At 40.7% G+C, this 144,179-nt stretch overlaps 1 protein-coding gene and 2 pseudogenes across 2 annotated transcripts; 2 read left to right on the top strand and 1 right to left on the bottom strand.

The window, feature by feature from the left end:
* The first annotated feature begins 77,759 nt into the window (after positions 1-77,759).
* CTTNBP2NL (CTTNBP2 N-terminal like) lies at positions 77,760-143,572 on the top strand. 2 transcript variants are annotated; one of them, XM_061183685.1, is made up of 6 exons: positions 77,873-77,932; positions 89,750-89,873; positions 92,780-92,887; positions 134,794-135,024; positions 138,367-138,474; positions 139,564-143,572. In XM_061183685.1, the coding sequence occupies exons 3-6, from the start codon at positions 92,789-92,791 to the stop codon at positions 141,061-141,063; spliced, it is 1,938 nt and encodes a 645-aa protein (XP_061039668.1). In that variant the 5' UTR covers positions 77,873-77,932; positions 89,750-89,873; positions 92,780-92,788; the 3' UTR covers positions 141,064-143,572. The 2 variants fall into 2 exon arrangements, with proteins under 2 accessions (XP_061039667.1, XP_061039668.1); XM_061183684.1 differs by lacking the exon at positions 89,750-89,873 and having other exon boundaries at positions 77,760-77,932.
* Positions 101,235-101,848, bottom strand: LOC133088299 (small kinetochore-associated protein-like; annotated as a pseudogene).
* Positions 126,811-128,128, top strand: LOC133086930 (26S proteasome regulatory subunit 4-like; annotated as a pseudogene).
* Positions 143,573-144,179: the final 607 nt, after the last annotated feature.

Genomic DNA, 144,179 nt, shown 5'->3' with positions numbered 1-144,179 from the left:
GAACCAGAGAACCGTGGGTCAACGGTGTGGCCAAGGTCGTGGTCAAAGGTCGAGGAGGGTGTAACTAGATTAGGGCCTTTTCCTCACAAGACCATGGGTCACAGGGCTCCTGCCAGCTCATCAGCACCCTTGTCATCATTCTCATCCCAGAAGACACGTGAGTGTTTTCCTCGGGACTTGGAGCATTACCTAGTTTTGCCCTTTTCACTGGCACTGTATGTGATAGTATGAAAGCATGGCGCTTGGCCTGGCTGCTTCAGGGAGGCCTTTGGAGCCTGTTCTCATCACCACCTTCACTTGGGCACACCCTTAACACTTACAGGGCCAAGAACAAGATAGTCAAAGCTATAAATCAAGCTAACAAACTGTGAGATAAAATATACTCTATCCTTGACACATATAGCTTCATAAGCCTGGAAAGTTTAAATCTAGAATTTTCAGGCTCCTTGGAGTTCTAGTCTGGCACATGGAGTTATGGGAAAAGATGACCTCTACCCTCCAGACTGCCTCCACCTCTTCCCACACTGGGTTTTGACTCACCCTTAAGGGACCTCACACACACACACACACACGTACACACATGCACACACACGTGGACATCCAGCCCACATGTCCAAGTTCTGTGCACACCAGCCAATGACACAATCCACTCTTTAAAAGATATGCTGGTGTAGAAGCTTATGCAGACACTATAAGCCCGCTTGGGGCCATTTGAGCAAAGTATTGCAGGTTCCCAGGTACCCGAAGTATGGCGAAGAAAGGGAGTCATGGGACTTGGACAGGCCTATCCTCATGGCACCAAGGATTCCTTGCTCTTTGGGGAGGGTTATGGTTGGAAAAGTGGGACCCTCTAAAGTGCAAGTTCCAGAGCAGAGCCTCCTCTTGCCCAGAGCATCCGGCATCCTCATCAGCATCATGACCCATAGCACGCCCATTCCCCGCCTAGGCGGTGTAGAGAACACCTCCCTCGGGTTTGCTCCCCACCTGGGCTCTCACCACACCCATCCAGCCACACTCTTCTCAACTCCAGGCAGAAACGCAGAGTCACTCAGGCCCAAAGCTCCTTTGGGAAGACACTGAGGGGCAGGGAGAGGGAGAGCCAGGCTGGAGACTGAGGCAGGATGGAGCAGAGCTGGGACCCCCGGGGCCTGTCCCATTGTTAAGCAGGCCCCCCACCAGATTTAATAGAGCATTGCTGCTGTGCTTTTCTCAGTGTTGAGGCTCTAATAGGCTCCCCCAGTGGGCCGCTCAGGGCCCACACTGCCTCTGAGCAGCTGCTGCGCTGAGCGAGGGAGTGAGAAGCTCGTTTGCAGACCACGTGCCTGTCGCCTTCTGAGGAAGCCATCACAGCACCTCCTGGAACAGGCTCCCGAGGAGGCATCACAGTTTAGTATAATTCGTCAACTTCACAGCTGCTGCTTGGGAGGGAGGGGGCCTGGGGAAGCAAGTGCCAAGCTGTTCAGGAATCAAGAGCATTCCCCAGGCCAGCCAAGAGAGAGCGAGCCCCCAACAAGAGAGGGCAGGGCTCCAGATTGCCTCTGGCTTCACCTCCAGCCTGCCACAGGCCTGGGGGCTCCCCAGAGGTGGTCAGCCATTTGCCCAGACCTCTGCTGGCCCCGAGGGCACTGGGAGACTGGAACTCAGGGAGAGAGCTGGTCTTCAGGGTCAGGAAGACTGAATTCAAGAGCCTCTGCATCATCCACTGGTATGATCCACGGCAAGTTACTTCACCTCTCTAAGCCTCTATTTTCCTATCTGTAAAATGGAAGTGAAAGTAATTCTTATTCCAAGTCCTGATATTCAACTAGGAGTGTGCAAGTTATTAAAATATTGAAATATTTGGTAAAGAGCAGTGGTTCTCAAAGTGTGGTTTCTAGACCAACGGCATCATCAACACCTGGGAATGTGTTAGAAAGGCCCATTCTTGGAGTCCACCCCAGACCTACTGAATCACAAACTCCAGAGATGGGGCCTCGTAGTCGATGTTTTAACAAGCCTTCCAGGTGATTCTAAAGCAAGCTAAAATACAGAGTATCTCCACTGCCGTAAAAATCCTCTGTGCTCTGTCTATTCATCCCTCCCCACCCCCTGGTGACCACAGATCTTTTCACTGTCTCCATAGTTTTCCTTTTCCATCATGTCATATAGATGGAATCACGTAATATGTAGCCTTTTCAGATTGGCTTCTTTCACTTAGTAATATGCATTTACGCTTCCTCCATGTTGTTTCATGACTTGGTAGCTCCTTTCTTTTTAGTGCTAAATAATATTCAATTGTCTGCATATATCACAGTATACCCACTCACCTACTGAAGGGCATCCTGGTTGCTTCCAAATTTTGGCAATTATGAATAAAGCTGCTATAAACATCCATGTGCAGGTTTTTGTGTGGATATAGGTTTTCAACAACTCTGGGCAAATACTAAGGAGCGTGATTGCTAGATCATATGGTGAGAGTGTATTTAGTTTTATAAGAAACTGCCAAAGTGTCTTCCAAAATGGTTGTACAATTTTGCATTCCCACCAACAATGAATGAGAGCTCCTGTTGCACTAAATCCTCGCCAGCATTTACGTTGTCAGTGTTTTGGATTTGGGCCATTCTCCTATGTGTGTAGTGGTATCTCTTTGTTGTTTTAATTTGCATTTCCCTGGTGACGTATGAGGTGTAGCATATTTATATATGCTTATTTGCCTTCTATATCTTCTTTGGTGAGGTGTCTGTTCAGGTCTTTTACTCATTTTTTAATCAGATTGTTCATTTTCTGCTTGTTTAGTTTTAAGAGTTCTTGGTATATTTTAAGTAGTCCTTTATCAGTTGTGTCTTTTGCAAATATTTTTCCTTCAGTCTGTGGCTTGTCTTCTCATTCTCTTGAGGTAAGTTGATGTTTTTTATTTGTTTTGTTTTGTTTCAGTAACACAGCGATAAAGGGCAAAAATAATAAATATTTAGGGAAAGGTGTGACAAGAATTCTCAGACACCCCACAGTGAGACTTCTGAGGCCCAGGGACACAGGCCATATGGCTCTAACAAGTCCCCTGGCTCCAGTCCCTTATTTCCACTTATCTCCAAGACAAGGCTCTGTCCTTAGATAAGGAACTCTCCAGCCCAAATTCCCCAGAACAATTTTCCGCTTCAATAGACAAATCATCAGTGTTTCTTAACCCTTTGGGGACCACTGACCTCTTTGAGAATCTGATGAAAGCCGCAGGCCTCTCTCCAGTAAAATGCACACACACACACACACACACACACAAGCACACACATTACATGCCAATTCAGGTGTTCACAGGCTTCCCAAAGCCCATGCAACATTCAGTGACCCCAGATTAGGAGGCCATGCTGGAGACAGGGAAGAGAAAGACTTGAGCTGCTTGCAGTCAACCAGTCAAGGCACCAAGGGGCCAAGTACAAGCCATTTCCTTCTCAAGGCAAACCCAAACTCACAGTCCCTATCTTCCAAGTCCTCTAGGCTCTTCCCTTGCCTGTGCCTTGCTCTTTTGAGATCTGGGGAGGAAATGAAGAAGAATCAGTGGCCAGAGCTTGGAGCCATCATTCAGCCCTGCTCACACTGACCTCATGCAACCCCGAACCAGAGCGAATGAGCTGTCCTCACCCCCACCAGCCCTGGTGGCAGCCGTTCTCCAGCTGCAACAAAGCCACCCCATGGCGGGCGGCGCCTCCCCTCTACCCCACGAGGCCTTCTAGGGGCCCAGCCCGTGGTCCGGCTGCACGGGACCTTCAGTTCAGAAAGAAGTGCAGGAAGTAGGGGAGGCAAGTGTGGCACCAAGAGTGCAAAAATGTGCAGGGACACTCACTCTCAGGGCCCTGCAGAGAAGACCACAGGGAGGCATGTGGCCAGTGTCCTTCCCTGGATACAGAAACAGCTGACTGCAAAAACTTCAGCTCAGCTAAGCTGGTTTGTGGCAAATCACAGCCACCTCAGAGCAAAGCTCCCTGGCAATTCACCAGCTGCAAGCCCACCTTTGGTGACCTTTGAGAGTGAGGGATGGTCGGCTCCTACATGGAAAATACAGCAGAGACATTGTTAACACCTTGCACGGGGCACTGGAGGAGCTTGGAACTTGCGAGGAAAGGGTCTTTCTCCGCAGCCCCGCCTGGGGTGAGTGTGAGTCGGCTGTGGAGAGAGGGGGAGACTCGCCCCGGTGCGAGCTGGGCCTGGCTGTTTGGGTCCGCCCCTCCCCAAGGAGGAGTCCTCCCAGGGCAGTTCACAGGCGGCCCCTGGGAGCTCCCCCAAGTCCTTCCACCCTGCAAAGCCAGCTCCCAGCGTGCTCACTCCCCTCACCCTCTCCCAATCTGTCAGCTGCCTAAGGCTTCCCCCATCTGCCCAGGCTAGGGAGATGCCAGCACACCACAGGAGGGCCAGATCCCACCCACGTCCCTTTCTGCCCCAGTCCTCTGGCGGGGGTGGCTGAGGAGAGGGGAGGGGCGTTGAACAGACAGGAACTGAGAAGGGCAGGAAAAGGGATTAAGAGCTTCTCAGGCGCAAAGATGGCAAGCCCCTGAAAGCTGAGAAGGGAGTGAAACTCATCCTTCATCTCTTTTCGGAAATGGAGGTCCTCGGCCGCTGGATCTCCCCATCCAGGCACTCCGGGAGGTGTGGAGTAGGTGTGGCAGCAAGCCCTCAACTGAGGGTGAGCCCCGCTTTCCTGGACTGTGTACGTCTTTGCTCTGCTCACGATCGCCCCCCCTACCCAGACCTCACCCCACTCCCCTGACACTGTTACTGTGCTGGACCCTGGACAAGGTGATGTGGAGGCCACTGAAGAGGTAGGGGACAGACACACACACAGAACAACCTAGAAGTCGAAGGGTTTCTTCCTAACCCTCATCCCTTAGGATGGTTTCCAGGGTTGGAAGAGTGAAGGTGATGAACTTACCAAAAAAAGTTGACCTATAGAGAATTACGAGACTGTAAATAATTTGAAGTCTTCATAACAAGAGCTTGTCACAGCTTTGAAGGCTTCAGGAAGACAGGACAGAAAAGTCTGGAAGTCAGCTCTGTGGTTCATGACGCGGTGCCACTCCCACCCCACTCTGGGGCATCCCAAGATGTTCTGCCTTCCTGGGCCTCAGATTCATGACATAAATATTTATTGAGCATCTTCATTGTGCCAAGCATCGTGCTAAGTATTGGAGATCAAACTAAGAATAGCTAACATTCACTACCTGGTTTTTAGGTACAGACGCTGTTCTAAGCACTTTGCTTATATCTCCCTATGAGGTAGACACTACTATTATCCTCACTTTATATATGAGGACACTGTGGCACAGAGAAATTCAGCAATGTGCTTATGTCTCCCAGCTAGGAGGTGGTAGGACACTGACTGTCTGATCCCAGACCACGCCCTTAACCACTACTGAACACTCCCTCTCAAGGCAAAAACAGACGCACTCTCTGCTTCATGACCTTACAGTCTAAGGAAAAGTAGAGCCTGTGGGCCTGTCCTTATAAATAAAGTTTTATTGTAACACAACATCACTCACTTGTTTACCTACTGTTTATGTCTGCTTTCACACGACAATGGCTCCATTAAGTGGTTGTGATAGAAACTGTATAGCCCACAAATCCTAAGATATTTACTCTGTGGCTCTTTACAGAAAAAATGTGCCAACTCCTGGTCTAGTGAGATAGAACCATCTTGCCGTCCCATGGGAAATCAGGAGGACACATGAGGTGATGAGAGGGGCAATACTTTGAGCTCTTTGTTCTAAGAATTGGTCAACACATCAAGCCAGAGTATATCCAGCCTGTCACCCAACATTCCATCGATTCCATCTCCAGGATAATCAGCCAGGATGATTTTGAATCACTCTGCTCCTAATTGTCCCATTATCACTCAGTATCCTGGGCCCAGAGGAGACAGATGGGGCACCCACTGGCAAGAGTCATAACTAGTTACAGTTAGAGGGAATAGATCTGTTCTCATAGGCGCAGACATTGCAGGCAGCTTGGGAGGTGGTGAGCTCTGCCTCCAGCTAGAGGGGTTGCTCATTGATCCACCCAATCGTTCAATATTTGTTAAGCACCCACTATGTGCCAGGTCCCAGGGTGGGCGCTGTGCTCATAGGGAGTCCCACTATGGATACAGTTCAGACAAAATCATACATTGGACAAGGATTAGACAAAAAACACCATACTGCACCTTCTAATTCTAAGATGCTATGCTTCAGTGTTCTCTAGGGTTTGCTCCCTCACAAGGAAGTCCTCCATATTCAGGTGGTACACAAGAGAGGATCAAATTTGAAGAAAGCTGCCCCCCTACTTTTCTTCCTTCCAAGGCAAGCTTCCAGCTTTTTCTAATTCTACCCCCACTGTATTGCAGAGTAGCTTGCTCAGCAAATAGCCGCTGGATATGGAAATATATATATATATATATAATAAGCCTCAAATTATTTTATTCAGCTTTGATTAAATGGCACCTAATGAAAAAAAAAATTAAGAAAAAACTTTAAATAAAGAAACTATTGGCACAAATGTTTTGAGGATGTAAAACCTGGAGGTGGCATGGGCCTTTGCTTAGACAGGTGAAAAATGTTAGAAAATATTTACATATCAGATACAAAATTTAGGTTAAATCCATACTTTTTCTGCATCTTGTCATCATAAAGTTGAGTTTCCATCTAAATCTGTTCATGAAAAAAGGCAAAGAACTTTCCTATAATATTGACTCATTTAAGAATTCTAAAGATCATCTCACACTGGTCAGAATGGCCATCATCAAAAAATCTAGAAACAATAAATGCTGGAGAGGGTGTGGAGAAAAGGGAACACTCTTGCACTGCTGGTGGGAATGTAAATTGATACAGCCACTATGGACAACAGTATGGAGGTTCCTTAAAAAACTAAAAATAGAACTACCATACGACCCAGCAATCCCACTACTGGGCATATACCCTGAGAAAACCATAATTCAGAAAGAGTCATGTACCACAATGTTCATTGCAGCTCTATTTACAATAGCCAGGACATGGAAGCAACCTAGGTGTCCATCAACAGATGAATGGATAAAGAAGATGTGGCACATATATACAATGGAATATTACTCAGCCATAAAAAGAAACCAAATTGAGTTATTTGTAGTGAGGTGGATGGAGTTAGAGTCTGTCATACAAAGTGAAGTAAGTCAGAAAGAGAAAAACAAATACAGTATGCTAACACATATATATGGAATCTAAGGGAAAAAAAAAAAGATCATGAAGAACCTAGTGGCAAGACAGGAATAAAGACACAGACCTACTAGAGAATGGACTTGAGGATATGGGGAGGGGGAAGGGCAAGATGTGACAAAGTGAGAGAGTGACATAGACACATATACACTACCGAACGTAAAATAGATAGCTAGTGGGAAGCAACCGCATAGCACAGGGAGATCAGCTCTGTGCTTTTTGTCCACCTAGAGGGGTGGGATAGGGAGGGTGGGAGGGAGGGAGATGCAAGAGGGAAGAGATATGGGAACATATGTATATGTATAACTGATTCACTTTGTTATAAAGCAGAAACTAACACACCATTGTAAAGCAATTATACTCCAATAAAGATGTTAAAAAATAATAAAAAAAAATAAAGACTTGTAATCATGAGACCATTAATGTTTGTTATAGGAGTCAACATGTGTTGAAATGTTTGCTGTAGAAAATTGTTCACTTAAAGTAGTTAAGGTGTGTTTATCAAAGGACGTTGAATTTTCTCACCAGCCTTGCTATAATTAATCCACTGACAATGACCTCACTGGTCTTGTTATAATTCAACCAGTGAAAAAGACTCGGCGGAGAATCTTAAAATTAGGAACATGACTAAAGGCATTCCTTCCCTCAAAAAAAAGAGTTATTTTGAAAGTAAAATAAACGTGGTTCTAACAGATTAACTTCAAAATACCATGCAGAATCTCAATTTTCCACAACAGGGGAATTCTCTTGTAAGAAGGCTTAATGAGACTCTGCTCGAAGATTATTTTTCCCTCTCTAATGCCAATGTGTGTGTACATCTTCAGTTCACAGAGGATATTTCTAGAGGCTCAGCCCCTGCTCATTCCTCCTGCTTCACTCCAAGACTGAGAAAAATACAGAACATTCAACTTCTCCACAAGCCACTATCCAGAATCCTCATTACCTTCCCTGGAGCTCAGCCCCATGGAAAGCTGGCCTGGGGAGGCTACAGTGTGGGGAAGCTCCAGGGAAGGCCCAGCCTGCAGCCTCCTGAGCCAGAAGCCTGCAACCAGAGAAGCGATTTGCTTTTTAAGGCATTTTTTTCTCCCAGTTAGGATCAGAGGAGTGGCGCTGGCTGTTTTTGAAAGCTTTTGGGGTCAGACACAAACACTAATAGAACGACTGTTGGAAAAGACAAATATAGCATTATTATGCCAGGCATCTCTCAGGGGAGCTGGCTAGACGACCCCAGTGTAGCCGCCAGAAAACCATGTGGTGGTAGCCATCTTGGCCTCCCAGGCCTGGCCAATCCACACATGTCCCAAGAAGAAGTTCTGCTGAAGGTATGTGTGGCTCCAGAAGGAGACTCGGAGTGAGGCTGGGTTTTCAATGATCAGTTGCTCAATTGAAAATAGTTAAGACTGTTCTCAATTTCTGGGCAAGGCTAAACTGAGAACCAGCTAGGTACCAGGGAGGCATCAATCCACTCCCTCCTCTCCCTTCTCCGCAACACCCACCCCATCTCCTCTACCTGGAGGCCTCTACCTGTTGACCTAAGGCTTTGCACGCTCACAGGAAGGAGCTTCTCCCAAACTGAGGAGACAGAGCTGCTAGTGAGAGGGGCCACTACCAAGAGGAGTCCCAGGACAGAGCCAGGGTGTCACTTCTCTCAGCCTGTCCCGAGGGGCACGACGGTACCTCTACACTGTTGGGAAAGCTACAAGGTACGGTGTCAAGAACACAGGCTTCAAGTCAGAGAGACTGGGATTTGAATCTTGGCCCTAATATTTACTAGCTGTGTGATCCTGGGCAACTCACTCTACTTCCTTGGACCTCAGTTTCTTTGTCTGTAAAGTGGGAATAATAATAGCTAGCTCAGCATTGTTGTAAGCGTTCAAAGAGTTAATGTCGATAAAGTATCTGGCCTATGACTGCTGATCAATAAAGTGAGGCCCATCCCTCTTCCTTCCCTCTCTTTCTGTAAGTCAGGAGTGCAGCTCCCTGATTATTTGTGGCATCCTTGGAGAAACAGCCCAGGAAACTGTGTCTGGATCCAGCCATACTACACCCCACTCCCTGCCCAGATTGAGGACAAGTCAGGCCTCTGCTGGGCCAGGTTAGGAAACTGTGGTTGAGTCAAGTGGGACTGGATGCTGGGAGCAGCCACGTATGAAGGGAATAGAGTTCTGCATGGCTCACGTGGTCAGGAAGGTCTCTCAGAGCCTGTTGACAACTGATTCCGTTTCACCTCCTTTTTTCAGCCCTGAAGTGCTCACTCTCTAGCAGCTGATGCTCAGACAGCTGGCTCTAGGCCCACAGGATGGCCCCTGTGCTGGGTACTGCTGCCCAGGGTCTGTTCTGAGACAGGCCTGCTCCTCCAGGCATGAGAGTCAATCAGGGCTCCCCTTCCTGGAAGGAGTCTTACCCCTGGCACCCAGGCATGCACACCTCCATATAGTCAGACCACTGGATATTTTCCAGGGGTCTCTCTGGCCCCCTCTTCATCCTCGAGATGATATCGTCTCTATACAGAGCCTGGAAAAAATTCACAGCTGTGCACTCAAAAGATTTTCTAGAATAAAAGCCATGATAATAACCAGTAACATTATAGCACTTTGACGTTTCTGCAGAACTTTTGTCCATTTAAACCCTGTCAAAGAAGGCTAACTGCTATAATGAATGATGCCAAAATTTCAATGGCTTAACATAATGAAAGAATTTCTTGTTCTCATCACAGATCAATGCAAGTGGGCAGAAAGGATGGAAAATTCTATCCTGCATAGACACTGGGGACCCAGGCTCCTTTTATCCTGTGGCATTGCCATCCCTAGAATCTCCAAATCCTTCACTTTTAGTGCACAAACAGGGAAAGATCAAGTATGGAGGATCCTGCCGGAGGTTTCCATGGGTGAGGCCAGCAGCTGGGGGTCATCAGTTTCGCCTACACTCATTACCAGAACTCAGTCACGCTGCTCACCTAATTCCAAGGGAGGCTGGGTGCTCAGGGGGAAAGGAGACAGGATTTGGTGAACAGCACTGCACTTTCTTTGCTACAAAACCACAAGACAAGGATCTTTTCCTCAGAGTGTAAACTGAGGTTCAGAATGGTTGACACGCCCAAGTAAATGACAGTTGACCTGTCACTGTAAGTAAATGGACAGAAGCAAGATTTGAATCCAAGTCTTCTAATTCCAGTTCATTCTTCATCTCATGGAGAATTTCTCCCTTCTGTGGATACACGTTGCTGAGCAAGTTACTGCATCTTAAGAAAGACCCAGGTCCTGCCCACACCATCTCCTCTTCTCCTTATGTCGAGGTATTTGAGAAGCCAGAGAGACACATTACTACACACCTCCTTCCCAATCAACCCTTCCTCCTCCACACCACGGGAGTGGGACCCAACCCTCCTCTAGTGGCTCAGCCATGAAAATAAAGACACTTCGGCACACCTACATCTTTGGCCCTGAGTAAGGAAACACGGTCCTTGACTTGGAAGAGTTCACAGTCTTAATGAGAGAGACAGAAATGTAAGAATCAGCTGTAACTAGACATGATTAGACAAGAACAGAGGTCTCTACAAAGTGCTTCAGGAACACAGATGAGCAAGAAGTTTATTTTCTCAGACAGTCAGAGAAAGCCACAGAGAGTAAGTAATGTTTGTCCTGGGTCATGAGTCAGGGAGGCACTGAGGCCAGAAAGGAGCATGTGAAGAGACATGAGCAGGAGAAAGGAGATGTTGAGGTGAGTCCTCCACAGGAGACAGGGAAAACCCAACCCCATGTGGCTGCGGAAGGCCCCTCTTACTTTCTTCTTCTGGGGCCCTGGGAAGATGGGGAGACCCTGAAGAAGCTCATGATCTGGAGAGAGGTCCAAGGTTTTTATGCCGTAAGCCCAAAGGGCAGGGTTCCCACATGGGGTCCAAGGCTGTTACTTACCTGAAGTAGAATTAGCTGTCGCTTGTACAACATTTTGTACAATTTCGAGGCACTTTTCGGACGTTATCATCTCCTTTCACTCCTCATTTGGCAGATGAGGAAAGCAAATCTCAGGGAGGTGGGCATCAGGACTAGAACACAAGCCCAGACCCCGTCCTCTAAAGCTCAGCCATTTCCACTAGGGCTTTTTTTTTTTTTTTTTAACGTTTTTATTGGAGTATAATTGCTTTACAATGGTGTGTTAGTTTCTGCTTTATAACAAAGTGAATCAGCTATACATATACATACATCCCCATGTCCCCTCCCTCTTGCATCTCCCTCCCACCCTCCCTATCCCACCCCTCTAGGTGGTCACAAAGCACCGAGCTGATCTCCCTGTGCCATGCGGCTGCTTTCCACTAGCTATCTATTTTACGTTTGGTAGTGTATATATGTCCATGCCACTCTCTCACTTTGTCCCAGCTTACCCTTCCCCCTCTGTGTCCTCAAGTCCATTGTCTACGTCTGCATCTTTATTCCTGTCCTGCCCCTAGGTTCTTCAGAACCTTTTTCTTTTTTTTTAGATTCCATATATGTGTGTTAGCATATGGTATTTGTTTTTCTCTTTCTGACTTACTTCACTCTGTATGACAGACTCTAGGTCCATCCACCTCACTACAAATAGTTCAATTTCGTTCCTTTTTATGGCTGAGTAATATTCCATTGTATATATATGCCACATCTTCTTTATCCATTCATCTGTTCATGGACACTTAGGTTGCTTCCATGTCCTGGCTATTGTAAATAGAGCTGCAATGAACATTGTGGTACATGACTCTTTTTGAATCATGGTTTTCTCAGGGTATATGTCCACTAGGGCTCTTGTCAGTAGTTGGGAGGGGGAAGGGGGTAAGAGGCACCACAGGAGCCTTTTCGGTGTCTCTATTAGGGTCCTTCCTAAAACGGATAGAAGTGGATAACTTACTGCCCTTTCTTTTTCCATCCTCTTTTCCCACATGGAATTGAGAGTTAATTCTAAGCATCTGCTCCTAGGGGACCCTAGTTCAGCACCCCAACCTGAGGCATAAAGGTATCTCCCCTAATTCTGAAGAGTTCCTACCTTCCCCACCCCCAGGTCATCTATAGCTCTCTTCAGGCAGCCACCAGAAACAGAAGAAGTGGCAGAAGCAGAGACAGATGTGGGCAGGCCCAGGAGCCGACACAGTGCCGTCTTCCCTGCCCCATGTACCTCACAAACCCACGTGGACCTGCACAGGAAAGCCCCAGGGCAGCAGCCACCTTCTCCGCAGCATCACCCCACCTTCCTCCACCTCAGCTCCAGGGCTCTTCATGTCTCTGTTCCTCCATTCAGCCCAGAATTGGATCAAGGGAGCAAAGACTGAAGACGATGTTTTCAGTGAGGCTCTCTGACCTCTCTGCAGGGTGGCCAGAGGGGAGGTGTCCCTTCTGGAACTGACCAGGGATCCTTTCTTCTCCTGCCAGAAACAGCTAGTGGGAGGGAACACCAGTGACCAAGAGAACTCGGTGTTCCTCCCAGAGGAACCTGAGGGCAAAGCACAGATTCTTCCAGAAGTAAGCAGATATCACAGGGTAGGGGCTACTCTTCACCTGTTGTTCACTCAAAGAAGCAGGCATATTTTTCAAGTCAAAAAAAGAGATATAGCCTACTCAAGGAATCTTTTTCTGATGTATTATATTTGTTTAGATAAAGCCTTATAAAGGTATGCAAATTAAATCACGTGAAGTTATGTATTTATTGAATAAAGAAGAATGTGGTGGCCAAAACTGAAGAGGGAGACTTTGGGACAGGGCTTTTCAGAGAGCACCTCATAGAGGAAGGGATCTGGGACCTTCTTAACTATTGAAAAATCCCACCCGCTATGTGCCTCCATTGTTGCATGTATCACATTATATTTTAAAGCATTTTCCCATTTGCTTTTTGTATATACCAGGAGCTCTTTGAGACCAAAGCTTACACACTATTTATCTTTGAATCCCCTGTGTCCAGTGCTAGGCCTTAGAGGAGCCCCATAAATACTTGTTGAGTGATTCATCTATGAACTGGGAGACTGTAAGTTGTGCCCACCAGGAAACAAATGCTCTCTAAACTTAAGGTCTGTGTTCTTTCATTTTTCTTGTTTACTTAATTTCAAAGTAAAATTTCTTTTAAAAAAACAAACAAACACAACCATCTCTCTTGGTTGAACCACAGAGAAAGGGATTTGTCCATGCCTAAGTGTGTATTGGTAGTAGTGAAAGCAAGATCAAGGTCCATTGTAAGGGGAGATGAAGACTGCATGAAGAAAGTTGTCAAACTTCATGCAAAAACTCATAAGAGAAACTTATTTAAGAGTGTCCAACTAAGCCTCAGGCTATAGAAATTCCAAGAGCTATTCAATCCAAAGGAGCCAGGAAACCAGTCTGAGAGTGGAGGCTCGTCAAAAAAGCAGATGGTTGATCCAGGAAGATCTAGCACCAAACTGCTAAGAAGAATTTCCATCAAAGGGTCCTTAGACATTCATCAAAGGGATCTTTTATAGGTGCAGCCCATCATGCTGTGGCACCTACTTCCGGGGCATCATATTGGTGACATGGATAGACTGGGAGACCATTGTAGCTGCCTATTTGTTACTGTAGGGCGGAATCCCTCAGAAACTCTTTTTGGCTTGTGTCTCGAAGCACACCACTTTACATGTTTGTCCCCTGCTAAATGCAAGGAGAGGGACCCACACACACGAGTCTGATGACCGGAGGGAGTTAAGAAGGACGTGAGCACTATCTGGGCAAATAAGGTACGTAGTTGTTTCCCTTTAGTTAGTTAATACAACTCCGTTCCGTTTGCAGGAATAAACAGACCTCCTCACCAGAGAACACAACAACACACTTATCGAGCACTTTCTATGTAGTAGACACAGTGGAGACAGCCATGTTTTAATTAGTGAGGTTACACTTGGGTAACGAACCCCCAAAGCTCAGTGACTGAAAACACGAGGAGCTGGCTTCTTTCTCATGTGACAGCTCGGGAAGATGTTCAGGTCCGTCCCCGTAGTTTGGCAGCCTCCAATGTCACCGTGCCATCACCATCATGGTGGCAAGGGTGGGGGGCGGTACTCTCAATCTCTGGGCCTGTGTGACACATTCCAATGGGAAGGAGGTGGCCTCTCCTAACTGCCAGGGAGGCTGAGAGAAGCAAGGAGCTAAGAAGCCCTTTCCAGCCGTCCTCACCCTCAGCCAGCCCTGCTAATTAAGCACACTTCGTCACGGGGGTGTAACAACCCTCTCCAGGCTGGATCCTGGGCTGGCTTGGTCCTCCTCAGCTGCCAGTCATCCCCTCCCACTGCAGTTCCCAATGCACCTGCAAAGCTGGGGCTCATTGCCCACCCCAAATCACTCCCTCACTCACTAAGTCAACATGGATTGATTTCGCATTCTATGCCAGGCATGGGGTAGGTGCTGGGGACACAGTGCTGTATGAGCCATGCATGGTCAAGGTCTCCACGGAACTTACATTCCCATGTGCAGGAGACAAACAAGAAAAAGCCAACCAAACATTAAACACGTGCTTTCCTAGAGCAGTAAGAGTTTTAAAGGAAATAAAACAGTCATATGAGTGAAAGGTCTAGTGTCAGAGGGCTACTTTGGATGGAGAGGTCAGGGAAGCCCTCTCAGAGCCCGAAGAGGAGAGGAAGAACAGCCATACAGACAGCATGGGAGGTTGCACTGGGCAGCAAGTCCTAAGGCCTTGGGCAAAAATGGGTTTGGCATGTCTGAGGACCTACAGGAAGGCCAGTGTGGCTGGTCTCCCATGGGAAGGGGAGTGGCCTGAGCTGAGATCAGAGAGGTCAACGGGGCCATATAACAAAGGGTGCGCCATGGCAAGAGGCCATTTGGTCACAGAGCAAATGTCTACTGAGCATCCATGAGTCCAGAGGCTGAAGACACCACAGTGAAGACGTAAATCCCTGCCCTTGTGGAGCCCATACATGCCAGGGGAGACACAAAGCCAACAAACAAATGAACAACAACATCATATCAGGTAGCGGTAAGAGCTCTGAATGAGATGGAGCAGGATTCCAGAGTAGATTGATGAGGCTTCTATTATAGATGGGACGGGAAGGCAGGGCCTCTGGTGAGAAGAGCAGAGACCTGGGGGAAGTGAGGGGATGAGCCAAGTAAGTGTCTGAGGGACTGGCGTTCAGAGAGCTCTTAGGGTTGCCTGGTAAAGTACAGGATGCCCAGTTACATTGGAAATTCAGATAAATAAATATTGCACAGGGCACACTCATACTAAAAATTATTTATTGTCTATTTGAAATTCAATGTCCACTGGGCATCCTGTATCTTTATTTGCTAAGGCTGACAACTATAAGAGGGAGGGAACAGAAAGTGTGAAGACCCTGAGGCGGGAGCATGCTTGGCATGTTCCAAGCACAGCATGGAGGCTCCTGTGGGGCAGGTGGGGGGAGGTAAGCCTGGAGGGGGAGGCAAAGGCCAGGGCGTGCAGGGCTGCGGGGGCCCTGGTGAGCAGCTTGGATTTTATTCTAAGTGGAATGGGAGACCTTGTTGGATTTTGAGCAGCTGTGTGAAGGATAGAAAGAGAAGACACAGAGTTGCTACCCTAATCATCCTCCTTCCAGAAGAGTCAAACAGAGGAGGTAGAAGATCAAGCTTATTCCAGGTCCCAGTGTCCTGCAGTACTACCCCTGCCACTGGGTAGCCAAAGAGATGAGACCTGGGGAGTTTGGGGAACCACCAACTCAGATGGGGCCATCATTTTATGTGCAGAGATTAGATACATCCTCTCTCAACTCCCCCTTCTCTCCTTCTAGAGGACTCTCTAATCAGTGGAGGTTAGAGGGTTAATCAGAGTGCCCAGGGCTCAGGTCACCACTCTTTCCTTATCCCCTAAGGCAGCGGTCCCCAACCTTTTTGGCACCAGAGACTGGTTTCATGGAAGACAATTTTTCCACGGCCGCGGTTGGGGTGGGAGGTAAGGTTGGTTCAGGCGGTCATGCGAGCGATGGGGAGGGATGGGGAGCGGCAGATGAAGCTTCGCTTGCTCGCCCGCTGCTCACCTCCTGCTGTGTGGCCCGGTTCCTAACGGACCTCGGACCGGGGGTGGGGGGTTGGGGACCCCTGCCCTAAGGAATAGTGCAGTTAATGCTGCAGCCCACAGGCCCCAGGGCATAGTCCTGGAACCCACTGGCCCAGCCTCCGTGCCACCACCTACTCCACAGCTTCTCTCCATTCAAAATGGGGCAAAGACCATCTTGGGAGAAATGTGCAGTAGACAGATCCCCCTCCTCTTTTCTTGACCTGACTGCTCTTCTGACAAGTCAAGGGTGGCGACAGAGGGAAAGAAGAGGCAGGGTTTCCTTGGGTCCGGCCACTGCTATTGATTCCTTCTCCTCTTGTAAGCAGTCCTGTGTCTACAGTCTGGGCTCTTGGTGCTCCAGCTGTCAGCTTTAATCAATAGCAAGAGTAAATACAGGCAGATGCTGACTCTTCCCGGGATGCTCTGAAAGCTTCTCACACTCAGCTTGAAAAGGAACGTTTTCTGGGATTGATTCGGGACATGTGACTCTATAAGCATCCAGATTCCAGCTGAGAGGGGACAAGGAAAGAGCTGGGACAAAGGGGTCCTTCCCTCAAAGATTTGATGGAGGGAGGTTTCTTTATGATTTCTCAAGAAGCACTAGACCTCAGTTTCCAATAGAGGCATCTGATTCCAATTTCAGTGGTTGAATGATCCTCTACAGAGCGTATTGATGTGAGAGTCATAGATCTACCTAGAAGGGGTTCTCCAGTGATTTGTCTCTGTCCTTGGCTTTGTCCTGTAAAACATCTACTTCAACAGCTTGAATAGAAGCACACCATTAAAGTTTACAGATGACCCAAAACTAGGGGGTGGTGTGATGTAGGGGAAAAATACTGAGCCAGCCAAATAAACTTGGGCAATTTTCTTAATCACTCTGAGCTGCAGTTTTCACATCTGTAAAATGACATAATAAATTCTACTTCTTTAGTTTGTCCTGAGGATTAAATGAGATGCCCTATGCAAAGCACTTATCCCAATGTCTGGCACAAAGGACACAATAAATAGTAGTAATTTCCTTCCCTCTGTTTTGTCATCTGTAAAATGGGGACAGTAAAAGTATAAATGTCATTAAATGTGAAACTCAATTGACTCAGGAAAGGAAAACTTAGCTGATGGAGAGCTACCACGTGCTAGAATAATAGACCAGAATCAAGAAAATGAACATTAATAAGCCATGCAATTAAAAACTAATAACAGCACAGAGAATACAAACTTGATAACAATTCCCATGAAAAAGACCCAAGAGTTTTAATTAGCCACAAGCTCAGTCTGAAACAAGAGTGGGACACATTTACCATGAGAAGCTTATGCAATTGTAGATTACATAATAATAATAATTAACATATACTGAACACTTACTATGTCCCAGGTGACACTCTAAGTTTTGTACTTTACTCATTTAATGCCCCCAATTACCCTATGAGCTGCTACTTTCATCACTAGCTTATAGATGACAAATCTGAAGGAGAGAGAAGTTAAGTAAATTGCCTATGGTCACAGAGCTTATTAATAGCAATGCTGGGACGGAAATAGCAGAGCCGTGCACACTTCAGACCACATCTGGAGTTACTGGGTTTGTTCTGAGTACCATGTCAGATACAGCCACGTTGTCCCTACCCAGATGTCACCTCAGCCTTCAACCGTTCTATGCCAACAGGTTAGGAGGGGGAGGTTAGGGATGGCATAGCTTAGAATTAAGCCACCCACTTAGGTCCAGGCTCTAAAGGCCAAGCCATGACATCAAGACATTCACATTGCCCTTCAGATCATCTTACTGCTTATCAGACAAGAGACCCTGTGCCTCGTGGAAGGGCCTTGGGTGCCCTATTGCCCCTGAATTGTCACATCTCTTCCCCCTCTCTTCTCTCTCAGTCCATTCACCTGAGCCCCATAAATTGATGGCTACCTGCCATTAAAAATGATGGTACCAGAAAATGAGGCAAGCTGGATATTTCTTTGAAGTCTCATACCTTCTAAAAATTCATGCAAATTTTGTACTCTCCGTGATATATCTAGGTTTGTTTTAATATAAAAATGATATTTTAGGTAACTTACCACTGAGTAAAATTGATGCTCTGGAGTGATGAATCACAGTTTTCATAGAACCCCTGGCACACTGCTACATGTCCCCAGTTTGAAAATCTCAGAACTGCAGATGCATATTTCATAACACAGAAAGATGTCCAGGGCATATGATTAGGTAATAAGAGGTTACCACACAGTATGCACAGTAGGTTTCTATTTTTGTATCTCCTCTGGAAGGCTACGTATTACCTCTGGGTTGTAAGACTGTGGGTGATTTTTATTTTGCTCTTTTTGCTTCCTATATAATTTTTCTAAAATAAGCATATATATTATTTGTGGGGGCAGAGTATGGGGTTTTGTTGTGGTGGGTTTTTGCAGGGGGGTTGTTAGTTTGGCTTTTTAAGATTTAAGAGTTCATGACCACCTGAATTTTTCAGACACTTGCTTCAGCAGTCTGTACCTTTCAGACCCTGAGATCTTTGCCCTCTGAAGCCGGGGAGCCAAGTAAAATAAAACACCATATACTCAGATTTAACCAGACATCCTCCCTGGTGCCCCACCTTGCTCTTTGTTAACTTTGCCAGCAATGACCTTGAATACCTAGGATGCTCACACAAGTCCCTCTCACCTTTGAGGTTTGCTATGGGACATCCCAGTGGTCAATCCCAACTCTGCTTAATCTTACAGTAAAATGTTTCTGTGTCCTGCCCACACCCTCCCAACAACCAGCTCCTGCCTTCTCACCTCCAGCCTTAATGCTGCTGGCTCACATGTACCCTGCAGGTCAAGGAGTAAAGGCCTCCCCACATTGGACTGTGTAACTCACACTGGATGCTGCCTGAATGTTGTCACAACTCCCTGCACATTTGGAACCTATGGCTCAGCTCTCAGCTTCTTCCCCAGAAGTTGCCCCACTGCAAGTTCAGTTTCCCAGTCTTCTGTCCCTACTTCGTACCAGCTATAGGCTGGGACTTCAGCTGGGCTATCAGCCAAAACACCTACACTTGGCCTCTCCATATGGTTTTTCACTTGGGTCAGTTTGGGCTTCTTCACAAAATGGGAAGTTCCAAAGAGAACAAGATGGAAGTGCATGGTATTTTTATGACCTCACCTCACACAGCACCACTTCTGCCATCTTTCATTGGTCATGGCAGTCATGAAGTTCTGCCCAGGTTCAAGGGAAGGGAAAATAGACCCCACCACTTGATAGGAAGAATGTCACCACATTGCAAGAAGAACGTGTGGGATGGGATATGTTGTGTCAGCCATCTTTGGAAATTGTGATCTACCACAATTACACAGCCAGCAAATTGGGTAGAGCCAGTATTTGAACCCAGATCAGGCTAAATGCAAAGCCGGTGCTCATAAACCATGGCAGTACACTACCAAGAGAGATTCATAATGCCTCAAGCTCTGAGTCTGGCATACAGAGTACAACACATCATGAAGACATTAACCAACAGCATGTCCAGAAGACGGAGGCCAAGATGATGAGATGCCCAGAAATAATGACATATGATTTAACAAATAGTTGAGGAGATTTAGCCTGAAGAAGACAAAACTTAAAAGTAACATGGAAGCTCTCTCAAATCCACTAAAGATGAATATGCGGAAGAAGGAAGACGGATTGTGTCTTGCCTTCTCCAGCGAAGGAGGAGACAGGCAGAATCTAATCCATTGCAACAGTTCAGTACACATGGCAGAGCACCGGCTTTGAAACCTTACTGGTTTGGTAGGCAAACCAGGTTTACCTCCTGGCTGCACCTCTTAGGCAAATCACTTATCCTCTCTAGGTCTCATTTTCCACATCTGTAAAATGGAGATAATAAAACCTATCTTACAGGGTTGTTGTAAAAATTAAAGATGATACAGGTAAAGTAACCTGACATACAGTAATTACTCAATAAATAATAGCTGTTATTTTTGTTATTGTTGTCATTGTTGTTCATTAGAGCTGTTCAACAATGAGATTGGCTGCCTTACAAAAACATGAGGTCCCAGAAAGAAATTTTATACTTAGCAATGAGTAGTATCTAGATGGAATGTTGGACTCAAAGCCAGGAAGCTCTGGGTCCTTGCCCACCTTGGGCTCACCAGAGATGAAGGCCAACCCAGGGGGACTTCATTGTCCCTTGGGTGGACTTAGCCTTGGGGCCTGCTGGGGCCCTGGTAGCACCGTCTAGGAGAGAACAAGAGGAAGCCAGGAAGGCATTGGGCTGAGAAGGCAGCACTGGATCCCTGAGGGAGGCCTGGGTAGAGGCAGCAGAGGTCTTTGGGCAAAGGCAGTAATAGAATCAGAGAGATGTCAGCAGAATTCTGGAAACATCTGTCTAGATTGGATCTACCTAAGCAGGGATCCTGGGGAGTCTGCAATCCCTAGGAGAAGGACATGGTGAGAATGTTAGGAGCTGGGGCCCCAGACAACAAGGGTGACCCCAATAAACACTGATTACAAATCAGGAAACCAAGACCTAAATCAGATCTTACAGACTGGCAAACAACATAGGGGCAAGAGAGGAGGTAGTGAAAAAAAGGGGGGAAGGGGGAACCTGATAAAAATAAACAAAAAAAAAACCAATTTGTATAGCACTCACTACGTGCCAAGCATGGTTTTAAACATATTATGAATGTTAACTCACTTCATCATCACAAGGATCCTATAAGATATATGTTGTTATTATTATCCCTATCTTACAAGTGAGGAAACCAAGGTATAGAGAGGCTGTTACTTGCCTAAGTTTTCACAGGTAGAAGTTGTCAGAGTCAGGTTTGAACCCAGGAAATCTGGTTCCAGCGTTGTGATCTGTCCCACTCAACTCTTACGCCTGTCCAGGTGCATATACCACTTAATTTAATTTTAAAGGTAATTATTATTGCCTCTGTTTCCAGAGGAGGAAAATAGAAGCTCAGAGGAATAGAGAAGCTTCCCCAACATCAAACAGCGAGTAGAGAACAGAGGCAGGATATTAACACAGGTCTGTCAGCTCCTGCAATTACATGCAGTCCTCTGTTTAACAGGCACAAGGACTTAGGACCCACCAGAGGATGTTTGGTACCAGCTAAGGACAGCAGGAGCAATTGATTCCACTTGCTATAGCCAGGCTATGAGCCAAAGGTATCCTGGCCTGCCTTGGGCTGAGTGGGTCAAATTTCAAGGTCATGGCTGGGTCTCAGTGCCCTTACAGGGACAATGTCCCCAAGGTAGGACAGCAGTTCCCTCCCCCCAACCTGCCACATCTCCCCCACAAATGCAGGCATGCCTGGGCTTGGTGTCACGTGATAAATTCCAGTCTCTGACGGCAAAACTCCCAGGTCCCATCCCTGTCTGCCTATTAAGCGGCAAGACCTTTCCCTGACTCAACAGGGAAAGCCTCGGAGGAAAAGGAAAAAAGACTGGGTTTCCAGAACATTAAACTTCCGTTGCCACTACTGCCTGCCAATCTCCCTGCAAATCACTTGGAGCAAAGAAAGCCAATGCACATTGGCGGGCGCGGGAGGTGGGGTAGATGCTCACTGCAGCACTGCCTGCTGACAGTCCTTGTTTCTCCAGCAGGAAGGGACCTTGAAAGGTCAGTCCATCCCTCCTCCTGCCCTGGCCCAGACTCACTTCACGCAGAGAAAGAAACCTGGCCTAGCCAAAGGGACAGTTCTCCCTCCATATTTGGTAACAAAAATATCAACCAGAGTTTATTCAAGAGCCAACAGATATTTAGTAAGCACTGTCCATGTGCCAGGCACTGGTCTGATTAAATAAGGCTCCAACCCTCTGTCTCCATAGTTTATCATCAGGGGCTTAAGGACCAAGGAAAGGAGTAGTCCTCAGATTTGAGGATATAAATACTGAAAGCCTTTCTCTGTCACTGTACTCCACCGCCTCCACCAGGACCTCACAAAGCACACATTCCTTCTGCCTTCTTTGCTGGCTTTCTTTTTCTGGGAAGGATTTTCATGTACAGCAACAGACTGCTCCAACACAAAGGTTCAGTGGAGTTTGACCAGCAGTGAGATAGAGTGAAAAGATCACTGAACTGGGTCACAATGTGAACCTGGACCAGTCACTCAACCTCAGTGATTCTTAGTTGTGTTATCTGTAAAATGGGATTACTTATACCACCTTCTTCATAAACTGTTCATCCCATTCCAATCTCTTTAAAGCAGCCTAGCTCACCATGCTGGCATATATGATAAGAGCACATTTTAGAAAAAGTGCACAAAAAGGAGTAATCCTAGGGTGTGGGGAAATGGGCCCTTTTGTGCACTGCTGGTAGGAGTATAAGTTGGTGCACCTTTTTTTGTGGGGGGGAGGAGGTGGCAATACATTTGAAAGAAAAATTATTAAACTCATCCTTTTCCTCAAAATCTTCTTTCCAGGAATTTACCTTAAGGTGTGTGAAAAGATACACATCATAACAATGGTCATTACAACATCAATTATAATTATTCCATTTTTATTACATCATACCTACAAAAAGTATATGTAACAGATATTTACAGGGAGCCCTCCTACACTGTTGGTGGGAATGTAAGTTGGTGCAGCCACTATGGAAAACAGTATGGAGGTTCCTTAAAAAACTAAAAATAGAGTTACTATATGATCCAGCAATCCCACTCTTGGGCATATACTTGGAGATAACTATAATTCAAAAAGATACATGCACCCCTATGTTCATAGCAGCACTATTCACAATAGCCAAGACATGGAAACAACCTAAATGCCTATCAACAAATGAATGGATAAAGAAGATGTGGTACATATACAATGGAATACTACTCAGCCATAAGAAAAGAACGAAATAATACCATCTGCAGCAACATGGACAAACCTAGGGATTACCATACTAAGTGAAGTAAGTCAGAAAGAGAAAGACAAATACCATATGATGTCACTTATATGTGGAATTTAAAATATGACACAAATGAACTTATCTGCGAAACAGAAATAGACTCACAAACATAAAGAACAGACTTGTGGTTGCCAAGGGGAGTGAGGGGAGAGGGATGGATTGGGAGTTTGGGATTAGCAGATGCAAACTATTATATATAGAATGGATAAATAACAAGGTCCTACTGTATAGCACAGGGAACTATATTCAATATACTGTGATAAACCATAATGGAAAAGAACATAAAAAAATATATATATGTGTATAACTGAATCACTTTGCTGTACAGCAGAAATTACACAACATTGTAAATCAACTCTACTTCAGTAAAAAAAGAAAAAATAGATATTTACATTTTAAAGAAGTGTCATAATAAAAAAAATACATAGCCAAATATCCAACACCTATCTTAATAGAATATTCACAATACCTTTAAAGCCCCCTACGTGCCCTATCACTTCCTATGCATCTCCCTCCTCCTACTCCAGTAACCCACTACCCCAAATTTTGTGCTAATTATTCCTTTCCTTTCCTTTTCTTTATAGTTTTATCACACATCTATGTATCTCTTAAAAAAAGAAAAGTTTCATTTTTCCTATTTTTTATCTCTATCCAAATATGGTCAATTTGTGTACTTTTGTTCATGATTCTAGTTCTAACTTGATTTTTAACCCCACAAATTAGATGATGATGATGATGATGATGATTTTATACAATCAATATTTATTTATGCATCTACGATATTCTTTCTTCACCATTCATTCTTGCACTTCAAAACTCCTCCTGGGATCATTTTTCTTCTTCCTGGTACGTATTTGTATAAGTTCTTTTAGCAAGTGTCTCTTGGTAATCAATTGTATCACTTTTCTTTTTAAAAAATTTTTAACTTGTTTTTATTTTGCCCTCATGTTTAAGAGAAAATTTTACCAGGGGTAGAATTCTAGCATAATATTTTCACTTAGCACTTCAGAGCTATCATTCCATAGTCTTCTGGCTTCTGTTGTTGCTATTGATAAATAATCTGTGGGTGGAATTCTCATTGCTTTGTAGGTAATCTATCTTTTCTCTCTAGCTACTTTTAGGATCCTCTCTTTTTCTTTGTGTTCTGTTTTTCAACAAAATGTGGGCTTCTTTTTCTTTATCCTGTTTTGGATTCACTGGGCTTGCTAAACTGAGGACTGATGTCTTTCATCAGGACTGGAAACTTTTCAGTCATTATCTTTTTTAATGCTTCTCTCCCATTCTCTCTGTCATCCTTCGACATTCCAATTATACATATGTTATATCTCCTCACTCAGTTCTTTATATCTCCTCACTCTTTCATCTCTTGTCTTCCTACTGTATTCTAGGTCATTCTTCAGGGAAACTTCCAGATCACTAATTCTTTCTTCTTAATTCAGTTGTGTCTAGTTTATTATTACATGCATTGAGTTGTTCATTTGAATGACTATACTTTTCTACTTTCTAAAATTGTATTTTTTTCCCTTTTACATCTGACTGGGTTATTCTGATAGTCTTTTGTTCCCTCATTATACTTCCAATACTCTCTTTTATTTCATAAACAAATTAAATATGTTCATTTTATATACTGTATTGGCTAAGTACAAGTCATTACGGTCTTTGAGGAATTTGTTGCATATATTGAGCCTCATTCACAGTCATTTATTTCCTCATGTGTTTGTTGAATTTTTATTGTGAAGTCCATGTGCCTTGGAACTGTATCTGTGGGAATTCTCTGAGGCCAAGGTTTGAAGTGTGTTCTTTCAGAGAGGACTTTTTTTCAAGAACTGAGGATCTCACCAATCTAGGATAATTCAAATTTTCAGAATGGAGTTTTAGGTAAATTCAGGTTTAAGATTAGGAATTCTCCAAGAAAACATTTTTCTTTATGTTCTTTCTTCTGTTCCACCAAGAGGCAAGATGATAAGCAAGTATCTTCATGAACTTTCTCTTTATGTGGAGTGTGTTTTTTCCAGAGTCCAGGCTGCTTGGGCCCAGGGCTGTATCTCCCATCTGTCACGTATATGGTCCATATTACCTATTAAACTCCAAATAGATTCCAAGACAAAGACCAGCTCTATAGTTTACTTATTCTTTCAGCTTCATATTTTCTTGTGTTTTTTGTCTCTAAGAAATTCTTTTTATTTTGTGTCAACTCAACCATGTACTCATGCATTTTCAAAGGAGGAGGAAGTATATATATTCCATCATTTGGGGGACATACTGTCCCTGGAGAAGTTTCATGGAACATCTAGTCCACTATATTTAATGAAAAGATAAGTGTAATTATATTTATTGGCAAGGGAAAATGTCAACGTAAAGAGTGAGTATAAAAAATTTTTATATAATAGTGTTCTCTTTGGATCATAGTTTGTTGAGTAATGCTTGCTTTGTCTTTTGTGCTTTTTTCCATACTATTTAAATTTTTTGTGATGGGAATTTATTATTTTAACAAAAACAATTGTCTCGGTTTTACTCACACTATTACGCAGATATGCAAAATATTTGTGGCTTTTTTATTTCTCTGTAGCATGCTTAACTGCACTTCTAGAAACTCCATTCTAGCAGGAATTATAGGACTAAGTAATAGGAGTCTAGTGGACCAGACCCAGTATATGGGTCTCCCCAGATTTGCTTGGCCCTACTTGCCTCTCTCCTCCAACTCATGTTCAATGTGTAGCCCTAGCCACCACTGCCTCATCTCCTAAAACTACCTGCTGTCTCAGCCTTCTCCAAAGTGAGGGCTTCAGCAGATACTCCTTTGTGCCTGCCATGGCAGGAGCCACAGCAGCTCTGGTGTCCAGGTCTGACTCAACAAGACCCATGAAAATTCTGTTTCCTCTCACCACTTCCAGACTCAGATAAAGGGTGTGTTTTTACTTAGTGCTTTGTAACAAATTATTCAAAAACTTGGGGCTTAAAGCAACAAACACTTATTACCACACCTTTTCTGTGGGTCAAGAATCTGCAAGTGGCTTAGTTAAGTGGTTCTGGCCAAGGGTCCCTCATGAGATGGCAGTCAAGATGATGACAAGAATTGCAGTCATTGAAGGCTTGACTACACTTCAGTGAAGTTGGAAATTGGAGATTCATTTCCAAGATGGCTTACTCTCATGGATATTGGCAGGAGGCTTTAGATCCTTACCACATAGGTCTCTCCATAGGCTGCTTGAGTATCCTCACAACATGGAAGCTGGCTTCTCCAAGAGCAGGTAATTTAAGAGCAAGGAGGAAGATGAAAGGACCTAATCTCTGAAATCACACACTGTCATTTTCACTTTATTCTATTTGTTAGAAGCAAGCCAATAAGACCAGTGCACACTTGGAGAGGAATTAGGCCTACCTCTTAAGGAGAGTATGAAAGCATTTGTGATAAACAGACCTATCACAAGCAATGAAATTGAAACTGTAATTAAAATCTTCCAACAAACAGAAGTTCAGGACCAGATGGCTTCACAGGCGAATTCTATCAAACATTCAGAGAAGAGCTAACACTTATCCTTCTCAAACTCTTCCAAAAAATTGCAGAGGAAGGAACACTCCCAAATTCATTCTACAAGGCCACCATAACCCTGATACCAAAACCAGACAAAGATATCACAAAAAAAGAAAATTACAGACCAATATCACTGATGAACATAGATGCAAAAATCCTCAACAAAATACTAGCAAACAGAATCCAACAACACATTAAAAGGATCATACACCAGGATCGAGTGGGATTTATCCCAGGAATGCAAGGATTCTTCAATATACACAAATCAATCAGTGTGATAACCATATTAACAAATTAAGGAATAAAAACCATATGATCATTTCAATAGATGCAAAAAAAGCTTTTGACAAAATTCAACACCCACTTATGATAAAAACTCTCCAGAAAATGGCATAGAGGGAACCTACCTCAACATAATAAACGTCATATATGACTAACCCACAGGCAACATCATTCTCAATGGTGAAAAACTGAAACCATTTCCACTAAGATCAGGAACAAGACAAGGATGTCCACTCTCGCCACTCTTATTCAACATAGTTTTGCAAGTCCTAGCCACAGCAATCAGAGAAGAAAAATAAATAAAAGGAATACAAATTGGAAAAGAAGAAGTAAAACTGTCACTGTTTGCAGATGACATGATACTATACATAGAAAATCCTAAAGATGCCACCAGAAAACTAATAGAACTAATCAATGAATTTGGCAAGGTTGCAGAATACAAAATTAATACACAGAAATCTTTTGCATTCCTATACACTAACAATGAAAAATCAGAAAGAGAATTTAAGGAAACAATCCCATTTACCATCAAACAAAAAGAATAAAATACCTAGGAATAAACCTCCCTAAGGAGGCAAAAGACTTGTACCCAGAAAACTATAAAACACTGATGAAAGAAATCAAAGATGACATAAACAGATGGAGAAATAGTCCATGTTCTTGGATTGGAAGAATCAATACTGTGAAAATGACCATAATACCCAAAGCAATCTACAGATTCAATGCAATCCCTATCAAACTACCAATGGCATTCTTCACAAAATTAGAACAAAAAATTTTACAATTTGTATGGAAACACAAAAGACCCTGAATAGCAAAAGCAATATTGAGAAAGAAAAACGGAGAGGGAGGAATCAGGCTCCCTGACTTCAAACTGTACTACAAAGCTACAGTAATCAAGACAGTATGGTACTGGCACAAAAACAGAAATATAGATCAATGGAACAGGATAGAAAGCCCAGAGATAAACCCACACACATATAGTCACCTAATTTATGACAAAGGAGGCAAGAACATACAATGGAGAAAAGACAGCCTCTTCAATAAGTGGTGCTGGGAAAATTGGACAGCTACATGTAAAAGAATGAAACTAGAACACTCCCTAACACCATACACAAAAATAAACTCAAAATGGATTAAAGACCTAAATGTAAGACTGGACACTATAAAACTTTTAGAGGAAAACATAGGAAAAACACTCTTTGACATAAACCACAGCAAGATCTTTTTTGACCCACCTCCTAGAGAAATGGAAATAAAAACAAAAATAAACAAATGGGACCTAATTAAACTTAAAAGCTTTTGCAGAGCAAAGGAAACCATAAACAAGATGAAAACACAACCCTCAGAATGGGAGAAGATAGTTGCAAATGAAGCAACGGACAAAGGATTAATCTCCAAAATATACAAACAGCTCATGGAGCTCAATATCAAAAAAACAAACAACCCAATTAAAAATGGGCATAAGACCTACATAGACATTTCACCAAAGAAGACATACAGATGGCCAAGAGGCACATGAAAAGTGCTCAACATCACTAATTATTAGGGAAATGCAAATCAAAACTACAGTGAGGTATCACCTCACACCAGTCAGAATGGCCATCACCAAAAAAATCTACAAATAATGAATGCTGGAGAGGGTGTGGAGAAAAAGGAATCCTCCTACACTGTTGGTGCGAATGTAAATTGGTGCAGCCACTATGGAAAACAGTATGGAGGTTGCTCAAAAAGCTAAAGATAGAGTTACCATATGATCCTGCAATCCCACTCCTAGGCATATATCCAGAGAAAATCATAATTTGCAAAGATACATGCACCCCAATGTTCATAACAGCACTATTTACAATAGCCAGGACATGGAAGCAACCTAAATGTCCATGAATGGTTAAAGATGAATGGATAAAGAAGATGTGGAATACAATGTGGAATATACAATAGAATACTACTCAGCCATAAAAAAGAATGAAATAATGCCATTTGCAGTAACATGGATGGAACTAGAGATTATCATACTAAGTGAAGTAAGGCAGACAAAGACAAATATCATATGGTATCATTTATATGTGGAATCTAAAGAAATGATACAAATGAACTTATTTACAAAACATACTCACAGACATAGAAAACAAACTTGTGGTTACCAAAGGGGAAGTGGGGGAGGGATAAATTAGGAGTTTGGAATTAGCAGATACAAACTACTATATATAAAATAGATAAACAACAATGACCTACTGTATAGCACAAGGAACTATATTCAATACCTTGTAATAAACTATAATGGAAAAAATTATGAAAAAGAATATTTTTTTTAAAAAAGATACTCTTCTTTCTTCCTCCACATCCCAGTCCCAAACACTCAATCTTCCCCCTTAATAGGCAGCTCAGTTTGGAACCATTTTGCTGATTTTGAACTTAGCAGTCCTTCCAGGGTGTGAGTTCCTATACTTACCCCTTTGATCCAGAATAAGAAAGAGGTCTCTCCAGCCCCATTGTCTCACCTCACAGTTAGGAAATAGAGATCAAACACAAGGATGTTTTAAGACATGAAAAGAAAAGATGTATGTGAAGTCACTTTGCAAACTGTAAAGCACTGTAAAAATATCAAATATTATCTCATGAAAGAAGACTTCTCAAACAGCTGAGAAGAGTACTTCTACTAATGCTGTCTCTCTAGATACTTGTCTTTTGAATGATGACACTTGTCCCCAGGGGCCAGGAAGGATCAGGTCAGTATCAGGAGGGAGGCTTCTTTAAATCACTGATGAGAAAGGATGAAGAAATAGGGGGCACCTGTGGAAAGTCATTCTCAGATGCATCTCATCTGCCTGAACAACCACTGGCTTCAGGCATCCACTGGTGGGGCAGTATTAGAGAAGCTTAAGGAAGGCATCCAGGGAGGTGCAAGTCACAATGTTGAGATGGTGGCAAACCAGAACCCCAAGACCTTCAGGCAGACCACTTCTGCAGTCAGGGGCAGAGATACACCCAGGCCACATTCCAAATTCACTCTGCCGGGCAGAAGAAGAGCTGATTCATGTCTCCAGCAGGTATGCCAGAGAAAATTCAAACTGATCAAAAATTAAATATTCATAGGACATTATTCATTAAGATTCATCTCACTGAGTGGATGAAATGAGGCAAGGGAAGAAAGTAGCTTGCTTGAGAGTGTCAAAGTGATTATGTGATTAAATTGCAATTTATAATTTCTCCTTCAAAAAAAGCATTACTTCTTGACTTGTATTTTTTCCTGTTTACTGTGCCCCCTTGTTGTTTAGGCCTGAGCCAAGGGCGCTCAGGATTAATGGAAGATGGGAAGGCTCCAAACACAGTGCCTGGTCCCCATCCTTCACCCCCACCCACAACTGACTCCAAAAGAGGCCCTTCACCCAGGCTTGAGGCTTTGCTCTTCTTGCTGAGAACAGGGCCTCCAGAAGCAAGCAACAACGTCCTCAGAGAAAGCCAGACAAATCCCCACAGGGCCACTTGGCTGGATCGTGTCCAGGCTCAGGCCACTGTCTCTTCTTCCTCTGTTAGAAAAAAATATATATATATAGGAAATACAATTTTCCTGTAGATCACCAGTGTCCCTACAGGGCATATCTAGATGGTCCCTAGGGAAGTCCCCTTCCAGCCATCCTCCATATTCTTCCAGAAGGAGGTATCCTTCTTGTACTCTTGGGTCCCCCTCCTGAACCTGATGTGGATCTGTACAGAGCCTCCTTGAGGCAAAGTCAGGGTCAGGTGATGACTTGCTAAGCTCACCCACTGAGACTCCGTCATTGAAGGTTAACAAGCCAGTTCCCCAGTTCCTACCAACAAAGGTCCCTGGGGAAGTAACCAGAATTCAAGAACCCAACAGTCCAGGGACAAGAGAGTAGGTGTTCCCTCAGGGAGCCCACCCCCTTCAGCTGGTGGATCCTTTCCACCACACTCCCTCATCTGGCGACTCCCAAATTAGGCTAAGCCTGAATCCAGTGAAAACCAGGGACACTCCCAAAACCCTGTCAACACAGAAACTAGGAAGCTTTAGTTTCCCGAGTGAACTCTCCAGAGCCCTGAGGATCCTGAGGACGCAGCCACCCTGGGGGTGGAGGGGGGATGCGAGGAGCTGCAAGCTCCAACTGGAGCCCTGTTTTATATGCTTCATACATTACGCTTCTACGTGTGATTTCATTTCAGGAAAGGGTTTTGCTGCTAAAAATAATTTTAAACCACCAAATTAGATGACCTCTCATAAGCCCCTTCCAGCCCAGAAGCTTGATTCTGATTCTCTGACTTCAGTGGTATAAAAACAAGATGTACTCCGAGCTAGACAGTCTCCATTTTCTCCCCTTACCACTCGCTTTGAGAAGAGATGCAATCTGTCTGTCTGTCTGCCTTTCTAGAATCCCGAGTCTAGCTAAAATGCTATGTATGGGTACGGAGGCAGATGGCTAACTGTTTATGTCACTCTGTCTCTCTGTCTTCTCCCATCTTGGCCTCTCACTGTCTCTATAATTTTGTGTGTCTCTACTGCTATTGCCCAGTGAAGATTTAGAGGCTGGCTCCAGCAGCTGAGAAGGGTGGTATTAATTCCAAGCTTGTTTCCAAACACCAAGGAGGCCTGCCCGGGTTAATTAGTTGTGCAGGCTTTTCTTCAAGTGAGCGAGCCGGCAGGGTTTTTTACAGCTCTGTCACTGCGGTTATTTGTTCGTTTTCTGTTTTATTTGGAAATACATTCATCTGACAATAAATAACATCCGCCATGACTAAGGCCAATAAAAGCAGTGAGCAGCCCCTCCAGGGGTTTGGGGGGGCCATGGTCAGAAGACTTTGAGGCCCAGTCCCCCTACCCCAAGAGGTCTTTCCAGGCCCTTGGAGAGGCAGGGAGGATGTAGGTGAGGCCAGTGAGAGGAGGCTAGAGGAAGAGGCAGGACCAAGGTGCGTGGACATGGCTACAAGTTAAGAAGAAATACCCACTGGTGAGCAGAGCCCACAGCAAGGGGGCAGGGGCCTGAGGGTCTCGCATAAAAGGCATTGAGGGTGGGCCTGCCTCATGATAGAGTGAAGGCAGAAGATTTGGTTCCAGGCCCCAATGCTGTGTGATCTCAGGCAAGTGTCTAACCTCCATGATTCAGTTTCCTCACTCTTATAATGAGAAGGATAATAATCACTTTCTACTCAAAGTGGTTACGAATACCTAGGAGACAATGGAAATAAGTATGTTACACAAACAAAAGAGATTCTCCTCTTTCAGATGAAAAGAATTGCTCAGGTAGACGATCCTGGAGTGTGTGGTCAGGACCCTAGGCCACCCCGGGAACAAATTAATCTGAAAATGTTAGAGAAGGGATTTGATGAGGAAGCGTCAGCCTTCTGTCCAGAGGGTCTGTACTGATGACTTCAACATGATCACAGAGTTTGGCCCATTTACAAGTTGACCACAATCTCATCATGGCTAGTTCAGCTCTTGCACAAGCCCCAATGGGGCAGATTCTGTTAATCCAAACAAAAATTATTATGGGAAGTATTTCACACTGATCTACAAGTACTTACTTAGGGCCTTAGGGGTGATAGAGGGGGAGGGAGAAGGGTGCAGAAGGACCACAGTATAAAACCAAAGAGGCAGAACAAAATATTGGTAGAGGGTATGAGCTTGGGATTTAAATCGCCTGTTTATATCACTTTATGATTATAAACCTTAGAGAAGCTATTTAACACTTTTACCTCCTTTTAGTTTTCTCATCTATAAAATGGGCATAATAATAGCACCTAGCTCCCTGGATTGTGGTGTGAGGACTGAATGAGATGAAGGAGGTGACATGCTTAGGACAGTAGATGGCACATGGCAAGAGTTCAATAAACACTAGCTACCCTTATAACACATAAAAACTAGGCAGGACACGGATAAATAACTCACACATGTATGAACTTACTACCAATTGAGAGCCTGAGTGCACAGTAAACAATTTCAGTCTGATGGGATTTAAGTCAAGGAATGCTTCCAGGAAGAAGAGCAACTTCAACACGGTTAAAAGGAGAAGAGACAGGATATTCTTGTGTACTGCTGGGCAGATCCTCACATGTTTTCCCATTAATGCTAGAATTGCAGCCAAGGACACGAGAGCCAAGTAACCCGCAGAGAAGTACCAGCAAGCCGCCAGCAGATGGAGCCAGCCTCCTCCACACGGAGCGGATGGAGGGATCAGAACCCCTCAAATCAACCAGCATCCAGCCCACCTCCAGTCAGAATAGAAAAGGACCGAGAGACAAGGAGAGAGTCCCCAGGCCTGTGGGGACAGTTTAGGCCTTCTTCTCCCCTGTGGAGAAGAGAAGGGAGTGCTTTCCTGCCCCAATACAAAGGGAAAGAGGATGCACAGATCCCACCATGCCTCAGAGGCTCAGAGCATTGCCAAAGAGTCCGTTGATTCCGAGAGCCAAGGGCTGCAGCCCAGTGCTCTGTCTGCTCCACTTCTCCACTGTAAGAAAGAAGAGCAGAGCTCCTGACATTCATAGCCTGAGGTCTAGGATTATACTTGAATGTAAAGACTGATACCCACTTCAGGCCTGGAGATTCTGAAATTGGGAGGCCCACAGCAATAGCCTACCCAGCAGAGCTTGAAAGGACTTGGTACAGCATGAGTGGGAAGAAGATGGGGGGCAGCTCTCCCATCCTAGATCCAGGTGGCCCTTGAAGGCCACAATCACTCCAGCAAGCCCTGTAGCTTCATGTGGAGATGCACAAAAGTCAGCTCTAGGGCAGAAGCCAAAGGTTTGCCCAGGTTGCTGCTGAATCAAAAGTTGGATACCTAAGCCAGAGAATGGAGTAGTTGGGAGCCTATATCACTGGTGAGGCCAAAGGGAGGTGCAGCTGAGGGGGCTGGGGGTAAGAGGAAAGGATGGGCCTCAGTGATTGAGGAGGGCTGTGGTGAAATCTTCAGCTTCTAACAGAACCAGAAAGAACCAAGAAGGGGTAAAGGATGCACGACACCTCCCTTGCCCTCATAGGTCATGTCAAGAGGCGTCTTACTCCCCATCCCTCCTTCCAGCCTCAAACAGAGATGCTAAGGCCTTGAAACAGAGGAGGGTGGGTACCTTCAAGCCAGTCCCCACTTCCCTTCCACTGCCCCAAACAACCAGGGCCCAGCTCTAGCTTATGCTGGCGGGGAGGGAAAAGAAGAGCTTTGAATGAAGTTTGCAATGAAAGTTTTAAAAATGTAAATGATTGAGTCTTAATTACCGGAATGAGACTGTTGTAGTAACCAAAAGTGGCTGGGAAGTTATGGAACCGGACCAAGACATCGTTAAGGGAGCTGCTCCCAGCAGGAAAGAGAGATCTGGCTCCGTATAGCCAGGGGCAGTTACTGGAAGAAATAAAATTGTTTTGTGCTTATATTCCAACAAGCTGAGACTCCCCCAGTAAATCAGGCCCAATTACATGCACACAGGAAGTAAGAGGACCTTGGAGACCTGTGTCCCTATGGTCAGAGCACCCTGAGGAAGGATAATGACTCGCACAGAACACATCCTGCTCTTTCCCGTTCAGGTGCTGTCTCGCATCCCAGGGTTGAGACCTTAAGTGAAGGAGGGGAAATCTGTCCTCAGGCTTTTAACGAGGCACTTAGAAAGAGGAACACGACGGTTTCTTCTTACAGGAATCATCAATGGATGTGCTTCAGGCAGCTGAAAGAGATGGTGCAATTTGCTTACTTCTGTTGCCTTCCAGGAAGCATTACCTCTGCCTCATACTAACATCCTCCAGTGGTCCCCGCCTGGAACAACCAACAACCACAGAGGTCTTTTGAGTTTCCAGGCTGCAAAAGGCAGGAGAGGAACGAGTCAGGGGACACTACCGGCCCTGGGACACAGAGGCAGCACATCCAGAGGGTCAGAAGACTGCCATAGGGGCTTGATCCCCTTGTGGAAAATAAGAGGAAACAAAGTTTCTAAAGAGCAGGGTGGGAACTGGTTGATAGAACAGGATGTTCCCTTGGCTAATTTCCACCTAGGGGAAAGGGAGGAACATTACTGAATGCCTGGACTGTATCAGGCACCATGTTCATCCTCACCTTGTTTAATCCTCCCACGACCCTGTAAGGAAGCCCTTCTCTCCATTTTACAGCTGAGGAAACTGAGTCAGAGTGGTTGCCTAAGGTTACATGTTGCTGGGATATGAACCTCAAGTCTGTCTGTATAGCATGCATGGAGATTTACTACTATTGCCCCTTCAGTAAAGGACTTGCTGCCCTGCTGCCAAGAGTGTTGGTTCTAGTTGCCCCCAGCAGTTAGTTCCTTCAGGGACCCGTCAGCTTTTGAGACACAGTCATGCTCTTCTCAGGGGTGGCTGCTAGCCAATGGATGAGCAAGACCATGGTACACAAGCCTATAGCCCTTTTCTACCAACATGGAACTCCTCTAACAAGAATTTTGCCCCAGAGTGCCCCATTGGACTGGCAGAGGCCTTGTCAGGCCTGCTTCACAGGCTGAGACCTCCTCTTGGCCAATCCTGCTTCCTGCCTTTTCCTTTAAGAGGTGTTACTCCCCTTTTGTACACTTAACTCCATTTTAGCATCTGGTTCCCAGAGAACCCAGTTGGAACTCCCAAAGGTCTGACTCCTAAGCTCCTACTCATTCGACACTTTATCCTCACTTTCACTCACCCTTGAAGCAACATTGCTGCAGCCCAGAGAATGGCTTCTTATTGGTAGCCTTAGCTTCACCCCTTTCAGAGGAAAGCTACTAACGTTTAAGGATTAGAGGAATTCCCCAACAGTTAGTTATCCTTGACTATTAGTTGCTCAATGCTCAAAGTCAGTGGCTAGCATTCAACCGTACTTTGAACTCTAAGTCCAAGTAAACAATTGCCCTCACTTTCTCCATTTCTCCCATGTCAATTCCACCCCTTTATTTGCCATAAAATGGGGTTGAGATATAGTTTTATTATATGTTGTGCTTAATGAGAATGCTTTATGATTCCTGTCTTTCATTTAAAAGCAGATGAGCACAAACAAAAAAAGAAAAAATGTATAAATTGTACTTCATCAAAATTTAAAACTGTGGGGACTTCCCTGGTGGCGCAGTGGTTAAGAATCCACCTGCCAATGCAGGAGACACGGGTTCGAGCCCTGGTCCGGGAAGATCCCACATGCCGCGGAGCAACTAAGCCCGTGCGCCACAACTACTGAGCCTGCTCGCTAGAGCCCACGAGCCACAACTACTGAGCCCACGTGCCACAACTACTGAAGCCCACATGCCTAGAGCCTGTGCTCCACAACAAGAGAAGCCACTGCAATGAGAAGCCAGCGCACCACAACAAAGAGTAGCCCCCGCTCAACGCAACTAGAGAAAGCCCGCGCACAGCAACGAAGACCCAATGCAGCCAATAAATAAATAAATAAATTCATAAAAAAAGAAAAATTTTAAACTGTGAAGCAAAGAGAATACTTCCTAATTCATTCTATGAGGTCAACATTACCCTAATACCAAAACAGATAGACATTACCCAAACAAAAACCAAAAAAACCTACAGATCAATATATAATACACCACAACCACATGGGATTTATCCCAGGTATGCAAGGCTAGTTCAACATTTGAAAATCTATTAATGTAATCATCACATCAACAGGCTAAAAAAGAAAAATCACATGATGATATCAATAGATGCAGAAAAAGCATTTGACAAAATCCAACAGCAATTCATGATGAGAACACTCTGTAAGACAGGAATAGAGGGAAACTTAACCTGATAAAGAACATCTATAAAAACCTACATCTAATATCATACTTAATTGTGAGAAACTTGAATCTTCCCCAATAAGATCAGAAAGTAAGGATTCCCCTCTCACCAGTGCTTTTCAACATTGTGCAGAAAGTACTACTTAATGCAATAAGACAAGAAAAGGTATACATTTTGGGAAGGAAGAAATAAAACTGTCCTTGTCCACAGACGACATGATCATCTATCAGTGTGTAGAAAATCTGAAAGAACTGACCAAAAAAAAAGAAAAAATCCTCCTGGAACTAATTAGTAATTATAGCGAGGTTGCAAGATATAAGGTTAATATATAAAAGTCAGTCACCTTCCTATATACCAGCAATGAACATGTGGAATTTGAAATTAAAAGCATGATGTCATTTACATAAGCACCACCCAAAAATGAAATACTTAAGTATAACTCCAACAAAATATGTACAAGATCTATATAAGGAAAACTACAAAACTCTGATGAAAAAAATCAAAGAATTAAATAAATGGAGAGTTCCATTTATTTAATAAATTCCATGTTCATGAGTAGGAAGACAATATTGTCAAGATATTATTGTTCTTTCCAATAGTTCTTTCCAACTTGATCTATAGATTCAATGTGATCCCAATCAAAATCCTAGAAAATTATCTTGTGGTGTTGATAAACTGATTGCAAAAGTTATATGGAGAGACAAAAGACTCAGAATAGCCAACACAACAGTGAAGGAGAAGAACAAAATCAAAGGACTAATAGTACCTGACTTCAGGACTTCTTAAAGCTACTCTAATCAAGACAGTGTGGTATTGGCAAAAAAAAAAATATACAAACAAGTCAATTGAACACAAAAGACAAAAGAAAGCCCAGAAATAGACCCACATAAATGTAGTCAACTGATCTATCATAGAGGAGCAGACACAATACAATGGAGCAAATAAAGTCTTTTCAACAAATGATGCTGTGACAATAAATATCCACAGGCAAAAAAATAATAATAATTTAGACATAGACTTTGTACCCTTCACAAAAATTAACAAAAATTGATCATAGACCTACATGTAAAACAAAAAACTATAGGAACTCCTGGAAGATAACAACACAGGAGAAAACTTAGACGACCTTGGATATGGCAATGACTTTTTAGATATAACATGAAAGCTATGATCCATGAAAGATATAATTTATAAGCTGGACTTCATTCAAATTGAAAATATCTGTTCTCTGAAAGACAATGTCAAGAGAATGAGAAGACAAGTCACAACCTAGGAGAAAATGCTTGCAAAAAAACATATCTTATAAAGAACTGTTATCCAAAAGTACAAAGAACTCTTAAAACTCAATAAGAAAACAAACAATTACGAAGTGGGCCAAGGACCTGAACAAACACTCTACAAAGAAGATATACAGATGGAAAATAAGCATATGTAAAAATGCTCCACATCATACGTCACCAGGAAATTGCAAATTAAAACAACTAAAAGATAACACCACACACCTAGAATGGCCAAAATCCAAAACATTGACAAACCAAATGCTGTCAAGGATGTGGGACAACAGGAACCCTCATTCATTGCTGGTGGAGATGCAAAATGGTACAGCTGCTTTGGAAGACAGTTTGGTGGTTTCTTACAAAACTAACCATACTCCTACCATACAATTCAGCAATCATGCTCCTTGGTATTTACTCAAAGGATTTGAAAACTTATATCCACACAAAAAAACTGCACACAGATGTTTATAGTATATTTATCCATAATTGCCAACACTTGGAAGCAACCAAGATGTCTTTCAGTAGGTGAATGGATAAATAAACTGTAGTACATCCAGACAATGAAATATCATTCAGTGCTAAAAAAAAAAAACTGAGTTATCAAACCATGAAAAGACATGGAGAAACCTTAAATGCATATTACTAAGTGAAAGAAGCCATAATGAAAAAGCTACATACTATATGATTCCAACAATATGACATCACAGAAAAGGCAAAACTATGGAGACAGTAAAAAGATCAGTGGTTGCCAGGGGCAAGAGGTGGGGAAGGATGAATAGAGCATAGTCAATTTTTAGGGCAGCAAAAATACTCTGTATGATACTATTATGATGGATACATGCCATTATACATTTGTCCAAAACCATAGACTGTACAATACCAACAGTGAACCCTAATGTAAACTATGGACTTTGGGTGTGTGGACATGATGTGTCAGTGTAGGTTCCTCAATTGTAACAAAAGTACCACTCTGGTGGGGGATGTTGATAATGGGGGCATAATGCACTTTTGGAGGGGCAGGGAATATATGAGAACTCTGTACCTTCCTCTCTATTTTGCTGTGAACCTAAAACTGCTCTGAATAAAAATGAAGTCTTTTTTTAAGAAATTTACAGGGAGCCCGGAGCCGCCACGTCCGAAGGGGTTGTGCGGCCCGGGAGCTGCGCGCCGGGCAGACGCCTGAGATCCCGCGGGGCCGCGCCCAGGTCGCGGCCTCACGCCTGGCGCCGCCTAGTTCACCCTTGCCCCCGAGCTCCGCCACCCCGCCCACGGCGCCCGGCGAGCACGCGGGGAGCCTGTCTGCGCCGCTGGGGCGTGAGAGTCCGCCGCGGCCCACAAAGCCTAAAGCACCAAAGGGAAAAAGTGTAGGACAAGGAAAAAAAAGTCATCCATCCATATAGTAGAAAAGCGGCTCAAATTACGAGAGAGGCCCACAAACAAGAAAAAAAGGAAAATCTGAGCCGTGTGGATGAAAGGCTCTTGGTGCTCCAGCCAGGCATCAGGGCTGTGCCTCTGAGGTGGGAGAGCCAACTTCAGGACACTGGTCCACAAGAGACCTCCCAGCTCCACGTAATACCAAACGGCGAAAATCTCTCAGAGATCTCCATCTCAACATCAAGACCCAGCTTCACTCAACGACCAGCAAGCTACAGTGCTGGACACCCTATGCCAAACAACTAGCAAGACAGGAACACAGCCCCATCCATTAACAGAGAGGCTGCCTAAAATCATAATAAGGCCACAGACACCCCAAAACACACCACCAGACGTGGACGAGCCCACCAGAAAGACAACATCCAGCCTCATCCACCAGAACACAGGCACTAGTTCCCTCCACCAGGAAACCTACACAACCCACTGAACCAACCTTAGCCACTGGGGACAGATACCAAAAACAACGGGAACTATGAACCTGCAGCCTGTGAACAGGAGACCCCAAACACAGTAAGATAAGCAAAATGAGAAGACAGAAAAACACACAGCAGATGAAGGAGCAGGGTCAAAACACACCAGACCTAACAAATGAAGAGGAAATAGGTAGTCTACCTGAAAAAGAATTCAGAATAATGATAGTAAGGATGATCCAAAATCTTGGAAATAGAATAGACAAAATGCAAGAAACATTTAACAAGGACGTAGAAGAACTAAAGAGGAACCAAGCAATGATGAAAAGCACAATAAATGAAATTAAAAATACTCTAGATGGGATCAATAGCAGAATAACTGAGGCAGAAGAACGGATAAGTGACCTGGAAGATAAAATGGTGGAAATAACTACTGCAGAGCAGAATAAAGAAAAAAGAATGAAAAGAACTGAGGACAGTCTCAGAGACCTCTGGGACAACATTAAACGCACCAACATTAGAATTATAGGGGTCCCAGAAGAAGAAGAGAAAAAGAAAGGGACTGAGAAAATATTTGAAGAGATTATAGTTGAAAACTTCCCTAATATGGGAAAGGAAATAGTTAATCAAGTCCTGGAAGCACAGAGAGTCCCATACAGGATAAATCCAAGGAGAAACACACCAAGACACATAGTAATCAAACTATCAAAAATTAAATATAAAGAAAACATATTAAAAGCAGCAAGGGAAAAACAACAAATAACACACAAGGGCATCCCCATAAGGTTAACAGCTGATCTTTCAGCAGAAACTCTGCAAGCCAGAAGGGAGTGGCAGGATATACTTAAAGTGATGAAGGAGAAAAACCTACAACCAAGATTACTCTACCCAGCAAGGATCTCATTCAGATTTGATGGAGAAATTAAAACCTTTACAGACAATCAAAAGCTGAGAGAGTTCAGCACCACCAAACCAGCTTTACAACAAATGCTAAAGGAACTGCTCTAGGCAAGAAACACAAGAGAAGGGAAACACCTACAATAACAAACCCAAAACATTTAAGAAAATGGGAATAGGAACATACGTATCGATAATTACCTTAAATGTAAATGGATTAAATGCTCCCACCAAAAGACACAGACTGGCTGAACGGATACAAAAACAAGACCCATATATATGCTGTCTACAAGAGACCCACTTCAGACCGAGAGACACATACAGACTGAAAGTGAGGGGATGGAAAAAGATATTCCATGCAAATGGAAATCAAAAGAAAGCTGGAGTAACAATTCTCATATCAGACAAAATAGACTTTAAAATAAAGACTATTACAAGAGACAAAGAAGGACACTATATAATGATCAAGGGATCGATCCAAGAGGAAGGTATAACAATTGTAAATATTTATGCACCCAACATAGGAGCACCTCAATACATAAGGCAAATACTAACAGCCATAAAAGGGGAAATCGACAGTAACACAATCATAGTAGGGGACTTTAACACCCCACTTTCACCAATGGACAGATCATCCAAAATGAAAATAAATAAGGAAACACAAGCTTTAAATGATACATTAAACAAGATGGACTTAATTGATATTTATAGGACATTCCACCCAAAAACAACAGAATACACATTTTTCTCAAGTGCTCATGGAACATTCTCCAGGATAGATCATATCTTGGGTCACAAATCAAGCCTTGGTAAATTTAAGAAAATTGAAATCGTATCAAGTATCTTTTCCGACCACAACGCTATGAGACTAGATATCAATTACAGGAAAAGATCTGTAAAAAATACAAACACATGGAGGCTACACAATACACTACTTAATAACGAAGTGATCACTGAAGAAATCAAAGGGGAAATCAAAAAATACCTAGAAACAAATGACAATGGAGACACAATGATCCAAAACCTATGGGATGCAGCAAAAGCAGTTCTAAGAGGGAAGTTTACAGCAATACAAGCCTACATCAAGAAACAGGAAACATCTCGAATAAACAACCTAACCTTGCACCTAAAGCAATTAGAGAAAGAAGAACAAAAAAACCCCAAAGAAGGAAAGAAATCATAAAGATCAGGTCAGAAATAAATGAAAAAGAAATGAAGGAAACAATAGCAAAAATCAATGAAACTAAAAGCTGGTTCTTTGAGAAGATAAACAAAATTGATAAACCATTAGCCAGACTCATCAAGAGAAAAAGGGAGAAGACTCAAATTAATAGAATTAGAAATGAAAAAGGAGAAGTAACCACTGACACTGCAGAAATACAAACGATCATGAGAGATTACTACAAGCAGCTATATGCCAATAAAATGGACAACCTGGAAGAAATGGACAGATTCTTAGAAATGCACAACCTGCCAAGACTGAACCAGGAAGAAATAGAAAATATGAACAGACCAATCACAAGCACTGAAATTGAAACTGTGATTAAAAATCTTCCAACACACAAAAGCCCAGGACCAGATGGCTTCACAGGCGAATTCTATCAAACATTTAGAGAAGAGCTAACACCTATCCTTCTCAAACTCTTCCAAAATATTGCAGAGGGAGGAACACTCCCCAACTCATTCTACGAGGCCACCATCACCCTGATACCAAAACCAGACAAAGATGTCACAAAGAAAGAAAACTACAGGCCAATATCACTGATGAACATAGATGCAAAAATCCTCAACAAAATACTAGCAAACAGAATCCAACAGCACATTAAAAGGATTATACACCATGATCAAGTGGGGTTTATTCCAGGAATGCAAGGATTCTTCAATATATGCAAATCAATCAACGTGATACATCATATTAACAAATTGAAGGAGAAAAACCATATGATCATCTCAATAGATGCAGAGAAAGCTTTCGACAAAATTCAACACCCATTTATGATAAAAGTCCTGCAGAAAGTAGGCATAGAGGGAACTTTCCTCAACATAATAAAGGCCGTATATGACAAACCCACAGCCAACATTGTCCTCAATGGTGAAAAACTGAAACCATTTCCACTAAGATCAGGAACAAGACAAGGTTGCCCACTCTCACCACTATTATTCAACATAGTTTTGGAAGTGTTAGCCACAGCAATCAGAGAAGAAAAAGAAATAAAAGGAATCCAAATCGGAAAAGAAGAAGTAAAGCTGTCACTGTTTGCAGATGACATGATACTATACATAGAGAATCCAAAAGATGCTACCAGAAAACTACTAGAGCTAATCAATGAATTTGGTAAAGTAGCAGGATACAAAATTAATGCACAGAAATCTCTTGCATTCCTGTATACTAATGATGAAAAATCTGAAAGTGAAATTAAGAAAACACTCCCGTTTACCATTGCAACAAAAAGAATAAAATATCTAGGAATAAACCTACCTAAGGAGACAAAAGACCTGTATGCAGAAAATTATAGGACACTGATGAAAGAAATTAAAGATGATACAAATAGATGGAGAGATATACCATGTTCTTGGATTGGAAGAATCAACATTGTGAAAATGACTCTGCTACCCAAAGCAATCTACAGATTCAATGCATTCCCTATCAAACTACCACTGGCATTTTTCACAGAACTAGAACAAAAAATTTCACAATTTGTATGGAAACACAAAAGACCCCGAATAGCCAAAGCAATCTTGAGAACGAAAAATGGAGCTGGAGGAATCAGGCTCCCTGACTTCAGACTATATTACAAAGCTACAGTAATCAAGACAGTTTGGTACTGGCACAAAAACAGAAATATAGATCAATGGAACAGGATAGAAAGCCCAGAGATAAGCCCACGCACATATGGTCACCTCATCTTTGATAAAGGAGGCAAGCATATACAGTGGAGAAAAGACAGCCTCTTCAATAAGTGGTGCTGGGAAAATTGGACAGGTACATGTAAAAGTATGAAATTAGAACACTCCCTGACACCATACACAAAAATAAACTCAAAATGGATTAAAGACCTAAGTGTAAGGCCAGACACTATCAAACTCTTAGAGGAAAACATAGGCAGAACACTCTATGACATAAATCACAGCAAGATCCTTTTTGACCCAGCTCCTAGAGAAATGGAAATGAAAACACAAATAAACAAATGGGACCTAATGAAACTTAAAAGCTTTTGCACAGCAAAGGAAACCGTAAACAAGACCAAAAGACAACCCTCAGAATGGGAGAAAACATTTGCAAATGAAGCAACTGACAAAGGATTAATCTCCAAGATTTACAATCAGCTCATGCAGCTCAATAACAAAAAAACAAACAACCCAATCCAAAAATGGGCAGAAGACCTAAATAGACATTTCTCCAAAGAAGATATACAGATTGCCAACAGACACATGAAAGAATGCTCAACATCATTAATCGTTAGAGAAATGCAAATCAAAACTACAATGAGGTATCATCTCACACCGGTCAGAATGGCCATCATCAAAAAATCTAGAAACAATAAATGCTGGAGAGGGTGTGGAGAAAAGGGAACACTCTTGCACTGTTGGTGGGAATGTAAATTGATACAGCCACTATGGAGAACAGTATGGAGGTTCCTTAAAAAACTAAAAATAGAACTACCATACGACCCAGCAATCCCACTACTGGGCATATACCCTGAGAAAACCATAATTCAGAAAGAGTCATGTACCAAAATATTCATTGCAGCTCTGTTTACAATAGCCAGGACATGGAAGCAACCTAGGTGTCCATCAACAGATGAATGGATAAAGAAGATGTGGCACATATATACAATGGAATATTACTCAGCCATAAAAAGAAATGAAATGGAGGTGTTTGTAATGAGGTGGATGGAGTTAGAGTCTGTCATACAGAGTGAAGTAAGTCAGAAAGAGAAAAAGAAATACAGTATGCTAACACATATATATGGAATCTAAGGGAAAAAAAAAAAAAGTTCATGAAGAACCTAGTGGCAAGATGGGAATAAAGACACAGACCTACTAGAGAATGGACTTGAGGATATGGGGAGGGGGAGGGGTGAGATGTGACAGGGTGAGAGAGTGTCATGGACATATATACACTACCAAATGTAAAATAGATAGCTAGTGGGAAGCAGCCGCATAGCACAGGGAGATCAGCTCAGTGCTTTGTGACCACCTAGAGGGGTGGGATAGGGAGGGTGGGAGGGAGGGAGATGCCAGAGGGAAGAGATATGGGAACATATGTATATGTATAACTGATTCACTTTGTTATAAAGCAGAAGCTAACACACCATTGTAAAGCAATTATACTTCAATAAAGATGTTTAAAAAAAAAAAAAAGAAATTTACAACTTTTGTGCTTCAAAGGACACTATCATGAAAGTGAAAATACAACCCACAAAATGGGAGAGATATTTGCAAACATGTATCTGATAAGAAACTAGTATCCAGAACATATAAAGAAATCTTACAACTCAGCAATAAAAAGACAGATAACCCAATTAAAATGGGCAAAGAATTTGAATAGATATTTCTCAACAAAAATATACAAATAGTCAATAAATACATGAAAATGTTCAACATCATTAGTCATTAAGAAAATGCAAACCAAAACCACAATAGCATACTACTTCACACCCACTAGAATGGCTATAATTTAAAAAACAAAAAAAGAAAGAAAGAAAAGAAAAGAAAGAACAGTAACAAGCATTGGAGAAGATGTGGAGAAATTGGAACTCTTATGCATTGCTGCTAAGAGTGTAAAATAGTACAGCCACTTCAGAAAATGTTTGTCAGTTTCTTAGAAAGTTATACATAGAATTACGATATGACCGAGCAATTGACCTCTTCAGTATATACCTAAGAGAAATGAAAACATATATTTATACAAAAACTTGAGGGACTTCCCTGGTCATCCAGCAGTTAAGACTCCACCCTTCCACTGCAGTGGGTGCGGGTTTGATCCTTGGTTGGGCAACTAAGATCCCACATGCCATGCAGTGTGGTTAAAAAAAAAAAAAAAAAAAAAAAAACTTGGGACTTCCCAGGCAGTCCAGTGGTTAAGACTCCATACTTCCACAGCAGGGGCTGAGGGTTCAATCCCTGGTAGGGAAACTAAGATCCCGCATGCTGTGTGGCGTAGCCAAAACAAACAAACAAAAAAACAAATAAAACTCATACACGAATGTTCATAGCAGCATTATTCATCATAGCTAAAAAAGTGAAAAGAACCCAAATGCACATCAACTGATGAATGGATAAACTGTAGTATATTCATACAATGGAATATTATTCAGCCATGAAAATGATTGAAGTATTGATATATGCTACAACATGGATGAACCTCGAAAACATTATGCTATGTGAAGAAGTTATAAACAGAAGGCAATATATTGCATAATTCAATTTATATTATATGTTCAGAATAGGCAAATTTATAGAGACAGAAAGTAGATTAGTGTTTGCCGGGGGCTGGGATGAGAGAGAAATGGGAGTGACTGTTTAATGGGTACAGGGTTTCTTTTTGGGGTGATGAAAACGTTCTGGAGTTAGACAGTGGTGGTGGTTGCATAACTTTGTAAATATACTAAAAACCACTGAAATGTGTACTTTAAAGGGTAAGCTTTGTGGTATGTGAATTATAGCTCCAAAAAAAACCCCTAAAACTGTAAAATTTCTAAAAAAAAAAAAAAAAAAAACAGAAAAAAATTTTTGTGAACTTGGGTTAGGAAAAGATTTTTTAGAAATGGCATCAAAAGCACAATCCATAAAAGAAAAAAATTGACAAATTGGACTTCATCAAAATAAAAATTTTGATCTATGAAAGACACTGCTAAGAGAATAAGATAACAAGCCATATACTTGGAGAAACTCTTTGTAGAACATGTATCTGATAAAGGACTCATGTCCAGAATATATAACAAACTCTAAAAACTCAATAATAAGAAAGCAAACAGCCAGTTTTTTAAATGGGCTGAAGATTTGAACAGACACTTCAACAACAACAAAAAATTGGCAGATGGAAAATAAGTATATGAAAACATGCTCAGCATAATTAGTCATTAGGGAAATGCAAATTTAAAACCATAAGAGGTACCACTATGTACCTATTGGCATGGCTAAAATTAAAGAGATGGCCATACAAGTGTTGGCAAGAATATGTAACAGCTGAAACTTTCATGGTTCAACCATTTTAGAAGACTGTCTGGCAGGTTTTTATTATTTTTAAGTTAAACATATTCCCACCATACTCCAAGATATTGACCCAAAAGAAAAGACAAAACAAGTGCATAAAAGACTTGTATAAAAATGTTCATAACAACTTTATTTGTAATAGCCAAAAACTGGAAACAACACATATGCCTATCATCAGCAGAATGGAGAAACAAATGGTGGTCTATTCATACAACTGAGTACTACTCGGCAATGAAAAAGTATGAACTATTGATATACACAACAATACGGACGAATCTCAAAATACTTATGCCCAGCCAGACAAAAAAGGAGTACATATTGTATGATTCCATTTATATAAAATTTTAGAAAATGCAAACTAACCTATAGTGACAGAAAACAGATTAGTGGTTGCCAGAAGCAAGAAGGGGAAGAGGCAAGAGAGAGTGGAAAAGAGAGAATACAAAGGGCACAAGGGAACTTTCAGTGATGGATGTGTTCACTGTCTTGACTGTGTTAATGGTTTCATAGGTATGTTAAAACTTATAAAGTTGTGGGAGGGATAAATTAGGAGTTTGGGATTAACATATACACACTATCATATATAAAATAGATAACCAACTAGGACCTACTGTATAGCACAGGGAACTATACTCAATATTTTGTAATAATCTATAGTGGAAAAGAATCTGGAAAAAAAATAGATATATATGTATGTATAACTGAATCACTTTGGTGTACACCTGAAACTAATACAACATTGTATATCAACTATACTTCAATAAAACAATTAATTAATTTTTTAAACTTATAAAATTCTAAATTTTAAATATGTGCAGTTTATTGTATGTCAGTTATAACTCAGTAAAGCTAGAGAAAGAAAGAGCATACATGAGTGAAGATATAACTTATTGTACAATATCCTACAAGGTGGGAAAAGTCCCACTTAGATTCTGCTCCCAAGACTTTTATTGCTTTAGGATGGAATGATCCCAGAAGGCCCAGAAAGCTGACCCTTTCCCAGGTCTTTTATACAAATTTTTCCCTTATTAGAGCTTCTGAGGAAGCTGACCCTTCCCCAGATCTTTTATACAAATTTTTCCCTTATTATTTTATACAAATTTTTCCCTTATTAAATTTTTTCCTATTCCCTTCGCTCACATCTTTCAAACCCAGCTCAAATCTAATCTACTCCTTGAAACTTTCCTTGACTTCTCCAGGCAGGGTTTGTGGCTCAGTCTGTGCTCTCCTAGCACCTGAGAATCCAGTAATGTATCCCCTTGACATCCTAGGAGACAAGATTCGTGGTTTCAGCAGTTCCCCCCAAATCCTAAAGGTCCACCACTTGCACTGACTTCTCATTTTACTGAGACACAAATTTGATTCCAGCCAGTTATGAAGTCCCTACAGAGGAGGGACTGGAGGTAGGTAGGGGCTAGGCGAACTCATCAACTCAGCCTTCATAGCCCAACTCAGCTTGCTTGGTCTCTACTTGTTATAAAAGCTTTTTTTTCCCTTTAAGAAGAATTGACTGCTCAATAAAAAGCTATCAGCTTGTGGTGGAAATGATGAGTGAGGGAAGCAGTCCAAAAAAGCGATGGTTCTTAGCCAGAAAATAGCTTTATAAATTAATCTTTTATTAAGAATCTGGGTTTAAGACTGTGCGCCTGGTGTTTCGTGAATGTGGCTGGGGCAGCAGAGGGAGGTGAGTGGAGGCCACATCCAGTCCCTCCACCTTCCTTCAATACTTTGTTTTTAAACATTGGATTTTTATTTGAAAAAGAAGTTTGGTTTTGCATTTAAAAATGACAGGATTGGGACTTCCTTGGTGGCACAGTGGTTAAGAATCCGCCTGCCAATGCAGGGGACACAGGTTCGAGCCCTGGTCCGTGAAGATCCCACATGCCACAGAGCAACTAAGCCTGTGCACCACAACTACTGAGCCTGCACCCCAGAGCCCGAGAGCCACAACTACTGAGCCTGCGTACCACAACTACTGAAGCCCGCGTACCTACAGCCCATGCTCCACAACTAGAGAAGCCACCACAATGAGAAGTCCGTGCACCACAAAGAAGAGTAGCCCCCGCTCGCCGCAACTGGAGAAAGCCCCCGCACAGCAACAAAGACCCAACACAGTCAAAAATAAATAAATTTATTTTTTTAAAATGACAACATTGGGGGACCTTCAAGACGGTGGAGGAGTAAGACATGGAGATCACCTTCCTCCCCACAAATACATCAAAAATACGTCTACATGTGGAACAACCCCTACAGAACACCTACTGAACCCTGGCAGAAGACCTCAGACATCCCAAAAGGCAAGAAACTCCACACATACCTTGGTAGGGCAAAAGAAAAAAGAAAAAACAGAGACAAAAGAATAGGGACGGGACCTGCACCTCTGGGAGGGAGCTGTGAAGGAGGAAAAGTTTCCACACACTAGGAAGCCCCTTCACTGGTGGAGACGGGGGGGTGGGTGGGGGGAATCTTCAGAGCCACGGAGGAGAGCGCAGCAACAGGAGTGCAGAGGGCAAAGTGGAGAGATTCCCACACAGAGGATTGGTGCCGACCAGCACTCACCAACCTGAGAGGATTGTCTGCTCACCCGCCAGGGCGGGTGGGGGCTGGGAGCTGAGGCTCAGGCTTCAGAGGTGAGACCCCAGGGAGAGGACTGAGGTTGGCTGCATGAACACAGCCTGAAGGGGGCTAGTGTACCACAGCTAGTCAGAAGGGAGTCCGGGAAAAAGTCTGGAATTGCCTAAGAGTCAAGAGACCATCGTTTCAGGGTGCGCAAGGAGAGGGGATACAGAGCACTGCCTAAAATGAACTTCAGAGATGGGCGCGAACCTCGGCTATCAGCGCGGACACCAGAGACGGGCATGAAACGCTAAGGCGGCTGCTGCAGCCACCAAGAATCCTGTGTGCAAGCACAGGTCACTATCCACACCTCCCCTCCCGGGAGACTGTGCAGCAGGCCAGGGTCCTGTGATTCAGGGACAACTTCCCCGGGAGAACACACAGCGTGCCTCAGGCTGTTGCAACATCATGCCGGCCTCTGCCGCTGCAGGCTTGCCCCACATTCCTTACCCCTCCCTCCCCTCGGCCTGGGTGAGCCAGAGCCCCCTAATCAGCCGCTCCTTTAACCCCATCCTGTGTGGGCGAAGAACAGACGCCAGAGGGCAACGAACAGACGCCAGAGGGCAACCTACATGCAGAGGCAGGGCCAAATCCAAAGCTGAACCCCAGGAGCTATGCAAACAAAGAAGAGAAAGGGAAATCTCTGCTTGCAGCCTCAGAAGCAGCGGATTAAGTCTCCACAATCAACTGGATGTACCCTGCATCTGTGGAATACCCAAAGAGACAACGAATCATCCCAAAATTGAGGCGGTGGACTTTGGGAGCAACTGTAGACTTGGGGTTTGCTATCTGCATCTAATTAGTTTCTGGTTTTATGTTTATCTTAGTTTAGTATTTAGAGCTTATTATCATTGGTAGATTTGTTTATTGATTTGGTTGCTCTCTTCCTTTTTTATATTTTTTTTTCCTTTTTCTCTTTTTGTGAGTGTGTATGTGTATACTTCTTTGTGTGATTTTGTCTGTATAGATTTGCTTTTACCATTTGTCCTAGCGTTCTGTTTGTCTAGGATTTTTTTGTTTTGTTTTTTTGGGTTTTTTGGTAAAGTTTTTAGAGCTTGTTATCATTGGTGGATTTGTTTATTGGCTGGGTTGCTCTCTTCCTTCTTTCTTTATTACTTTTTTATTTTTTTATTTTAATTTTTTTTATTTTATTTTTTCTTTCTTCCTTTCTATTTTTTTCTCCCTTTTCTTCTGAGCTGTGTGGCTGACAGGGTCTTGGTGCTCCAACCAGGTGTCAGGCCTGAGCCTCTGAGGTGGGAGACCCAAGTTCAGGATACTGGTCCACCAGAGACCTCCTGGCCCCACGTAATATCAATTGGCTAGAGCTCTCCCAGAGATCTCTGTCTCAACGCTAAGACCCAGCTCCACTCAATGACCACCAAGCTACACTGCTTGACACTCTATGCCAAACAACTAGCAAGACAGGAACACAACAACACCAATTAGCAGAGAGGCTGCCTAAAATCATAATAAGGTCACAGACACCCCAAAACACACCACCGGACATGGTCCTGCCCATCAAAAAAACAAGATCCAGGTTCATCAACCAGAACACAGGCACCAGTCCCCTCCACCAGGAAGCCTACACAACCCACTGAACCAACCTTAGCCACTGGGGGAAGACACCAAAAGCAATGGGAACAACGAACCTGCAGCCTGCGAAAAGGTGACCCCAAACACAGTAAGTTAAGCAAAATGAGAAGACAGAGAAATATGCAGCAGATGAAGGAGCAAGGTAAAAACCCACCAGACCAAACAAATGAAGAGGAAAGAGGTAGTCTACCTGAAAAAGAATTCAGAGTAATGATAGTAAAGATGATCCAAAATCTTGGAAATAGAATGGAGAAAATACAAGAAAGTTTCAACAAGGAAGTAGAAGAACTAAAGAACAAACAAAGAATGATGAAAAAAACAATAAATGAAATTAAAAATTCTCTAGAAAGAATCAATAGCAGAATAACTGAGGCAGAAGAACTGATAAATGGGGCTTCCCTGGTGGCGCAGTGGTTGAGAGTCTGCCTGCCAATGCAGGGGACACGGGTTCAAGCCCTGGTCTGGGAAGATCCCACATGCCACGGAGCAACTAGGCCCGTGAGCCACAACTACTGAGCCTGCGTGTCTGGAGCCTGTGCTCCGCAACAAGAGAGGCCGCGAAAATGAGAGGCCCGTGCACCGTGATGAAGAGTGGCCCCTGCTCGCCGCAACTAGAGAAAGCCCTCGCACAGAAACGAAGACCCAACACAGCCAAAAATAAATAAATAAATAAATTTTTTAAAAAAGAAGAACGGAAAAGTGACCTAAAAGATAAAATAGTGGAAATAACTACTGCAGAGCAGAATAAAGAAAAAAGAATGAAAAGAACTGAGGACAATCTCAGAGACCTCTGGGACAACATTAAATGCACCAACATTCGAATTACAGGGGTCCCAGAAGGAGAAGAGAAAAGGAAAGGAACTGAGAAAATGTTTGAAGAGATTATAGTTGAAAACTTCCTTAATATGGGAAAGGAAATAGTCAATCAAGTCCAGGAAGCACAGAGAGTAACATACAGGATAAATCCAAGGAGAAACATGCCAAGAAACATTAATCAAACTACCAAAAATTAAATACAAAGAAAAAATATTAAAAGCAGCAAGGGAAAAGCAACAAATAACATACAAGGGAATCCCCATAAGGTTAACAGCTGATCTTTCAGCAGAAACTCTGCAAGCCAGAAGGGAGTGGCAGGACATATTTAATGGGATGAAAGGGAAAAAACTGCAACCAATATTACTCTACCCAGCAAGGATCTCGTTCAGATTCAATGGAGAAATTAAAAGCTTTACAGACAAGCAAAAGCTAAGAGAATTCAGCCCCACCAAATCAGCTTTACAACAAATGCTGAAGGAACTTCTCCAGGAAGGAAACACAAAAGAAAGAAAAGACCTACAATAACAAGCCCAAAACAATTAAGAAAATGGGAATAGGAACATACATATTGATAACTACCTTAAATGTAAATGGATTACATGCTCCAACCAAAAGACATAGACTGGCTGAATAGATACAAAAACAAGACCCGTATATATGCTGCCTACAAGAGACCCACTTCAGACCTAGAGACACATACAGACTGAAAGTGAGGGGACAGAAAAAGATATTCCATGCAAATGGAAATCAAAAGAAAGCTGGAGTAACAATTCTCATATCAGACAAAATAGACTTTAAAATAAAGACTATTACAAGAGACAAAGAAGGACACTACATAATGATCAAGGGATCAATCCAAGAAGAAGATATAACAATTGTAAATATTTATGCACCCAACATAGGAGCACCTCAATACATAAGGCAAATGCTAACAGCTATAAAATGGGAAATAGACAGAAACACAATCATAGTAGGGGACTTTAACACCCCACTTTCACCAATGGACAGATCATTCAAAATGAAAATAAATAAGGAAACACAAGCTTTAAATGACACATGAATCAAGATGGACTTAATTGATATTTAGAGGACATTCCATCCAAAACCAACAGAATACACTTTCTTCTCAAGTGCTCATGGAACATTCACCAGGATAGATCATATCTTGGGTCACAAATCAAGCCTTGGTAAATTTAAGAAAATTGAAATCGTATCAAGTATCTTTTCCGACCACAACACTATGAGACTAGATCTCAATTACAGGACAAAAACTGTAAAAAATACAAACACATGGAGGCTAAACAATATATTACTTAATAACCAAGAGATCACTGAAGAAATCAAAGAGGAAATCAAAAACTACCTAGAAACAAATGACAATGAGAACACGACGACCCAAAACCTTGGGATGCGACAAAAGCAGTTCTAAGAGGGACGTTTACAGCAATACAATCCTACCTCAAGAAATAAGAAAAATCTCAAATCAACAAGCTAAACTTACACCTAAAGCAATTAGAGAAAGAAGAACAAAAAAACCCCAAAGTTAGCAGAAGGAAAGAAATCATAAAAATCAGATCAGAAATAAATGAAAAAGAAATGAAGGACATGACAGCAAAGATCAATAAAACTAAAGGCTGGTTCTTTGAGAAGATAAACAAAGTTGATAAACCATTAGCCAGACTCATCAAGAAAAAAAGGGAGAAGACTCAAATCAACAGAAGTAGAAATGAAAAAGAAGTAACAACTGACACTGCAGAAATACAAAGGATCATGAGAGATTACTACAAGCAGCTATATGCCAATAAAATGGACAACCTGGAAGAAATGGACAAATTCTTAGAAAAGCACAACACTCTGAGACTAAACGAGGAAGAAATAGAAAATGTAAACAGACCAATCACAAGCACTGAAAGTGAGACTGTGATTAAAAATCTTCCAACAAACAAAAGCCCAGGACCAGATGGCTTCACAGGCGAATTCTATCAAACATTTAGAGAAGAGCTAACACCTATCCTTCTCAAACTCTTCCAAAATATAGCAGAGGATGGAACACTCCCAAACTCATTCTATGAGCCCACCATCACCCTGATACCAAAACCAGACAAAGATGTCACGAAGAAAGAAAACTACAGGCCAATATCACTGATGAACATAGATGCAAAAGTCCTCAACAAAATACTAGCAAACAGAATCCAGCAGCACATTAAAAGGATCATACACCATGATCAAGTGTGGTTTATCCCGGGAATGCAAGGATTCTCCAATATATGCAAATCAATCAATGTGATACACCATATTAACTAACTGAAGGATAAAAACCTTATGATCATCTCAGTAGATGCAGAAAAAGCTTTTGACAAAATTCAACATCCATTTATGATAAAAACCCTCCAGAAAGTAGGCATAGAGGGAACTTATTTCAACATAATAAAGGCCATATATGACAAACCCACAGCCAACATTGTTCTCAATGGTGAAAAACTGAAACCATTTCCACTAAGATCAGGAACAAGCAAGGTTGCCCACTCTCACCACTATTATTCAACATAGTTTTGGGAGTTTTAGCCACAGCAATCAGAGAAGAAAAAGAAATAAAAGGAATACAAATTGGAAAAGAAGTAAAACCGTCACTGTTTGCAGATGACATGATACTATACATAGAGAATCCTAAAGATGCTACCAGAAAACTACTAGAACTAATCAATGAATTTAGGAAAGTAGCAGGATACAAAATTAATGCACAGAAATCTCTTGCATTCTTATACACAAATGATGAAAAACCTAAAAGAGAAATTAAGGAAATTCTCCCATTTGCCATTGCAACAAAAAGAATAAAATACCTAGGAATAAACCTACCTAAGGAGACAAAAGACCTGTCTGCAGAAAACTATAAGACAATGATGAAAGAAATTAAAGATGATGCAAACAGATGGCGAGATATACCATGTTCTTGGATTGGAAGAATCAACATTGTGAAAATGACTACATTACCCAAAGCAATCTACAGATCAGTGTAATCCCTATCAAACTTCCAATGGCTTTTTTCACAGAACTAGAACAAAAAATTTCACAATTCGTATGGAAACACAAAAGACTCCGAATAGCCAAAGCAATCTTGAGAAAGAAAAATGGAGCTGGAGGAATCAGGCTCCCTGACTTCAGACTATACTACAAAGCTACAGTAATCAAGACAGTATGGTACTGGCACAAAAACAGAAATATAGATCAATGGAACAGCTCAGAGATAAATAGAGAGCCCAGAGATAAATAGAGAGCCCAGAGATAAACCCATGCACATATGGTCACCTTATCTTTGATAAAGGAGGCAAGAATATACAACGGAGAAAAGACAGCCTCTTCAATAAGTGGTGCTGGGAAAACTGGACAGCTACATGTAAAAGAATGAAATTAGAACACTCCCTAACACCATACACAAAAATAAACTCAAAATGGATTAAAGACCTAAGTGTAAGGCCAGACACTATAAAACTCTTAGAGGAAAACATAGGCAGAACACTCTATGATGTAAATCACAACAAGATCCTTTTTGACCCACCTCCTAGAGTAATGGAAATAAAAAACAAAAATAAACAAATGGGACCTAATGAAGCAAAAGCTTTTTCACAGCAAAGGAAAACATAAACAAGATGAAAAGACAACCCTCAGAATGGGAGAACATATTTGCAAACAAAGCAACTGACAAAGGATTAATCTCCAAAATATACAAGCAGCTCATGCAGCTCAATACCAAAAAAACAATCTAATCCAAAAACGGGCAGAAGACCTAAATAGACATTTCTCCAGAGAAGATATACAGATTGCCAACAAACATATGAAAGGGTGCTCAACATCACTAATTATTAGAGAAATGCAAATCAAAACTACAATGAGGTATCACTTCACACCAGTCAGAATGGCCATCATGAAAAAATCCACAAACAATAAATGCTGGAGAGGGTGTGGAGAAAAGGGAACCTTCTTGCACTGTTGGTGAGAATGTAAATGGATACAACCACTATGGAGAACAGTATGGAGGTTCCTTAAAAAACTAAATATAGAACTACCACATGACCCAGCAATCCCACTACTGGGCATATACCCTGAGAAAACCATAATTCAAAAAGAGTCATGTACCACAATGTTCATTGCAGCTCTATTTACAATAGCCAGGACATGGAAGCAACCTAAGTGTCCATGAACAGATGAATGGATAAATAAGATGTGGCACATATATACAATGGAATATTACTCAGCCATCAAAAGAAACGAAATTGAGTTATTTGTAGTGAGGTGGATGGACCTAGAGACTGTCATACAGAGTGAAGTAAGTCAGAAAGAGAAAAACAAATACCATATGCTAACACATATATATGGAATCTGAAAAAAAAAAAAAAGATGGTTCTGAAGAATCTAGGGACAGGACAGGAATAAAGACGCAGACGAAGACACTGGACTTGAGGACACGGGGAGGGGGAGGGTAAGCTGGGACGAAGTGAGAGAGTGGCATGGACATATATACACTACCAAATGTAAAATAAATAGCTAGTGGGAAGCAGCCGCATAGCACAGGGAGATCAGCTCGGTGCTTTTTGTCCACCTAGAGGGGTGGGATTAGGAGGGTGGGAGGGAGACGCCAGAGGGAGGAGATTTAGAGATATATGTATATGTATAGCTGATTCACTTTGTTATGCAGCAGAAACTAACACACCATTGTAAACCAATTATACTCCAATAAAGATGTTAAAAAATAAAATCTTAGCTGTACTTTACAGCATTTTATGGGGAGAAGTTATACACTACAGTGGCATTAACAGGATTGGAAATTTGAAAAGGCTTTGGGCCTTGCCCCTCAATAATGTCAAAAGCTCCCAGTAGCTCTAGTGAGTACTCATCACATTGCATTATAATTATGAGTCTAGACTCTAGAGCTAGATTGTCTGGGCTCAAATATCAGTTCACTTCATAGCTGGGCGGGTGACCTTGAACAGGTTGCTCAACCTCTGGGTCCCTCGATTTCGTCATCTTTAAAATGGCAAGTAAAATAGTACCTGCCTAATAGAGTTGATTTAAATGATTCAGTATGGCAATACATAAAAAGCACTTAAGTCAGTGTCTGGCCCATCAAAAAGTGCTCAATAAATGTTAGTAGTTAGTCTGAGGATTTCCTCTGGGGCAGAGTTTATTAGGGACCTTTTCAAAATTTTCTAGTTCTCCAGTGGCTCATATAGTTCTTGGCACATGGTGTGTGCTCAATAAGAGTTAAAAGAATGGGTGAATGACTCAGCAAGTGAATGAGTTATGGCTCTGCCACTTTGTTCCTAAAGCCAAAATTCCGTCTGGTATAATGGAGGCGTTTGACTTGGCTTATCTGGTATCCAGACAGCACTAATGTGGTCAACGTCCCCACCACTGTCACTTTCTCCTTTGCTGTCAATTTGTAACTATGAGAATCACGGTGCTGTGACTGGGAAGGGGCAAGAGGAACAGAAAGGATGGTGGAGGATCATAGCTGTTCCCCATTTGGCCATCATGGTAGAAAGATGATGCCTAGAATCAGACAAAAGTCAACTAGAGCAGAGCTGCCTTGGGATTCAGCTGGCACCCTTGCCCCCCTAGAGTTTATTCTCAACCCAGCACCCCGAGTGACCCTATTAAAACCTAAATTAAATCATCTCACATGCCTGTACAAAACCCTCCAATGGCTCCTCATCTTATTTGGAATAAAACCCAAAACTATCACAATGGCCTACAAGGCCCTACATGCGCCAACATGTGCTCTCTCTCCCGTCTCATCTCCTACCTTGCTCCTCTCTGCACACTCCACTCCAGGCTTCTTGCCGGATACTGACCTTCTGGCAGTCCTTCAAACACACCCAGAAGAGCCCTGCTTGAGGTCTTTGCACTCTCTGTTCCCTCTGCCTGGTATGCTTTTCCCCAGCAATTCATGGTTCACTCTATCACTTCATTTAGGCCTCAGCTCAAATGCCACCTCCTCAGAGAAGCCTTCTTTGTCGACCTGTCTAAAACACATGAGAGCAGGGACTTTGTCTGTTTGATGCATTTCTCTATCCCCAACACCTTGTCGGGTGCCTAGCACATAGTACTCAATAAATACTTACTATTAGGTGAAGAAAACCCCAGGAATCCACCTGCTTTCGGCTTCTGTTTCCCTCCCAGGGCCGGGTCCTCCCCACATGGAAGCTTCTCCCTGTAGTGGGCTGTCTGTGTCCAAAGACAGTTCCTGCACCCCCAGGAGAACAAGGTGGATTCAAGTGTATTATTGGAACAAGAGGGAGCTGCTCGTTGGTGCGGAGACTCAGGGGTCTCTGGCTTGACAAAATGAACTCGCCTTTGCTGGTGTTTTCAAAAAAAGATATGAAGTATAAGGTGTTAAAGAGACAGAAGTACTGATTATCGTGATCCATTAACAACTAAAGTAATGGAGGGGGACAGAGACTGAAAAGAGAAAGAGAAGGAAAGATCTGAATCATTGGTGATGTTCTCCCTGGGGCAGGACTCAAGAATATGCATTTTAATAAGTCCCCCGAGTGATTCTTAAGTAACCAGCTTAAGACAGGTCCTTAGAAAGGCTTTTGGAGATTTAGTAAAGTATAAGGCCATACATTATGTGAGAAAGGCATGGGCCATCACAGCCAAGTAGACCTGGGTTCAAACACTGCCATCACTACTTATCATCTGTGTAACCCTCTGCTATTATTTAACGTCTCAGAACCCATTTCTAGTTAGAGTTTATAATGACATCTATCCTATTGCACTGCTGTGATGATTAAATCTCAACACATGTAATGTGCCTGGAACATAGTAGATACTTAATAGGTAGTAGTTTATTACTGTTGTCTTTTATGGCCTCTGTTTTCTGAGTGCTTACAACCTCCCTACAATGTTGTATTGATATTCTTACCCCTCTACTACGTGACCTCACAGAGGTGAAAACATATAGTCAAAAGGGCCAGTTCTTCTGCATATAGCAAAGTCTTCAGCCCATACCTTCCCTAGAATTCTTCTTCCCTCCTCTAGCATAGCTCAAGGAGGATATTTTTGCTTTTACCCATTAACCATTAATAATCCTTATATTTTTAGTCTTCGCTCTACCAAGGCTGTCCCATATATTTCAGGACAAAAGCTTGAGAAGGAGGTGCAACAGACCCCATGATCGCTCACCCACGGACGTCTGGCAAGTGCCCTGTGCGCATGTCTAGGACGTGGGTGTGCTTGGACTTAGAACTCCCCACCACTGTGCACTCTCCACTAGGCTACATTCACCATCATCAAGACCTCCTACCTTTGAGGGCAAAGAGGAAAAAGAGGCAGGGAGTATCTCTCTCCTGTTGCTTCCTGCCCCTCCTGCTTCCTGCCCCTCCCCTCTGGAGTACTGGTTGGAGAATGAGAGGGCAGCCAGAGTTGCTCTCCTAGCTTGGCTGCACAGACTGCAAGGACGGTCTTGAAGAGCCTCTCCCATCCGTATCAGAGGTTGGCTAGCGTCTGTCTTCCGCTTCTACTCAAGGCTGCCAGCCTTCTGCAACTCCACACTCCCACCTGCTGGACTCTGCCTTGCACGGATCCTGACTATCTGGGCTGGACTACTGTTTTCTGTGAATCCCCTACGCCACCCGCCCCTCACCAGGGCTGCTTTGGGGGCCACAGAACAGGCTGAAATGGGGGAAGCACCCCTATATCTTTCCCAGTCTTACTGTAAATCTTAATCTATGATATTGCGTGAACTCTTTACTCTCTCTAAACTTCAGTCTCTCCCAGGTTGTAACCAGAGGAAGATTCAGCCCTGACTTTCCTGCCCTCCCAGCGTGAAATGGACTGGAATAAGACACCCACTCTGCCAGATGGAAAGAACTGGGGCTTTGGAGAGGAAAGTGCTATAAATTTGAGAACCAGGGGGATAAAAGCAGCAGCATTCTCAGTAAACAAATGAAGAAACTAAGTCCCAGAGAATCAAAGTAAGCAGCTGCAGGGAACAGACTTTATTTATTCATTCATTTATTCAATTACTCAGTCAGATATATTAGTTGAGCCCCTACAGTGTGCCTGGTACTGTGATACATGGATGAGAAATCCGTTGTTGGACTTTAAGTCCCTTTGCTGGGTCACTCATTACCTTTCTCCTCTCCAACTCCTTGTCACAGTTTTCCTTCTGAATGTTTTTCCCGTGCCCTTGGTAACACTCATTCCACTAAAAACAAATTCTACATCCAAAACACCCTCCAAGAACTTTCACTATATCCTCCCCCTCACTGTAACTAAAACCTGGCCTTGCCCCAAGGACACTGGTTCCCTTGCAGCCCTCTTGTGTGGAGGCCGCTGCCCCTCCCACATGAGTTCCATTTTCCAGCCAAGAAGGGTACACTTGGGGTCAGCACTCTCCCAGCTCCTGCCCCCCCACCCTCACTGGCAGTTTCACACTATGGCTTTTCTACCCTCATTTAAAGCCCTCCTCAAACGGAATGGTTCATTGCACTCTACCTCTTCCTTTGCTGTCACTGACCCTGGCCCATAACAGCTGAGGACTGTCTCCACTTACCCTTACACATTAACTCCCACCATGGTCCTGAGACAACTCGCTGACACCAACCCATTTGACACGCTAACCTCCCCCTAATTTTATCCTGATTACTTCAAATAACCTTCTATGCTGCTTTCAGCCACACTTTCCAATGCCACACTTAGACCATTACTAGCATTGCTCTATCTCTCAAAAATTAAACTTCAACATCCCACTTGGACCACAATCCCTCCAGCTCTATTCTATTCTTCCCACTTCACCACTCCCTGACCTCACTGAGTTCCAGCACTTTAACCTCTTTATTGCCTCACAGTTTATCTTCCTTCCTCCCTCAACCCCAGGGCTCAGTCCTTGGAAAACCAAGCTAGACCTCTGGTCAATAAGCTGAATGACTTCTTGTCAGCCTTGTCAGCACCCTTGCTCCCTTTTCCTTCTACTCCCAAGCTCTGGAAAGCACTGACCCCAAGTCAGTCCTACAACTGCCTGCTCTGCCCTTAAGCCTGGACTTCTGGGTCCTGCTGGAGAAAACTGTCTACTCTGGCACACTTTGGTCTTCTGAAAGGTTCTTCAAGGGCTATTACACATCTGCCTCACTCTCCCCAAGGCCTCAGCAGATAGCCTGTCCTCGTACTTCACTGAGAAAAGTAAAGCCAAGGGGCTTCCCTGGTGGCGCAGTGGTTGAGAATCTGCCTGCCAACGCAGGGGACACGGGTTCGAGCCCTGGTCTGGGAAGATCCCACATGCCGCGGAGCAACTAGGCCCGTGAGCCACAATTACTGAGCCTGCGCGTCTGGAGCCTGCGTGTCTGGAGCCTGCGCTTCGCAACAAGAGAGGCCGCGATAGTGAGAGGCCCGCACACCGCCATGAAGAGTGACCCCCGCATGCCACAACTAGAGAAAGCCCTCGTACAGAAACGAAGACCCAACACAGCCAAAAATAAATAAATAAATAAATAAATTTATAAAAAAGAAGTAAAGCCAAGAACTCGCTCAGCGTCTCATCCTCCTTCTCTCATAAACACATTCTGACTACCCACCACGTATCCTTCCTTATGGTCTCCAGGCTCAAAGGATGCGCCTATCCTTGTTCAGAGTCAGTCTTTCCACCTGGGCCTAAATTATCTTCTGTGTCCTCCCCACCTCTGAAATTTCTATTCCCTTCTTTTATCAGTGTATCAGTCAGGGTCCACTCAGGAGACAGAATACAAACCCGAATTGGAACAGAGGGATTTTAATATAAATAATTATTAACTATAACAGGGGATTACCCTCTAAGGAGAAAGAAAGAACTCAATGAGATACACAAATACCCGATATAGGGAGCAGCCAATACCTCTAGGACTGAGACAGAAGAGGCCCCACCCCCTCGGCTGATATCTAACCTGTGTTGGAAAAGGTGAGGCCTTGACCCACTGGACAGCAGAGATGTTGTGCCAACAGAACTCACCAAGAAGCCACCCTCTAAGTTACCTGAAAAAGCCTTCTACATGGAAGGTCTGTGCTGTAGAGCTTGCAAGGCCACCATGCACTGCCCAGGAAGCCATCTGGAGTGCCAAAGGACCTCCTTGAGGAGGTGCTGCCCTGCAGAGCTTGCTGGGAAAATACCTGTTAGAATGGTGGATTAGAAAGCCACACTCTGGTATGCTGGGAGAAGGTGCCCACAGGGAGAAGCCATTTGCTGCTGGCCACCATGTGTGTTGCTGGTTACCACACTTGCAGCTGGCCACCACGAGCTGCTGGTGCTCGGCTACAAGAGCCTGCCAAGAGGACACACAGGAACCAGGAAGAGAAGCTCTTTCCTCCCAGTATCTCCTCAGTGCCCTCCACTGACAAAGCTTAACCTTGTGCCAGCTGGCAAAGGAGAAATGTAAACAGGGTCCAGCTCCATTTCCACAGAACAGGCAATGAAGAGTGTACTTGGAGCAGAGAGGCAATACATTGAAAAGTGACTTAGTATCTTCCACTTCCCTTTGTTTACCAGCTTCTTTCACTCAGCCTATGAATATGTGCAAGTACTACCAATTAAACACACACACACACACACACACACACACACACATCTCCAGTCCCTATACTCCCCACTAGGTATGACAATCCTTCTTATTTCCTTTTAAGTGAAGCTTCTGGAAAATATAGTCCTCACTTGTTTTCTCTCTTCCATATTCCTGTCACTCCTTTTTCTACTTTAACCTGGCTCCAACTACCACTATCCACATAAATTTCTAGAGACAATCTCATCAGTGAAACGCAAAACATAATTTTTATCCTTATCTTTTTTATTTAACATCTAAGCACTTTAAGCTGATAACAACTTCTCTCTCTTTCCTTGGATTCCATGACATTCCTTGTAGTCGACTGCATTATTTGCTCAAAATTTTCTCCTCTTCCAGTTTTGCCGTGGTTCACTGTGGGCAGAGCGTACTTCCCTGCCCCTATTTACTTTCGGCTTGGCTATGGGACTCGCATTGGCCAATGACATGTAAATTGAACTGAAAATTGATCAGTTCCAAAAAGAGACTTTTCTACTTGCGCTCTTGCACTCCAGCCCTCAGCCGTACAAAGCAAATGCCCAAGGCAGCCACTTCATCAACCTGAGTCCAGAATGAGAAACACATGGAGTAAACCTGAACACAATCCACAGCCTGGATCTGAGTTGCCAGAACTTAAGGAAAAGAAAACACCTGAAAGGAGTAGGGGGGAAAATCCTCAGGGTTCATCTCCCAACAAGAGTGGAAAACTTCCTAATTTACAGGTCATCAGGTAGAATATTCAGAAGGGTATTGCTTCAGTAGTGGGCAATATTAGTCATAGATTAAAAACAGTTCTGGTCATGCGTAACAAAGCAAGCCTCAAAAGGACCAAATAGTTTCCAAATAACTTAACTACATTACAGAATAAAGCTCAAGTTATACTTATAGGAATACAAAGACATCCAGCACCCAACAAGGTAAAGTACATAATGGCTGGAATCCAATAAAAAATTATGATACAAATAAGCAGGAAAATTCAATCCATAATGAAGAGAAAAATTCATCAATGAAAACTGACCTAGAAATGACATAGATAATAGAATTAGTAGACAAAGACATGATAACAGTTACTAAAACCATATTCCATATGTCAAGAAGGTAAAGGAAAGATTAAGCATGTTAAGTGAAAACATGAAAGATATAAAAGACTCAAATAGAACTCATAAAGATAAAAATGAAAATATTTGAGATGAATAACAGCATATTAGATACTAAAAAATAAAAGATTAGTGAAGTTCAAGACGTAGCAACAGAAAATTATACAAAATAAAACACAAAAAGAAAAAAGACTAAAAAAAAAAATTACCAGAGCATTAGTGAGACAACTTCAAATGACCTATTATATATGGAATTGGACCCCAAAGGAAAAAAAGACAGAGAAGAAGTCAGAAAAAATATGCGAAGAAATAATAACCAAAATTTTTCAAAAATTTATGAAAATCATAAGTGCACAGATACAAAAATCTCAATGAACCTCAAGCACAAGAGACATGAAAAGCCAAAACGCATCATAAAATTACATCAAAACATAAAGTGCTTAGGGATAAATTTAACAAAATATATACAAAATTCATACATGGAAACTAGAAAACATTACTGAGAGAAACTAAATACCTAAATAAATGGATTGAAAGGCACAATATCATTGTCAACTCTCTCCAAAATGATCAATAGAGTCAACATAATTCCAATAAAAATCTCAGCAGGCTCTATTTTGTAGAAATTAACAAACTGATTTTAAAATTTACGTGGAAGTTCAAAGGACCTAGAATAGCCAAAACCATTTCTTATAAAGAAGCTGGAGGACTTATATAACTTGACTTGAAGATTTATTGTAAGTACTATAACCAATATAATGTGATATTGGAGTAAGGATAGGCAAATATACAAATGAAACTAAATAGACCAGAAATAGACCCAAAGAATGGCCAAGAAGCACATGACAAGATATTCAATCATTAGTCAACAGACAAGTGCAAATTAAAACCACTGTTAGGTACTACTACACATTTACTAGAATTGCTAAAAATTAAAACTAGTAACAATACCAACTGGGGTGAGAATACGGAGCATTTGGAAATCTCATATATAACTGATTAGAGTGTAAAATGATATAACCACTTTGGAAAGAAGTAAGCAATTTCTCTTAAACATACACTTAACATTTGACCATGAAAATATATATATACACAAAGACTTGTACACAAATGTTCATAGCACTTCATTCATAATAGCCCCAAACTAGAAATAACACAAACATCTACTAACAGGTGAGTGGGTAAACAAATCATGGTATATTCATACAGTGAAATTTTACTCAGAAATAAAGACACTGACCCATGCAGCAACACTAATGAAGCAAGATACAAAAGAGTATATACTGTGTGATTACATTGATGTGAAATTCTAAAATAGTCTATGGTGATAGAAATCAGATCAGTGGTGGCTTGGAGCAGGGAGTGCAGGGGAATAACTGAGGAGAGGCACAAGGGAATCTTAATATGATGGCAATATTCTATATCTTGAATGGAGTGGAGGTTACATGGGTGTTTACATTTGTCAAAATTTCACCAGAACTGCCTGCAGGCTGCTGAGGTGGTAGCATCTAATTGTGGCATATGTCTGGGAACTGTGCGCTCAAAATGGGTACATTGGTTATATGTATTTTCCACCTTATTAGGTAGTTTTTTTTTAAAGGAAATAGAAAAAAATCTAATTAAATTCATCCTTCTCTCCTGATTCTCTGCCTATATCTCTAAACAGTGCTTCTGAATCTTCTTTATGAACTCTTCACTTGGTTTGCCTTTGAAACATAGGGATTACCTCATGTTCCATCCTCCATGCTTTTGTCTCCCATATAACCCTAGTTAGTTCCCTCATTGCTAATGGTATAACTACCACCTATTTGAGGGTCATTCTCAAATCTATATTTCTTGCACAGACTTTTCCCCAGAGCTCCAGACAAGTATATCCAAATGCTTAATAAAAATCCTTTATCTTAAGCTCAACATGTTCAAAACTGAGATCAATTACTACATATAACCTCAAGCTTGCCTTTTCTACTATATTCTTTTTTTTTTATTTTATTGAAGTATAGTTGATTTACAATGTTATGTTCTACTATATTCTTCATGTAAGTTGATACACTGTGACAGACACACAGTAAACACTGCATATATATTTGTTGAATGAATGAAAGATGGAATTACTAACAGTCAAAAACTCCTTCAGTTCTCCCTCTCCTATATTAATTAAGCACATGACCAACGTGTTTTGCCTAACCCTGCCTTTCCCTCCTTTTGGGAAGCTAAAAAGATATAACCTTCTTCTAGGCTGGCTGTGTGACACTAAGCAAATTCTCACCCCTCTCGGGGGCTCAGACACATAATATAAAAAGCATGGGTTTGGAATTAGATAGGGGCAGATTCAAATTCCTGCCTATTGTTGATATATCTTTAGCATGTTCTTTTTATTCTTTGAACTTCACTTTCCTTATCTATGAAGGAGAAAGACTCATATCTATATTCTAAGGTTGTTCTGAGTATTAAATGAAATGCAAGGTTACCAGTGTGCACATAGGAAGTGTCACTATATGTTAGTGCATTCCCTTCCCCCTCCCCACTACCACCTCTACTCCCACCGCAGAAGGAGACGGAGGGAGAATGAAGTTGGTACACATCTCTGAATGGCACCTCCTCTGACTGACAGGCTTTATTTCAAGATAAGGAAAGATGCTCTCCCCCTCCCCCTACCCTTGAGCGCCGTTGTCACCAACAGAACTGCCTGCAATTGGTATTCCAGGAAGATGCAGCCAGCTGCAGAGGTGCTGTTACCTGATCATGCATCTGTCTGGGAAACTAGAAAAAGAGAGACTGTGTTTAAAAAGTATATTTTTCCCCTCCCCAGGTAAGCAGGAGAAATAATGGAATTCAAATTGGAATGAACATGAGATAAAACTCCTGCCCACCAGGCGTTTATCCCAGTTCATAAAAACAACTACTTTAAGGTAATGAAAAAAAAAAAAAAAAAAAACTACTTTAAGGTAATGAAGAAAAAAAAAAAAAAAACTCCCTGTTGGGAAAGCAAATGGAACCACATGTTTCTGAAACAGTTTGAGAGAGAACAGCAAACTCAACGAGCAGACAGCAAATGCATGTCAAGCAGGGTCAGCACAGGCTGCCTTGCTCACAGACACTCCCCACGGACAAGGCTCCAGGAAAGGCTGGACCCCTTGAAATCACACCACCCATCAGGAGAGCACATGCACCTTCTGTCAAGCCCACAGGCATTAGCGGGATGTGGGAAGGCTCCCCTTTTATCCTGTACCCACACCCCAAGAATTCCACTCATTTCTGTTTCTTTAATGCTGCCCTACCAACTCTGTTGCTTAGGACACTGTCCCCCCTGTTCTTCCTTTCCCTGTTGTCCCTAAAGATAAGCACACAGGCCTTTATGGTTGGAAGAGGTTGCTGCTAATCACTAGAAGACAATGCACAGGGAGAAACAAAGCCAACAAAAATGAAGACGTTTATTTACCTAATGAGCCCTTGCATGTAAGGTGACCAAAGGTCCCTGTTTGCACAGGACAGTCCTATTTTACACCTGTTGTTCTGATGTCATGATTAATAGCATCCCTTTTACTCTCAAAATTATCCATGTGTGGTCATAGAGTAGAATAAGTATTTCTATTTACATGGCACTCACTTACTTTATGTGAAGCATATAAACATTAACTTATTTAACCCTGAAAGCAATTCTATAAGGTAAAAAACATTTTTAAAATAATGAAGCCAAGGCATAGAGAGGTTGAGTAGCTTACCCAAGGTTACACAGAGAGTCAGTGTCTGAGCCAGGATTTCAATCAAGGCAGTCTGGCTTCAATGTCCTTGTTCTTAACCACCATGGTAGGCTAGCTATGACAAAGCCTAAGGTAGTGATAGGAAATGTGGAGAGATGGGGTGGATTAGGAAGGTAGAACAGGCAGGACTTGGTGATTGGCACAATGTGGTGAGTGGGAGGAAAGGAGAGTCATGGATGCCATGCAGCTGTCCTATCCTATCGGAGTCTGGAGCTCGAGTCATAGATTTATTTGAGAGTCATCCGAGCAGAGGTGGTAACTGAGCCATTGGATTAGGTGGCTCACCCAGGGGAGAGTGTAAAGTGGGAAGAGAAAGAAATGGCCATAAGAAGAATGGGAAGGAGAGGCAGGAGACCGACTAAGAGAGGATGATGTCATCATGGCCACCAAGAGAAGAAGGAAAAGGAGAGCAGTGTCTAAGGCTGCAGGGAGCACAAGTTAGAGCCCAGACACATCCGCATCGTTTATCAACAAGATGGTCATTGGAAATCTTAGGGGAGCAGTTGCACGGTGCAAGCGGTAGTGAGGCTACAAAGGGATGAGGACAGGATGGAAGGTGAGGATGAGTCTCAGAAAGCTTGGCATTAAGGGAAGGGAGAGAGTGCGGGAGGTGGAAGTGGGGTCAGGTCCTGGAACAGACACCCAGCTCCCTGCTTTCTTACTGTGTCCTCTCCCTCCCTAATCCTGCCCACCAGTTCTGCTGATAAATACTGCAGGAGAACAGATGGCCGTAATAGAAAGAGTTAAGAAATCTCACTAAGTTCATATTGCCATTTCCATGTTTTATAGTACTAGTCACCTAGAGAAGCCCCTCATGGGCTTTATTCCTGATGGCATCTTTTGCTAGGCTGGCAGCCATCAGGGCAGAACTAGCATTCATCTCCATTAGCATCCATCCAGGAGACCATCTGTCTCAAGGGGATTATCTGTATTCCTGAGAACCACCCACATGGGTCAGTGGATCCCTTTTGGACATTTCCTCAATTCCAAGATCATTTATTTGAGTAGCTACCAGAGCCCAGGCACTGTTCCAGGAACTGAGGATTAAAAAGTGAGTAGTGAATCATGGTCCTGGAGGATCATCCTAAGGGGATTTTTCAGGAGGGGCACCTGAAATCTCTGAGCTTTCCAGGCACCTCCAAGGGTATGCCCCTAGGTTTCCCCTAGAAGGGTTTGCAGTAGGTTGAAATAGGTCATAAAATGTTATATGTCCCACCACAGAACTCAGGATTATCACCACAGTTGGACACTAGGAGAAATTATTTATAGAGCACTTTTATAAATACTGCACTTTCATTCATTCATTCATTCATGCAATCAATCAATAAACATTCATAGAACAACTACTGTGTACCAGGTACTGTGTTAAGATACTGGAGATAAGAATCATGAGCAAAATAGACATGATCTCTGTCCTCGTGGAGCACACAAAAGAGTTATGAAAAGTCACATTCATCAAAATAACTGTACAAATGTATAATTACAAATCATGACACATGCTACAAAAGCAAAATATTGGAACCTACTCACTCTGTTGGGCTAAGGAAACTTTCCTGGGAAGGTAACATTGAGATGATGTCTGAAGGATGCATGGGCTTTAGGTAGAGGGTAGGAAGAACAGCCCAAGAACACAGAACAACATCAGCAAAGACTCTGAGGAACAGAAAAGCAGCCATCACTGGAGAAAAAAGTTATTCTGACACTTGTTAAAATGGTAAGGAAGACTTCCCTCAGGACTACTGGAAAAGTGTCAAGACTATGGCAGTAGGGGTGAGAGATCAGGTTCAACTCCAAATGCAAACGGACGAATGGGGATTTATAGCCCAAAAGCAGAGCGAGGAACTCAGTGGATGGAAAATCACTAAGAGGAGATATCAAGGGCAGGGAGATTCCTGTTAAACCGACTTAACAGGATTCTTGCTGAAGCCAGGCCAAGGACTTAGACATCAAAGGTGAGGGATGAAGCACTTCATCATATATGATGGGTGTGAACTGACTTAGCAGGATTCTTGCTAAAACTGGGCTATGCAGGCCCAGAAAGGCCAGGGGGTGAGGGTGAGGGACCAATGTCAAGACCTAAACTAACCAAACCTAACTTGGTCAAGGAGAAAGTCTTTATCCCCAGTTGTCTAGGGCAGAGAGAGCAATGGGAAGAGTGGTAGTAGATGATTCTGGAGAGAGAAGCAGGAGCCAAATAATGAGGGCTTTGTGAATAGGGTTATCCTAAGACCCCTGAAAAGTTTTAATTGGGAGGAAGGGTTGTGACATGATTGGATTGTGTTTTCTTAAGATCTACTCAGCCTGCTATGTGGAGGATGGAATGGAGGGGGCAAGAAGAAGGCTAGAAGACCACTTAGAAGGCTGCCGCTGCCCTGGAGAAACAAGGTAATGGGCAGACCAAGGTGGCGATGGAGGTAGGAATAGAAGTTACGGAGTTGAGGTATTCAGGAGGTGAAATTGACAGGTCTGGGTGATAGAGTGGTGGCAAGGAGAAAAAGCATCAATAAGTCTCCCATTATCTCGCTTCCTCTTTACTACAACCCTGTGAAACACATTATTATTTTCTCAATTGATGATAAGGGATTTGAAACTCAAAGTACTTAATGACATGCCCGGGTCACACAGCTAGTAGGTCTGGCTCTCAAGTTACTCCCTTTCTATGATGCTACACAGGAGTCAAGAAGCTGTTCCTTGTGGAAGATTCCACTCCCTTTTGTGCCTCTGAAAGCTACACCTAGTCAATACCTCGAGCATTTGTCCTCCACCCTCAACCTTCCCTGTTTGCCTATGCAATAGCAAAATAAATTAAATATTATCACAGAAGCTGCTGCAGTTGGAGTCAGTTGACCTCCAAGGACAGTACAAATAGATTCCTCTGTTGGAGAAAGTATCTTCATGGGCTTATCTAGCTATGAAGAGTGAGGGTCCCCGGATAGAACTGAGATGAGAAAAGTTTGGCAATAAGGAATTAAATCGCTCGGCATGACAATGAGGAGTTTTGCAGCAGGTACCATGGCCATCATTGTAACCTTAGCACCTGGCACACAAGAGCCAGTGTATATTTTTGTTGAAACTCTGGAGGTAGGGCCCAGCAATCGGTGATTTATCAAGACCTGGTGATTCTGACACACCCTCAAATCTGAGAACCTCAGATCTTTAAAAACCTTTTTAACACTGCCCACACCATACCAGGCCCCCAAATCCTCAGTGAACAGCTGTTACACACAACAGTCTTTTGTTAGTAATGCTTTGTGCCCAAGCATTACAAAGGACAAAGACCAGCCATTCCAGAGTTTCTGACAATGACCAGCAGCAAGGCAAGTCCAGGCCAAGGCAGAGTTGGGGCCAGGTTACAGAAGCAGCTGCAGCTCAAGTGGTCCCAAGAGCAAATGTGAGACAAACTCTCAAATATGTAGTAAACATTCACTATTTGCTTCCCAAATATCCATCCCCATTTTTTTTCGGTAATAAATGAATGAATAAATGAATGAATGAGTGACTTTTCATCTGTGGTTATAGCTTTTCCCCACACTTAATGCATAGCTCTAGATAGAGCACACGACCTAGATCTAGCCAATCAAAGCAGCACATGCCCTGGCCACAATGATTGAGTTCGGGGTTGAACACACAATCTAAGCAGAGCCAAGAAGACAGAGTGGATTTTTCTCAGACGTCTGGGGAAAAGGGAGGTGCTCCTTCCTATTGAATTTGAATATGACTGGATATGAAGCCGGAACTCCTATGTTTATTGTCAATTGAGGAAGAAAGCATGTCTGAAAGCAGGACCAACTCTACAAAAGTAGAGTTGAAAAATACAGAGAGAGCAACCTGGTGCTGGTAACATTTTTGAGAAGCCAGATCAAGCCTCATCTGAAGGCAGTCTACTCCTGGACTTTTCTATTGCATGAGCCAATAAAAACTAGCTTTGGCTAGTTTGGATGGAGTTTTCTGTCCTTTACATCTGGAGGAGTCCTGATTGTGATGTAATACAGTGGGTTGAGTTATTTTATTTGGAAACTGTGGCTACAGAAAGCAGGAGAACTTGAGTCAACCAGTTACACAAACCTACCTCCCCTCAAGACTATGAGTACCCTGAGGTCTGGAACTGTGTGTTATTTCTTGTGGTAATGATAATAGACACTCAATGATTGTTTTAGGAATAAAGGGGGGACAAGAGGAAGGCAGGGTGGCAGAAAGAAAAGGGGATGAGAAATGTATAGATTTCTCCCAATGGTGCAGGAACCCTCCTGGTCATTTTGTTCAGGGTAGACTAGACCCTGCAGGGGCCCAGCAGAAGCCATGAAGCAGGAAATGAGGGCATAGAAGCTTCTAGCATCAGGCTCCTCCAAAGGGCCACTTACCAGGAAATTGCCTAGAAATGATGGCGCAGCCATAACTGGGTCATTACTTTCCCTACAAATATTTCTCCCTTTTGTGAGCAACAAGGACCCATTCAGCCCACTATGTGGTGCCTCAGCTGAAATAACAGACCAAAGGGAATGTGTAATTGCCTTTCATCAGATTGAAACCATAGGGCAGCCTGGCCAAGCCGAAGCTCTGTCTCTGGCCGTAGCGCAGAAATTATTTACTGCTTAATGTCAGGCCATGTGTGAGGAAGAAGAGGGAATAGAAGGGGAAAGGAAGGAAGACCAGCCTTCCGGCTAGCTTCAGCCCTTCTGGCAAGGCTACTCAGCCCAGAGCTTTGTCTGAAGAGAGAGACAGAAGGGGGTCTGGTTCCAAACTTTTAGGGAAGAAGGCACCTGGGGCAGAGGAGGAACAGGAAGAGAGACAGAAAAGGGAGGGGTTGGAAGAGAGGGAAAAAGTTAACCTTTAATGAAATAAGTCAATTTACAAATAAAAAAACAGTAGCCAACTGATAGCTTCCCCGCCCCCATCGGCCTGCAAGAACCCTTGGAAATAACAAACATAACATCAGTCAGTTCATCAAGTCATCATCTGGTGTGTGTTTTTCAATTATAATTTAATAATTTCAAAGATTAGAATGAAAATGAAAACTTGAGACTCATCCAAAGGGACATAGAGTATTCTTCCAGGGACCTATGACTAATCTGCATTTTGGGGAGAGAGGAGGAGTTTAAAATGACCCAAATCCTTGGGAACTTTGCTGGGTGATTTGGGAACTCCATGATTTTTCTCATCTACTTCCAGGAATTTTCTACTTGGGCTAGACTGTACCCCACTTACCTTTCCTTTTTGCCCCTCAGTGAGCTTTGTGTACCCCATCCTGGCCCACCAACTTCAGGGGAGCATGTGTATTCCACACAGGATGAGGGAGACAGGACTCAGGGTCCTCTGGATGCTCTCCCCAAGGACCCTAACAGCAATATTGTTGTGCAGTTCCCAGGGTGCTGCCCTGTTATGCATTTCCCCAAGCAAACTGTCCCAGGATCCCATGGCCTTCAGCCTTGGCTTTTTCATTGCCATCGTATCTCAGGAGCCTATCTTTGGATCTGAAGATCCAAAACACCACGTGGCCTTAGTTTCCTGGTCCTGGGGAAGGGCTGCCAGGCAATGCCAGTAATGGCAAGAACAGTGAATCACACAGTCCTAGGCTCAGTCCACCTCTACCACCCACAGCTCCATGAGGCAGTGGTGGAATGGAAACAGAGACAGAAGGACCTACCTCTTTGATCTCAGGCAAGCTTCTCAGTTACCCCTTTCTTAAACTATCTAAATCCAGTGATCTCATCAGTAAAATGGAGGTTATCATAATTATTTTAAAGATTTGCTAGGAGGATGAAAAGAAATAATGTGCCTGGTGTGAAGTAGGCACTAAATAACTGGTTGATGTCATTATCATTGTTATTATTATGTAACCTTTGGCAAGACACTTAACCTCTCTGAACTTGCTTTCTTATGTGAAAAACTAGAAGTAATAAGAATTATCTCTTAGGATGATTGCGAGAATTATATATGTGAAGGAATGTAGAGATTATATATGTAAGGATTACAAGGGCAATACATATAATATATGTAAAGCACCTGGCACAGTGCCTGATACATAGTAGACAAGCAATGTTAGATTTCTTTCCCTTTCCTTCCCAACCTCCCTCTGTGAAATCCAGGATAAGAGTTTCCTGGCTCCCTCATGGTCAAGCTGGCCCCAACACTTAGCTAACAACCAGAAGAATCTGTCCCTGAAGGTGGTTTTTCCGAACTTCTGGTCCTTGGAGCCCCCTACCTGCTGCGCTCTCAGCCCACACCCTTAAAAGGAAAAACTGTCTGGGGAGAGGCCTCCGCGGAACGCGCGGGGACGGCCAAGAGGGAAGCTGACAGCTGCAGGACTCGTCGCTCAGCACTAGGGGGGGCAATACGATCGAGAACACAGTGAGGGCCACGCCCAGAAATCTCAACTTCCCCTGTGCCCCAGTCGCCCAGGTCGGGCTGATCCAAGCTAGACGAGAACCTTAAGGGCTACTCAGAAAGGCCTTTGTGGGAGCAAATAATGAGAGAAAATGTAGGGAGCCACGGAGAGCACACTGTCCTTCCCACTTCAGCCAGGTCCCGGCCTCGAGCGCTCTCTGCCGCTGCTAGACTGCAACCTCAGGATCCCTTCCTGGAGGAGCCAGGTGGGGGCTTGAGGAACAAGAGGTAAGGGAGCCAGGCCAGGTCACTTTTCCCAGTCACTCCAACTTTTACATCTAGCTCACCCAGCATCTTAGTAAGTGTGGGTCACAGCTAGAAGGAGTCCTGTAGAGCCCCAGATGCTCAACCCTCAGATGTTCAGCTGGAGGGCAAGGACCCAGAGAGGAGAAAGCTTGAGCAAGATCTCCCAGGTAGTTGATCATCACCCCTCATAGGGTTTATCAAATACTTTCATGTCCATTATCTCGCTTGGATATTCACAACCACCTGGCGGAACTATTATTCCATTTTACAAATGAGGAAACCGAGGTTCAGGTAAGTGCCCATAGCTCTCCTCTTCCCTACTAAGTTTTCATTGCCACCCACTGTTCCCTTCTCTCTTGCTTTCCCCAGGAAGATTGCTACCCAGCTCCAGGTATTACATAAATCAAAATTTTAAAGATGTGTTGCGTTCCCCATCTTCCTAACCCATCTAGTATGATGGAGAGATGACAGAGCATAGTAATTGTGAGGGTGGCCTTTGGAGTCAGACCTGAGTGAATATATTCCATCTTCATCACTTATGAATTCCATGACTATGGACTTCTTTGTACCTCAATTTCCTCATCTGCAAAATGGGAATATTCACATCTATCTCCTGGAATTCTTTTAAGGGTTAAATCAGATGTACTGTGAAGCAATTTCATAGTGCCTGGCATATAGTAAAGGCTTGAGAAATGCTTCTAGCATATATAATTATCATACAATTATAGAACTGAAATGATCTTTAGGAATTAGTTCACTACTTTCATGCCATTACCAATGAAGCTAAATGGAGTGAAGTGGGGGTGTTACTGTGCGAAGTAGTTTTGCATACTGGTTTGAATGGTTCCCATCCCCACCCCCCAAAATCCATGTCCATCTGGAACCTCAGAATGTGAACTTTCTTGGAAATTGGATCTTTGCAGATGTAATGAGTTAAGATGAGGTCACACTAGATTAAGATGAGTTCTAAATCCATTATGATTGCTGTCCTTATAAGAAGAGGAGAGAACATATAGAGACATCAAGTCACAGAGGGAAGAAAGCCATGTGAAGACAGAGGCAGAGACTAGGGCAATTCACCTACGAGCCAACGAACGCCAAGGTTTGCCAGGAACCCCCATAAACTAGGAGAGCAGTTTAAGTCCCATAAACCCACCCCTACCAACACCCCTCACCCAGGAACTGACCTTGTCAACACCCTGATTTCAGACTCCTAGCTTTCTGACTGAGAGAGAATACATTTCTGTTGTTTTAAGCCACCCAGTTTGTGGTAATTTGTTACAGCAGCCTTAGGAAACTACAGTTTGTGACAGAGGGAGAACTCCAGCAGAACTCGCAGTTTTTTGTTTTGTTTTTTTTTACTTCCAGCCTAGCCCTCTTTTACTCCATCATTGCCTCCCCAAACCAGCAATAAACATTTATGGTACACCTACCTAGGAAGTTTATTTATTTGGAGAAAAATTAACACACACTATAATCTTTAGCACTTCTTACTAAATTGTTACCTGACACACAGTAGGCATTTAATAAATACTTCCTGGCAAGTTGATAAAATAATAGATATAAAAATGGTATGTTGTGTTATACAAATTTAAGAAATTAGTACAAACCCACTTTCTACCTCTGTGTATGTACATCAGTGTGCCAGACTCTAAATTTATTTACACATTTTATATATTTGAAGAATCACAAAACTTCAGGTTCACAAGCCCTGCCCATGCACTAGCTCCTGGGGTGATGAATTAAAAAGAGAGTAATCTGAATACCCTCAGGACTCAATCCTACACGGTGGGGATGATCTCATTCTTGATGGGTCCCCCCACACTCACTGAGGAATGGACAAGCGGGAGCTCAGGGAATCAGGGGAGCTGCCGGTTGCTGTAAAGGAAGAAAGCACCAGGTCAGCCTGGGAGTAGAATGGGTGGTGGTGGGTTAACAAAGGAAGCAGGGGAGGAGGGATGAGCTGATTCACTGGGGCAACTCTTAGAGTGACTCAGAAGCCAGCAGAAAATAGCCTGTTCTCCCACATCTGCCTCATTGTCGGGCAATGAGGCACTTCCTCATTGCACACCCGTAAGGCAGGGCAAAAGGGAGGAGGAGGAAACGGAATTTTTCAAATTCATGGGCCTAGTCCAGCACTTCAACTCTGTGTTTTTAACCATTTCAGACATTTTGTTTCAAGTGATGTCAGTATTTGTTGAGCACCTACTATGTGCCTGGCCCTTCATCTCGCCTTTCAGATCGTCAGTCTCCTGAACACAGGGAATGATGTCTTTCTGAAGTTCTGTATTTCCTATTTGTTACTTCAGAAGCACTTGGGCTGCTGTTGAGCACCTCAGTACAGTCTTCTTGTCCTTCATATATAGAGATGACCTTCTCCAGCCAGCAGTCAATAGCGGGAGGCATGGAGCTTCTTTCTGTCTCTAATGCTGGATTTACAGTCATCCAGGCCCACTCTGGACCAGCCCTCCTTGTGAGAGCCAAGTGTATGGTGAGCAGAATATAGCACAGGTTTGAAATCACACATCTTGTTGGAAGTTCTTTATTTACCATTTACTAGCTCTATGGCTTTACTTGATTTCTCTGAATCTCTATCTTCTCATCTGTAAAATGGGCACCAATGATGTCTATCTTACAGGTTAGGAAAGATTTTTCATTTGGTAGTGAAGATTAAATATCATTATATGAAAGTACCTGGCACAGTGATGACATTAATACCGGTTTACTTCCTTCAAATGTATCAATGATTGCAGACTGACCACATCCCTCCACCAGACTGTAAACTGCATGAGGACAGGGCTGCATCTGTCCTGAGATAGTCTGCCTAGGTGAGTACTAGGCCCTAGTACTGTCTTGCTTAATAATAATTGTTAATATTAGAAATAATATATTAAAATTAATTTACATTATTTATGCATTATAAATATTTAATTGTAAGTATTTATTATATTATATTAAAAACAATGTGGTTATTATTCTCTTAACCAGTTGAATCAATCTGTGAGCTGGAAAAGGATCCAGAAACCCTGACTTCAGGAAGGGGTGCATCCTCTCCCTTTTCTAGGTTATTTGGTGCTGGTAAGGCTTGCTGCGACCACCAGCAAGATCTGCATTCCTGTGTTCACGAGGGACAGGCATTCCTTGCATCCTCTACTGTCCTGTGTCGCAGCGTCACTGCAAACGTGGTAGCCCACAGTATAATGGGGCCAAGGACACAAAAAAGTCCCCTCATTCGGAAAACATAGCGTAGAAAACCATGACACACAAATTTTATTCATTCGACTTCTACCTGGAAGGCAGGTCTGGCTGGGTTTGGGCTACCCGGTGTCCCCGCTCCAGGGGCTCCAGAGCTACTATTCTCTTCCAAATGTAATGTGAAAAGAGAAGGGGGGGGTCCTCCGGGTTTTTTATCTTTGCGCCCTTGTTTCTAGCACAGGCTTCGTACAAGAAAAAAAGAGAGAGCAGGCAAGCCACGTTACCAGGTTTTCAACAACCGGTTTTCTAAAGCAGACCCAAAGCGCACTTCATTTATTAACATTTTGGATGAAATGAAATGTTAATGTGACCGATCAATCAGGGCACTCGAAACCCGCCGTTCCTAAGCTGCCCGTACCATGAGGGTAAACACGAAGCACTCGCCACCGTCCGGTCCAGAAATCGCTTAGAAGGTGGAAAGTTGCAGAAGCCGGGCCGTGAGGGTCGTAAGCCCACCCCCCAGCCCGGGCCGGAGGACTACGCTTCCTTCCGGAAGTGACGCGAGCTCAATCCCAGCTAGGCTCTCCCCAAACAAAAGGGATCTCGGGGCCCCGGGAGGAGCCTAAAAGACATTGGAGAAGCCCCTCCTCCAGCCGGAGCGGATTGGTGTCGGGGCTGGAGAGGCGAGAAGGAGATTGGCCCTGCCGAATGCCAGGGCCCTCGCCAGGCGGTCGAGGGGCGGGGCCTCGGGGGGCTGTGGATGGAGCGGCTGGTGGAGGCGGCAGGGAGCGGAGCCCCGAGCGCTGGGAAAAGGTAGGAGCCGCTGGCGCCCGGGCTTGGCGGCGGCTGGGAGGCTGGGTCCTCGAGAGAAAAGCAGGGGTAGGACCACCGGTGTCCTCCCGCCGCCGTTCCAACTGCCACTCGCGCCCATCCCCTGAGGGGGCGGAGCCGTCTCGTCTACCTCCCGGTATTCCCTGAGGAGGCGGCTCCTCAACCTTCGAGGGTGCTCGCAGCCACTTATTGTCCCTCGTCAACCCCAGGTCCCCAGAAGGGGCTGCCCTCCTGACACCCTCCGTTTAAAGGGCCCCCTCGCCCAGCCCCTCAACCTTGGGAGAAGGCGTGCGGGTTCCCATTCCGTAGACTGCCGTCCCCACCCCCATTTGTCTGGTCGCCCCCGGGAGGCCAGACATCCCTTCCTACACCTGTCCTGCTCGCTAGGGTGGGACCAGAGCTAGTTCCATCCGTAAGATAAAAATCAGTGTTTTCCAAAAAAAAAAAAAAGAGCGATGGGGCGATGCAAAAATCAGAGACCCGATCTAGACTGCCAGCTCCACGGACGAAACGGCCTTCCCCCGCTTGGGTTCTTCCCATCCCCCATTCTCTGATCCTCAGCCTTCCGCCTTAATCCCTAGGATCCTCTGTTCTGTGGGGCATCGAGGGCTCACCTGCTTCGGGACCTTTTTAGTCTCTGGAGGAAGGAGAAATAGTAACCTTCCCCGCCGCCCTTTGTACCTTTATTCCTTGAGGGAGAACCCAACCTATAAGGGTTTTTTTAGGTTTGAGTTGCGTTTCATTTTTGCTTTCCACCCTATTTCTTCCCTGAAAACTTGATGAAAAACCACCCTTTGGTATTTCATAGTGAGGTGGGCGTGTTGGATATCTACAGAGTTGGTCTTGTGTGGGTAGGAATGCAGTGTATATTGTTGGACTGTCAGTGAATAACAGCATGCTTTCAAGTGAAACAGTACAGATAAGTAAATAAAGAGCTTTAGATTAGGAAGGAGTATCTCCTAGTCTAGGGTGGGCTGGTCTGTTGCTCAGGGAGACTGCAGTTAACCTGGAAGGTATAGTTCTGTTGAAACAAAAGGCAGGAAGTGTTTGAAGAAAATTCAGGTTCAGTGGTCTAGGTTCATGATTAATCTGGTCCGGTGGCCATTGGTTACTCTCTAGCCCCTATTTTATGGTGGGTTTTTCCCTCCAGGTGAAACTGATATATATATATATGATGTTGTTGATTGGTTTTACAAGACCACTATCATCTACCAAAATTCAGAGGATGAAAATTAAAAGCACATTTTAAATCTCAGCGATAAGGATAAATAAAAGCAAGGTAAACTCCAGCTATTCACACACATGTGACTACTACCAAAGCGTGTCCCTATAGTGTGCTCATAAAGGCCTTCATTTCAGCAGGTGCAAAATATTGATGATTTTGGCCTAATGTTAATGCCATTGAATCCCTAGTAATCATCTATTGCTAGCACTTTCATATATTAAAATTTGCCATATTTTTTTTAGCATTGTTTCTTTTGCTTTCGGTCTGAAGTCTGTCTTACTACTGTTATTTATAGCCAAAGATAATAACAATGGGATGCAAGGAGTTGGAATCATGGGGGCAGTTATAACAGCTGTCTTTTACCTTCCTGATTAGAGTCTCTGAAGGTAGACTTTCTGAAGGTAATTAATTTTGAAGAGTTAGGTTCGAAGTTTTCAGAGCCAGTCTCAGTGCTCACAGATCTGCCCAGTGATTGTTTCCAGATCTCCGATAAAAAGGCACAAAGAAGAAACTGTGGAGGGTCTCTCCAGCAAACACAAAGTGTACTGCGATAGGTGGGTAAGGGCCCCTAGCAATAGCAGCAGAAAAGAACTAAAAGCAGAACAGGAATTCCCAAAAAGATATATCTTATTACATGAGCAGAGAACAGAAAATAAACTGAGGTAAGAGACTAAGGAAAACAAAGTTGTGGTGATTGCCAGGGCCTTAATGAGCAGAGAGGAAAAAGCAAATAATGCTCTTTGATTACTTGGCACAATAAGCAGGATCTGTTTGATACACATTTGGGTCTTGGAAATCTTTCCTTTAACTTTTTCAACACTTGTTTGGTTATATCAGATGAAGAAAAACATTGTATGCTGAGATTTTTTTAAGGTATATTTGTAATCTGCCTCATTAAATTATAAATTCTTTGAGAGAGGTATTAGTATGTTTTGTTTCATCTTTGTACCTTTCACAATGCCTAGTATATAGTTTGACTTCATGAGCGTTTGTTGAACTTAGTTTGAAGCTGACCCCTTCGGGTAGACTAGAAACATAATTTACTGATAAGATATGGCACATCTTGTTAGTATAAACAGTCCATAAAGAATTTAATATTAAATATTCTTCCTCTTTAGCATTTAAACAAAGGTGAAGAATTAGTGTCTGATTTTAGTTATTGGTTGGTTTTATTTTAAATATTTCAATATATAGCTAAGATGCCTAAGTAAGGGAAAACAAAGCTTGTATATGTCATGATCTCAGACATATGATACAAGGATTTTTAGGCCACTGAATTGGTGTTTAGTGGCATGATACAAGAAGCAGAGATTTATTTCTAGAGGAAGTTTGTCCAGTCTGTGGTGGTTGACCCCAGGAATAGCTTGTCAGCCTGTTACTAAAGGCCATTTTTTCTTCTTTCCTGGATGTTTGCTGATAATAACTAAAAATCACATCTTCCTAGTTTTAGTTCAAAGCATTTCAGTGAGAAAATGGCTTATTTATGGTGAGGCTATAAAGTGTGCTGATTTACAGCACAGACTTTAAAGGCAGACCTGAGTTCAGATTCCAGCTCTGCTGCCCTTTTGCTGTATGACCCAGGGAAATGGCAGTTTTCTATCTTCACCATATCTCAGTTTCCTCAGCTGTGACTTAAAAATGACTTTCAGAGATTTTTTTTTTTTTAAAGATTACATGAACATGACATACAGGACGGACTCAGTAATTGGTAGGTATTATTGCCATTATTATTAGCACTTTGCACGTGAGTTAAAGAATTTAATATTAAATATTCTTTTACTCCTTTAGCATTTAAACTAATGTGAAGAATTAGTGTCTGAGTTTAGTTATTGGTTGGTTTTGTTTTAAATATTTGACTATATAGCTAAGCTTCCTAATTAGAGGGAAACAAAGCTTGTGTATGCCATGATCTCAGACATCCGACAGAAGAGTTTTTAGGGCAGCGCATGTGTCTTACGGTATGTGTGTTTCATAATTTTGTCATGTACCTTATCTTCCTTAAACTTTTTGGCCCTGGGAAAGGAAAGGCAAGGGATTCAACCGTCTGATGTCTTCTCTCTGAATTGTCAGTTGTTTCACTCCACACTGTCTTAAGTACCTTCACCCTCAGTGTCATATAAATGGTTTCGTGAATACCGTGATCATGGTGCAGGGTTGTACCTTCTGTGAGACTTAAGGGATTTTCAATGGTCATTTTGATTGACAGTGATTTTTGCCTTTTGAATAACTCTTCTACTACCCCCAAAGTAAGGAGCAATCATAAGAACAACTCAAATGGGTGAGAAGAAACTATGGATAGGGAAGTTAAGAGTGGAGGTGGGGGAGTGGAGGACAGGGGTTTGTGGGTTGAGGAAAACAGGACTACAAGCAGGCATTGAAGTAAAGAATGTAGTAATATGGTTTCTCCCTGCCAACTATTTCCAAACTCTGTATTTCAGGTCCAAAGGCAGAGCTTCCACTCTAAATGTGTGCTTTGCTGCTAAATGAATCGTTTCTGCCTTTTGGAGCCACAAAGAATGTAATCCTTAATTGTTACTGAGTTTAAAGAATATAATCCTTAACTGTTACTGAGTTCAAATAGAAGCTAGGAAGGAAAATAGGAGAGCACAGGATGATGGGGTTTACAGACAAAAAAGACTCCTGATCCTGAGCCTTGGGAGCATCTGCATGGGTCCTTTGTGCAGAGCTGCTGGGGAAGGAGAGGCTGCAGTGTGCTCTGGGTCAGCTCGCCTAGAAAGGTGAGCCAGGGAGGAAGGAGTGCAGAGGGAGAAGCAACCAGGGATGAGTTGTTTTAATGAGAAATAAGATCTATAAATTATAACAGAGAGGAGAATGAACTGACGGGTAAGTTGTAGAAAAAAGGAGCACTAAGTTTGGGGTTTTTTGAAGGAAGGTGTTCCCCATTCCTTGGTTTCTGCTAAGTAGTCCTTTCTGTTGTAGCGGGTTGAACAGGAGTGAGAACAGAACCAATCTGGTTCTTAACTGGTTTAATATTTGACGGTACAAACAAGATCTGGTCTAGTCCTATGTATCAGCTTCTTCTTATTGCCTCTTGTTCTTAAATTGAAGACATGGAAGAAATTTTCTGAAAAGGCTCCACCCCTAAAGACTTCTCTGCTTCTAAACCTTTAGCCTTCGCCACACTCACTGAGTCTGAACGCGTTCTTCTTGGGGGTCTAGTTACTTCTCATTCAGCGTGTCTCACATCACAGTCATTATTTCCCCCCCAAAACCCGTTCCTTTTCTAACATCCCTGTTTCTGTTAATGACATCATCATTATAGTCACCCAGCCTTAAAAACCTCAGCTGATCTGGGATTATTTCCCCTCTTACCTCCTTAAAAAAACCAGTACCAAGTTACTATACATTCTTTATAAAGTCTCTTGCATCGGTCTTTTTTTTTTTTTTCCTATTCTTACTGCCACCATCCTAGTTCACACATTTTAACCTCATACCTGTACTGTTAAAGTTTTCTCCCAACTGCTTTTTCGGCTTCCAGTTTCTCTTCAGTCAAATCAGCTCTGTACGTCAAGCTTTAACCTTCCTGAAACTATATTTTTATTGTGAGATTCACCTAGTTAAAAATGTTTAGTGGCTTCTTATTTCCCAGAAGGTAAAGTCCAGTTTTGTACACTGTAATTCAAGGTAGTGCACTGTACATTTCTTTCCAGCCAGCATGTTTTGATTACCCCTTTGAACCAGAGACTGCTGGGTGCTAAGTTTATCAAGCTGAATAAGACAGAGTATTTGTCTAGAAGAGCAGAATCTTATGAGACAAAAGACAGCTATGTAAATAGATGAATTGATGTAATAGAATGTGATAACTGCTCTTGGGTTATGAATAAGATACATATCCATTATGCATTTAATATGATTTCAAAATAGCTGTGATATTTTTAGAAAACCCATTTATCAGTATTATGAGTTAAAATTGTAACTTGATTAAAAGCTGTAGAAATTCAGTGGAAGCAAAGGCATGCTTTTCACTTATATCCTAAAGTCACAAAAAGCCAGTCTAGGCAGAAGATTGTCCTTTTTCTTTCCCAAGTAGTGTGCAGATAACCATTGGCCTGAATACGTGTTGTGTGTGTTCCTAAGCTGCCTTTCCCAGGAACTGGCCAGGCCATCTCCTTCTTGGAGCAGATCAACCTACCAGGTTAGAAGGAGTAAACTTGTTTTGATTTCTAAATTAGACACATGAGTGGTAGAAAGTGAGAACTCATTGGAAAAAAGGAAAACTTCATTATCCTTACAGATGAAACCAAATATATGCTCTCCAGGGATGAGAAATTAGAGAACTGACCAGTCACTAAGTCATTTAAACCATTCAGTATCCTGTTACGAGTATGTATTGTCATCCCCATTTTATAGATGAAGAACTGAAAGCTCAAAGGTTATGTGGATCAAGGAAGTATGAAGTGGTAGAGCCAGGATGCAAACCTAGGCCTGTAGGGCTCCAAAGTCCAAGCACTTTTCACTGCAACACACTGCCTCCCAGAAGAGTAACTGTCCCCAAAAAACCTTGGAGCAAAAACAATTGCTAGGTCTGTTGGTCATTTTCAACTGATACCAAATTGTTAAACTTTTTTAAAAATCAGTGGTCTGATTTAGAAGACAGAAGTTAAAAGGCAAAACAGCATCATCAGTTATAATATTCTGTTACAGGCTTTTGTGAAATTTTTTTACAGTTCAGGGAGAGTCAGGTTATGGGCATAGCTAAAACACAGATACCTTGACTGTATTACAGTTCATCCTCCACACCATATGCTCTGTTTCTTCCTGGTTTGAAATCCTGATGGAGTCAACGACTTCATCCAACATTAATGTGGAATATTTGAAGGGTTCTTGTATTCCAGGCTGCCTGTAGAATTGAGGCCCATGAATCATTTTACTGGAAATAAAATCAATCTACATATTATTTTCCTTCATTGTGGTATTTTACAAATCATGGTGGCATTATTTCAGAAAAGCAAAAATTTAGGGGAATGATGGACAGATAGATGATATAGACAGATATACGTATTTCAATGAAATCATGTTATAATTTCATTGAAATAAATAAAGCCACTGACAAATAATACCTGAAATGGTAAATACTGCTGGTAATTTTCTGATATTAGAAGACATATTTTTAATTTTAATGAAAAAATGTGTTAACGTAAAAACTATTCTTCATTTTCATTAACATACATTCCAGTAGCTTAACTAATGTAGCTCTTCTGGTTTGGTCTTGTCTCAGATGAGAATACTTGAAAAGGTGTAAACAGATATCCAGGTAGACAGACCTGTTTTTAATAGCGTTGTGCCAGATGTCCTCATTTTGGGGGAGAGATGTTTGAATGCTTGTTTATGGGCATGAGGCCACTTCCTCCCTTTCTTCAGGATGCATATAAATGTTGTTGGCAACATGTAGGAGAGACAATGATAGAAACAGATGTACACACATAGTAAGAGAGACGGACATTCACACACACACACAGATACACTAGAGATGTATGAGTCTTAAAACAGAGCTAACCAAAACAAAACCCTGATATCCATCATGGTGTCCCAGAAGGTGGATTAGACTGGATCTTAATAATTTTACTATTTAACTATAATCTTCAGTAATTCACTTAACAACTCTGGCCTCAATTTTCATCTGTAAAATGAGAGTGCTAAATTAGATTATTTCTGAGGTCCCTTCCAGCTCTGTGAATCACATTTTAGCTGATAAAATGAGAAAATCAGATGTGAACAGTGGTTACCAAGTAGCAGTGGTTTCTAAGGAAGCCTCTGGAATCAAATTACTTAGGTTCAAATTCTGTTTCTGCCACATACTAGATGTGAGACTAAGTTATTTAGCCTTTGTACCTCAGTTTTCCCATCTGTAAAATGGGGATGATGGTGACGATGAACTTGTTGATAATGGTTATAGCATCTATCACCTAAGGTTGTAAGGACTGAATTAATACATGTCAAGTACTTAGAACACTGCCTGGAACATGTTTATATTTAGCTCAATAAGTGTGTATCTTTTTTATTATTGCTATTATGGCTTGAATTCTTCTTAGAAAACTACTCTAGAAAACTCTGAGGAAAAAAATAAACAAATAAAAATAAAACTCTGAGGAGGTGGTGATTAACATTGGTAAGCTCAATTATATTACTAATTTCTGTACTAAGTATAAATCTAGAATATCTGGTATCCTAGAATCAGCTTTGAGTAGAGTACGGAGAGCATTTTAAGTATTGATCTTAAAGAATAATCAGCTTTATTACAGAACTGGTTTCTTGAGGCCTCCTTCAAAGTCCATATTGACGGTATTGGATAAACAAGCACCTCAATCCCTTAGCACTGTTGTAATTTCTTTGTAAGTGCATTATTCATATTATATTTCAGGATCCTGAAATTTACAATCTCCAAAACTGTTTCAAAACCATTCTGTTTTATATAATCCTATACATAGTGTTGCTGGGAAAAAGCAGACTGATAAGACAAAGCAGGGCATTCTTCAGGCACTCACATGGTAAGGGGAAGGCTTTGATCTAGTTGCTGTAATAGTCTTTAAAAGTAGTAAACGGTTAGCACGTTGTATTAGTTTGCTAGAGCTGCCATAACAAGTACCACAGACTGGGTGGCTTAAACAACAGAAATTTATTTTCTCACAATCCTGGAGGCTAGAAGTCAGAAATCAATGTGTCAGCAGGATTGGTTTCTTCTGAGGCCTCTCTCTTTGGCTTGTTAAATGGCCATCTTCTCCCTGTGTCTTCACATGCTGTCTCCCTGTCCTGCGTTTTTGTCCAAATTTCTCTTCTTATAAGGACACCAGGCATATTAGATTAGGGCCTACCCTAATGACCTCTTTTTCTTCTTCTTCTTCTTTTGGCTGCGCCACACAGCATGCAGAATCTTAGTTCCCTGACCAGGGATCGAACCCATGCCCCCCCCGCAGTGGAAGCGCAGAGTCTTAACCACTGGACCACCAGGGAATCCCATGACCTCATTTTTTAAAAAATTTATTTATTTATTTGTGGCTGCATTGGGTCTTCATTGCTGCACGCGGGCTTTCTCTAGTTGCAGCGAGCAGGGGCTACTCTTCGTTGCAGTGCGCGGGCTTCTCATTGTGGTGGCTTCTCTTGTTGTGAAGCACGGGCTCTAGGTGTTGGGCTTCAGTAGTTGTGGCTCGCAGGCTCTAGAGCGCAGGCTCAGTAGTTGTGGTGCACGGGCTTAGTTGCTCCGCGGCATGTGGGATCTTCCCGGACCAGGGCTCAAACCCGTGTCCCTTGCATTGGCAGGCGGATTCTTAACCATTGCGCCACCAGGGAAGTCCCCCGTGACCTCATTTTTCACTTAATTACCTCTTTAAAGACCCTACCTTTAAATACAGTCACATTATGGGGGTACTGGGGATTAGGACTTCAACATATAATTTTGGGGTTAGAGGACACAATTTAGCCCATAACACGTTATAACACATAGACACATAAGAATATAAATACTCAGGTAATAACTTTTACCTTCAACTGAAAGAAGATTGATTTGACATTTGTAGTAAAGCTTTTATTGCATAGTACTGTAGAATTCAGTTAAAAGGTTTGTTTTTCTATCTTGGTTTTAGAATCTGTAAATAATAATAGCAGAAACAACTGTCTTTAGTAAATGTACAAAAGATCTGCTTTCGTGATCAGAAAATTTATTTTCTGATAATATTTTGACATGTTTTTCTTTACTAGCCTAATTCTAAAATGCCAAAAGTGGAATGAGAGGTACAGTTTGGAATGTTGTCACTCTCTTACCCCCAAACGCATAAATAACCTTTATGAAAAACCAAAAGTGCCAGAGGGCGGGAAGGCTTAAATCTTGAGATAGTCAAGGTAATGTGTCAACACCTTCCACCCTCAGATAGGAGGTTGCTTTGGATACATTTTTAAAAAAATAGCAGTGCACTTTTGTCCATTTTAGATTTGGTATTTATAAATGTGACTTTTTTTTTTAAATTTCATATATACTGGGTTTTTAAGGAAGTACATTATCTAATGGAAAGCTGTCAAAATAGCCATTTTGTATGTCAGTGTTGACTCTTTGAATTTTTAGAATTAACTGGCCTCCCAAATTTTGGTTTTGCTTATATGTACTGGAAAGAGTCTTTACATAATTGCAGCAAGTTTGCTTTACAACCGTGCTAATACCTTATCACTGATACTAAAAACTTAACTGAATGGCCTGAATCTTAGTCAATTGTAGCCCAAGTATAAATTTCTTTAATTTGATATCTGAGTATATAGGAAAGAAGTGATTTTTATCCAGTTTTGCAAGAGTGATCTCTTGGGTAAAATAACTGAATTCTTTTTTTTTTTTTTTTGGTGCTAGCCAAGTGGATTTTAAAAAAAAGATTTATGTAGTTTTTTTTGAGGTGCTTCTATGTCCAGAAATATCTGAGACTCACCTTAAAAATGTTTTCTCTCTTTCCTGTCCCTCATCACCCACCACATAGAAATAAAGCCTTCAGTTCCACATAAAGACATACACACACCCAGATACTAGATAGACAAACATCTACGTGTACTCCACCCTGCCCTGCCTTACTCCTTACGTAGCTGTAGAAACTGGGGTGTTTCTTTTTCTGCCACCCAATCTCCATGTGGTAAAAAGGCAACAATGCCTGCTATCAAAGAATGAGTTCCAGAGCAAAAGCTGAGACTTCCTCAAGAAGGAAGAGGCACAACCAGAACCAGAGTGAGTGGATGTTGGGTCAAGGGAAAAGGCTAGAATAAAATGAACAGAGCCAGAGCAGCATACCTCCACGGCAAAATGAGCACTGCTGTTCAGGAGGTACAGTGGAGGTGCAGAGCCAGTGTCCTCCTTGATACCCATAATTCCTGTGGCTGTTGACACATGAAAGTTCATACAGAAGAGATTCATGGACTTCCCTGGTGGCGCAGTGGTTAAGAATCCTCCTGCCAATGCAGGGGACACGGGTTCAAGCCCTGGTCCGGGAAGATCCCACATGCCGCGGAGCAACTAAGCCCGTGTGCCACAGCTACCGAGCCTGCGCTCTAGATCCCGTGAGCCACAACTACTGAGCTCACACGCCACAGCTACTGAAGCCCGCACGCCTAGAGCCCGAGCTCCACAACAAGAGAAGCCACCGTGATGAGAAGCCCGCTCACCACAACGAAGAGTAGCCCCCGCTGGCCGCAACTAGAGAAAACCCGCGCAGCAACGAAGACCCAATGCAGCCAAAAATAAATAAATAAATTTATTTAAAAAAAAAAAAAGAAGAAGAGATTCATGCTCTCCTGGCTGTTGGCCCTGACTTGGTGGGAAGTAGCATGTGAATAGACCATATTGTAAGCTGGGCAAACTCATGTTTGAAATCATTTATTAATAACTTAAAAACAAGTTTCATACTTAGGCTATAAATAGGCTAATTTTTCCAGGGTATTATAATATGTGTAACTTTTTATTATATATGTTTATATATTTTTTTAATTCAGAAAACTATAAAGCTTAATATAGCTACAGCTAGCTGTACCACAGTATATGATAATATATACAGACAACTTGTCCACAGGTGGTTTTTATTTCAAATTTATAGACTGTAGCATTCCTTAGGCAGAAATATCTACATCTAAACTCTAAGGAAAGTTGGGTCTTGGAGAGATTCTACCGGAAGGAATGAGCTGAGCATCTGGTTGAAACGATCTTGTCTTTCACAGTTACTTAACAGACAATGACAAGTAACAGCTCATTTAGAAAATAAGTGGAGAATGAGTCTGTAGACTACAATGTAGCATGCCAAAAATCTGGCAGTCATATTTCTGATAATGAATATGGAGTTAGAAGCAGCCTTTTTCTGAAAATCTTAGACCATATAATTTATATATTGGCAGAAACGAGTCGAATGGACTTGGTACTTTAAATACCTTAAATACAAGACAAAATTTATGTTTTATCAAATAAAAATTCGGGCCTATCTTTTTTGTTTAAGTTTGCAGGGTCTAATACACTATTAGAAAAACATAAACCAAAAATTACATATAATTCAACATTTAATATTTGAAAATAAATGGGAAAAAGTAGAAGCTGGGATGAGTAATAAGCCCTACAAAGTTGAGGTGGTGACAGATTGATTTGTTTGTTTACTGATTGGCAAGAGATGAGGGGATGAGAATTTTCCTTACACAAATTTGGCAGTTTGAAAAGTTCAGTTGTAATTATGTTATTTTTTTTATCTGAGTGCATTGTGCATAAGTCATGGTGATTCAAGCAAATAGGCTTTTATCAATTCAGGGAGAGAAAGTCAGTTTCTTCTGGTGACATTCATAAAATAGTCCTTGAAATGACAGTGAAAAGATTTTGAAAGACCTCACCTTCCCTAATTATGATTGCAAAAGGGAAGTCAGATTCCTGATATTTTTTCCTATATTACTCAGCTTCAACTTGAAGAAGTGGCTATTTTCTTCTTTCTTGTCTGTATCAACCAACAGCTGTCAGGCCTCATCAGCTATAATGACAGTTGACATTCTTGGGATTTACCAATTGTTTATAGTATGGTCACATAGACAATAAATTTCTTATTATTTTGCAGCATTGGACATTTTTCCACCATGCTGATGACATTTTAAATATATTTGTCAATTTTCCCAAATTTTAACTGAAGAAAACCTTAAGAATTTATACTTGAGGACTAAAGTGTGACTGCCAGTTATCAGGTCAGTATCACCCCCATCCCCATCCCCATCCTCATACCACCCCCAGGAATATCACTGCCATACTAAAACGTAATGCAGTTTTACTATCGTTCATTTATATTTCGGACAAAAAGTTACTGCAATGTGTTGTGTGTTAAAATTAGATTCAAATGTAAAGGACAGCAAAGAAATGCTAAATTTTAATATTTATAAAGAATGGTTATAGGAATATGCGAAAACAGACCTCTTGGGTTTGAATTACACAGCTGTGGCCCTTTTTTTCCCCTCCTGTGTTGTATTTGTATTATATTTATTTCATGTAGACACCAAGCTAAATAAGTTGATACATTAGCAAAATGTTCCAGATATTAAAATTTGTGTGCAGAAGTTATTTACAAATGTAGAGGTAACATGAATATTGTTCTTTATGCCATTGACAAAGAATAGAATTTTTTCTTGCCTAGGCTAGACTGTTTTATAATTAAAGTGACTTAAGGTTGTTTCAATTTCACTCTATTATGAGGACGTATATTTATCACAACAGATCAAAAACTGTGATTTAGGTACAGTCTGTTTTAGTACTTTGTATATTTACCTGTAATTTTTATTTAATTGATTTCTCTAACAAATAATTCTTGATTTTCACTCATGAAAGCTTAGAATGGAACCATGAAGGACTTTAGAGATTATCTAGTCTGTTTTATTTTACCTGTGAGGAAACTCAATGCCAGAGCAACTAGGTAATTTTTTTTTCTCAAAGCAGTATAGCTGTTTAGTAGCAGAGCTCAGACTAAAACTCTGTACTCTTCACTCCCAGTCTATTATATTTTATTATATCACACTGCATCCTTAAGCCACCGTTTTAGATTTCTAAATGAGAATATTTAAGGAGTATAAAGATATTGAAGGAAAAAAGAGTAATATGTGTAAACACTATCATTTTTAGCTCTATTCCTAGTTGATTTACTCAGTGCAGTTGGTATTTATGGAGCGCCTTTACCAAGTGCCCATTATTCTGCTTAACATCAGGGGAGGGGTGAGAAAAGGAATAAAATGATAGGATTTTTTCTCTGCCTTATAATCTCCTTGAGAGAGATTAAAACATGAAACCATCAGGAATTGGGGGAAGGGTTTCATCTAAGAAACCAGTGTGACTCAAATGGTAGTTTAAATTCCTCATCATTATTCACTCCAGGATGCTATCATCCTTCTTCATTTGTGGTTCCCAACTACAAAAGGGCAACCAGAGTCACTTATTTCTGAAGTAATTGATCTTGGCTGCCCCCAATTTTGGTAATGCCTTCCTTGGAATTCTTTTGGAAAGTGAGGGAGGATGGTAGTTCTTAATAATTAAACCATTGATCAGCTTCTATCAGGAACTTGGCAAGATGTTTTATATTTATTAACTCAATCTTTACAACAGTCCTATGAGTTAGATATCATCATTTCACTTTCACAGGTAAGAAAACTGAGAATCAGAAAACTTGCCCAGTCACACAACTAGGAAGATGTTGACCTGGCATCTATCTGACTGCAAAGCCATGTGTTTTTTCCAGCATACCATCTTATGTTAAGTGTAGCTTTATTAGGTTTGTTGTTTTTTTGTTTTTTTAATTTTTTTTTAGCTTTTATTTTTAAAGTAACTGTTGTGAGGGCTCTCTAATACTGAAGTGAGAATGTGAGAATCGCTTGCTAGTCGCTAACCCTCACCAGTTAGAAAGTTAGCAGTTAGAGCTGAAGTTACATTGAACATGTTTTACCATGTGGCAAAAGATTTGTACAGTGTGTCCTGGAGCAACATCGAACAACACAGTGAAGTATGCATTTTCTACATGCTCTCCTTCGCTTAAAGGCAGTAGCTCTGGAAGGAATCAATGACTCTTTTGTGTGCCTCCTAAAATTTAATGTGCTCATAGGAGTTGGGAGTTACTGGAGGGTGTGTGAACTAGTCATGTTGTGATTCACTTTTAAAAAAAAACTATATGAGAGTGGCAATTTAGAAGTAAAGAGTGGGAGAGGGAAAATAGTACTTGCTCTACTTTAGAAGTTATGAAATGTATCTTACCATACACAATGGTCAGAAGATCCTTCCAAGATTGTACGCCATCTAACTTCTATCTATGTGTGGTTTGTGAGAAATTAATCCTATGGAAAGGACTGAGTTTGTGCCATGTAATTTGCCATTTAACATATTTTGAAAGATGCAAGATTTCATAGAAATGTTAAGTTATAGAACTTGTGAAGTCAAATAAATTCAGTTTATAGTAGCCTGGCCAATTAAGATGTTTAAACAATATATTTTAAGCAGTCATTTAAAAGTACATTTGTACATGGTTGCATTTAAGTCTTATTTTACTATATGAAATATAAATATTGTGATAGATGTTCTCTGCAAAAGTAGACAATTTAAAAGAAAAATTTCTCCCTTACTCCCACCAAACATTATCTTTGCTCAAATTCATTTCAGCCAGTTTCAGAGGGATCCCACAATGTTTTATATACAGTTTTGGAATTCAGTTATCTAAAACTGGGATATCTTTTCGTGGTCAAACAATTTTTCATTGAAATAGTATTCATTGTAACAAAACTTTACCTGAACTTCTAGTGAACAAAATTAGTGACTAATTCTTTCTGAGACCTTTTAGGATGTTTGTTTATATGCCTGGAGGAAAAATGATGAAAATTTGATCTTTGTGAATGGTGATGAAATCAATAATTAAAATGAATTTTATTTTCTTTTACTGCTCAGTTTATGATTAACATCAGAAAGTTCTTATTTTTCCATTTAATTATAACCATTTCCTTTCTTAAAGTATTTTCTACTCTAATTGTTGCTCTTTTCTTACCTGTCTCACTTTATTTTTTCTTTAATAGTATCAAATTAACTCTATCTTCTGGAGATTGTCTGATTATTGTCCTTGTTTTAGGCTTTCAGGATGAATCTGGAAAAACTCAGCAAGCCAGAACTCCTAACACTATTCAGTATTCTTGAAGGAGAGCTTGAAGCAAGGGACCTTGTTATAGAAGCTTTAAAGGTATGTTTAAAAAAAAAAAAAAAGAGAGAGAGAGAGTGGTCATCATATGTTTGAAAGCCATATCATTGGTTAACTAGGATATTTCTATAGCCCCAGTTGAAGTTGAGAGGCCTGGGTATACATATCAATACTTGCTATAGCAGCCACCTGTATGGTATGATTTTGGGACACTGATGAAGCCTTTCTGCCTCCAAATAGTTCCTTTAGTCTCCCTACCTGATGTCTAGACTTTGAACTTCATTCTTTAGCTTAGTAGCGTTAGCTGTTTCTGAATGCCAACCCCTTGAGAACTTGATGAGACCTGTTTCCTAAAAAATCTATATACACGCATATACCATAATTCAGGATATAATATCTGATAGATCAAGGACCCCATTAAGACCGTGAATAGATTCCCTAGATCCCAGATTAAGAATCCTTACTTTTTTTTCAGTATTTGATATCTGTTAAAATACACGGGGCTGGGGGGTGGTAGATGGCAACTCTACTTTCCACTCAATTTTGCTGTGAACCCAAAACTACTCTAAAAAAGTCTACGTAAAAAAAAAAAAAATCAGGAGAGCATAACTCCTTTAAAGGGTTTTGAATCTTTTACACCTTGGTAAGGATGTTTCCCAATCTGTCTTGAAATCAGATTTGGAGAGGGGAAGAAAAGAGCTTAAGGCTATCCGTGTGAATAGTAGGAAGATGATACCCCCATAGGAGAGGAGAAATGGCCAAAGAAGATGAGACTTGGGCTTGCTGAAGAAAGCATAGTCTCTGCCGAAAACTATGGCTTTTTTGTTTTCCCTTAGAGCTTTGTAATGTGTGATAAGTGATTTCCAGTGGTTTCATTTCTCCAGAGTCCATGAGGCAGTTAGTCCCCTTCTGGTATGGGGGTAGAGTCTGACTTATTTTCCTTTTCCCACTTACTTCAGTCTTGTTTTGCATGGTGTCCCTGGGGATCATCTGTTTATGGCTTTGACACGTGTCTCGTCACGTGATAAAGTTCATTGCCCGAGTCTTTGCCTGTCATGCCACTAAGCATGACTGTGTGACCTTGGTAAAGTCATTCAGTCTGTCTGAAACAAAGCTTCCTTGGTCTGTATTAAAAAGAAATGATTAATTACTAGTATTTCTGTGTAACATTATAATTTGCATGGCATTACAAATACTCCAACAATGTAGGATTCATTTCTTCTCCCTTTATTTATATTCTCTCAGTACATATCATGTACCCCATATTCAAGGAACAGTCAGTGGTAGCTAATCATTTGAATTGATGTCTCTAGTGTGCCCTCAACAGTGCCTGACTTTTTAATGACTCCCCTGCCAACATATATTACATAAAAATGTTCCCTCTGCTTGGTGACTCATTTCTGCCACATCCACAGGTCTTCCCCTTTTGTCACTATTGGGGATTTCTCATCCTTTCCTTGTACGTCCCTGAAAACTATTCTATTTCTCATAACCCCATCCCACTATTAGCAGTAGTCCTAACCTGATTAAACCCAGAACACCCTCCCATTTATTTTCACATGTTTATCTGATCGATCAAGAGAAAAGAAAAAGAAGGACTGAGGAAAGTTTGAGTTCATTCCTAATCCTCACTCCTAATGCCTGTTGTTTTTCCTACTTCCTTCCCTTCTTCTCATCTGAGACCTCTGGCTCTCCTCTCCACAGGAATTATCAGCTTAGACCTGGAAGAGTTCCACTGCCTAGGCTGAACTAGAAAGTGCATTGTTCGTGTCCTTTTAGAACTCAGAAAGCATTTTCCCGGAGCAGCATTATTATAAATAGCAGTCAGATTTTAGAAAACTACAATAGCTTGGCAGCATGTGTTAAATAGCCTCACCTGAGGATCTGTCCCTGTTTGCACTGGGACTCCAGGAAGAAGTTTCCTGTAAATATCGCAGTTGACTTATACAAAAACTTCTGGGCCTCAACCCTCTCATAATTGGGGTAGGGGTTGGGGAATGGCTGCCTCTAACAGAAAAATTAGAGGATGACCTTATTTTCTCTTTGCTTTTTAGCTTTGGAAATGATACAAACCTGTGGAGCTTTATGTTTGTTTTATTGAGCATATAGATGCTCAATAAATAGTTGTTGAACAGATGAAATGTATGCCATTGTTTTAAAAGATTGCCATAATATTTCAAAATGAATGTTGTGAATTATTAAATTTTACAGCCTGCCCTATGTGTGCTTAAACAAACTGCCTTCTGGTTTTAATGTTAACAGATGCTAAGGTGCTTGTTGCATATGTTTTCCTAAAAAAAATTTTTTCTGCGTGAATCCAATTTTAGTTACTTTAGGCAGCTTCTGACAAGTTGAAAGAGCAGCTTGAGAAGCAAGAGCTATAATTAAGACAGCATTTTGATATAAGATACCATTCAGAATCAGGCACAAGTGTTGTGTTTAGTCTGTGCGTACAGCCTGTAGGTGGTAAAGTTCTCTTCTGAGGCTTAAACTATAGGCAGTTTAGGTGAAATGAATAGCTTCACCAGAAGTAATACATCTTTAAATAGTCTATTGTTAGATAAAATAAGTAGCAGCTGGGGGTCAAAATTGTTTCAGTCCTTTGAGAAAAGCAACTGCCATACCAGATTCTTAAAGTTAAAATGAAATCTTGTTTTATTTGTGGAGTAGGTTTTTGTTTTGGCTTGGTTTTTTTGTTATTTTTGTTTGTTTTTGGTTCTGTAGTATGTCAGGATTTCACTGCATTCTTTCTATATAGCTCTTGCTTAACAACAAACACTTGCTCTTCTTGGACTAATATGACAGCTCACTAATTTTCTTCCTTTTAGTATTCTTTCTTAATTCATGCTTAGTTGATTGAAAAGGTTTTGGTCTTTGTCCTAAATAGCTATGATTGGTTTTTCCTTTATGTTTAAGTAAAAAAAAGCTTATCATTTTTTCTCCTTACCTTTAAAAGAGATTTTTCTTAGACATAAAATCTATTCTTTAATCTTGCATCTCTGAACAAAACCATATGGTTCACTGTTGCTGTTAAGTAAATAGTAGGTCACATTGGCAAGGGTTAGATTTATATAAAGATGTATTATAAAAGTTCCTGTAGTTTGTAAGTAAATCCTACCTATAAAGTTATAATTGTAAAAGAGCTTCATTCATTTTCCAAAATTTCAGATTGCAACTACACCCTTGTAGAGCCCCCGTAACTCTTTTTCTCCCCAAAATTTTACAGAAGAGTGAGCCTCCTCAGTCTTCTGTTGCAGCCTAGACATGTTTGGCATAGAACCAGAGAAGTCAATAGAAAATAATGTAATATTCAGCCTTTTCTGTATTTGAAGTCTAATTGTTACAGAGGCCATTTATACAGTATTTGGTCCTAATTGAACTTTATATAAAGTGATTTTCTATTTTAGGAGGGATTACATCAGAGAAAAGCCTTCTTCATGAAAGTCTCTCCCTTTGATCTGACCACTTTATTTTCATGAATGAGAACACTATGGGAATCCCTTCCACAGTGAAAACAGATTACATTGCTCATGAACTGTCCAGGGGAGTTTGGGGTGGAACCACACAGTTCAGCAAGAGAGGCCCAGTTCATTAATTCTAAGAAAATCTAGGAAAAGCTTCCCAGCAGGGTCTGACTACTCTAGAAGAAGATGAGGGAACCTTAATTTTTAAAATTTGGAAAATAGTTTTGACTGCCAATAAAAAGTCAGATTAAATAGTTTGAGTCTTCCACATTGGGTATGTTATATCTGCATGTCTCAGATCTGATGCAAACTACACTTAGCTATGACTAAGTAGAATCTACCCTGTATTAGTATCATTTTATTTTAAAGCATTCTTTAAATTGCTTCTGCAATAATAAATGGTAAAGTATTACAACTTTCACATAGAATTAGCTTAAAGAGTCTTGAATTCCTTTCCACTGATGCCTCAGTCATAAAACAGGTATAACTCTTTTAACGTCTAGGATATAACTTTGTTGGTTTTGGCCAAAGGCCATTGCAGAATTCCCCAGGCAAGAAAATTTACAGACAAAAATGTTGTAGACAGGACAAAGTTAGAAATATATTTAGAGTATGAGACTAATATTTAACTACTGTGAGTTTTTTAAACAGCCAGAATTAAAAATTAAAAATCTAAATGTTACATATATGTCTGTGTTAACAATAAATGATTTACGTTTGCCAAAAATATTCTTAAAATAATAATAATTATAAGGATCTTGTGGCAGTGCCAAAAATATAGAACAAACAAAAGTTATGGAAGGTGCTGTGGCTCAAGAAAAACACAAATACAAGTTCACTGTAGGTTGAATCTGACATCTGCTTTTGGTCGTGGCCTTGTGCTTATTATGGAAGCAGATCATTATAAAGGCTGGTCTGAGATGAGGAAAGTAAAATTGAATTTAGCAAAAAACATGCATTGTCCTATACTAGTAAGCTTGTCAAGTGTGTTTGCATTAAAAAAAAATAACAGATCCATGAATATACTTAAATGTACTCAAAGTTGAAGCATTCTTTGTCACCCATAAGCCTGGACCTAACAATTCTTTGACCAAAAATGATCCCATTTTGATAGATGTTTTTAGGAAGAGCTTTTAGGATTGGAGTAGGTAGTTTAAATCTTTAATAAACATCACATGAACATAAGCTTATAACTGAAAGAAGTCCAGTTTCTGCGTGGATAAGAACTGGGATATTAGGAAGCAAGTAGAACTTTATTTAGGGAATTGAATTATGGGGTTTTTAGATTTACATTCATAACCTTTACTACGAAACATGTTTTTAGAAGGGAATTAATCAGTGGCCATTTGGGGCCAAGTTTTTATGTGTTTTATATAGTTGGAATTGCTGATATTTTTTATTCCTACTCTCTGAGTAATGTGCATACATGAAATCCTAGCTTTTCAAAAAAGAAGCATAAAGATAATTACTAGGCACTCTACAAAACTATCAACTAGAACATTCAGTTAAGTGTAGCTGTTAAGAGCATGAGCGTTCATATCAGACATACTTAGGTTTGAGCTCTGCCATTTAATCGCTGTGTGATCGTAGACCAGTTACTTACCCTGTTAAGCTATATGGTAGAATGGTACGGTTACCACAAGAATTAAATGAGATAGCAAATGCTAATCGACATACTCAGTGCTCATTTACTGTTAGTTGTTATTATTAGAGCATAAGTTTTAAAGTTCATCCATTTAGGAACAAAGGTATATTCCATAAAGCAAGATGTACTGGTAATATGCTGTCCTTCATAAGAAAGATGAGCATTTTAAATTAAATCTTTGTTATCAGAAGGGCTTGCACTGTAGCTTGTTTTTCTTATGGGAATTCATGGTTTTGAGTTGATCCGTCCCCACCCTCACAACCAAAAGCATGTATTTTGAGACAGCCGGCAAGGGTTAAGGGTGTACTGTGGGGCATGGAACAGATGTCATACTGCATTCCCTTCTCTCTCTCTTTATAATGAAAACAGGATATACAGACACTGTGGAAACTTTTTTCAAATTGATTTTTTTTCCATTGATTTCTTTGCTTCTCTATTGCTCGATTTGACATATTTGTTATATTTTGTTTTTTTATTTCACTTTATTGAGGTAAAACTGACATACAATAAGCTGCATATATCTAATGTATACAAATTGATGTTTTGATATACGTATCCCGCATGAAACCATTACTACAATCAAGATAGTACACATATCCATCACCCCTCAAATTTTGCTTGTGCCCCTTTGCAACCCCTTTAGCTAAGCTTCCCCACACCCCCACACCCCAAAACCACTAATCCTCTAGAGATTAGTTTACATTTTCTGGAATTTTATATAAGTAGAATCATACAGAACGTAACCTTTTTTGGAGGGCGGGGCCTGGTTCTTTGACTCAGCATAATTATCTTGAGATCCATGTTGATGTTGTATTGATAGTTCATTCCTTTTATTACCAAGTAGTGTCCATTGTATGTATGTACCACAGTTTGTTTTGTCTGTTCATCTGTTAGTGAACATTTACGTTGTTTCGAGTCCTGGACTATTGCAAATAAAGCTGCTATGAACATTCATATATAAGGCTTTGTATGGAAATGTGCTTTTATTTCTTTTGGATGAATACCTAGAAATGGATTGGAATATGTTTAACTTTTTAGGAAACTGCCAAACTGTTTTCCAAAGTAGTTTTACCATTTACATCCCCACCAGCATGTATAAGAGTTCCATTTGCTCCACATCTTTACCAACACTTGATATGGCCAGTCGTTTTAATTTTAGCATTCTAATAGGTATGTAATATCTCATTGCAGTTTTAATTTGCATTTCCCTATTGACTAATGATGTTGAGCATCTTTCCATGTGATTATTTGCCATCTGTGTTGTTTTCTTCGTAAAGTATTTGTTCAGATCTTTTGTCCATTTTTTAAATTGAGCTGTTTTCTCATTACTGAGTTTTGAGCATTCCTTATATATCTGGATTCAAGTACTTTAATACGCCTTGCAAATATTTTCTCCCGGTCTGTGGCTTGTCATTTCATACTCTTAACTGTATCTTTTGAAGAGCATAAATTTTTCATTTTGATGAAGTCCAATTTATCAATGTTTCTTTTATGGATTTTGCTTTTAGTATCACATAACTAAGATTTAGTGTCATATAAGAAATCTTTGCCTAAACCAAGGTCAGAAAGGTTTTCTCCTATATTTCTGTAATTTTATAGATTTAAGTTTTACACTTGGGTCTGTGATACAACTTCAGTTAATTTTGTTATATGGTACAATATATGGATCAAATAAAAATTTTTTTGCATATGGATATTCAGTTGTTCTAGCCCCATTTGTTACAAAGACTATCCTTCCTCTGTAGATGGCCTTGGCACCTTTGTCACAATCCATTTTCTGTATATTTTGGGGTTTACTTCTGGACACCCTGTTCTGTTTCATTGCTCTATTTGTCTACGTTGTTGCCCATACTACATTGTCTTGATTACTGTGGCCTTTTATGAAAGTCTTAAAATTAGGTAGTGTTAATCCTCCAACTTGTGTTCTTTTTGAAAGTTGTTTTGGTTATTCATGGTTCTTGGCATTTCCATATAAATTTTAGAATCAGCTTATCAATTTTTCAAAAAAATCCTATTCGAATTTTAATTGGAATTGCATTGACTCTATAGATCAGTTTGGGGAAAATTCACATCTTAACAATATTGTATTTGATGATCCATGAACATGGTTACTTCTCTCCATTTACTTAGATATCTCAGCAGTGCTTTATAGTTCTGATTGTATAGGTCTTTAACATCTTTTGTCAGATTTATCACTATTTCATATTTTTATGATATTATAAATGGCAGTTTTAAATGTAAATTTCTGATTGTTTATTGCTGTTATACAGACATGAAATTGATTTTGTATATTGATCCTTTATCCTGCAACCTTCCTAATCTCACTTATTAGTTCTAATAGCTTTTTTATAAACTTCATTGAATTTTCTACAATCATGTTTGCAAATAAAGACAATTTTACTTATTTCTTTCTCATCTGATTTCCTTTCATTTCTTTTTCTTGCCTTGTTGCATTGGCTAGGACCTCTAGTACAACGTCAAGTAGAAGTAACATGGATATCTTTGTCTTATTCCCGATCTTAGGGAGGAAACACTCAGTCTTTCATCATTAAACATGCTGGCTGTAGGTTTTCATAGATGTTCTTTATCAGTTTGAGGAAATGTCCTTCTATTCCTAGTTTGCTGAGAGTTTTTATCAGGAATGGATATTAGATTTTGTCATGTGCTTTTTCTGTATCTATTGAGAACTTAATTTTTTTTTTTTTAAGATTAAAAACTCCAAGGTGTATTGTTTCATAGGTGTTATTACTATCTATACCTTCACCCCATTTATTAAGCCATTTCAGGTAACTTCAAGTTCATAAATTTACAGTGAGGTTATAGAGCCCAACCAGGATGGGACAGAATGTGTTCCAAGTTACGGGGGGACTGCAGGGCTCCTCAGTGATAACTCCCGTGGAGCACCTGTGCTCCACTGTTTCTTCCTGCACATCTGAATGTGACCTTTCGGATTCTCTGGCTGTGGCTGATTTAGTCTCCTGATTCTAATGCTGTGCTGCTTTGTTGCCTAGAAGGTTGATCTGAGCTTCCAGGCCCCCTCTCTTCTTAGGCCTCAATTATGTACTGTGAGGTTCAGGATAGCTGGCCAATCTGAAGGGGAATGCTTGCTTAAAGGAGGAACTGCCATTCCAGCATAAACTGTCCTTAATCCTACAGCAGAAACTGTTTTCATTCTGGGAATGGTGAGTCCTAGAATATCATGGCCAAGAAGCAGATGTCCTAAGGGGCTTCCTCTGAGAGTTTATCCCCAAGAGGGAGCCATGTGGCCACCTGCTTTTTATCACATTTCTAATAGCTGCTCCATTTCCTCAAGGGCTGTTGTAAAATCATTTACTTTACTGTTACATAAGGTCTGTTGTTGCAGGAATTGGGCCCTTTCTTCTTTCATCTTCAGCTTTAGCTTTAAGACCTGTCCTGGGTTGAGACCCTTGCTCTCCAAAATTGCCAAACAGTTGTCCTGAAACTTCTCCAGCAGCTCCACCTTTTAGGTCAGGTCCTTTAGCTCTCCCTGAGTTTCAGTCAACTTTTGGTGCAACTGCTTGTTGATGGCCTCTAAGAGCTGGTTCTTATCCTTGAGCTCTTCCTCTGATTTCAGTTTACTCAATAGTTTGTAACTCTTCCTGGTGGCAGTGTCTGTAGCTTTAACCTGCCCATTCTCTCGTCTTGGTTTGATGATTTTTGTAGCATCGTTATCTGAACCTCCTGAATGAGGTCTGGAAACATCAACTTCTTTGGACTTTACAGGAAATAGGTTCTTAGAAGTGGCTCGAGTTTGTGCATCTGTGGGCAGGCCACTGCTTATAGCACAGAGGAGGGCTGCAGGGTGTACACTGTCTTAACTACTCTGGTCATCATAATGAGGTGGCACTGCTGGGGCCTAGGCGCCTGCTGCTTCTGCCCTCAGGCCGTATCCGAGAACTTAATTGGTTTTTATGTCCTTGCTGTTTACTGAAATATTGTCTGAAAAAGAACTTCATCCCCTTTCTTATTGACCTTCTGTTAGATCAAGTACATTGATGTGGAGTAACTTTTTCAGCTTTGTTCTACGGCTTTTTAGAAACTAGAATTCTCTAATTTAACTTTATAATTTTGTGGAGTAGAGTTTAGTAATTAAATTATTTTCCCAGTGGCAAAAGTTAACTGTAACTTAAAAATCATAAACATTTCCAAAAGAGAAACCTGAAAAAAAACCTCTGCTGCTTTAATGAACTGCTCTCCTTTAAAGCAACTTTTATCCTTTGACTTTAATAGTTTTGATAGTTTATTGGCTTCTTATGATAAATAATTTTTCCAAAGAAGAAAAACAATATGTACATTTTTTTCACCTTCTGACAGAATATTATTACCTCTTTCCTAGGAGTAACAAAAGTAGTTTATCTATTTGAAACAAGCTTAACTATTATCTTTTTAAGTTAAGTCATTTAAATTGTATTTTAGTATATCATATCAATAGTCAGGAAATAGACATCAAAATGTACTATTCCTTTATTATTTCCCAGAAAACATTATTTTTCTCAGTGTTAATTTGGACCACAGGAAGAAAATTTATTTTAAAGGAGGCTCTATTTATTACTGACATCCCCTATATCTGAATGCAGCTCCAGAGCCAGTTATTGAAGAATAGGTAGAAATACTGTTATTTCTGTTTTGTGCTTTTGAATTAAAAAATTCAACATTGGTTTCTTTTATTGAATTTATTAACCTCAGGACACCTATTTATTGAGGAGAGTTGCTGCAGTCTATATGGTTTTATGTGAAAGTATATTTAGAAAAAAACATTTTCTGTAAGTTACTTCAGATTACCCACCAAACATCCCATGATAACATAGTTATATTGACCTAGCTCCAATAAATTCTTTATAAAAAGTAAACTCTTGGTTAATGGCTGTATGAATTGGGTGGTACATCCACATGGTGGACTATTATGTGGCTATTTTAAAATATGATGCAGGGCTTCCCTGGTGGTGCAGTGGTTAAAAATCCTCCTGCCAATGCAGGGGACATGGGTTCGAGCCCTAGTCTGGGAAGATCCCACATGCCGCGAGCAACTAAGCCCGTGCACCACAACTACTGAGCCTGCGCTGAAGAGCCCGTGAGCCACAACTACTGAGCCCGTGTGCTGCAACTGCTGAAGCCTGCACGCCTAGAGCACGTGCTCCACAACAAGAGAAGCCACAGCAATGAGAAGCCTGTGCACCGCAACAAAGAGTAGCCCCTGCTCGCCGCAACCAGAGAAAAGCCAGCATGCAGCAACGAAGACCCAATGCAGCCAAAAATAAATAAATTAATTGATTTTAAAAAAATATATATGATGCATATGAGGAACTTCTAATGACATGTAGTGTTCCTACAGTGTAATGCTAAATTTATGAAGCAGATCATAACATTAAATATATCCTTTAGAATCGAATAGAATAAAATACCTAGGAAATAAACCTACCTAAGGAGGCAGAAGACCTGTATTCTGAAAACTATAAGACACTGATGAAAAAAATTGAAGACCACACAAACAGATGGAAAGACATATCGTGTTCTTGGATTGGAAGAATCTGTCTTGTTAAAATGACCACACTACCCAAGGCAATCTACAGATTCAATACAATCACTATCAAATTACCAATGGCATTTTTCACAGAACTGAAACAAAATTTTTTTTAATTTTTATGGAAACACAAAAGACCCCAAATAGCCAAAACAGTCTTGAGAAAGAAGAACAGGGCTGGAGGAATCACGCTCCCTGACTTCAGACTATATGATAAAGCTACAGCAGTCAAAACAGTGTGGTACTGGCACAAGAACAGACACATAGATCAGTGGAACGGGATAGAAAGCCCAGAAATAAACCCATGCACTTTTGGTCAGTTACTCTACAACAAAGGAGGCAAGAATGTACAGTGGAGAAAAGACAGTCTCTTCAATAAGTGGTGCTGGAAAAACTGGACAGCTACATGTAAAAGAATGAAATTAGAACATCCTCTATCACCGTACACAAAAATAAACTCAGAATTGAAGACCTAAATGTTTTTAGGTCATTGATTAAAGACCTAAATGTAAGACCGATACTCTAAAACTATTAGAGGAAAACATAGGCAGAACACTCTTTGACATAAATTGCAGCAATATTTTTTTGGATAGGTCTCCTAGAGTAATGGAAACAAAAGCAAAAATAAACAAGTGTGACCTAGTTTAACTTAAAAACTTTTGCACAGCAAAGGAAACCATAAACAAAATGAAAAGACAGTCTACGGAATGGGAGAAAATATTTGCAAGCAATGCAACCAACAAGGGCTTAATCTCCAAAATATACAAACAGCTTATACAGTTCAATATGAAAAAAACAACCCAATCAAAAAATCGGCAGAAGACCTAACTAGACATTTCTCCAAAGAAGACATGCAAATGACCAATAGCCATCTGAAAAGATGCTCAACATTGCTAATTATTAGAGAAATGCAAATCAAAACTGCAATGAAGTACCACCCCACACTGGTCAGAATGGCCATCATGAAGAAGTCTACAAATTATAAATGCTGGAAAAGGTGTGCATAAAAGGGAACCCTCCTACACTGTTGGTGGGAATGTAAATCTGTGCAGCCACTGTGGAGAACCATATAGAGGTTTCTCAAAAAAAACTAAAACTTGAGTTACCATATGATCCAGCAATCCCAGTCCTGGGCATATATCCAGACAAAATTATAATTCAAAATGGTACATGAGGGATTTCTGTTGTGGCGCAGTGGTTAAGAATCCGCCTGCCAATGCAGGGGACATGGGTTCGATCCCTGGTCTGGGAAGATCCCACATGCTGTGGAACAACTAAGTCCGTGCGCCACGACTACTGAGCCTGCGCTCTAGAGCCCATGGGCCACAACTACTGAGCCCACACTGCTGATCCCATGTGCCACAACTACTGAAGCCCATGCACCTAGAGCCCTTGCTCCGCAACAAGAGAAGCCACTGCAATGTAAACCCTACACACCGCAACGAAAAGTAGCCCCCACTCGCCACAACTAGAGAAAACCCGTGCACAGCAACAAAGACCCAGTGAACCCAAAAAAAAACAGGTACGTGCACCCCTATGTTCACAGCAGCACTATTCACAATAGCCAAGACATGGAAACAACCCAAATGTCTATCAGCAGATGAATGGATAAAGAAGATGGGAGATATATATAGAGATACATATATAGATAGATATATAGATATATATATATCTCCACTAGATATATACTCAGCCATGAAAAAGAACGAAATAATGCCATTTGCAACAACATGGATGGACCTAGAGATTGTCATACTAAGTGAAGTAAGTCAGACAGAGAAAGACAAATATATGATATCACTTATATGTGGAATCTAAAAAATGATACAGGTGAACTTATTTACAAAACAAATAGACTTGCAGACATAGGAAACAAATTTATGGTTAGCAAAGGGGAAAGAAGAAGGGAGGAAAAACTTGAGAATTTGGGATTAACATATACACACTATTATATATAAAATAGATAAACAAGGACCTACTGTATAGCACAGGAAACTATATTCAGTATCTTGTAATAACCTATAATGGAAAAGAATCTGAAAAAGTATATATATATATACTGAACTACTTTGCTGTACACCTGAAACATTGTAAATCAACTATACTTCAGTAATCAATCAATCATTGTCAGAAAAAGTTTTTTAAAAATAAAATAAATATATATATCCTTTAATCTCAATTATAAAGAATAACATATACATTGATTACTGTATATATAATTATATAACATTTGTGTGTGTGTGTGTATATATATATACATATATATATATATATATAAATGATTCAAGCAAATAGATTGACATTTGTAGTTTGTGGTTGTCCCTGGGTGTGGAATCATATTACATTTTAATTTTTTTCATTAAAACTTCTGTATTATATATAAATAATTTAAAATCAGAAACATTTGTTTTTAAATAGCAGTAAGCTTGTACAACAACTTCCTGCTCAAATATCTTTTTAGTAAAACTCACTCTAAGAAGGTAACTTAACCATATATTATTTGCTTTGTTAGGAAAAGATATTAGAGCTATATAGAACCATAGTTGAATTCTTCCTTTTTTGTTGTTCCTGATATTGTTAATACTATACTTTTCCAACCCAGTCTAAATAACTGAATTGTCTCTGTCTGAAAAACCTAAGTTACCAAGTTATCCAATAAAAAGATCACAGAGTTTAGGGGGAGGAAAAAGAAGGCTGTGATAAAGATATCATACCAGAGTCTAAAGAGCTCTCTTTCAAACTTTTTTTTTTAACATCTTTATTGGACTCTTTCATTTTTTTTTTAACATGTTTATTGGAGTATAATTGCTTTACAATGGTATGTTAGTTTCTGCTTTATAACAAAGTGAATCAGCTATACATATACATATACTCCCATATCTACTCTCTCTTGCGTCTCCCTCCCACCCTCCCTATCCCACCCCTCTAGGTGGTCACAAAGCACCGAGCTGATCTCCCTGTGCTATGCAGCTGCTTCCCAGTAGCTGTCTGTTTTACACTTGGTAGTATATATAAGTCCATGGAAATCTCTCAGTTCGTCCCAGCTTACCCTTCCCCCTCCCCGTGTCCTCAAGTCCATTGTCTACATCTGCATCTTTATTCCTGTCCTGCCCCTAGGTTCTTCAGAAACTTTTTTTTTTTTAAGATTCCATATATATGTTGTAGCATATGGTATTTGTTTTTCTCTCTCTGACTTACTTCACTCTGTATGACAGTCTCTAGGTCCATCCACCTCACTACAAATAACTCAATTTCGTTTCTTTTTATGGCTGAGTAATATTCCATTGTATATATGTGCCACATCTTCTCTATCCATTCATCTTTCGATGGACACTTAGGTTGCTTCCATGTCCTGGCTATTGTAAATAGAGCTGCAATGAACATTGTGGTACATGACTCTTTTTGAATTATGGTTTTCTCAGGGTATATGCCCAGTAGTGGGATTGCTGGGTCGTATGGTAGTTCTATTTTTAGTTTTCTAAGGAACCTCCATACTGTTCTCCATAGTGGCTGTATCAATTTACATTCCCACCAACAGTACACCTTTTCTCCACACCCTCTCCAGCATTTCTTGTTTGTAGATTTTTGGATGATAGCCATTCTGACTGGTGTGAGGTGATACCTCATTGTACTTTTGATTTGCATTTCTCTAATGATTAGTGATGTTGAGCATCCTTTCATGTGTTTGTTGGCAATCTGTATATCTTCTTTGGAGAAATGTCTATTTAGGTCTTCTGCCCATTTTTGGATTAGATTGTTTTTTTGACATTGAGCTGCATGAACTGCTTGTAAATTTTGGAGATTAATCCTTTGTCAGTTGCTTCATTTGCAAATGTTTTCTCCCATTCTGAGGGTTGTCTTTTCATCTTGGCTATGGTTTCCTTTGCTGTGCAAAAGCTTTTAAGTTTCATTAGGTCCCATTTGTTTATTTTTGTTTTTATTTCCATTACTCTAGGAGGTGGGTCAAAAAGGATCTTGCTGTGATTTATGTCACAGAGTCTTCTGCCTATGTTTTCCTCTGAGAGTTTGATAGTGTCTGGCCTTACACTTAGGTCTTTAATCCATTTTGATTTTATTTTTGTGTGTGGTGTTAGGGAGTGTTCTAATTTCATTCTTTTACATGTAGCTGTCCAGTTTTCCCAGCACCAGTTATTGAAGAGACTGTCTTTTCTCCACTGTATATTCTTGCCTCCTTTATCGAAGATAAGGTGACCATATGTGCGTGGGTTTACCTCTGGGCTTTCTATCCTGTTCCATTGATCTATATTTCTGTTTTTGTGCCAGTACCATACTGTCTTGATTACTGTAGCTTTGTAGTATAGTCTGAAGTCAAGGAGCCAGATTCCTCCAGCTCCGTTTTTCTTTCTCAAGATTGCTTTGGCTATTTGGGGTCTTTTGTGTTTCCATACAAATTGTGAAATTTTTTGTTCTAGTTCTGTGAAAAATGCCTAGGGATTGCATTGAATCTGTAGACTGCTTTGGGTGGTATAGTCATTTTCACAATGTTGATTCTTCCAATCCAAGAACATGGTACATGTTTCCATCTGTTTGTATCATCTTTACTTTCTTTCATCAGTGTCTTATAGTTTTCTGCATACAGGTCTTTTGTCTCCTTAGGTAAGTTTATTCCTAGGTATTTGATTCTTTTTGTTGCAGTGGTAAATGGGAGTGTTTCCTTAATTTCTCTTTCAGATTTTTCATCATTAGTGTATAGGAATGCAAGAGATTTCTCTTTGTATAGTATCATGTCATCTGCAAACAGTGACAGCTTTACTTCGTCTTTTCCGATTTGGATCCCTTTTATTTCTTTTTCTTCTCTGATTGCTGTGGCTAAAACTTCCAAAACTGCGTTGAATAATAGTGGTGAGAGTGGACACACTTATCTTATTCCTGATCTTAGAGGAAATGGTTTCAGTTTTTCACCATTGAGAACAATGTTGGCTGTGGGTTTGTCATATATGGCCTTTATTATGTTGAGGTAACTTCCCTCTATGCCTATTTACTGGAGGGTTTTTATCATAAATGGATGTTGAATTTTGTCAAAAGCTTTTTCTGCATCTATTGAGATGATCATATGGTTTTTCTCCTTCAATTTGTTAATATGGTGTATCACATTGATTGATTTGTATATATTAAAGAATCCTTGCATTCCCGGGATAAACCACACTTGATCATGGTGTATGATTCTTTTAATGTGCTGCTGGTTTCTGTTTGCTAGTATTTTGTTGAGGATTTTTGCATCTGTGTTCATCAGTGATACTGGCCTGTAGTTTTCTTTCTTTGTGACATCTTTGTCTGGTTTTGGTGTCAGGGTGATGGTGGCCTCGTAGAATGAGTTTGGGAGTGTTCCTCCCTCTGCTATATTTTGGAGGAGTTTGAAGAGGATAGGTGTTAGCTCTTCTCTAAATCTTTGATAGAATTTGCCTGTGAAGCCATCTGGTCCTGGGCTTTTGTTTGTTGGAAGATTTTTAATTACGGTCTCAATTTCAGTGCTTGTGATTGGTCTGTTTATATTTTCTATTTCTTCCTGGTTCAGTCTTGGAAGGTTGTGCTTTTCTGAGAATTTGTCCATTTCTTCCAGGTTGTCCATTTTATTGGCATATAGCTGCTTGTAGTAATCTCTCATGATCCTTTGTATTTCTGCAGTGTCAGTTGTTACTTCTTTTCATTTCTACTTCTGTTGATTTGAGTCTTCTCCCTTTTTTTCTTGATGAGTCTGGCTAATGGTTTATCAATTTTGTTTATCTTCTCAGAGAACCAGCTTTTAGTTTTATTGGTCTTGGCTGTCGTTTCCTTCATTTCTTTTTCATTTATTACTGATCTGATTTTTATGATTTCTTTCCTTCTGCTAACTTTGGGGTTTTTTTGTTCTTCTTTCTCTAATTGCTTTAGGTGTAAGGTTAGGTTGTTGATTTGAGATATTTCTTGTTTCTTGAGGTAGGATTGTATTGCTATAAACTTCTGTCTTAGAACTGCTTTTGCTGTATCCCATAGGTTTTGGGTAATCGTGTTTTCATTGTCATTTGTTTCTAGGTATTTTTTTATTTTCTCTTTGATTTCTTCAGTGATCTCTTGGTTATTAAGTAGTGTATTGTTTAGCCTCCATGTGTTTGTATTTTTTACAGATTTTTTTCCTGTTATTGATATCTAGTCTCACAGCGTAGTGGTCGGAAAAGATACTTGATACGATTTCAATTTTCTTAAATTTACGAAGGCTTGATTTGTGACCCAAGATATGATCTATCCTGGAGAATGTTCCATGAGCACTTGAGAAGAAAGTGTATTCTGTTGGTTTGGGATGGAATGTCCTATAAATAGCAATTAAGTCCATCTTGTTTAACGTATCATTTAAAGCTTGTGTTTCCCTATTTATTTTCATTTTGGATGAGCTGTCCATTGGTGAAAGTGGGGTGTTAAAGTCCCCCACTATGATTGTGTTTCTGTCTATTTCCCCTTTTATGGCTGTTAGCATTTGCCTTATGTATTGAGGTGCTCCTATGTTGGGTGCATAAATATTTACAATTGTTATATCTTCTTCTTGGATTGATCCCTTGATCATTATGTAGTGTCCTTCTTTTTCTCTTGTATTAGTCTTTATTTTAAAGTCTATTTTGTCTGATATGAGAATTGCTACTCCAGCTTTCTTTTGATTTCCGTTGCATGGAATATCTTTTTCCATCCCCTCACTTTCAGTCTGTATGTGTCCCTAGGTCTGAAGTGGGTCTCTTGTAGACAGCATATATATACAGGTCTTGTTTTTGTATCCATTCAGCCAGTCTGTGTCTTTTGGTGGGAGCCTTTAATCCATTTACATTTAAGGTAATTATCGATATGTATGTTCATATTCCCATTTTCTTAATTGTTTTGGGTTTGTTATTGTAGGTCTTTTCCTTCTCTTGTGTTTCCTGCCTAGAGAAGTTCCTTTAGCACTTGTTGTAAAGCTGGTTTGGTGGGGCTGAATTCTCTTAGCTTTTGCTTGTCCGTAAAGGTTTTAATTTCTCCTTCGAATCTAAATGAGATCCTTGTGGGTAGAGTAGTCTTGGTTATAGGTTTTTTCCTTTCATCCCTTTAAATATGTCCTGCCACTCCCTTCTGGCTTGCAGAGTTTCTGCTGAAAGATCAGCTGTTAACCTTATGGGGATTCCCTTGTATGTTATTTGTTGCTTTTCCCTTGCCGCTTTTAATATTTTTTCTGTGTATTTAATTTTTGGTAGTTTGATTAATATATGTTTTGGCGTGTTCCTCCTTGGATTTATCCTGTATGTTACTCTCTGTGCTTCCTGGACTTGATTGACTATTTCCTTTCTCATATTAGGGAAGTTTTCAACTATAATTTCTTCAAATATTTTCTCAATCCCTTTCTTTTTCTATTCTCCTTCTGGGGCCCCTATAATTCTAATGTTGGTGCGTTTAATGTTGTTCCAGAGGTCTCTGAGACTGTCCTCAATTCTTATCATTCTTTTTTCTTTATTCTGCTCTGCAGTAGTTATTTCCACTATTTTATCTTCCAGGTCACTTATTCGTTCTTCTGCCTCAGTTATTCTGCTATTGACTCCTCCTAGAGAATTTTTAATTTCATTTATTGTGTTGTTCCTCATTGATGATTTGCTCTTTAGTTCTTCTAGGTCCTTGTTAAATGTTTCATGTATTTTCCCCATTCTATTTTCTGGATTTTGGATCATCTTTACTATCATTACTCTGAATTCTTTTTCAGGTAGGCTGCCTCTTTCCTCTTCATTTTTTTGGTCTGGTGGGTTTTTACCTTGCTCCTTCAGCTGCTGTGTGTTTCTCTGTCTTCTCATTTTGCTTAACTTACTGTGTTTGGGGTCTCCTTTTCACAGGCTGCAAGTTCATAGTTCCCGTTGTTTTTGGTGTCTGCCCCCAGTGGGTAAGGCTGGTTCAGTGGGTTGTGTAGGCTTCCTGGTGGAGGGGACTAGTGCCTGTGTTCTGGTGGATGAGGCTGGATCTTGTCTTTCTGGTGTGCATGACCACGTCCGGTGGTGTGTTTTGGGGTGTCTGTGACCTTATTATGATTTTAGGCAGCCTCTCTGCTAATGGGTGGTGGTGTGTTTCTGTCTTGCTAGTTGTTTGGCATAGGGTGTCCAGCACTGGAGCTTGCTTGTTGTTGAGTGGAGCTGGGTCTTAGCGTTGAGATGGAGATCTCTGGGAGAGCTTTCTCCGTTTGATATTATGTGGAGCCGGGAGGTCTCTGGTGGATCAATGTCCTGAACTCAGCTCTCCCACCTCAGAGGCACAGGCCTGACACCCGGCCAGAGCACCAAGACTCTGTCAGCCCCACAGTAATTATTCTTTCCAGTGGTGGACCAGCAGTGGGGCAGGGAGAGTGGTTTGTCCAAGCTAAAATCCAGCTGGAGGAGGTCATGAAGAGGACATAACGGCTGGTTGAACGGAGAGGCGGACCCAGGCAATGCCGCAACTCGACTGTCAGGTTAGTGGGGGCGCCTTCCCCACATCCTCCAAATGTTTTATTAAATACATTTCACCATTTTGCCACAATCCAGGACACACAAACACACCCTCATACGTATATTAACTAAAACAAAAATTTCACTAAAATGTACACTGTATGTTTTATTATACTATGTATAATACTTACACTATACCATGTTATACTACACTATTTTCTTTTGTATTTTATTTTTCTTTAAATGCTGACTGTGACCCCCACTAACCTAGTTTCATGATCCACATCTAGAAATTTTTGCTATAGATGTACTTAGACATATACAATAAAGTGTAAGTGTAAGGATATTTATTGCAGCATTGTCATAGCAAAATGCTGAAAACAACTTATGTATTAGGGTTCTGGTCAGTAAATTATGGTATATTGTACAGTAGAATAGTATGCAACCTTTAAAGAGAAGATCTTTATGAGAGCTAGATCTTTATGTATAACATTCTCCAACGTATAGTAAGTTAAAAAATAAGGCACAGAACAGTGTGCACAGTAAAAGAAAAAAGAAACAGTATTAAGTTTTAACTGGTGAAGCCAGAAATACATTTCACAAAGCCTCTTCCTTCCTTCCCCTTGACTTGGTTCCCTTGAGAATGGTAGGAGCTCCCAAAATGGTCTGCCCTGGGAAGGGAATGAAATTAGTGAAAGGAAAGTACCAGGTTTGGTGGTAGGGTACTCTGGCACAAAAGAGCCAAAAGAAGCAGGAAAGGCTGGTCATATGTATGGGATGTTTATAAATTGGGTATCTGTAAAAAAGAAGATTACATTCTTAAGTAATTAAGTATCTTTGTTGCATTCAGAAAAACATTGGGCCTCATATAACAATGAACTCAATAATTGTCTGATCAGCTATTTGCTATTCTCTAAGATAATAGTAAATGAAAAAATAAGACATAGCTTTTTATCACATGTCATCATGTACATTACAAATTGTGGCATTTAGTGGGTTTAAGAATAAAGGTGCCAGAAAAATAAGCACATTTATCATTTAACTGGCATCTTCCTGTGGGCTGTTTTTCTTATGTCTTTGAGGAAAGAAAGGGGGAATTCAGATTGTAAAATGCTACCTATTTAGAGAATATACAGTTCTCTAGCAGTTGGGGAAAGCTTCAGAAAAGAGTACTGCAGTGGGGAATTTCATTGCATTTTTCAGCCTGAAACTAAAACAAATAAAAAAGGGAAACAGCTTATTCCTGTTATTTTGACTTCCTCTTATTGTGTCTTCCTTGCATGTGTTAGCCTTGTGATTTGGGATTAATCAGAGGTTATTTCTAGTTGCCCCCATAAAGAGAAAAGAAACAAAGACAAAGAGGTTGCTTCTAAAGTTAAAGCCTGTGGTCCATCGTTTAGTATTTCAGTTCAGCCAGTTGTAGGAGTAACTTGAAAGAATAGGAGGAAACCATCTTGTGTGTTCACTGAAAATCTTTATGGAAGAGGAGCATTTATAGAATCAAGCTGAGAATTTTATTATATAGGAAATTATTTCCTTAGAAAAGCGCAGCAGTAAATCTATTCCACCAAACTATTCTTGTATCTGCACAAGGATGCTCATTGCAGTATTGTTTAATATAGTATTTGAAAACTATAAACAGCCTAAAATATCCATCAGTAAAGTATAGGTGTGTAACTGGTACATCGTTATTATGGAATATTATGCAATTGCTTTTTTTTTAAAGAGGAAAAAAAGCTATATACTTACTGACTTAGAAAGTTCTCTAAGACACGGTAAGTGAAAACAAGTTGCAGAACAGTTTTACAGAAAATAATATCTCTGTAATTACACACACACACACACACACACACACACACACACACCCCTACACACATATCTGTGCTTGGAAAAGGTCTGGAAGGATGCCCATCATACTAAGAACCTTTGGAAAAGAAAGAGAGATTGGGTTATGTTTAGGAAGGACTTCAGCTTTATCTATGGAATTAAAATTTTATGAGAAAATAGTCATTCACTAATGATGAAATTAAAATAAAAATTATATTTGTAAGAAATATAGTGTGAGCAATGGGATGGCAAGGAGTTAAGAACAACATTTACTTTTTAACGATCTTCTAGATAGTTTATACTTCTCACAGAAGTCTGTGTTAATTCGAATATATAGTTAAGGGAGTAGAGACAAGTATAGCATGCCTAGGAAAAGCATGAGCTTGCTACCTCTATATCCCTGATTTTCTCCCCAAAACAGCAGACTAAATTTCTGACTAATTTTCAAATTCTGCCTTTGTGCAGGATACCTAAAAGTTATTCTTCCAGAGTAGATTCTTTCACAGGTCATGGACTCAAATTAAGTAAAGCTGACAACATATGTATGAGAAGCCACATGATTAAAATTTTAGGAAATTTTAATATCATAGCAAGAGACCTACAGCCCTTCAAAGTATTTTTCTTGTCTTCAGTTTCATGTATGTAGTTCATAATATTTCATCATTTAACAACAAGGGGCTTCCGTGGTGGCGCAGTGGTTAAGAATCCGCCTGCCCATGCAGGGGACTGGGGTTCGAGCCCTGGTCCGGGAAGATCCCACATGCTGCGGAGCAACTAAGTCCATGCACCACAACTACTGAGCCTACGCTCTAGAGCTTGCGAGCCAAAACTGCTGAGCCCATGCGCCACAACTACTGAAGCCCACGTGCCTAGAGCCCGTGCTCCACAGCAAGAGAAGCCACCGCAATGAGAAGCCCACGCACCGCAACGAAGAGTAGCCCCTGCTTGACGCAACTAGAGAAAGCCCACACGCAGCAACAAAGACCCAACGCAGCCAAAAATAAATAAAGTTATTAAAAAAAACAACAACAACAACAAAAAGTATTTTCTGCCTCAAAAATCAACTTCACCCAATGAGTGCTAAGATATGCATAAGTTCCAAAAAAATTTTTTAATTTAATTCAATACCTAACATGTTGTCTGTTCAACAAAAGACTGAATTCATTGGTAGAAATGAGTAAGAGATAGTGTTATTATTTAATTCAGAAGTTTCTTCTTACTGATTTGAAACTTCATGTATAGAACTTCTCATATAAGCATACCTAATAAATTTTTGTAGTTGAATCATACTTAACGTGATTTCGCTTTTTCTTTGCACTAGATTAGTAATAATTTGTCTATTGTGCTGATACGCTTCACAGATTATATATTTTCATCTCTCTTTATATTTCATATTTCTTTTTTTCAGTAAATATAAGCTTCATGAGAGGCAGGTACTTTGTTTATCTTGCTGCATTGCATCCCAGATATCTAGAACCTGGTAAGTTCTTCAGAAATATTTGTCATCCGAGAGAGTAAGTTAAGGCCCTTTAAGTTTAACTTGAATGTATTCAAGCCTCAAAAAATAGGTTGCCATTATACCGTGAGAAAACCATAATTCAAAGAGACATGTACCACAGTGTTCATTGCAGCACTGTTTACAATAGCCAGGACATGGAAGCAACCTAAGTGTCCATCGAAAGATGAATGGATAAAGAAGATGTGGCACATATTTACAATGGAATATTACTCAGCCATAAAAAGAAATGAAATTGAGTTATTTGTAGTGAGGTGGATGGACCTAGAGTCTGTCATACAGAGTGAAGTAAGTCAGAAAGAGAAAAACAAATACCGTATGCTAACACATATATATGGAATTTTTAAACAAATGGTTCTGAAGAACCTAGGGACAGGAAAGGAATAAAGATGCAGATGTAGAGAATGGTCTTGAGGACACGGGGAGGTGGGGAGGGGAAGCTGGGATGAAGTGAGAGAGTGGCATTGACATATATACACTGCCAAATGTAAAATAGATAGCTAGTGGGAAGCAGCCACATAGCACAGGGAGATCGGCTCGGTGCTTTGTGTCCACCTAGAGGGGTGGGATAGGGAGGGTGGGAGGGAGGCACAAGAGGGAGGGATTATGGGGATATATGTATATGTATAGCTGATTCAATTTGTTATACAGCAGAAACTAACACAACATTGTAAAGCAATTATACTCCAATAAAGATGTTTTTTAAAAAATTAAATAAATGCAAGAACAAAGGCCAAAAAAAAATAGGTTGCCATTTATTAATTCATGTTTTTTAGAAGAGATGCTTACCTATAGTAATATAGTTTGCCAACTAAAACTTGTCACTTGCCATCTGGTTCTACAAGAATGAAGTCACTCGCCACTGAAGTTGCTGACCTTCAACATACCCTGAAAGGAGTTCAGGGCAGAGCTCAGGAATGAGGCAGTCTGTGCTCTGGAAGAAACTGGCAGAACAGGCCTTCAGGTAGATATTTGCAGGAGAAAATTTTACAAGCCCAATTTCTTGCATTTTCTCATATCTAGAAAAGCACTGAAATCAGTAACGGAGACATCTGCTCCTCTGTCACTAGCAGCAACCTTCTGCCAAAATGTGTGCTTGATTGCACGTATTCCCCTTCACCAAAATATATATATATGACCTTCCCACTTACCTCTTCGGAGCATTTCCTCAGAGCTATCTGAGAGGCTGTCTCCCAGGCTGTAGTCCTCAGTTTGCCCCAAATAAAACTTAACTCACAACTCTCACATTGTGCATTTTTTTTCAGTTGATAAGTTTCATAATTTTACTATTGCTGATAATTCCCACTCAGTGACATTATTTATGTCTCACTCCTGTACTAAGAAAGAACAATTTGTTCTTCAGACAGGAAATTATTGCTTTGTGTTTGTTTCCATATTTTTAGTAATGGATAACAAATAATTAGGATATGCACCTTTTCTCACTATGTATCTGTGTTCAACTAAAAAACAAAAAAATCAACTGACATTTTACCTCAGTGTCCTTTCCTATCAAGTTGAAATCTGCACTCCCTAAGAGGTTAGTAAGGAGAGTTTTGAGAGCATCAGAGAAAATAGTTAGTACTTTTTAAGAGTACAGTGTTGCTTATCTTTCTTCATCTATCTAGATATATTTACCAAACATATTGTTCCCCACACTTTTCAGCTAAGGACCCCTGTGGGCATCTGTCTACATTACACGTCCTTTCTCTATCTTTCAGAATATATTTCTTTATCCCCCGTTTCTCCAGTGTTTTTGTTTTTGTTTTTGTTTTTGGCTTTCACAAAATCTTCATTATCCCCCATTTCTCTGCTTTCCAAATTGGTAGCTCTGAGTTCTTTTCTCTTTAAAATCTTCCTTTCAGTCTCTTGTCCTTCCCTTCCTGACAGTATCTTTCATCAGTGGGACGAATGACTATCATCTACACAGCAGACCTAGAAATCATTAAAGGAAAAGAGCGCTAAAACAAAGTCTTAGAGGTTTAGAATAGAGCCAGTTTTCCTGTTCCTTATGGGATTAAAATGGGGAAAGGGTCTAGGTTATCCCATTCTTGTCTTTGGTGACATTTAAAGTTTCCTAATGGTATCACCCCTTTTTAAAATAAAAAGGAAGGGCTCATATATCTCCAAACAAAGATCTCCCGTTCTTCTGATCCAGGCATATTCTAATCCCCTTCAGTGGACTTTTATCATGAAGATGAAGGCATTCTTGGGTTGGAATTACTTGGAATTGTAGCAGTGATCAACTTTCACATGCTCAGTTTCACCATGTACTCAGTGCTTTACTGTAGTGATGAACATTACCAGTTCACATTTTAAATGATCATTAAACACCCTACAATGCACTTACAGCCCACCTTTTACTTTTCAGTCTTGGCTTTTTTACCCCTCTCCCCATTCTGTTCTCTAAAGAAAAGGGATCCTTCCCTGACTGGAGTCCCAAGCCACCTGTATGACTGCTGGTTGAAACTGAATAGCTAGCTACCTCCCTCTACATAAGGCTGCAGTGACAATAGAAATTGCCATCTTCCCATCCTCTGACTTGTGCCATGGAGCTTGTTAGGATGTATAATTAGCATTGTCCTTGCTTCCATTTGCCTGCCCTGATGTCTTGTTCTCACTGCGTTGTGGTTCTCAAACCATACTGGTCCCCTTTTTTCATTCTTCCCTGTCTCTACACTCCCCTTGACCCTCTTCTCCCCCAAAAGCTTCTTATTCCTGTTTACTTGGGACACTTTTTTTTTTTTTAAGATAATTCAACATTTTTTTTTAATTTGATTGATTGATTGATTGATTGATTGCTGTGTTGGGTCTTTGTTTCTGTGCGAGGGCTTTCTCTAGTTGCGGCAAGTGGGGGCCACTCTTCATCGCGGTGTGCGGGCCTCTCTTGTTGCGGAGCACAGGCTCCAGACGCGCAGGCTCAGCAATTGTGGCTCACGGGCCTAGTCACTCCGCGGCATGTGGGATCGTCCCAGACCAGGGCTCGAACCCGTGTCCGCTGCAATGGCAGGCAGACTCCCAACCGCTGCGCCACCAGGGAAGCCCACTTGGGACACTTTTAATTGTGAACACTTTTACTTCTCAGCCAAGTAAGAACCCTTTTCCCAAGGCCTTACATTTAAGCAGCTTGTTTCTTGCTGTGCTTCCTTGTAGTATCAGTCTGTGTTTGTAATTTAAGAATCTTACTTCAAACAAATTTTTAGAGTTAAGACCTATATCCAACAATTATACAGCTTCAAATCCTCCCTCCTCCGAATCCCCTAACTAGAGGAAGAAGACACCCTTTCTCATCTTATTTAGTAAGCTCTTTTTTAGTGTTTTAACACTGAAGTTAGTTTCTACACTGTCTGTTACTACATAGTGAGTAAAAGAGCCAGAGCACATCTCTAATAAAGATGATTTTCGAGTTCATAGTCACTTAAAGTATCACACAGTTATAGTCTGCGGTCTGGGTCTTCTGGAACACTTCAGAGACAGTTTTTGGATTGTGCCCCCTCAACCTCATGGTGTTTCCTGTGATTCATTAAATTGCTAATAGTCCCATTTATCTGCCAGAACCCACCCACTTCCAGGGTTGGCCTTTTCCTTCCTATTTCTTACGAGTGTAAGGGCTGAGTCGTAGAAAGTTCTGATCAAACAAATTGTACTTGGTGTTCCTCTAAACATTAATGGTATTGTTTAGAATACATTTAAATACGCAGAAGCAGCTTGTTTTTTTCTGCTCTCAGGCCTTAAACTTGTCTGGCAAATTTTAAGCTCCTTGAGAGCAGCAGTTTAGTCAAATCTGTATCCCCCTAACATTACCCACATCGCTTAGCATATATAGTACCCAGCAAACATTAAGTATTCAATATAAGCATTCAAAGCATGTGCCCCTGTGAATCAGCCATACATCCAGAAAATTTTCTCAGGCTTCTCCAGTGCTATTTTTGATTGTCTAACCCTGGTAACACAAACTTTTTTTTTTTACATTTTGTATATTTGATGTTAGGCCAAACTTCTCCTGGTCTGTAGACTTTTATAACATTCATTAGTTTAAAATACTAATCCTGATTCCTTATTACTTCTGTTAGAATTCACATGTTTATTATAGTTTAAACTGTTTAAAATTATAGATTCAGGAGTCATACTTCTTAGGTTCTTCATTCTACTGTTTTTCAGAAGTTTTTGGCAGGGACACATAGTAAAAACTAGACTTTGCATTGTGACCCAAGGGACACACCAACATGTGCACACACACACACACACACAGATATACACACACCTATATTCTTATGCCAGAAGAAAAGTTTCTTGAAATAGTACTCACAACATTCAGTGCTCTACAATGTTTTCAATTCTGTTCTATTTCATTTTTAAGCTACTGATCGAGACCTACTAAATTGAAATTCATTGCTATGAAGTCCTGGGGAATATCTGTTTATGTGTATTACTCATTCAGTTAACATATTCAGTACTTACTATATACCATTTACTGTTCTTCTCCACTTCTGAACTGGCTTTGTGACCTTGGGAAAGTCACATGTTAATGTTCAGTTTCTTCTGTAAAATGGAGATACAGTGCTGTCTACCTGCAGAGGAATGCTGCTAGGATGAGCTGACCTATGTAAAGCACTGAGCACGCTGCTCAATAGGTAATGAGCACTCCAGTGTGAGCACCTCCCTTGTTGCTTCTCCTGTTGTTATTACTATTAAAATTACTTTGGTTTGAACTTCCCATGTTTCTGAAACACAATATATAACACATATGTTACATATAACTTAATTTTCCCTTTAACTCTCACTATATATATTTGTTTTTAAACTAGAGATATATTTTAGATATAGTGAAATGCACAGATCTTAAGTGTTCAGTTCAGTAAGTTTTGACAAATGCCGCTCCATTCGACCTACACTCCTATCAAGACATAAACATTCTCATCACACCAAAAAGTTATATTTTGCCCCTCCCTGGTCATTTGTCCCCCCCTGTATCCAGATGTAACCACTGTTCTGATTTTCTTCACCATAGATTAGTTTTGCCCATTAGAACAGAGTCACAGAGAATGTATTCTTTTATGTTTGGCACTTTTTTGTTTGATATAATGATTTTCAGGTTCATCAGTGTCATTGTATGTATCAGTACTTTGTTCCTTTTTATTGCTGAATAGTATTCCGTTTCATGAATGCATCACATTTTACTTATCTGTTCTTCTAGTGATTGATATTTCATTGTTTCCAGTTTGGGGCCATTATGAATAAAGCTACTCTGGATAATTGTGTAAAAGTCTTTGTGGATATATGTTTTCATTTCTTTTAGACAAATACTTAGAAGTGGAATAGCAGGTAGGCATTTTCTAACTTTATGAGAAACTTCCAGATTAATTTCTAAAATAGTTCTACCGTTTATACTCCCACCAGCAATGTGAGCATTCTAGTTACTCCATATCCTTTATAACATTTGATGTTGTCAGTCTTTAATTTTAGCCTTTTTAATGGCTGTATAGTACTATCTTATTATTGTTTTAATTTACATCTCCCTGATCACTAATGAGTGATCACTTTTTCATGTACTGTTTGGCCATTCATAAATATTTTTAGGTCTGTGATCCATCCTTCTTTTTAGTGTATGGTATGAAGTAGGTATTGACTCTCAATTTTTTTTTTAACATCTTTACTGGAGTATAATTGCTTTACAATGGTGTGTTAGTTTCCACTTTATAACAAAGTAAATCAGTTATACATATACCTATGTCCCCATATGTCTTCCCTCTTGCATCTCCCTCCCTCCCACCCTCCCTATCCCACCCCTCTAGGTGGTCACAAAGCACCTAGCTGATCTCCCTGTGCTATGCAGCTGCTTCCCAGTAGCTGTTTTACATTTGGTAGTGTATATATGTCAGTGCCAATCTCTCACTTCGTCTCAGCTTACCTTTCCCCCTCTGTGTCCTCAAGTCCATTGTCTACGTCTGCATCTTTATTCCTGTCCTGCCCCTAGGTTCTTCAGAACCTTTTTCTTTTTTTTTAGATTCCATATATGTGTGTTAGCATATGGTATTTGTTTTTCTCTTTCTGACTTACTTCACTCTGTATGACAGACTCTAGGTCCATCCACCTCACTACAAATAACTCAATTTCATTTCTTTTTATGGCTGAGTAATAGTCCATTGTATATATGTGCCACATCTTCTTTATCCATTCATCTTTCGATGGACACTTAGGTTGCTTCCATGTCCTGGCTATTGTAAATAGAGCTGCAGTGAACATTGTGGTACATGACTCTTTTTGAATTATGGTTTTCTCAGGGTATATGCCCAGTAGTGGGATTGCTGGGTCATATGGTAGTTCTATTTTTAGTTTTTTAAGGAACCTCCATACTGTTCTCCATAGTGGCTGTATCAATTTACATTCCCACCAACAGTGCAAGAGGGTTCCATTATCTCCACACCCTCTCCAGCATTTATTGTTTGTAGATTTTTGGATGATGGCCATCTGACTGGTGTGAAGTGATACCTCATTGTAGTTTTGATTTGCATTTCTCTAATGATTAGTGATGTTGAGCATCCTTTCATGTGTTTGTTGGCAATCTGTATATCTTCTTCGGAGAAATGTCTATTTAGGTCTTTTGCCCATTTGTGGATTGGATTGGATTGTTTGTTTTTTTGATATTGAGCTGCATGAGCTGCTTGTAAATTTTGGAGATTAATCCTTTGTCAGTTGCTTCATTTGCAAATGTTTTCTCCCATTCTGAGGGTTGTCTTTTCATTTTGGCTATGGTTTTCCTTTGCTATGCAAAAGCTTTTAAGTTTCATTAGGTCCCATTTGTTTATTTTTGTTTTTATTTCCATTACTCTAGGAGGTGGGTCAAAAAGGATCTTGCTGTGATTTATGTCACAGAGTCTTCTGCCTTTGTTTTCCTCTAAGAGTTTTATAGTGTCTGGCCTTACATTTAGGTCTTTAATCCATTTTGATTTTATTTTTGTGTGTGGTGTTAGGGAGTGTTCTAATTTCATTCTTTTACATGTAGCTGTCCAGTTTTCCCAGCACCAGTTATTGAAGAGGCTGTCTTTTCTCCACTGTATATTCTTGCCTCCTTTATCAAAGATAAAGTGACCATATGTGCATGGGTTTATCTCTGGGCTTTCTATCCTGTTCCATTGATCTATATTTCTGTTTTTGTGCCAGTACCATACTGTCTTGATTACTGTAGCTTTGTAGTATAGTCTGAAGTCAAGGAGCCAGATTCCTCCAGCTCCGTTTTTCTTTCTCAAGATTGCTTTGGCTATTCGGGGTCTTTTGTGTTTCCATACAAATTGTGAAATTTTTTGTTCTAGTTCTGTGAAAAATGCCATTGGTGGCTTGATAGGGATTGCACTTAATCTGTAGATTGCTTTGGGTAGTATAGTCATTTTCACAATGTTAATTCTTCCGGTCCAAGAACATGGTATATCTCTCCATCTGTTTTGTATCATCTTTAATTTCTTTCATCAGTGTCTTACAGTTTTCTGCGTGTAGGTCTTTTGTCTCCTACAAACCTAGGTAGGTTTATTCCTAGGTATTTTATTCTTTTTGTTGCAATGGTAAATGGGAGTGTTTCCTTAACTTCTCTTGCAGATTTTTCATCATTAGTGTATAGGAATGCAAGAGATATTTGTGCATTAATCTTGTATCCTGCTACTTTACCAAATTCATTGATTAGCTCTAGTAGTTTTCTAGTAGCATCTTTAGGATTCTCTATGTGTAGTATCATGTCATCTGCAAACAGTGACAGTTTTACGTCTTCTTTTCCAATTTGGATTCCTTTTATTTCTTTTTCATCTCTGATTGCTGTGGCTAAAACTTCCAAAACTATGTTGAATAATAGTGGTGAGAGTGGGCAACCTTGTCTTGTTCCTGATCTTAGTGGAAATGGTTTCAGTTTTTCACCATTGAGAATGATGTTGGCTGTGGGTTTGTCATACATGGCCTTTATTATGTTGAGGTAAGTTCCCTCTATGCCTACTTTCTGGAGAGTTTTTATCATAAATGCGGGTTGAATTTTGTCAAAAGCTTTTTCTGCATCTATTGAGATGATCATATGGTTTTTCTCCTTCGGTTTTTTAATATGGTGTATCATATTGATTGATTTGCATACATTGAAGAATCCTTGCATTCCTGGGATAAACCCCACTTGATCATGGTGTATGATCCTTTTAATGTGCTGCTGGATTCTGTTTGCTAGTATTTTGTTGAGGATTTTTGCATCTATGTTCATCAGTGATATTGGCCTGTAGTTTTCTTTCTTTGTGACATCTTTGTCTGGTTTTGGTATCAGGATGATGGTGGCCTCATAGAATGAGTTTGGGAGTGTTCCTCCCTCTGCTTTATTTTGGAAGAGTTTGAGGAGGATAGGTGTTAGCTCTTCTCTAAATCTTTGATAGAATTTGCCTGTGAAGCCATCTGGTCCTGGGCTTTTGTTTGTTGGAAGATTTTTAATTACAGTCTCAATTTCAGTGCTTGTGATTGGTCTGTTTATATTTTCCATTTCTTCCTGGTTCAGTTCAGAAGGTTGTGCTTTTCTAAGAATTTGCCTATTTCTTCCAGGTTGTCCATTTTATTGGCATATAGCTGCTTGTAATCTCTCATGATCCTTTGTATTTCTGCAGTGTCAGTTGTTAACGTTTTCTTTTTCATTTCTAATTCTGTTGATTTGAGTCTTCTTTTTTTCTTGATGAGTCTGGCTAATGGTTTATCAGTGTTGTTTATCTTCTCAAAGAACCAGCTTTTAGTTTTATTGGTCTTTGCTGTTGTTTCCTTCATTTCTTTTTCATTTATTTCTGATCTGATTTTTATGATTTCTTTCCTTCTGCTAACTTTGGGGTTTTTTTGTTCTTCTTTCTCTAATTGCTTTAGGTGTAAGGTTAGGTTGTTGATTTGAGATGTTTCTTGTTTCTTGAGGTAGGATTGTATTGCTATAAACTTCTGTCTTAGAACTGCTTTTGCTGTATCCCATAGGTTTTGGGTAGTCGTGTTTTTATTGTCATTTGTTTCTAGGTATTTTTTGATTTCCTCTTTGATTTCTTCAGTGATCTCTTGGTTATTTAGTAGTGTATTGTTTAGCCTCCATGCGTTTGTATTTTTTCAGATTTTCTCCTGTAATTGATATCTAGTCTGATAACGTAGTGGTCGGAAAAGATACTTGATACAATTTCAATTTTCTTAAATTTACGAAGGCTTGATTTGTGACCCAAGATATGATTTATCCTGGAGCATGTTCCATGAGCACTTGAGAAGAAAGTGTATTCTGTTGGTTTGGGATGGAATGTCCTATAAATATCAGTTAAGTCCATCTTGTTTAATGTGTCATTTAAAGCTTGTGTTTCCTTATTTATTTTCATTTTGGATGAGCTGTCCATTGGTGAAAGTGGGGTGTTAAAGTCCCCTACTGTTATTGTGTTACTGTCTATTTCCCCTTTTATGGCTGTTAGCATTTGCCTTATGTATTGAGGTGCTCCTATGTTGGGTGCATAAATATTTACAATTGTTATATTTTCTTCTTGGATTGATCCCTTGATCATTATGTAGTGTCCTTCTTTGTCTCTTGTAATAGTCTTTATTTTAAAGTCTATTTTGTCTGATATAAGAATTGCTACTCCAGCTTTCTTTTGATTTACATTGCATGGAATATGTTTTTCATTCCCTCACTTTCAGTCTGTATGTGTCCATAGGTCTGAAGTGGATCTCTTACAGATAGCATATATACAGGTCTTGTTTTTGTATCCATTCAGCCAGTCTGTGTCTTCTGGTTGGAGCATTTAATCCATTTACATTTAAGGTAATTATCGCTATGTATGTTCCTATTACCATTTTCTTGTTTTGGGTTTGTTATTGTAGGTCTTTTCCTTCTCTTATGTTTCCTGCCTAGAGAAGATCCTTTAGCATTTGTTGTAAAGCTGATTTGGTGGTGCTGAATTCTCTCAGCTTTTGCTTATCTGTAAAGGTTTTAATTTCTCTGTTGAATCTGATTGAGATCCTTGCTTTGTAGGGTAATCTTGGTTGTAGTTTTTTCCCTTTCATTCCTTTATATATGTCATGCTACTTCCTTCTGGCTTGCAGAGTTTCTGCTGAAAGATCAGCTGTTAACCTTATGGGGATTCCCTTGTATGTTATTTGTTGCTTTTCCCTTGCTGCTTTTAATATTTTTACTTTGTATTTATTTTTTGATATTTTGATTAATATGTGTCTTGGCGTGTTTCTCCTCGGATTTATCCTGTATGGGACTCTCTGCGCTTCCTGGACCTGACTATTTCCTTTTCCCATGTTAGGGAAGTTTTCAACTATAATCTTTTCGGATATTTTCTGAGTCCCTTTCTTTTTCTCTTCTTCTGGGACCCCTATAATTCGAATGTTCATGCATTTAATGTTGTCCCAGAGGTCTCTGAGACTGTCCTCAATTCTTATCATTATTTTTTCTTTATTCTGCTCTGTGGTAGTTTTTTCCACTGTTTTATCTTCCAGGTCACTTATCCGTTCTTCTGCCTCAGTTATTCTGCTATTGATTCCTCCTAGAGAATTTTTAATTTCATTCATTGTGTTGTTCATCATTGTTTGTTTGCTCTTTAGTTCTTCTAGTTTCTTGTTAAACGTTTCTTATATTTTCTCCATTCTATTTCCAAGATTTTGGATCATCTTTACTGTTATTACTCTGAATTCTTTTTCAGGTAGACTGCCTATTTCCTCTTCATTTGTTTGGTCTGGTGGGTTTTTGCCTTGCTCCTTCATCTGCTGCATATTTCTCTGTCTTCTCATTTTGATTAACTTACTTTTGGGGGTCTCCTTTTCACATGCTGCAGGTCCGTAGTTCTCGTTATTTTTGGTGTCTGCCCCCCAGTGAGTAAGGTTGGTTCAGTGGGTTGTGTAGGCTTCCTGATGGAGGGGACTAGTGCCTGTGTTCTGGTGGATGAGGCTGGATCTTGTCTTCCTGGTGAGCAGGACTACATCTGGTGGTGTGTTTTGGGGTGTCTGTGAACTTAGTATGATCTTAGGCAGCCTCTCTGCTAATGGGTGTTGTTGTGTTCCTGTCTTGCTAGTTGTTTGGCATGGGGTGTCCAGCACTGGAGCTTGCTGGTCGTCAAGTGGAGCTGGGTCTTAGCGTTGAGACAGAGATCTCTAGGAGAGCTCTCGCTGATTGATATTACATGGGGCCAGGAGGTCTCTGGTGATCCAGTGCCCTGAACTTGGCTCTCCCACTCAGAGGCTCAGGCCTGACACCTGGCCAGAGCACCAAGACCCTGTCAGCCACACAGCCAGGTACGTGGGGAATTTCTTGACTTTTGGGAAGTCTGAGGTCTTCTGCCAACGTTCAGTAGGTGTTCTGTAGGAGTTGTTCCACATGTAGATGTATTTTTGATGTATTTTTGGGGAGCAAGTTGATCTCCACGTCTTACTCCTCCACCATCTTGACGGTCCTCCCTCTCATTATATTTTAAGAGATGTATGGTCCCCTGAATAAAAGAGATTAAGATCTAATGCAGCATTAAAAATTATACTTTCGACTTGTGGCAGTAGCGGCTCGAGTGGCCAAAGCAAGATGCGTCAAAGTCAGAGTGGTGGTCATGGTCCTGGAGGTGGAAAGAGGGATGACATGGATAAGAAAAAGAAATATGAATCTCCTATACCAGCTAGAGTGGGGCAAAGAAGAAGAAAACAAAGGGACCAGATGCTGCCAGCATACTGCCACTGCTGACACCGCACACTCAGTGCTGGTTAAAATTATTGAAGTTAGAGGGAATTAAAGACTATCTTCTCATGGAGGAAGAATTCATTAGAAATCAGGAACAAATGAGGCCTTTAGAAGAAAAGCAAGAGGAGGAAAGATCAAAGGTGGGTGATCTGAGGGGCACCCCAATGTCGGTAGGAACCTTGGAAGAGATCATTGATGACAATCATGCCATCGTATCTACGTCTGTGGGCTCAGAACACTACGTCAGCATTCTTTCATTTGTAGACAAGGATCTGCTGGAACCGGGCTGCTCAGTCCTGCTCAACCACAGGTGCATGCTGTGATAGGGGTGCTGATGGATGATACGGATCCCTTGATCACAGTGATGAAGGTGGAAAAGGCCCCCCAGGAGACCTATGCTGATATTGGGGCATTGGACAACAAAATCCAGGAAATTAAGGAATCTGTGGAACTTCCACTCACTCATCCTAAATATTATGAAGAGATGGGTATAAAGCCCCCTAAGGGGGTCATTCTGTATGGTCCACCTGGCACAGGTAAAACCTTCCTAGCCAAAGCAGTAGCAAACCAAAACTCGGCCACTTTCTTGAGAGTGGTTGGCTCTGAACTTCTTTAGAAGTACCTAGGCAATGGGCCCATACTTGTTCGGGAACTGTTTTGAGTTGCTGAAGAATACGCACCATCCATTGTGTTTATTGATGAAATTGATGCTATTGGGTAGGAAAGGTATGACTCAAATTCCGGTGGTGAGAGAGAAATTCAGTGAACAATGTTGGAGCTGTTGAACCAGTTGGATGGGTTTGATTCAAGGGGAGACGTGAAAGTTATCATGGCCACAAACCAAATAGAGACTTTGGACCCAGCACTTATCAGACCAGGCCGCACTGACAAGAAGATTGAGTTCCCCTTGCTGGATGAAAAGACGAAGAAGCGCATCTTTCACATCCACACGAGCAGGATGACACTAGCCGACGACGTAACCCTGGACGACTTGATCATGGCTAAAGATGACCTGTCTGATGCCAACATCAAGGCAATCTGTACGGAAGCTGGTCTGATGGCCTTGAGAGAACGTAGGATAAAAGTAACAAATGAAGACTTCAAAAAGTTTAAAGAAAATGTTCTTTATAAAAAACAAGGCACCCCTGAGGGACTCTATCTCTAGTAGACCACAGTTGCCTTCCAGAAAAAGGTTGGAAGTGTGTCAATCCCTCAGAGGTGTGAGGTTGGGGAAGTTTCCCAGGAGTGCATGTTCCAGCTGATCTTCATTAGCATAGCATCCTGAGTACCTTTTGAGCGTGATGTGTAGGATGCCCATCCGACTCTCTTCATATGTTGGTCACGTGCAGTGCTCTCTTCCCAGTAAAGCGTGCTCTTTCTCAAAAAACAAAAAAAAATTATACTTTCAAATTCTTAATTTATATTCAGAGCATTAATTTGTTCAGGTCTTATAGAATCCCTTACACATTTTCTTCCCTGTCTCAAAAAGTTTTTTATCTAGACCCAGTCCAGAATGTATATGTAACTTGTTTCTATCACATACATAGACTAAAATAATAAAACAGAACAAAGACAAAAAAACTCAATACACCTATTTCAATTTCATTAGGAGTTTTCTCAGGACTCTCTGGAATCTGAATGTTGAAGCAGCTACATTGTTCTGTTTACCCATATTCTTATTCTATCAATAAGCAGTCTACTAGCTAGAAGTACTACACTTGTAGCTATTTGTACTAAACTTACCATTTTTAGTCTTCAAAAGAATTTATTACACTGTAGTCAAATAATACTGTAACATGATCCTCTGATCTTATGTAAATAATTGCTTTTATAAATATCTGTGGTTGCAAACTGACCCCAAGGGGAATCTTTTTTTTTTTTTTTAACCAGGATGATGAACGTTTTATTAAAAATACAAGGGGAATCTTTGAAGCTCATCTGCTTCAAAGTCAGTTTGCGAAATATATAAATTGATATTACCTTAAGTGATTATACTAAGTAAATCCTAGATTTTACTAACAGCAAAATAAAATATTGACCTCACTAAAATGATGAGAGCAAGGAGAGGCTAAGACATCAGGAAAGAGGCTGGAAAATAAATATCTGTTACATGTCTTGGGCTTAAGGCAAAATATAGGATATAGGAAGAAGAAAGATGTATAAGTGTTTTTTCCTTCAGATCACTTGCAATCTAAGTAGGTTGAAAGAAAAGACAGAAAAATGAGGAGTGTTTAATAACAATGCAAGAGGTAAATATCAATTGACCACATTATATAATATGTCACATGCCAGTTCAGGATTGATTGCTAAGTAAATAGAATGTTATTGGTTATCCAGGTTCCTGATAACATTTTTAGTGATGTGTTACTTCTGAGTTATCTGGGATTGGTGAATTTCATTTTGCTTTTAATGGAGATTTACTAGCCTGATCCAGTTTTACAGAATCTTAAGTCTGTGGGGTTGAGTTTAAGTCATTGTCTCTAAAACAGGAAAATCTATATTCTAAATTTGGTTATTGAAAAAATTAATTCATACTTATAGTATTTACTTTGTGTCAGGTACTATAGGAAGCATTTTACATTACTCATTTAATTTTTATAACAAACCTATAGGTAGATTGTTACCCTCATTCTACAGATGAGGAATCTGAGGCACAGAGAAGTTAAGGTTGTTACTAAAGGTAGTACAGAAAGTAGTAGTGACAGGATATAATCCCAGTTCTGTTAGACTCTAGGGCCCAAAAGTATTAAAGAAAATAAACATATAGAAAAGACCAGATTTGAGAATACAGCATTTATGGTTAAGTGGAAGGAGCACTCGGTTTTCAATAATATATTAGACATTTTTTAAATGATGAAAATTTTCTCTTTTCGCTCCCATGATAAATTTTGTGCCATTTTCTAGAAATTAGTTTAATTCCAATGAGGCTAAATCCTCTTTTATCAATATTATCAAACAGTAAAATCTGGTTTTCTTTCAGCAAGTGAAAAGGAACTTCCAGAACAAAGGTTATACTTGTAATGTTGTTATCATCTTTATCCAGAATGGTTGCTTTATTTCCAGCTGTTCAGGCAGCTATTTATAGTTTATTAGGGACTCCAGAGTATAAATGATTTGAAGATTAATAGATTCAAATTGTGTGTAAAAAGGATTCCTTTTGACATGCTTTTGGTAACATTAATAAAAACCATTTTGGAATCACGTTTTTTGTCTTTCTGATCCCTGACATAGAAGTATTCAGATATTTTTAAAGGCATAATGTTTATATTGCTGTTTACTTTTATAAGTATCACTTCAGAATTGGCAATAAATGGCAAAATTGCATATCCTAATACAGTTCTGGTATCAGCCTGAGTCTTGAAAATAAAACCTTGTACTTAAATATAAGCCCCCATTTAAATGGGCCATAATTCTTCACCTTTACATTTGGAACCACTTTTCATGTTGGTGATTATCATCCAAAGAATAAAGAGATTGATTTCCTATTTTAAGATTGAAATATATATATAATTTATACCATTATCGGGACTTCCCTGGTGGCGCAGTGGTTAAGAATCCGCCTGCCAATGCAGGGGACACAGGTTCGATCCCTGGTCCGGGAAGATCCCACATGCCGTGGAGCAACTAAGCCCGTGCGCCACAACTACTGAGCCCACGCACCACAACTACTGAAGCCCGGGCGCCAGAGCCTGTGCTCTGCAACAAATGAAGCCACTGCAATGAGAAGGCCGCGCACCACAATGAAGAATAGCCCCCGCTTGTGGCAACTACAGAAAGCCCGCACACAGCAACGAAGACCCAATGCAGTCTATATATATATATATATATATATATATATATATATATATATATATATATATATATGTATATACACACACTATTATCTGCATATAATATTATTGAACTATTATTTATGTATATATGATATATACATATATGTTATTATAATAAATTATTTATTTATTATAGAGAGATGGTGATTGCTTCATGTTTCTTTTTGTAGTTTATCATAGCAAAGCTGAAATTTTTGGAGAGCAAACATGGTATATCCAAGGATATTATGTGGTTTTATTTTAAGCTTTCAGTAGTGCTGTGTTTCATTCAGCCTGTAACAGTAAAAATAAATGAGTAATAGATGACTAGTATGTTTTGTCTGCTATAGTAATATCTTCTATCATTGAATCTGTCTAACCAGCCAGTTACTTTACTGTTGTCTGAAATAAAGATCATTGTGTTTTCTGACAATGTAGGAATTTCTGTTCAGTTAAAATATGTGTTGTCATTGTAGTAAAAATAATGAAATTGCAAGAAATTGATTGATTTTAGCTGTACTCCTGAACTCCTCTCCCCAAAAGTGAAATCCAGATCATTTTAAAGTTCTTATAAAATACCTGAAATTTCATTAAAATATTAAAACTCAGCCTTGATAGTTTTTAGTATAGGTACTTAGCCTCTAAATTTTGACCTGAAACATAAATGGTAGTGGTAGCATGTCTAGTCATTCATGTTGATAACCAGCCTCCACAATGGCCCCCAGTGGTCCTCCCTCCTGATATTCACACCCTTAAGTAGTCCCCCCGACCCACATTTACCAGGGTTGGTCTGTGTGATTGCTAGAATACATCAGAAATGATGGTAAGTCACTTCTGAGATTAGGTTACAAGACAGTGTGACTTCCATCTTGATGTGTCTATGTATGTCTGTCTCTCACTCTCTCACATCACTTGCTCTGTTGGAAGCCAGTACGTGCAAGGAACCAAGGCCTAACCCAACAACTAAGCTTGGAAATGGATCCTGCAGCCCTAGTCGTGCCTTCAGATGGCTGCATCCGTGGCCAGCAGCTTGACTGCAACCTCATGAGACACTGAGCCAGAAGCACCCAGCTCAGTCCTCAGCCCCTCCCAGATTCCTGACCCTCAGAAACTGTATGAGATAAAAAATGTTTACTAAGCATTTAAATTTGGGAGTAATTTGTTATGCAGGAATAGATAACCAATGCACACCTCCACTAAAGCTCTTCTTTCATTTGTCAAATCTTAACATCTATTTTTGGTTATTGTTGTTATTATTTGTGCTGTTAAATGTGTAATACATACAATTCACCTGACTGAAGCATTAAGTTGGATGGAAAATACTATATTCCATCTCCCATTTTCCAATCCAGTGTTTGGTATAATAAATACAGAATTCACTTTTCCCATATTCGGGTCCCATATTAGAATGTACTTAAAAGAATTGTTTTGTGACAAGGAGCCTTTTTTAGATTATTCCGCAGATTCTTTTCATTTATGTGTGAAGCTACCAATTTTGTATAACTTGTAATTACTATGCAAGTGATTATGGAATTACTGTGAAATACTTCAAGAGAAAACAGACAGCTTAACAACTATTCTCAGAGAAGTCTGAGACCTCACCAAAGAAGCTCCTCATCCATTACTTGTAACTCTGTGATGCTTATTAATTCTACAGGATAATAACAGTGTGGGTTTTAAAAAGTCATATTTTTAAGGATTAGTTAACTATATACTCAAACCTGAGAGAGAGAGCTTCTTAGCAGATGCAGCTTCTTAGCATCATCAAGATCATGAATTGTACTCCCAGCTCTGCTCTCCCATCCCACTTTCTCCATGGTGTTCTGAAAAGGAAAAGGTCATAAAAATACTCAGGTTCACTTTTTCCTTTTTGCCCTACTCAACCAATTTTAGTACCAATAATTGTTTCTTTTCCATAGCTAATCATACAGAAACAGTAATCATGAATAAAAGATGTGACAGAAAAGTGGAATTTCAACTTCTTAAAGAGTTTTTTTTTTCTCTTGCTTCCTTTGTCTGTTTTTCTAAACATGTATTTGCCTTAGGACATTAATAGCTACAGATAATTTCAGTGAATCCTGGGTTATCAGTTTCATGTTTTTATACCTGAACTTAAAGAAACAGATGTTCTTAATGAAAAGAAAACCTTGATGAGTCCCATGTTCTTTGACATTAATGCTCTTAAATATGTAACTAAAAATTAGCTTTTTTGTCTATTCTTGCCATGATTCTTAAAAAACAATAATAAAAATAGCCAATTTTGGAATTGGTCTTGTCTTCCTCTCTCCTAAATAGACAAGATTATTTTGAAATTTTACTGAAAATTTCCTTTTAATTTGGACCTGAAAAAAAATAGGATTCTGTCTTTCAAATCCCTCCCCGCTTCAATTCACATGCTCACATGTGCACACCCACACACACGCACACTTGTAATAAGGTAAGGAGGATGGTTATCAGTAACTTAAAGGAACAACTGAATTTCACGCTTCAAATATTTCGTATGCAGATGTCACCCAAATACTCCAGTAATGTCATCACTTACGACAGTTGTAGTCCAGCCAGAAGTGAAACCGCCAGGGCTTCTAACTCTGCTTTGAACATCTGCCAACTGATACCAACCCAAATTTGTAACACAAGGCTAATTCCTGAGTCTTGAACTTGGACAGTCTCTAATGAAGAAGGAGGCATCAAATTTTCAGCACTGAAACATGTCAGAGAAACCCCATGTTTGCTTTATTTTCTTGAGGGTTTTTGTTTTTTAAGCATGGTCGCTGAATTGTGTATTTTTCTTTTCAAATGGGTTCCCATTTGTGGGTGGTGGTAGCTCCTGATGAAATAATTTTTTAAAATTGAGAAATAACAGTAGTTTTCATAAGTAGATTTCATTTGAAAGCTTAAATTATATAGTACTTTGCTATGATTTTTGAGGAAGTTTCCTCAACCCTCTATTAACACTTCATTTTTTTTTTTTTTTGTAAAATGTCTCAGGAAACATTTAGATGTCTGTTTAGTAAAGTAATTGTTAATTTCACTCTGTTCACCTGCGCGTAATATATGATGCTTATATGAAATAGTACTTCAAGTCTTTCCTAGCAGATATAAGAGGGAAGCCTAAGACTCTCCTTTCACTCCCTTCCTGATCATTCGACCTGACTTGGCACCCAGGCCCAAAGCCGTAGGCCAGACTCCAAGCACCAGCCCACATTCCCTGCTCAAGTTCCCTTTCATCCCCAAAGCTCACCAAGCCCTGAAGGGGACAGAAAGGAGGATGGAAGACAGCTGAACAGAGGTTAGAAGAGGGGGGTGGAATTTGGCAGCAGGTAGAAGGACTTTGTCTGCACCTCTAGTGGTGAGTGCCTCCACCCTCTTGACTGGCCAACAATTGAGTGAAGTTCTATGCGGACAAATCACAAACAGTCCTCGATTATAATGTAAAAATATCTTTAGTGTCCTTTACTTATCTACAGCCACCTGGTTAGGACTCTAAACATATAAACTCTTAAAGGTATTGTGCTTACCGTATTTTAGAAATGCAAACGCCATAGCACAGAAAAGATAAGATATACCTGTTGGTAATAGAAGCATTCATAAGCTGAGGCAGTAAGTGTGGTGGTTAAGGTCACAGACTCTAGAGCCAGGCTGCCTGGGTTTAAATCCCAATTCTGACAGCTTGCTAGATGAGTAACCTGAAACAAGTCACTTGACCTCTCCGTAGTAATTTTCTCATCTGCAAAATGGAGATGATAGCACTACCTTATAGGGTTGTAAAATTTAAATAACCTGAACCTAAACACTTAGATCAATGTCTAACTGGTACTTAGCTTTACATAAGTATTTGTTCCCATTAATATTGCTATGCCCCTTTTCTGATGTTGTTTCTATACTTAGATGACCCTGTCTGATTTGTGGTCAAATGGTTACTTCATACTCACACCACTACCTTTGACGTCTAACTACTAGCAGATCCCCTCCTCAGCAGTATTTGAAAGCAAAATGCTTATTTTCCCTTCTTTCCCAGGCCCAACACAGAGATACTTTCATTGAAGAACGCTATGGAAAATACAACATCAGTGATCCTTTAATGGCACTCCAGAGAGACTTTGAAACACTGAAGGAGAAGAACGATGGCGAGAAGCAGCCAGTCTGCACAAACCCGCTGTCGATCCTTAAGGTGGTGATGAAGCAGTGCAAGAACATGCAGGAGCGCATGCTATCGCAGCTGGCTGCCGCCGAGAGCAGGCACCGCAAGGTGGGTTCACCGCCGACGTGCGCCTGCAAACTCCTGAAATGCCCGACGCTTCCTTGTCAGCTGCCAGCTCTCACAGTAGTTTAACTGGGAGGTCTCACAGGTGTAAAAAAGCCCCTGAGCTTACCTAAGAGCCAGGAGATAGAAAATGCAGGTCATTCCAAATGTTAAATTTAGGCAGTGTGCCAGACGCATTATTTCAGATGGCATTTCTTCTTGATATATGACACTCCAAAACACTTGGTATGTTTTTTCAGCTCTTGGTCATCCAAACTCTGGCAACAAACTGGGGCTTGACCAAGCCTTGTAGCTGAACGGAGTGTTCTCTCTTTGCTTACTTAAGTGATAAATAGAAAGATTAACAGGTATTTGGGGAGTGCTATATCAGAGAGAGAGAGAGAATTAGAGAATTTACCTGACTATAAACATACAAGCCAATAGATTATTTTCATTTATTTCTGGTTTTGAGTTTCATTGCATTTTACTTCTCATGAAACCATAAACAGTCCCTAGGGTTGTTTACCTTAAAGCTGTTCTACCCTGTTAGGAAAGTGTGTGTGTGTGTGTATGTGTGTGTGTGTTTTTTCTAGGTCTTACAGCCCCTGAGATAGGAAGGCAAACCTGTGCTTTCCTCTACCTCATCTCCTTGGAATTCTTCTAGTGCTTGTGATTTCATTCCCCGACTTATCATTCATGGCTCAGATTTGGCCTGGAAAAAATGCTTGGCTAGAGTCTGCATTTTTAAGAACTATTGGTTTACATTTATATCAACAAGGGGGGACATCAGTGCATTTAGTAGGAAGCATCTTATTCTGAAAAAATTGGGTTAGCAGCTGCAGTTTGATGGACCTTCGTTTACTTTTATGGTTACCTGCTTTAGAGAGCCATGTGCTTAAAATGCATCTGACAAAGTGCTTAAGGGCTTAGGTCTTGCCCATGATTTTTCTTTCCCTTCACAGAGTCCAAACAAAAGGCCAGAGTTGGAGTTCTTAACCACGAATGGGTCTCAGATGTTCCATGATCCCCCAGAAAATATACAGAATGCCAAAAGTTTATGCATTTTGTAGAAAATGAGTTTTTTTCCCATATCCTTACTTGAATTCTCAGAGTTCTCCAAGACCCAGAAAAGTTTAACCTCTGGACTAGACTGAAGTAATCTGAAGACATTTATGCCCCAATTTAAAAGGTGTCAATGAGTTTGAGGTAGTTGCCTAAATTTGGGGGCTTTTACGTAATATTATAAGAAAATCTTCACAACATCCTTGTTTGATAGGCAGGCCTGTTTTCTATTTTGTACATGAAGTAACTGAGTTGTACTGAAGGGCTGGCTGGCTGTCATGCCCATTGAAGGTGTAGTGTTGGGATAATTTATGGTTCTAGGTGATTGGGGAGAGGAAGAGTTAAAAAATTCAAAATTCCCTAACACTGTATTTCAATGTAAGATAGTATTAAATATTTTAAAACAGCTGCCTATCTGATCTTAAGTGTTTTATCAAAGTAGAACACTGGCTTTGTTAGACATCAAACTAGAGGCTTATAATTAGGGTGCATATAGTCCCAGTTTGCCTGAGAAAATTCCAGTTTAAGCCTGTTGCCTTGGCATAGTTGTTAACAATACCCGCTTTGGCTCTCAGACATGTTAGTGGTTTGAACAGTCAATTACATGGTTACTCTGCTTATTACGAAAAATAGGGTTCCCTAGTCCACCCCTTCCCATTCTCTCTCCTCCTCAATATTAGAGACAACCACTTCTTTCTTTTAACTGTTTATTTTGGCAGCTAACTTCCATATTTCTAACTGATATACTGCTCTCTCTTGCTTTATCAATTTTAGACACTTATATTTCCTTTCTTTTATTATAGATGTGGATTTCATTATCTTACACCCCACCTCCCTTCTCTCCACCCCTGCCATCTCCCCTAAACAAACATAATACCCTTTCCTCACCGTCATTCTCTGTCATATCTGTTATTACTAGATCTGGAGCCTGTCACATTATGTTTCTTCAGAGGATAAACATCTGGTGTATTCCCGGGCAGTAGATGCCTGGCTGAGCATTCTGTGTACAGGAATCAGGTTGCGGGAACGAATAACTCTTCTGAAAATACAAACTTGGAGCCAGTGCCCTTGTCTTCTCTCCTACATCTCACCTCTCCGGTGCAGTATCTGCCACCTGCAGGTTCCATATGTCCTTGGGGTCCTGCAGCGCAAAGCAGCTTCCTCCCCCGTACCAAAGTAGTTACCACTCCTCCAGCCACTTTCTTTCTTCAGAATGTTATTAAAATTTCTTGTCTGCCAAAGTCTCTGTTTTTGACTTTGTGGGTTTTTATTCTTTTCATCCCATTTCTATCATTTTAGACGGCTCTCCGAAGGGGGAGGAGATGATATACCACCTTTAGCCAAAAGCTGTTCTTTCTATTAAGTTGCAAAAGTTTTTTTTTAACCAGAAGGAAATACACCAAAATGTTTTCATTTTTGTATTTAAAAAGGAGTCCCAGAAAGTTTTCTCTCTCCATTCATAACAGTTGTTAGTGAGGAGAAACAGTAGGAAATGGCCATTGGGATGACAGGGCTCTGGCCTAGGGAGGTCTGGGCCAAGGCACCTCTGAAGCATGAGCAGAAGCTAGGAAGAAATCCACAGCCATTGGAATACTATGCAGTTGTAGGCAGGATTATGTGGGAAAATGTCCCTTTAAATTTGTATTCTTAAAATTGGGCTTAATCCCTTGGCACAAGGGTAAGTGGAATGGGGTAGGCAGGTTAATTAAAAAGCCTTGTGAAAAATCTCCACCTAAGATCTCAATAATTGAGCCTTTTCAAATGCAGGATAAAGTCAAGAGAGTCTTTTCACCTCTTATCTACTGTCCACGAAATGCATATATTAATTAAGCAAGGCACAGTTAGGATGTCACCTATTTGAAATGTTTCATTCTAGGCTTCACTCTCTGGTACCTCCAGTGATTTGAACATCAAGGGAGAGCCTCAGCTTTCAGCTTTCCATGGTCCTGCCTTGCTTCATCACCTACACCTGTCCCCTAGTCCCACCAAACTTTTATTAATTCTCTGAAACCTTCTCAGCCCCTACAGCTAATAAGTTGCTCTCTTCTATTTACATGCCACTTCGTGTTACCTCGGATAAGTGTGTACTGTATTGTTTCCTAGCACATCGCTGGCATCTCTTTCACCCTTCTAGACAGTGTGCTCCTTGATGGCCCTGACTGGGATTTACTTATTTATTTATCTATGGAATGATCTTGGGTGCTTAGAAAGACACTTAGTATTTAATTGTATTCTAAGTGTGACTCCTTGATATTTGAAAATGATTTTTTTTTTAATTCCTTAAAGGTAATCCTAGACCTTGAGGAAGAAAGGCAAAGGCATGCACAGGACACAGCTGAAGGAGATGATGTCACCTACATGCTGGAGAAGGAGAGAGAGCGGCTGACTCAACAGGTAATTAAGGTGGAGGGGCTCAGAGCAGCATTTGCCTAGAGTAGCATTTCTTGAAGATTATTCTGCAGGGTGTAAATTGGTGTTGCTCAAGAAAAGGGGGCTTTGTGGTCAAATAAGTCTGGGAATTACTGGATTAAAGTTAAAGAGGTTTCTAACTTCAATTTGTTAGACCCTTTAGTAGGCAGAAGCACGCTGTGAGTCTTCAAGAACAAGATAGGGTATTCTGTGTTTAGCAAGTTTATGTTTTCATAAAATCTTTTAACATAGATCATTCACTATGGGACTGTCGTTCCATAGAACACACTTCGGGGAACACTAACTTTGAACTCTCCAACTTTTTTTGACTTAGGACTCCTAGTAAGAAATACATTTTACATCACAACCCAGTATATATACACATATATACATATGCCTGAAACAAAAATCTCATGAAATCACACCTAACCCTTACTGCTTATAATACACATTGATATTTTCGCTTCTATTTCATTTTTTTTTATTTCTGATCACGGCTCACTATATGGTTTTGCCCTCCATGAATGAGTCTCAGAGTTTGAAAAACACTGACTAAAAGGGTTCCTTCAACCCTTTCCCTCTCACTCTGTGCCTTAAATAGGGTTGGGATGATGATTAAAGCAGATGGCATTTGTATAAGAAGAATGATTCAAATGCAACTACTTACGTTTGTTTGTTTTTAAGACCAGAAAGAATTATTACTGAAGCTTTAAAAGTTTTCAGCAGCATTCATCACAAAATCTGGTTGATATGGTTTTCTGCTGTTTTGATTGGTTCTAATCCTCTGAACTTTCCATAACATAAAACACAATGATGATTCAGATTCCCACAATAACCCTGAGACAATAAGAACTAGACGTGCCTCCTAAATCATCAAAGAAAGATTAAGTCGTAGTGTGTACATTTTTATGGTAGGTGTTCTGATACTTAAATATTTGATGCAAGCACATGGCATACATGGTAATCCCATGTGCCAGAGAACAGCTAGCTTGATACACTCTACTTGATAAGAGTTTTTCAGTATCTCTCTGTTTCCTTACTCTAATCAAGATGTGTGGTGGCATTCTTTTGCAGTTGGAATTTGAAAAGTCCCAAGTGAAAAAGTTTGAAAAAGAGCAGAAGAAGCTCTCCAGTCAGCTGGAAGAGGAGCGCTCCCGCCACAAGCAGCTCTCCTCCATGCTGGTGCGCGAGTGCAAGAAGGCCACCAACAAGGCCGCCGAGGAGGGCCAGAAGGCGGGAGAGCTGAGCCTGAAACTAGAGAAGGAGAAGAGTCGGGTGAGCAAGCTGGAGGAAGAGCTGGCTGCTGAGAGGAAGCGGAGCTTGCAGACGGAGGCCCAGGTGGAGAAGCAGTTGTCTGAGTTTGACATTGAAAGGGAACAACTGAGAGCGAAGCTGAACCGAGAAGAGAACCGGACCAGAACTCTGAAAGAAGAGATGGAGAGTTTGAAGAAGATAGTGAAGGACCTAGAGGCTTTGCACCAGCAAAGTAGCCCCGGGGAGCAAGGGAAGAAACCAGTAACCCTGTCTAAAGGCACGGCAACTGAGCCGCCCGTGCTAGTGTCCGTATTTTGCCAAACGGAGAGTTTTCAGGCAGAAAGAACCCATGGGAGCAGCACGGCCAAGGTAACAGCCACAGGGCTGCCAACAGCCACAGGGCTGCCTGGTCCCACCACTCCTGCTTACTCTTATGCAAAAACCAATGGACATTTTGACCCAGAAATGCAAACTACCAAGGAGCTGATTACAGGCAGCAGTGTAGAAAACCAAGCGCCTCCACGAGAGAAGCCTGTGGGATTGGCCCAAGAGAAAGCAGTAGAGAATGGTGGGTGTCCTGTGGGAATAGAGACTCCAGTCCCAGCGCCTGGTCACCTCCCTTCCAGTGGGAGCTCACTGTCCCCCAGCAGCACTGCCTCTTCCTCTCTCACATCCTCTCCTTGCTCTTCACCAGTACTAACCAAGCGCTTATTGGGGTCATCAGCTAGCAGCCCTGGCTACCAGTCATCCTACCAAGTAGGGATCAACCAGCGGTTCCATGCAGCTCGGCACAAATTTCAGTCCCAAGCAGATCAGGACCAACAAGCTAGTGGTCTACAGAGCCCTCCATCCAGGGATCTATCCCCAACCCTCATAGACAACTCTGCCGCCAAGCAGCTGGCCCGAAACACAGTCACCCAGGTGCTCTCCAGATTCACTAGCCAACAAGGACCAATCAAGCCCGTGTCTCCCAACAGCTCTCCCTTTGGCACAGACTATCGAAATCTGGCCAACACGGCCAGCCCAAGAGGTGACAGCAGCCATTCACCTACTCCAGGGAAAGTGTCTAGTCCTCTGAGCCCCCTGTCTCCAGGGATCAAGTCCCCTACCATCCCCAGAGCTGAGAGAGGAAACCCTCCACCCATCCCACCCAAGAAACCTGGCCTCACTCCTTCTCCATCTGCTGCCACTCCACCGAGCAAACCTCATCCCCAGGCATCCTCTTTGACCACCACAGAAGACCTTGCCAGCAGCTGCTCTTCTAATGCTGTCGTAGCCAATGGCAAGGACGTTGAGATACTTTTGCCTACCAGTAGCTAGTCCCTAGGAGGGAGTCTCCACATTTGACATTCCATCAGATTTCATCCAAGAGCTCAGAGTCAAACCATTGAGTCAGATCATGTTATTTATTTTGATAGTAGCTGAAACTATCTGTGTAATACATTTAGTGTATCTCACCTTTTTGTATTTTTTAGGTAGAAACTAAGTAGTTTGGATTTTTATGATTCACATCTTTGTGCTAAAGCTAGAAGGGCACCTCAAAGATGTCTAAGCTTTGCAGTCACCATCGTGTTATGATGGAGAAAGCTAATTGAGTACCAGGTGGTGATTTCCTGTCTATTTGGGGACTAGAGTCACTCAACACTCATTTTGAGTTATGTGCAAGTGGCTCATGCAGACTTTTTATTCCGGATGAACATGTTTTAAAAGTGCCTGAAATTAGACTCATACGAATGTGATTCTGCAGCAGTAACACAAAATGGATCATTTAACTGCAAAAAATGAGACCCTCTGTGAATTCTGAATGTTAAAAACCAACACTGCTTTTAATCCTCTTTTACTGTTTTTTAATACAAGCTTTGTGTTCAGAAACAAGGCTGCATAAGTAGAATGGGAATCCTAAAGGTGGGTGTGAACTCGCCACAAAGCTGAGCTTTATGGAGCCCTTGAGAAACCCTCCTGAACATTAAGCAGTTGGGGTGCTGATTTTCTTGTACTTTTGAAAAATTACATCGCTCCCAGTTTCCTGCATAAGTTTTTGAATACAGTGAAATCACATCTCCTTCAAAAATATCTGCAGGCATCTACTGTTGTGTAAGGAACTTCTGATTCCGATTGCTATTACTTGAATAGGAAATGGTTACTCATTCTGTATAAAAGTTTGCAACAGAATTCTGTAATGAAAAAGCAATAACTTAAAGTTCACTGTCTTTGTAATATTATAAGTCAGAATTATACAGGTTTTAGCAAATTGTTACACTTTTCTCCAAGCTGCCAGCACTCTGTGTCTATCTGTGGAACCAAATTAACTTTTGCCTAAATAGAAGTATACATATATCTGTATAGATAAACACCCCTTTACGTGTTTAACATACACACACTTAAACACATAAATATTAGTGTGATTATATCTTTGGAGTTTGCAATATAGCATAAAGGACGAGTAGAAATGCACGTTAAGATTACCTACCAAAGCAACTAGATATAGCTGGGACCCAGTCAATCAAAGGAGGAATCTTGTCCACCGGGAGGGGAAAATTTCAAATGAAATCAGGTCTTCAGCATCATAAGAAGACAAAGCCAAACCAACCCAGTGTCACAAAACTCAACTGGTCATATAACTGAGTGAAACAGGTCGGTCGCTCAAGTGATGTATGACAGCTGGGGGCAGTGGGAGCGTTAGCAAACTGAAGTGCCCAGGCCCCGTTAAAAAGGGCGCCCCCTGTTCAGTTGCAGCTGCTTGTTGCCATGCGAGAATGCTAAATCCGTGTTACCAGCTCCTAAAATTTTTATGAGATCCAAATTTTCATGAGAAACATTCTCATTTTTAAATATCAAGAACCGATCCAAAAAAATTTACTGCTAGTTAAACACTTCTGCAGCTGGATTTAGCCCACAAGCTGCCAAGCTGCCGCCTCTTTCATTCTAGAAACTTCTGGCATTTCCATCACAGCAAGTTTGTGAGGACAGAAGCCTCCAGACTTTCCAGCCTGTTGGCTAGCACAGCCAACAAACTCCGTAGAGTATAATGACTATTCTCTTCCAAACAGGACTGTCTGCAACCCAGCTCAGACATGGTGGGTACATGATTTTGTGTCCACAAGGATGAAGAGGCCTTGGTGTCCTCACATACATTCTTCTAGCCAACATCTATCCAGCAGCCACTGACCTGCTATAATTTAAATCTATTTCCTCTTAATCCAGCATGAGTTGATGGGGGAAAAGCAAGTGATGGAAATCAAGATAAATCACTATGGAGTATATTGGTGTCTGCACAGCTTATGGTTTGACTAAAGACAATATATCAAAAAATTAAAATACTATTAATGCCCCAGCGTGTCTACCAAATGATAAAGGGGTTATCTTAAACTTCCCAGAGCAATCATGCGTTAAGTTTTATTCCCGTGCATAGTCACATGAACTGGATGATAAAATAGCTGAACTTTCTAAGCAGAAGAGGGGGCTATAATCCCAGAGTGTTATTACCTCTTGCTTTAAATGGTAATCTTACAAATTGCATTGTGCTCTTCTTTTGTTTTGGCATAGACATAGAGAGAGAGATACTATAAGGAAGTTTATTTCTTAGGAAGTGCACTGAATAATGTATTTCTTTTACAGTGTAATATGGGGGTGGGGAAATGCAAAAGAAATGTGTATTTTTGCTAGTTGCCTATCTTCTGAGATAAATAAGCACAATACTGCAATGGATCCAATAATCCAGCTAGGTATTATAGATAAGTATTTAAGTTTGCTGTAGATGTGTGTGTGTGCTAAGTAAAAGTTCTGTGATGCACAATTTTGGTCTTATCCCATGTTGCAAAAGCTATGTTACTGGTCAACAGATTATAATGCTGTGCAATGCATTGCACAAGCATTAACTAGTCATTAACAGTTGTAAAGCCAAATGTACCGTGCAGAAGTCCTCACCTGTTTTTATAGCAGACTACATTAAAACAAGTTAAATCCTACTGTCTGGGCAAGAGATAGTCTTGTTTGTATGAAATGAAGAATGTTGCACAACAGGGCCGATTTTGTTGGGGAAGGAGCAGATTGGTGAAGAGGGAGCACTCACTCCTGGCTTTAAAAAAACAAACGAAGTCAGTGACCCATCCAGGTTAGACCCCAAAAGGAGCTGGGACATTGGTTTTCCTTAGAATCTTAGAACTGGGAGAAGTCTCCACAATAATCCAGTCTGTAATTTTTAAACCATTTGGGGATTCTGGACCTTTTGAGAATCTAAAAACAGCTAGACTCTATCCCCAGAAAAATGTATATGCTTATGTGCAAAATTTGGTTGATGGCTTCACAGTGTCCAGAGACCCTGAAGCCATCCATGAATCATGTACTCTAAGAATGCCTGATCTTGTCCAGCCCTCTCATTTTACAAATGACTAATGCATCTCTTGTCTCCTAGTCCAGTGCTGTTGCTGCTACAC

This window comes from Eubalaena glacialis, chromosome 3, assembly GCF_028564815.1.
Source record: "Eubalaena glacialis isolate mEubGla1 chromosome 3, mEubGla1.1.hap2.+ XY, whole genome shotgun sequence".
NCBI classification, from domain to species: Eukaryota; Metazoa; Chordata; class Mammalia; order Artiodactyla; family Balaenidae; genus Eubalaena; species Eubalaena glacialis.
This window is presented reverse-complemented; position numbering and strand designations above follow the sequence as displayed.

Bases quoted from the DNA above. Each gene is read 5' to 3' on its own strand.
- CTTNBP2NL (XM_061183684.1), top strand. From the start codon at position 77,828: ATGCCAGGGCCCTCGCCAGGCGGTCGAGGGGCGGGGCCTCGGGGGGCT. The intron at 135,025-138,366 runs GTGGGTTCACCG...AATTCCTTAAAG, and splicing joins CCGAGAGCAGGCACCGCAAG to GTAATCCTAGACCTTGAGGA. The intron at 138,475-139,563 runs GTAATTAAGGTG...ATTCTTTTGCAG, and splicing joins GAGAGCGGCTGACTCAACAG to TTGGAATTTGAAAAGTCCCA.